General features: G+C 39.0%; 1 protein-coding gene across 1 annotated transcript; it reads left to right on the plus strand.

Annotated features, from left to right (window-relative positions):
- The first annotated feature begins 33706 nt into the window (after window positions 1-33706).
- TRPC3 (transient receptor potential cation channel subfamily C member 3) lies at window positions 33707-107983 on the plus strand. Its single transcript, XM_055550262.1, has 12 exons — window positions 33707-34146; window positions 56639-57410; window positions 64051-64239; window positions 74801-74965; window positions 77649-77865; window positions 79595-79828; window positions 82114-82378; window positions 86378-86573; window positions 87807-88016; window positions 91240-91323; window positions 104893-104968; window positions 107543-107983. The coding sequence occupies exons 1-12, from the start codon at window positions 33935-33937 to the stop codon at window positions 107683-107685; spliced, it is 2763 nt and encodes a 920-aa protein (XP_055406237.1). The 5' UTR covers window positions 33707-33934; the 3' UTR covers window positions 107686-107983.
- The last annotated feature ends 36196 nt before the right edge of the window (window positions 107984-144179 follow it).

Consider the following 144179-nt stretch of genomic DNA (forward strand, 5'->3'; position numbering starts at 1 on the left):
ACACATTATTTCAGTTTCTGTAAGTCAGGAATCTAGGGATGGTTCAGCTGAGTTCTCTGCTTCCCAGTCTCTCTCAAGGCTGCAATTAAGCTCTGGCCAGGGCCGAGGTCTCATGTGAAGATTTGACTGGGGAAGGATCTGGTTGTTTCAGTTCTTCAAAGGGTATTGTACTGAGGGCCATAGGTCACCACAGGTCACCCTCATTTTCTTAGCATGTGGGACTCTCCAATCTGGGAACTTGTGTTATCAGTATGTAAGCAGCCTGTTAACAAGATAGGAGTGACTACCTTGTGTAACCTAGCCACGGATGTGACATTTCAGCATTTTGCCCTATTCTCTTGGTTAGAAACAAGTCACAGGTCCTTCTCTATTCAAGACGAAGGGATAATAAGAAGGCATGACTCCCAGGAAGTGGGACTCTCTGGAGGCCAGGTCAGAAACCACCCTTGTCACACTATGAATCAATAAAAGAGATATGTTTAGAGTTTTGAGGAGATAGGGAAAATTTGGGGGAATCAGAGAGTTGATTATCTAGTAAAGAGTAAAAGGGATTGAGAAAGGGAAGTAAAAATTCAGCCAGAATTTAGCAATCTATGATACAATGTTCTTTAGGACAAAGTCTGTTATGTCAGAAACTTTGCTTTGGCAGAAGAGGTATAACTAATACCAAAATCTAACAAATGTATCACAAGAAAAAGAAAACTACACTTAATTTATAAACATGTGAAGTCTTTTTTTTATTATTTAATTTTATTTAACTTTACAATATTGTATTGGTTTTGCCATATATCAAAATGAATCGGCCACAGGTATACATGTGTTCCCCATCCTGAACCCTCCTCCCTCCTCCCTCCCCATACCACCCTCTGGGTCGTCCCAGTGCACCAGCCCCAAGCATCGAGTATCATGCATCGAACCTGGACTGGTGACTCGTTTCATATATGATATTATACATATTTCAATGCCATTCTCCCAAATCATCCCACCCTCTCCCTCTCCCACAGAGTCCAAAAGACTGTTCTATACATCAGTGTCTCTTTTGCTGTCTCGTATACAGGGTTATTGTTGCCATCTTTCCAAATTCCATATATATGCGTTAGTATACTGTACTGGTGTTTTTCTTTCTGGCTTACTTCACTCTGTATAATAGGCTCCAGTTTCACCCACCTCATTAGAACTGATTCAAATGTATTCTTTTTAATGGCTGAGTAATACTCCATTGTGTATATGTACCACTGCTTTCTTATCCATTCATCTGCTAATGGACATCTAGGTTGCTTCCATGTCCTGGCTATTATAAACAGTGCTGTGATGAACATTGGGGTACACGTGTCTCTTTCCCTTCTGGTTTCCTCAGTGTGTATGCCCAGCAGTGGGATTGCTGAATCATAAGGCAGTTCTATTTCCAGTTTTTTTAAGGAATCTCCACACTGTTTCCATAGACTAGTTTGCATTCCCACCAACAGTGTAAGAGGGCTCCCTTTTCTCCACACCCTCTCCAGCATTTATTGCTTGTAGACTTTTGGATCACAGCCATTCTGACTGGTGTGAAATGGTACCTCATAGTGGTTTTGATTTGCATTTCTCTGATAATAAGTGATGTTGAGCATCTTTTCATGTATTTGTTAGCCATCTGTATGTCTTCTTTGGAGAAATGTCTATTTAGTTCTTTGGCCCATTTTTTGGTTGGGTCATTTATTTTTCTGGAATTGAGCTGTAGGAGTTGCTTGTATATTTTTGAGATTATAAGCAAGGTGAAAAGACAGCCTTCAGAATGGGAGAAAATAATAGCAAATGAAGCAACAGACAAACAACATGTGAAGTCTTAATAGATCATGGCATCTGGTCCCATCACTTCTTGGCAAATAGATGGGTAAACAGTGGAAACAGTGTCAGACTTTATTTTGGGGGGCTCAAAAATCACTGCAGATGGTGATTGCAGTGAGGAAATTAAAAGGCACTTACTCCTTGGAAGGAAAGTTACGACCAACCTAGATAGCATATTCAAAAGCAGAGGCATTACTTTGCCAACAAAGATCCGTCTCGTCAAGGCTATGGTTTTTCCAGTGGTCATGTATGGATGTGAGAGTTGGACTGTGAAGAAAGCTGAACGCTGAAGAATTAATGCTTTTGAAGTGTGGTGTTGGAGAAGACTATTGAGAGTCCCTTGGACTGCAAGGAGATCCAACCAGTCCATTCTGAAGGAGATCAGCCCTGGGTGTTCATTGGAAGGACTGATGCTAAAGCTGAAACTCCAATACTTTGGCCACCTCATGCGAGGGGTTGACTCATTGGAAAAGACCCTGATGATGGGAGGGATCGGGGGCAGAAGGAGAAGGGGATGACAGAGGATGAGATGGCTGGATGGCATCACCAACTTGAAGGACATGAGTTTGGGTGAACTCCGGGAGTTGGTGATGGACAAGGAGGTCTGGCGTGCTGTGATTCATGGGGTCACAAAGAGTCAGACACGACTGAGCAACTGAACTGAACTGAAGCCTTAATACTAGCAAAGAGATTAATTAGTATAACAATAACAACAAAAAACTATAACTTAATCAAGTACAGTTCTTTCCAGGCAGGCAAAAAGTTTCAATATTTGAAAATTTATTAAGATAATCAATCCTATGGTTCAAAGAAGAAAAACTCCAATCCATGATCATCTTCACATATACAAAAAGGGGGGGATATCATTTAGTAACATGGAATATTTACTCCTGAATTAAAAGTCTTGATAAAATCAGAAATAAAAATATGCTTCTTAAATAAATGATTTAAAGTGTTAGAAGAAAACTGGCTAGTATGGTAGACTGGTCACCTGACAGTCCCCATTAACAGCCTTCCTGTATTCACACCTTTTGAAAGTAACTTTGCCTCTCCTCCCATCAAGAGGTAAAGTATGCTTCACATGTCTTGAATTTAAGTTGGTCTTATTACTTGCTTAGGCTAACAGAATATGGCAAAAGTGAACCTGTGTCAGTGTTAAGCCTGGTCCACAAGAACCCTTGCTTCTTTCTACTTTCTCTCTTGAACCTCTGATTCCATCTTGAGCATTAACTCTGGCTAGCCTTCTGCAGAATGAGAAATCACATAGGGAAGAGTCAAGAGGTGCAACTCAAGCCTCAGCAGCAGAGTTACCTCACCATCAAATGGTTGCCTGCAGACACATAAGGTAGCCCAGGTGATACCAGCCTAAATTACCAATTTGACTTGCAGTATCATGAATTAAATAATTGGTTGTTTGAAATCATTATTCTGAGGTTGTTTGTTTGACAATAGCAGCTGATACAGCTAGCAAGTCCATGAAAATCCTGAACTGATTTTCTTGGTTTTGGAAATGTTAACATCTGGCCACTTCATCGCTCCATTCAAAAGAATGGAAGGAGGAAGGCAAGGAGGAAAGGATGGAGAGAGAAGAAAGGGGTTCAAGTTACATCCAAGTCACTTAATGTTAAGTTTCTGAATGGTGACAAAGGGAAACATAATGAAGTGATGAATCTATAAGAATAAGAGCTTTTATTATTGATTTTTCGATCAGACTTAGGATAGTGATACTTGGCTCATTGTCTCAAGATGAAATTATTTCTAAGAATGCCTTGATGCATTTAAAGGAGAATTGCCTTGGATGAGAATTTTAGCTGGGTTATGTCTTTTTCCCTTACAGATTGAAATGCAGATTCATGATAATTACTCAGACTTCCTATTCATTTTTTTCGTATTTGCCAAGATGATTACTGTAAGCTACAACACTTTAAATCACAGTGGAGACACAGAATTTCCAAAGGCAGAATATTACCTTCATGTTTTGGTTCAAAATCCATCTGCTTTTCAACATGTTCTTTTGGCATTTGAGCACTTTCCCCCTGGTTGTGCAATTAAAATAGAATCTTTATATTTCCACTTTCTTTTGGAAAATATTCAGCAAATGATAGAATTGGAAGGATTGTTTGGGGGATACTATCTCCTTGCTACTTAATGCTTTTCATTTTTATTGCCGTTGTTGTTGTGTAGTTTCTAAGTTGTGTCTGACTCTTTTGTGACCCCATGGACTGTAGCCTGCCAGGCTCCTTTGCCCATGGGATTCTCCAGGCAAGAATACTGGAGTGGGTGGCCATTCCCTCCTCCAGGGGATCTTCCTGACCCAGGGATTGAACTCATATCTTCCTGCATCGGGTTCCTGCATGTGGGTTCTTTACTACTGAGCCACCAGGGAAGCCCTTTCATTTTTATTACATGTTACTAATTGCTCTGCATTAAACACTACTACTTTTCCTTTTCTGATGCTCTGTTGGATTGACTACAAAGTAAAATATAACTCAGATATTCAAGATTATCTCTTGAGGATAGCTAGTCATTCAATTATATGCCATAAAAATTAGATCTCTAGATTACACAAACCAAGGTAAATCTGAGAGACTAAATAGTCTATTAAACATCCAAAGTCGTGATTAAGTAAACATTGTGAGCTCTAGACTCTTCTTGAGGAAGAAGCAATGGGCCTTGGGGATTTTTCATAAGTCCCCATGATGTCCTTGAATCAAACATTATTAAAGGATATGAGTAACTTAAGTCTGTTTAGAATCTCTAGAACCGAGATTTCCCTCTAAACTTAATCCCAACTCTTAAGTCAAATCTTATAAATGAGTGAACCAAATAGTTTTCAGGAGTAAACAGCCTTCTCTCTTTATTTTCTTCTCTGAAGGTCTATTATTTGACTGTAAGAGGGCTGTCCTGGCATAAAAGCTTTAAAACTCCATCACTGCTTAGCATTCCTCCCATCTCAGGCCTTCTCTTTTTGCTGCAGTCTTTTCTGCTATTTATCTTACAGATATTTACCAAGCATCTGGTATGATCATGACATTAGGCCCTATGATAAAGAGGCTGCAGTCTTCCCTCAGCGAGAGAGATACTGAAGTCATTCTTTGAAAAACACTCCTTTAAAAGGTATTGTTACCTCCATCATCATGCCAAGAAAGCTTTTTGGCATCCTTCCCTTAAAAAAATGCATTCACAATTCCTTCTCTTTAATAATAAAGACAATTACGCTTTATCATCAAGTTCCAAGCTCAGTTTTCCTGCTTTGAAAATGAATGCACTCTAGCCAATAAACTAGATTCTGAAAAACTATGAAAAATACATCCTTACATCGGCAGCTGAGCTCTGGCAGGTTCGGACAGTGAGTCAGGAGGACAGTGAAGGTGCAAAGGGCTCTAAACACACTTCTCTTTCCATTACCATCACTGGAATGCACAATTATGCTTGGTCAAAAGCAGTACAACTGTTAACCACATGGGACAGAAAAATCTGTTTTGGGCAAATTCTTTTCACATGTAGCACTTCATCACTGTTTTTTGTTTGTTTCATTTTGTCACAAATAGCCTGTAAATTGGGAATCATTTCACTAGCAAAATGGTTATGGGGAAAATGTAACATGGTGTGAAAAACCTATCAACTTCTGGAGCCAGATTTTGTGACAAGATCCAGTTCTTCTTAATGATGCAATACTCACAGCCAATCAGATATTGACCCCTGTTAAGCTTACCTCCCTAAATCCTCCCATTTCTCTACAGTCTACAACCACCGCCCTAATTCCTTTTCCTCTATTCTTTTGCTTTAGGTTCTTATTGGGTCTCCCTAGTTCCTGTCTTTCCCTTTCCTGTCCATTCTGATTTTAATCATCTTGAGACCCACTTCAGTATTATGTTTAATAACGACATGTTTAAAATTCTTTCCTTGTTCTCCATTACTTACTGGGTAAGATTCTCACTTCTTCTGAGGCATAGAGAACACTCCTCCTTCTGGACACCATTTCTCTTGCCCACTCTCCTCAGCCCTGCCCACTCTCACAGGTACTCTGGCAGAGTCAAATTCATCTACTCATTCTGTCCTGTACTACTCTTCTCTTCCTGCCCTTCTGCTTTTGCACTTTCAGTTCCCTTTAACTGAAACATCTTCCTTATCACTTCTAGTGTAAATGCTATCTCTCCTTCTCGGGTCAAATCTGATGCCACCTTATTCATAGCATCTCCCTAATATCTCCACGTAAATGGGACCAATCTAACCCACTTCCCCAGCCTGAGTGGAAGAACTAGTTTTCATTTTCAGCTTAAGTCACTCTGAGGCTCTATTTTACAGAATATCCTTCCTATGGGAGAGCTGCCCCTCCATGGTAACTCCAGCACCCCTATGCGCGCTTTCTCAGACCCCATGGGCAATATCAATTACTCTCATCTCCAGGGGTTGTTGTTGTTCAGTCATTCAGTCTTGTCCAACTCTGTGCAACCCCATGGACTGCAACCAGGCATCCCTGTCCTTCTGAGGAGTTCACCTTTCAATGTCATATCTTTTTGCCTTTTCATACTGTTCATTGGGTTCTCAGGGCAAGAATACTGAAGTGGTTTGCTATTTCCTTCTTCAGTAGACCATCTCCAGGGGAGGGAGCCAGAAAAACAGGAAACATGTTTATAAGCCAAGAGGCCCTTTCCTTTCACTCTTTTTGCTCTCATTATCACACTACACTGTTGGGAAAATGCCAAGAGAGTAGTGTTATACCTGTGCCACCTTTCATGTCCATTATTTGAGAATCTTTGTCTTCTTGGACACATACTACCATCCTCTGAAGAAGTTCCCTTGGAGGCTTCCCTGGTGGTCCAGTGGTTAAGACTCCATGCTTCCATTGCAGTGGGTGTGGGTTCAATCCCTGGTCAGAGAACTAAGATCCTGCATGCCTCACATGTGACCACGTGAGAGGGCCCCCCTCTCAAAAAAAGAAAGAAAGAAATTTCCTTGGGCCATCTAGGATTACACAACTGTTATTCCCCTGCCATCGTTTCCTCCACAGGAGGGACAGAAGGAAAAGCCTCTCTACCTTCAGTCACACACAGCTGTCTCTTTCTACGACCACTCAGAACGTTGCTGTACTTTGGTTACTTGACTCCTCAAGTCTATAGCATTGTAGCCCCAGAGCCTTTGCCCAAGGTAACATGGGCAGTGCCAGAACAGCTTGTTCCTGAGGGGTTTCCTTCTCAGCCCCACACTCTAGCTAAAGCCTCCATCCTATGCAAGTCAGGCAGCCTCCTCTTGCTGCCTAACTTGAATCTCATTACCATGAACAAGGCTTCACATCACTCTCCATTCAGGTAAATGCGCCTTGCAGTAAGCATCCAAGCCTTTAGAAGATATATTGGTTAAATGCCGTTAGTTTTAAGTATCAAAAAAACCCCAAAATGAACAAACAAGAAAAACCTCTAATTGGATTAAACCATAATGAGATTTGCTGATTGACAGATCTGCAAACTTAAGAGGTGGGATAGGGTGAAGGATGACTTAATCCTGTAGATAGCCTTGTTTCCTAGTGATTCTTGGTACTATCTTTCTCTTCATACTGACTTCATCCTCAAGTCTGGTGATGGGTATGCTCAGAAGTCTGAGTCTCACACCTACATACGACATCCAGAAAGAGTTTCTGGGTCACTTCTGCAAACATTCCTTTAGAAGTGAGCAAAAAGTTTCCCAGGAGCCCCAGAAAACCACCCTTCAGGTCTTATTGGTCAAAATGGGGACTCACATTCCTCAGCCAATCACGGACAAGGAGGGACAAGATAACCAGTCAGGCTCACCCCTTCCATATGCATATTGGTTGCATGGGGCACAGGAACAAAAGTGGGTTCTGTTAGGAATGACAGTAAAGAATGCTGAGCAGGCATCCTCTAGAGAGAAATTTCATGCATGCCTCTTAACAGCTGCCTTCATTCTGAACTGGTGATACAGAAAACATCTCATACACATTGATTAAAATCTTAGATACTGCAATATTACTTATTTCTTTAAAAAAGCTTTTAGAATCTTACAAACATAATATTGAGAGAAAGAAGACAGACACAAAAGGATATGTGCTGTATGATTCCATTTATATAAAGTTCAGGCAACATTCTTTTGTGTTAGAAATCAGAGGGGCAAAGACTGAAAAGGCGCATGAAGAGAAATTCGAGGGATAATGTTCTGTTTCTTGATTTCTGCTAGTTACACAGCATGACTTTAATTTGTGAAAATCCATCCAGCTGTGAATATATGATTTATGTCCTTTTTGAGATGCCTGTTTTACTTCAATTAAAAAGGTAAACATTTAAAAATGAAATTACAGCATGAAGTGCTGTGCAAGTATTACAGATACTGAGGCAAACAAAGCCTACTCCAGGTTCAAGGGCTTCATAGCTGAGTGGAGGATTCATAAGTCTGTGTGTGTATGTGTTAGTCACTCAGTCATGTCCGACTCTTTGTGATCCCATGGACTGTAGCCCACCAGGCTCCTCTGTCCATGGAGTTCTCCAGGCAAGAATACTGGAGTGGGTTGCCATTTCCTTCTCCAAGGTCATAAGTCCATAGCCCATCATTATACAGTGTTAGGATATTTTCTATGATATGAGGCATCAAATCCAAGGTTGTGAAAGGCTTTCCAAGAAGGATGATATGTCAGTTGAAACAAACACAGTGTGCTTGTGGGTATGAATTTGCCTGGTGAGGGATGAAGGATTGCTGTGAATGCAAAGATAACAGACCACCTGAGATTAAGTCAGCATGACTGGATCTGGGCGTTTAAGGGAAGAACACACATAAAGGCTGGAGAGGCCAATGGAAGCCTTTCTGGTTATGTTAAGGAGGTGGACTTATCCTGAGGGCAAAGGAACATCATAGAAGGGAACTTCCCTGATCTGTCATCAGCCAAGAGCATACTCAGCACCCGTCGTGAAGGGAACTCTACTTCCGTGACTAAGAGACTGGAAGTAACCTCCATGAGGAAGCTGACAGGCCTTAGAGCTTGGCTGAAAGGAATGAGCAGGAAGCTAAATGGTCTGCAAGTCAGAAATGATCTAAATTCTTATCCCAGTTTTCTTACAACCTTGATCTGTACCTCCAATCAAGTAGGAACAGGGAAGGGAAAGAGGACTTACTGACTAGATCCACTACTTAGGCTTAAAAACAGAACTTCTCCAGACAGAAAGATAAATAAGCAAGTTCATTTCTCGAGAGTAGAGGAGCACAGACAAAGGCATTGAGGCATTAGGTGTGGTCAGGTCAAGCAACCAGTGTGGTGAGGCAGGGATGCTGAATGAGTGAAAAGGAGCGGGGTGGGAAATGCAAAGGTGGCTCTGGGCCGAGTTCAGTCCTGGCACATGGCAGACTCGGTTCAGTTCAGTTCAGTCTCTCAGTCATGTCTGACTCTTTGCGACCCCACGAACCACAGCACTCCAGGCTTCTCTGTCCATCACCAACTCCCAGAGTTTACCCAAACTCATGTCGATTGAGTCAGTGATGCCATCCAAACATCTCATCCTCTGTTGTCCACTTCTCCTCCTGCCCTCAATCTTTCCCAGCATCAGGGTCTTTTCAAATGAGTCAACTCTTTGCATCAGGTGGCCAAAGTACTGGAGTTTCAGCTTCAACATAAGTCCTTCTAGTGAACGCTCAGGACTGATCTCCTTTAGGATGGACTGGTTAGATCTCCTTGCAGCCCAAGGGACTCTCAAGAGTCTTCTCCAATACCACAGTTCAAAAGCATCAATTCTTTGGTGCTCAGCTTTCTTTACAGTTCAACTCTCACATCCATACATGACCACTGGAAAAACCATAGCCTTGACTAGACAGACCTTTGTTGGCAAAGTAATGTCTCTGCTTTGTAATATGCTGTCTAGGTTGGTCATAACTTTCCTTCCAAGAAGTAAGTGTCTTTTAATTTCATGACTGCAGTCACCATCTGCAGTGATTTTGGAGCCCCCCAAAATAAAGTCTGTCACTGTTTCCATTGTTTCCCCATCTATTTGCCATGAAGTGATGGGGCCAAATGCCATGATCTTCATTTTCTGAATGTTGAGCTTTAAGCCAACTTTTTCACTCTCCTCTTTTACTTTCATCAACAGGTTCTTAGTTCTTCACTTTCTGCCATAGGGGTGGTGTCATCTGCATATCTGAGGTCACTGATATTTCTCCCAGCAATCTTGATTCCAGCTTGTGCTTCTTCCAGCCCAGATGTACTCATGATGTATTCTGCATAGAAGTTAAATAGGCAGGGTGACAATATACAGCCTTGACATATTCCTTTTCCTATTTGGAACCAGTCTTTTGTTCCATGTCCAGTTCTAACTGTTGCTTCCTGACCTGCATATAGGTTTCTCAAGAGGCAGATCAGGTGGTCTGGTATTCCCATCTCTTTCAGAATTTTCCACAGTTTATTGTGATCCACACAGTCAAAAGCTTTGGCATAGTCAATAAAGCAGAAATAGATGTTTTTCTGGAACTCTCTTGCTTTTTCCATGATCCAGCGGATGTTGGCAATTTGATCTCTGGTTCCTCTGCCTTTTCTAAAACCAGCTTGAACATCTGGAAGTTCACAGTTCACATATTGCTGAAGCCTGGCTTGGAGAATTTTGAGCATTACTTTACTAGCATGTGAGATGAGTGCAATTGTGTAGTAGTTTGAGCATTCTTTGGCATTGCCTTTCTTTGGGATTGGAATGAAAACTGACCTTTTCTGTTCCTGTGATAACTACTGAGTTTTTCAAACTTGATGGCATATTGAGTGCAGTGCTCTCACAGCATCATCTTTTAGGATTTGAAATAGTTCAACTGGAATTCCATCACCTCCACTAACTTTGTTTGTAGTGATGCTTTCTAAGGCCCACTTGATTTCACATTCCAGGATGTCTGGCTCTAGGTGAGTGATCACACCATCGTGGTTATCTGGGTCATGAAGATCTTTTTTGTACAGTTCTTCTGTGTATTCTTGCCACCTCTTCTTAATATCTTCTGCTTCTGTTAGGTCTGTACCATTTCTGTCCTTTATTTTGCCTATCTTTGCATGAAATGTTCTCTTGGTATCTCTAATTTTCTTGAAGAGATCTCTAGTTTTTCCCATGCTATTGTTTGCCTTTATTTCTGGAGGAAATATATTTCTAGAGAAGGGAATGGCAAACCATGGCAGACTAGATACTCTGAATGGCTCTCCACTCTCACACTGCCAATTTCTTAATACATTTTCAAAAGCATGCTTTTCAGAGAAATGTTCAACTCACAAGAAATCAAGACAAATAACTTAGGGCCAACTTATTCAATGACTGGGAGGGTGATGAAGGGAAGTGCAGGTTTCTAAGGGAGTTGGCTGGCTGAGTGACCTTCAGGAAGCCAGCACGCCCCTTTAAATCACATTCTCTTCACGTGCAAAATGAGGATGTTGAGCAAGGAGATGAAGACCCCAGCTCTAGTGTTTCCCCTGTATGGAGGCAGGGTACTTTCCCTCCCAAGCCCTTCAATTCTCACTATTGTGTTTACTGCTCTGACCTCTGTGAGGCAGAGTGGACCCCTGGAAGGTCATAGTCTCCCCTTTCTAGTCTTTTTGTCTTCTGGAAATTTAAAGCCTAATAAATTATTCAGAGCTTCAAAATTTTCAGGTAAAATATAACATTAAGAATATTGAGCTTGGCCAAAAGCAGCAGAAAAAAAGCAACTCTCATTTCCTTTTTAAAAAATCCTAAATTTACTTCATATAAAGTTAATAATGTAAACAGTAGCTTCTGGGGTGGGGGAGGGTAATAAATGGCTTTCTCAGTAGAAATTCTCTGTTCCATCAGTATGGAATTATACATCAGTATAAGCAGAATATCTAGCTTCAGGTATATAAAAATACTCAGTGAATATTATCTTAGGGAAATGATAATGCAGTCACTTGAATGAGCAATTTGTGTGTTTTAACAGGCTTACAGTTGTGCAAGAGTGAGTGCAATGTTCAGAAGTCATCCTTTAGAAATGATTTCTATTTCAGAGAAGCAATGTTCCAGTATTTTGGGGAAGTAGTTATGTAAAAAAATTTACACAAAATACATTACCTGAAAAAAAGCATTCATTTGCTTATGGTTATTTAAATTCAAATAAATTATTTTTAGGTTTTTAAGGAGCTGTTGAAAAATTCTTTCAAGAAGGAGGCGACTGTTGTTTCTCTTTGGGGTATCATATTTGCTTTGTTCCCAGACAACAGGATTTTTAAACTTTTGTATTTGTTAAATCAGTGAGAAAAGACTCAGTCACTCTTCAGTGGTAGCTATGGAAATCTAACTTCAAACGTGTATGTAAATTATTGTAAGAAAATAAGATAGAAAGAAGGAATGAGAAATCCATAATAAGGAGGAAAAAAATAAATTTTCACTAGGTAAATATAACTCACAAGTGCTATTGGGAACTATTTATCCCTGTATTTTTCTCACTTACCAGGCATGAAGAAATATCATTAAGACCCTGCTATCATTTTTATTGTATGACTTTTAAAATTTATCCTATGCTTAAGTCCCCTCTGGGGGAAAATACACACCCTCATGCAGGGTTTTGAGAATCACCCTGGAAGGGATCCTGTTGGGGGGAAAAAAAAAATATATATATATATACACACACACACACACATATAAAATGTAGCAGAAAAATGTGACTCAATAATTATTTGTCTTACCTACCCCATAGGTAACATTTAGGGAAATTTAAACCAATATTTTCCATTATTATAGGTAAGAACACTAATTTTCTTTTGGTACTAAGTAATATATTTCCTTACAGTGGAATTAGCTTATCTGAATGACAGTAATTCATTCCCAATCTTTCCTACTGGAAGAGTTAACAAACATGGTTAAATACTGAGGGAGATAAACAACCAAGGTTAGGGTCCTTACTGGAAATACATTTAGAGTCCCTCAGTTCAACTCACTTTATTTTCCCACTTCCTGACTAACATGCAGCATCGTGCTTTGGCACTAGTACATTTCTACACACTTCTCACGAACTAGCCTTTGACCAAATGATGAATTACCTTACTGTACCCTCCCTTCTGCAGCCCAGAAAAGATGTCAAGAGCTCCAGAGTAAATATATATGAATTTTCACAGATCTAGAAATCAAATTAATGGTTACCAGGGTATACCGATTCACTTTGCTGTACACCTGAAACTAATACAACATTGTAAATCAACTAAAATCCAATAAAAGTTTAAAAAATTTTTAAAATAAACTAAAATTGCAACCTGATCTCATCTGAGAAAAAAAATGACTATTTTCCTCATCGTCTTTTAATACACTCAGACAATAGAGAAGGAAGAAAGTTTTTAAGTGAAATATTCAAATTGAAATCTCAGACTAAAGGGTAGAGATTGAAATGACAACTCTACCTTGTAAAGTTCTCACGTGTCACTGAGTGACTTGCAGTCAAAGAACTAGGAGGTTTCAGAATTGTGCTTTGCTAAACATCCCTGGAATTGAATTCAAGAAGAGGATTATTCACAAATGATGAGGTTATCAATGAAGCACAACTAGGTTTATATACAAATAGGAAAGGGAAAAGCATGAATTGGTTAGATTCATGATGTATCAGATTAAACACAGAGATGTTAAGCAGAGAAGTGATTCTTCCTGTAGCAATAACTGTCAATATAATTAATCAAATGTGCTTATTCTCCTTCTATTCCTGGCATGACTTGTTATTTAAACCATATTGATTTTTTAACATTAAAATTTTTTATACCCAATCCTTCTAAAACATAGTTGGGAACTCCTTGATGGCCAGAAAAATTATCTTTTAAAAATATCTTCCTACAATGTCTGGCACTAGGTTGGGTATTCAATAAGAACTGATTTGTATAAGGCTGAGCACAGAAGAATTGATGCTTTTGAACTGTGGTGTTGGAGAAGGCTCCCCTCTGGACTACAAGGAGATCAAACCAGTCAATCATAAAGGAAATCAATCCTGAATATTCACTGGAAGGACTGAGGGTGAAGCTGAAGCTTCAATACTTTGGCCACCTGATGTGAAGAACTGACTCATTAGAAAATACCCTGATGCTGGGAAAGATTGAAGGCACGAGAAGGGGACAACAGAGGATGAGATGGTTGGATGCCATCACTGACTCAATGGGAAATGAGTTTGAGAAAACTCTAGGAGGTAGTGAAGGACAGGGAAGGCTGGCATGCTGCAGTCCTTGAGGTCACAAAGAGTTGGACATGACTGACTGAACAACAAGGAAATTAAACAAAAATTGATTTTAACTTGAGCAATTCAATTAACTTTTTTTTTTCCTACTTAGAAATAACACATGGTCATTGGAGAAATTTTGAAAAACACAGAAAAGCTAAAGGAAAATTTAAGAGTCATCACAAATCCTAGACACCCTGTCAATTTTAAAAATAAAACAACCAGTTATTTTACTAGCAAAATGAGCTTGGAAATGACAGAGGAATTATAACTCAGGACATGTGAACTATGGCAAACCATAGGCCAGTTCAGACAACAAAGGAGAGGAATGTTACCTTATAGAGAAAAGAAAAAAAGGTTGGGGGGAGAGTTGGGAGAGGCTGCTTTGACCTGAAAGTCCATTGGTGGAAATTCAATGGTGGACAGGTCAGGTGGTAACAGTTGCCCATTGGCTGAGTAGTTGCAGTTCTCAATGGTTGGGCTGTTGCTGGGTAAGGAAAAAAAAATCTTCCTTTTTCCTGCATGGGTAGTAAAATAAGCTTCTTCCTGCCCAGGAATGTAGAGTGAGCTGTGAGAGGATCCTGAGAGCTCCTCGTTCAGGGTTTACCAACTCCATTTTAAATGTGATTTCACTTTACTGATCTTCACAGTCTTTTCCCTATTCCTCTTCTGCCCTTAGAAATAATGGAAAATTCTTAGTCTTTTTGCTATATTGGTTTGTAAGAGAAAAAACTGTATAAAGCTACACATAAAATTCAATGGCCCACAGTTTTTACTTAATAGTATAGAACTTTTCCCCATCAATGAACATTCTTCTATAATATTACTTTTGTGCCAACATAGTATTCCATTTTATGGGAGCACCTCAATTACTTTGCCAAAATCTTATTGTCTCTCATTTTCTCCATTATAAATTATTCTACTGTGATTATCCATGTTCATATCATATCAAATACACACAGCAATTAATAATTAATCAAGTGACTGGTTGATAAGCTCTGATAAGGCAGGTCATTTAATTTAAAAGAGACCATGGAATTAAGAAATAAAATGGGTTTGTATAATCATGTATTACATACATTACATTTTCATGCAGAAAAATTACTAACCTCTTGAGTTTTGAAGTATGGCTAAGAAGTAAAATACTAAGATTTTTCAAGAAAAAAGAATGCCTTGATAAAGTGACTAATTTCTATTTTTAAGGTATAAAGTGACTATAGATAATCAAAGCCTTAAATCATTTAACAATGGATCAAACAAAAGGCCCTGCATTTATTTTCTGCACAATTTTCTGTATCTTAGTTGCTAAAAAAGAAATATGAGAAGAATTCTAGATAATTTAGGAAAGTTTGAAAACAAATGCATTCTATATAAATTATATAAATGCTGAATGAATTGATGATCATTGCTCAATTTCAGTCTTAACTTGTATCACATGTAAAAATCTATGTTGCTTTTTTTAAAGCCTAAAATTCTAGATTATAATTACATATTTATTTAATTCTCAGTATAATGAGACCATCTATCACAGGCCAACATCAGATTTCTAAAAAATAACTATCATCAATACAGATAGATGAAAAAAACTCAAAAATATCTCAGAATATGCCATTTAAAGGAATCAGTGCATGGACTATTTGTTTCTACTTCTTTTCATTGGTTAGCCCTACTGATAGCTGGTGATCTTTTTTTTTACCCAAAATTTCAATAGTAGATAAAACATCAAATTACTAATAAAAAAGGCTTTAAGGGAAAGAATTATTACTAAGATTATCAGTCTTTTATCCAATTTGATCCCTTGCACCTGAAGTAGCTTTATACCTTAAATAAGGACCAATAAGTAAAAGAGTAATAAAAGAAAGTATTAAGAGGAACAGAAAAAAAATGGAATTAAGCAATGGGATGAAGAAATTCACAAAGAATCTAGGACTAAAGAATTCACAATATTCTCAGAATTAAAATTGCAAATCTATCCCTGTAATTATAACCGGTTATTGCTTAATAAGGACATAAAGACTATCAAAGTTCTGAGAGGAATATGTTTAGATAAAATACATTTACAGTGTCTAGACCCACATCATCACCATCACTTCCATCCCCACCACTATCTTTATCAATTTACGTCATTACTTATAACAAAGGAATGTTCTGGTCAAAAATTATTTCCACAGCATTTATTAAGCAGTAGGAGAAGGAAATGGCAACCCACTCCAGTGTTCTTGCCTGGAGAAGCCCAGGGACGGGGGAGCCTGGTGGGCTGTCATCTATGGGGTCGCACAGAGTTGGACACGACTGAAGCGACTTAGCAGCAGCAGCAGCAGGTTGCTAGAACTCAAGAATGAATACAGTCCTCAAGAGTTAACATGTGGAAGGGAGAGCGATTTGTAAAAACAGCAGGTTTTTTTCTTGTTTTTCTGTATTCGCTAAGCTGTGTCCAACTCTTTTGCAATCCCAAGAACTGTGGCCTGCCAGGATACTCTTTCCATAGGATTTCCCAGACAAGAATACTGGAGTGTGTGCCATTTCCTTCTCCAGGGGATCTTCCCAACCCAGGGATCAAACCTGCTTCTTCTGCATTGCAGGTGAATTCTTTACCACTGAACCTTCAGGGGCACTCATAAATAATGCATATTTGTTTTATTTATGTAATTTGGCTGTGCTGGATCTTTGTTGCTGCACGTGGGCTTTCTCTAGCTGCAGTGAATGGTGGCTGCACTCTAGCTGTGATGCACAGGCTTCTCATCGCAGAGACTTGTCTTGGTGCCGAGCAGTGCTCCTGGGCACATGGGCTTCAGTTGGTGCAGCTGCCAGGCTCCAGAGCACAGGCTCGATAGATAGTTGTAGCCAACTGGCCCAGCTGTTCACGGCATGTAGGATCCTTCAAGGCCAGGATTTGAACTCGTGTCTCCTATGTTGGTAGGTGGGTTGTTAACCACTGAGCCGCCAGTGAAGTCCCAATAATGCATATTTAAATGTCTATTTTTCATCATCTTCCATACAGTTACCCTTCCCTAACATAAGACATAACTCTTCACATATTTCTACTTGCCTCCCTCCCCCACTGTCTTCCACATTGCGATGGTCAGCCAAAGAGCCCATTTGATATTCATGGTCTTGATTTAATGTGATTCAATACTTTGGTGAAGCGTGTGTGAGAGACAGGGTGTGTGTTAGAAGTAGAAATGAGCAGAGTTTGTGAGAGAGAAGGGGTGAGCTGGAATATGGAGTTTCTTATGGTGAGTGACATAAACACTTAGACAAAGGAGACAGTCTTAGTAGACTCAAGGCAGATAGTGGGGTCATAGGAAGGCTGTGTGTGTGAGGGGCAGGGAAAAAAGATCTGCAGTATATTCAGGGCTCATTTATGACCTCAAGTGTTAGAGATAAGTGAACCAGAGAAACCCTATTTCCGAGCCTTCTTGACACCTACTGACGAGGCTGTGTGACCTGGGAGATGTGTCTTACTCAATGTGTACTAGACTCACCTTTGACCCCTGCTTGTCAGGACTGCAAATGGGAATTTAAAAACTGGGGAGGGAGGAGGGAGGAGGGTTCAGGATGGGGAACACATGTATACCTGTGGTGGATTCATGGTGATATATGGCAAAACCAGTACAATATTGTAAAGTTAAAAAATAAAATAGAATAAATTAAAAAAAAACTGACTACAGACTCTTTATAGGGGAATTCCATAAAATACCTAAGTAAACAAAAAGTGAATATATACTTTGACTCAAAAATTTTAGAAATTTTCCTGCAAAATACTGTCATGTAGCAATCAACTTAGAAGCAAATTAAATAATCAATGGTAAGTTTAGGACATAATTGAGAAGGAATACTCCAGGTAGACTTAAGTGTGGGTAAAACCCTATCTTAGGGACTTCCCTGGTGGTTCAGTGGCTAGGACTCCACGCTGAAAATGCAGGGAGCCCAGGTCCCAACCCTGGTCAGGGGAACTAGATCTAACATACTGTAACCAAGACCCAGAGAAGCAAATAAAAAATATAGTCAATGGTTAAATTTGCTGTTGTTCAGTCACTCAGTCATGTCTGACTCTTTGTGACCTCATGGATTGCAGCACGCCAGGTTTCCCTGTCTTTCACCATCTCCTGGAGTTTGCTCAAACTCATGTGTATTGAGTTGGTGTTGCCATCCAACCATATCATCCTCTGTTGCCCCCTTCTCTTCCTGCCCTATGTCTTTCCTAGCATCAGTATATAGTAAATTCATATTATAATATAGGGTAGATAGTTAAGCAAAGTTAAAAGCTGCAGAACAGTAAGTATAGCATAACTTCCTTTATATAATTTTAAAAAATCATAAAAACCAATACTTGTATAACATATACAGCAAACACTTTAAGAGTATACTACGTGCAGGGCACTGTTCTAGGTGCTTTATGTATTAACTCAATCAGCTATGAATTATCATTATTACTATTCTGTAGATAAGGAAACTGAGACACAGACAGTGTAAGTAATTTGCACAAGAACCCCAAAATGTTATGGGGTAGAGCTTGAATTTTCTCCTGAACACCTTGGCTCCAAGGTCTGTGCTTTTAAGTACACTAAATTGCCTATTGGGCATATAAGTATATAGAAAAAAATTTGAAAAAAATATGTCCCTGTCAACTATAGTTATTTCTGAAAAGGCGAAAACTTCGAACAATTAGAATATATTCACTTGTGTAATTTTTTTTACTCTCTCAAAAAGAAGTCGCTGTATGGTTCTACCAGGGTTGTGTACAAGCCTGCACCAGATTGTGTGCAAAGTACAGCGGTGGCATTATTTAAAAGGGTAAGAATATGGTTATAAACTTGCCTTGAGGAATGAAACTTCAAGGAGGAGGGGACTTCTGAGTTCTGAAAGCTGAAGAGTTTGCCAGGCAGACATTCAAGGAGGGACATATAATTGGTGCTAATTAACCTTTTTGAATGGATGTAATCTAGGCAGAGGGAACACATATACAAAGTCTCAAAGGGATGAGAGTAGCAAATAAGGTCATAAAGATAGGCAAGGGCCAGATCATCAAGAGTCTTAAGTGTTAAGTAAAGGACATTATCTGGAGTCAATGAGGAGACTTTGAAGGGTTTTAAGTGGTGGACATCTCACTATTCTTTGCTTGAGGGTTTAATTTAAGCTCATCATTCTATTGAAGTTCACCCCACATTACAAGCTTTTATTATTCCTCCTGAAATCAGTTCATTTGTAGATATTGGGTTTTTCCTGAATGAACTCCAAAGGTGTCTTTGTTGATGTTCTAATGTTTTTGGCTACACTATGCATAATATATCTAGCCAAGGATAAGCTGATTATTTTTAAATAAGGTGTTATTGATGGCATAGGCCCATCAATGCATTTTTGGTAAGAATCCACCTATGATTCACTAAGCTGCTTTACATGAAAATTGAAGCCATTTACGGTCTGGGAGCCTGCCATGTTCTTTTGGATGTGTGAGAAGCCTCTCTCTCCTCTGGGATTTCAGAATTTGAAGCTGCTAGCTAAACAGTTGAGCAGAGAAAAGAGTCGACATGAAACAAACGAAACATCCCAAAGAAATGTCTCCTTTTTGCGGTTCAGTAGCTGAGACTAATATCTAACGTTTATGGGGAACACTTTAGTGTGCAGGAATTGTTTGATACAGATAACAGCTCTTTTGTATTGTACCTGGACTCGGCAGCAAGTGGCACCTTCACAGGATTGCCAACAAAGCTCCCTTTCCAGGAGAAATCAAATTTAAGCCAAGCTTCAAAGCTTTCATTTTCAATTATATTTTCAATTGATTTTCACTTTCAATTATATTTCTCCTGATCTATAGTCAAACTGAAATCTAGTGTAGGCAAAAACTAATAATGTAGATCCTTACAGGGATCGATTCCTGAATCTGGAAGATCCCCTGGAATAGGAAAGGGCAATCCACTCCAGTATTCTTCCCTGGAAAATTCTATGGACAGAGGAACCTGGTGGGCTATAGTCCAGGGGATCGCAAAGAGTCAGACACGTCTGAGCGACTAAGCGCACACACACACACACACAGATCCTATAATTGCTCTCCATTTCCACCTCCAACTCACAATCCTAAAAAGTTCTGATTGGGTTGTATCCAACACTTTTATTTTAAAAGCCGAAACTTTCAATGGAGACTCAGTTGTCCCCATTTGATTTGTACATGTCCAGTTGGACTTTTCTAGTCTTTGTAGGTGGTATTGAACAACACTGCTTCCCAGGAACCCTCATAGACATCACTTAAAGCTCTCCCTTTGAACACTTATTCTATTGCAAAGAGATTCAACAACCTTCCTTATAAGGGCAGTTACAGATTTGACTCATTGCGTGCACATGTGCTAAGTCGCTTCTGTCATGTCCAACTCTTTGCGACCCCATGGACTATAGCCCACAAGCCTCCTCTGTCCACGGGATTCTCTCTTATAAGCCTCTCTTATAAGTCTCCTGCATTGGTAGCTGGGTTCTTTACCTCTAGCACCACCTGGGAAACCCTTGATTCATTGATTAAGATATGGAAGGAATGGAGACACAGATGTAGGGAATGGACTTGTGGACATAGCAGGGGAAGGTAAGGGTGGGACAAATTGAGAAAGTAGCATTGACATATATTCACTATTATGTGTAAAATAGACAAACAGTGGGAACTTGCTATATAACACAGGAAGCCCAGCCTGGTGATCTGTGACGATCTAGAGGGGTGCGATAGGGAGTTGGGAGGGAGGCTCAGGTGGGAGGGGATATATATATAAAGCCATGACTGATTCACATTATTGTACAGCAGAAACCAACACAATATTGTAAAGCAATATTGTAAATCTTCCAATTAAAAATATATTAATTTTTAAAAATGATGTATGCTACACAATTTCCCCCAGCATCTGAAACTCTAAGAAAGGATTTATTGGACTAAAACCAAAAAAAAGATCTATTTCTCTACAGAGGCAAGTGGATAAAACTGTTGACATTATAAAGATATTAATATATATGTTCAAACATTTAGCCAGGAAAGCACAGAGAGATTCAAGTATTATAAGGTGATCAGACTAGATGTTCTTTCAGATATATTTCAAATCCATAGTTCATGATTTTTTAGACAGTATAATATCCTCCATTTCCTCTATCCCTAAAGTACTTAAAGACATTCTATTGACTATAATATTATATCAAAAGTATTAATAATTTAGCTATATGTTACTATGTGACTATCTTGTAATTTTAATTTTTAATCAAAATTTGCATTAAAATGAGTCCACTGAGCATCCCATGAATGTGGATATTTCATATGTTTTCAAGATAAATTATTCCAGGTAAATATAAAGAGAAAGAAGTAGAAAACTTTATAAGTCTTTTCTTTTATTTCTCTTTCTTTTTGTATTCCCTTAACTCTTTGCCTGGGCTTCCCAGGTGGCAATAGTGGTAAAGAACCCGTTTGCCAGTTCAGGAGACCTAAGAGACATGGGTTCAAACCCTGGGTCGGGAAGATTCCCTGGAGGAGGGCAACCCACTCCAGTTTTCTTGCTTGGAGAATCCCATGGACAGAAGAGGCTGGCAGGCCATAGTCCACAGGGCTGCGAAGAGTTGAACATGACTGAAGCGATCTGGCACACATGCAGGCACGCAAACTTTGCCTAAGTTGAGTAACAAGATAGAGGAATTACATCTGAAGATTAGGGACAGCTAAATGGGGTAGAGGAGTAAGGACCTGGTTTAAAGCAAAGGGGAAACATGTCCTTTACACATGCAGAATGTTTAAATGAGACCCACTTCCCCTTCCCTAAATCCATACCCAGTTAGACCTGATTAAATGTCCAAAAGTCAAGTCTCTTCTCATCCACTGGTGGTGAGTAGATACTTATGCTTTTAAACAAAACAAAGGAAGCAAACTGGTGATAAGGAGACTGATAACTTTATCCTAATTCTATTACTGAATACTTCAGACCTTAGAATGGGATTGCATTTGCAGTCTGAAAGTGATGTGTATGTTGCACAGAATAAATTAGACATGAAAAAGTATATGAGTAAGAGAAGGAAAGAGAATTGCACTTTAGTTTTAATCACCGTTTTTACTGTGTTCTAAGGACTCATCCTGCAAAGAATAATATGAATAAGAAATGACTACTTAGCTCATTTCACTAATGGTGAAAATACTATGATTGGAAAACTTGAACTACCCAATTTTCTCAACCTCCCTATTTGACAGGTGACTTAGACACATTTCTGGCAGTTTCCCATTTGTAAATGATCAGTACTTTTTTCTTCCCTCAAGGAAGGACAAATATAACTTTGAGGAACATGTCTTTAAATAGGCTTTGGAAGGGGGTGGGCAGGAATAATAAAGATTAGGATGAAGCAGAGTTGTTCTTGCCCACACCAGAAATAGATGCTGGACAGATTTGATTTCTGCATGTACATGCAGACAGAGGTCAAGGAAGTGAAAGCTAAGTATTCACCCTCACCTCTCCTCAAGTCTCAAACACAACAGCATTCTAAGCCTTGAGTAGCAGTGTTGGCTGAGTAGCAGTGTCAAGTCACTCCTCAGACTGTCAACACAAAACTATAAGCACTCATCAAGTCTGTATCTTACTAAGCAGAGGGTATTGCTTTCCTTCAGTACTGATTCCACATAAAAAATCGTTAGCAAACATTGAAAAATTAATTAATAAGTTAATGCATTTATTCCCATGGGAAAGTTATTCCAACCTCTTTCAGAACCTAATTTACTCTTGGAGATTACTGCTCTGGGGAGGACTGTGGATTTTTTTTTATCTGTAAAATATAATAATTGTCAAGAACTCTGAGATATTACACTATTTGCAAGCTAACAATTTGGTCAATCACAGTTTCATGGATGCTGGCAGAAGGCACAAAACTCCTGGACCAGAAACAAAGGACGGTTTTTACTCACAGCAATAACAGGAGCTGGAGCATCAGCATTTGTGCCAGTTTCCAGAGTGTCAACTTCCACAAAGTGACAGGAAGGGGGCCAGATGATTTCTGCACATGCAGTGGGTTGCATCACTTGAGAGGAACCCCACATCTGGGAAACCAAATCTTTTATACTGATCAGTAAGCCAGCTTGCCCTTTACCCAGTGGGAACATCATCTTTATTATACTGGACAGTAAACAAACCTACTCTTTGTCTATCTCTGCCTTCCAAAGCTGTTGGCCTTTTACAAACACTCTTGCAAAGATATTCCAGAACAAAGGCAGACTCTGTGTCTGCTTGCAAGATGTATAGAAATAGAAGGTATTCATGGAGAATTGTCTTTCAACAATAACACATTTCTGTCCCTATTTTCTCAAGATTGAGACTATACATACATAAAGTCTAGCAGGCTTCCCAGGCAGATCAGTGGTAAAGAACCCATCTGCCAAAGCAGATTGGATCCCTGGGTCGGGAAGATCCCCTGGAGAAGGAAATGGCAGCCTACGCCAATATTCTTGCCTGGAGAAGACCATGGACAGAGGAGCCTGGCAGGATACAGTCCATGGGATCACAAAGAGTCAAACATGACTTAGCAACTAAACCACCACCACCACCATAAAGTCTCTAGCTGTACCTCAGTGTGTTTTCCACTCCCTCCTCAAATTGCTCCCTAGTGACTCAGATGGTAAAGAATCTGCCTGCAATGCAGGAGACCTGGGGTTCGATTCCTGGGTCAGGAAGATCCCCTGGAGAAGGGAATGGAAACCCACTCCAGTATTCTTGCCTGAAAATTCCACGGACAGAGGACCTGGCAGGCTAACAGTCCATGGGATCAGTTGGACACGACTGAGCGACTAACACTTTCACTTCCCTCAAACTTCACCCTTTCTTGCGAGTGCAATGGGAAGATTCTGATGAAAAGGCTTTGGGGGCTGTGGGGGGGGTGGTGCAAAATATAAAACGTTTGGGAATGGTAATTTAGTAACAGGGAAGATAAAAGTCAGAAACCCTGTAGGAAACTTCCCCCTCCACCAGCTTGCTCCTTGGCAATTTCTCACCCCTTCCCATCCCTCTGAAAAAGTATATTCTTTTCACTTCACTTTAATACACAGCTAATAATTCCACTAAATGCAATTTTTGAAAAACTTAAATCTCTTGGAGGATTAAAGACTCTCAAATGTTCACACACATTAGTGTGAATTTGTATAAGACAGCTAGCTGAGATTGGTTGCCCTGAAGCAAGAGTAATTTTGACTGGCAGGGGATACAAGGGTGATTGTAAAGCTTGGAGCACTTTTGAGGTATAGCAGGCCAGAGAGATAACATTGTGGGATAATTCAAACCATATAAAATCACTGAGCCCATAGGTGCCAGAGAAGGCAGGCACCATAAGGTTGGAGAAAAAAAAGACGAGGAAGACACCAAAGAGGAATTTTGCCCATTCCCAGTTTTTACTTGAAGTTGGCACTGTGCCCAAAGCAGAAGACATTATCTCCCTTCTCCTCCTCATACCTGGATTTTCATTCCATAAATATTTTCTGAATATCTGCTTCTGCAACTGTCACTCTGCTGCTATTACTAGTTACCACTTATTGAACACTTGCTGTTTCCAGGTTTATGATTACACAGTGTGACAGTGTCAGATAAGACACTGTCCCTGCCTTCAATAGAGCTTAGCAGCGGCGGAGACAGACAAGCAAGTCAACAGTTACGCAATTTAGTAAATGCTATTTACTAAGTACAATTACACGATTTAGTAAATGCTTTTATATAGAGAGGTATCTAAATTAGACATGGCAGCTCCTTGCCTTAGGATCCAGACTTCAGACTTCTATCCAATAGTGAACTAATAGTAGATGATTCTCACACAATATCTTTTGTGTAAGTTTTCCATGCAATTAACATTAGAATCTTCATAGCATCCCTATAAAATGGGTACTATGATTTTATCTTCATTTTACAGAGGAGGAAACTGAAGCTCAGAGAGTTTAGGTAGCTTTCCTAAAGTCACAGAGTAGCAGACACAGGACTGGACTCCAGGCCTCTGGCCCAGAGTATATGTTCTTAGATACCTCTCTATACTGTCACTGAAACCAGTTTAAGTTAAGTAAGCATTTGTGAACTGGTTAAAAATATAACCATCACTTAAACCTTATATCTATGATAAAGTAAATTTGGAGTTTCAAACTTGTGTCCTATGAACAAATTTGCAAGACAAATGTTTTAAGGTAGGAAATTACGTGAGACCTCCAAGGCTGCAAGCATTAGTGAAACAGTTAATAGAACACTGCTGATTCTGCGTATAAGTCATGAGAGCACCAACTACCACGTCATATGTTCAGTGATGCTCTTTTTTCAGGTTCAATTATCCTCATATGTAGCATTCCCATATTACAAGTTTATGCTGCTAAGAAAAATTAATGACTTATATTTCTTGTAAAAAGCAAAGAATCAAGAGCCTGAAAAGACAAGCCACAGACTGGGAGAAAATACAGTAGTTCCCCCTTATCCTTGGGGGATATGGATGTCTGAAATCGTGGATAGTAGTCAACCTTAAGTCTTTTCTTACACATGCGTACCTATAGTAAAGTTTAATTTATAAATGATGCACAGTAAGAGATTACCAACAATAACTAATAAAATAGAATGATTATAACAATATTCTGTGATAAAAGTTACATAAATGTGGAGCTTATGTACAATATTTATGTAACTTTTATCACAGAATATTGTTATAATCATTCTATTTTATTAGTTATTGTTGAAGCTCTCTCGAAATAGCTTATTGTACAAATGCAATGCTTTTTCCATCCTAACTGAGTGCTTATGAACTGTGGCCATAACTTTTGCAGTTTGAAATGTGACAGCAAAACTAGATTTCATTTTCCTTCCTCAAAATTTCATGAAGAGAAGATTCAGTCTTATCTTATATCTTAGCAAACGCAGCATATGATTTTTTTCCTCATGTCGAAAACTATCACTTCTTCACCTCAAGGAAGCACTTTATGGCTTCTCTTTGGCATATTCGAATCACCTGAACCACTACTCTTGTGTTTTGGGGTGTTTATCCAGTAAAATAAGGATTACTTGAGCTCAAGCACTGCGAGACCACAACCGTAGATCTGATAACTGAGATGGCTCTTAATAGACTAACAGAATCAGCGGGATGAAGGAATAGACCACGTCCTGAGTGGGGTTGTGCAAGACTTCATCATGCTACTCAGAAAAGCCTGTGATTTAAAACTTTGTTTTCTGGAATTTTCCATTTAATATTTTCAAATCATGGAAAGTGAACTGCAAATAAGAGAAGGCTACTTTATTTGCAAAAGACATATCTGATAACAGACTGTTATCCATAATATACAAAGAACTCTTAAAATTAAATGATAAGAAAACAAACAACGAGACTAAAAATGGGCCAAAGATCTTAACAGACACCTCACTAAAGAAGATATACAGATGGCATTAAGCACATGAAAAGATGTTGCATACCGTACCTCATCAGGGAAATTCAAATGAAAACAACAATGAGCTACCACTAATTACCTATTAGCATGGTCAAAACCCAGAACATTGACAACACCAAACACTGGCAAGGATGTGGAGCAACAGGAACTTTCATTCACTGCTGGTGGAAATGCAAAATGATGTGGTCATTTTTAAAGATAGTTTGGAGGTTTCTTACAAAACTAAACATAATTTTACCATTTCCAGTAGTTGCACTGCTTGATATTTACCCAAAGGAGTTGAAAACTTATGTCTATACACAAACCTGCATATACTTGTTTATAGCAGCTTTGTTCATCAGTGCCAAAATTTTGAAGCAACCAAGATGTCTTTCAATAAGTGAATGGATAAAGAAACTGTGGTGCATTCAGATAATGAAATATTACTCAGTGCTAAAAAGAAATGAACTTTCAAGCCATGAAAGGACATGGTAGAATTTTAATCTAAGTGAAAAAAAGCCAATCTGAAAAGGCTACATACACATACAAAGGTATAATTCCAATTATACGATATTCTGGAAAAAGCAAAACTATAGAGATATCACTTTGTCAACAAAGGTCCATCTAGTTATGGCTATGGTTTTTCCAGTAGTCATGTATGGATGTGAGAGTTGGACTGTGAAGAAAGTTGAGTGCAGAAGAACTGATGCTTTTGAACTGTGGTGCTGAAGAAGACTCTTGAGAGTCCCTTGGACCGCAAAGAGATCAAACCAGTCCATTCTAAAGGAGATCAGTCCTGGGTGTTCTTTGGAAGGAATGATGCTAAAGCTGAAACTCCAGTACTTTGGCCACCTCATGCGAAGAGTTGACTCATTGGAAAAGACTCTGATGCTGGGAGGGATTGGGGGCAGGAGGAGAAGGGGATGACAGGGGATGAGATGGCTGGATGGCATCACTTACTTGATGGACGTGAGTTTGAATGAACTCCGGGAGTTGGTGATGGACAGTGAGGCCTAGCGTGCTGTGATTCATGGGGTAGCAAAGAGTCGGACATGACTGAGCAACTGAACTAAACTGAACTGATAGAGACAATAAAACAATCAGTGGTTGTCAAGGGTTAGGTGCAAGGGTGGGATGAATAGGGAAAGCACAGAGGATTTTTAGGGCAGTGAAAATACTCTGTGTGATGGATATATCAATATGTCATCACAAATTTGTCCAAATCTATAGAATGTACAAAACAAAAGGTAAACTCTAATGCAAACTATGGACTCTGGATGATAAAAATGTGTAACTGTACGTTCATCAGTTGTAGCAAATGTAATACTCTGGTGAAGAGTGTTAATATTGGGGGAGGCTATGCAAGTGTCCTTATTACGAAATTCAGACTTAAATTGAAGAAAGTAGGGAAATTCAGGTATGACCTAAATCAAATCCCTTATGATTATACAGTGGAAGTGAGAAATAGATTCAAGGGACTAGATCTGATAGATAGAGTGCCTGATGAACTATGGACTCAGATTTGTGACATTGTACAGGAGACAGGGATCAAGACCATTCCCATGGAAAAGAAATGCAAAAAGGCAAAATGGCTGTCTGGGGAGGCCTTACAAATAGCTGTGAAAAGAAGAGAAGTGAAAAGCAAAGGAGAAAAGGAAAGATATAAGCATCTGAATGCAGAGTTCCAAAGAATAGCAAGAAGAGATAAGAAAGCCTTCCTCAGCAATCAATGCAAAGAAATAGAGGAAAACAACAGAATGGGAAAGACTAGAGATCTCTTCAAGAAAATTAGAGATACCAAGGGAACATTTCATGCAAAGATGGGCTCGATAAAGGACAGAAATGGTACGGACCTAACAGAAGCAGAAGATATTAAGAAGAGGTGGCAAGAATACACAGAAGAACTGTACAAAAAAGATCTTCATGACCCAGATAATCACGATGGTGTGATCACTCACCTAGAGCCAGACATCCTGGAATGTGAAGTCAAGTGGGCCTTAGAAAGCATCACTACAAACAAAGCTAGTGGAGGTGATGGAATTCCAGTTGAGCACTTTCAAATCCTGAAAGATGATGCTGTGAAAGTGCTACACTCAATATGCTAGCAAATTTGGAAAATTCAGCAGTGGCCACAGGACTGGAAAAGGTCAGTTTTCATTCCAATCCCAAAGAAAGGTAATGCCAAAGAATGCTCAAACTACCGCACAATTGCACTCATCTCACATGCTAGAAAAGTAATGCTCAAAATTCTCCAAGCCAGGCTTTAGCAATACGTGAACCATGAGCTTCCTAATGTTCAAGCTGGTTTTAGAAAAGGCAGAGGAACCAAAGATCAAATTGCCAACATCTGCTGGATCATGGAAAAAGCAAGAGAGTTCCAGAAAAACATCATTTCTGCTTTATTGACTATGCCAAATCCAATAACTGGAAAATTCTGAAAGAGATGGGAATACCAGACCACCTGATCTGCCTCTTGAGGAACCTGTATGCAGGTCAGGAAGCAACAGTTAGAACTGGACATGGAACAACAGACTGGTTCCAAATAGGAAAAGGAGTACATCAAGGCTGTATATTGTCACCCTGCTTATTTAACTTCTATGCAGAGTACGTCATGAGAAACACTGGACTGGAAGAAACACAAGCTGGAATCAAGATTGCCGGGAGAAATATCAATAACCTCAGATATGCAGATGACACCACCCTTATGACAGAAAGTGAAGAGGAACTAAAAAGCCTCTTGATGAAAGTGAAAGTGGAGAGTGAAAAAGTTGGCTTAAAGCTCAACATTCAGAAAACGAAGATCATGGCATCCAGTCCCATCACTTCATGGGAAATAGATGGGGAAACAGTGGAAACAGTGTCACACTTTGTTTTTTTGGGCTCCAAAATCACTGCAGATGGTGGTTGCAGTCATGAAATTAAAAGACACTTACTCCTTGGAAGGAAAGTTATGACCGACCTAGATAGCATATTCAAAAGCAGAGACATTACTTTGCCAACAAAGTTTAGTCTAGTCAAGGCTATGGTTTTTCCTGTGGTCATGTATGGATGTGAGAGTTGGACTGTGAAGAAGGCTGAGCACTGAAGAATTGCTGCTTTTGAACTGTGGTATTGGAGAAGACTCTTGAGAGTCCCTTGGACTGCAAGGAGATCCAACCAGTCCATTCTGAAGGAGATCAGCCCTGGATTTCTTCGGAAGGATTGATGCTAAAGCTGAAACTCCAGTACTTTGGCCACCTCATGTGAAGAGTTGACTCATTGGAAAAAACTCTGATGCTGGGAGGGATTGGGGGCAGGAGGAGAAGGGGACGACAGAGGATGAGATGACTGGATGGCATCACTGACTCCTTGGATGTGAGTCTGAGTGAACCCCGGGGTGTTGGTGATGGACAGGGAGGCCTGGTGTGCTGTGATTCATGGGGTCGCAAAGAGTCGGACACGACTGAGCGACTGAAATGAATGAATGAATGAATGCAAGTGTCAAGGCTTCCCTGGTGGCCCAGATGGTAAAGAATCTGCCTGCAATGCAGGGGACCTGGGTTCAATTCCTGGGTCAGGAAGATCCCCTGGAGGAGGAAATGGCTACCCACTCTAGTATTCTTGCCTGGAAATTCCGTGGACAAAGGAGACTGGTGGGCTACAGTCCATGGGGTTGCAGAGTCGGACATGACTAAGCAACTAACACAGAAAGATGCAAGTGTCAGGGTGGGAGATATAAGAGAACTTATTATACTTTGCACTCCTTTTTGCTGTGAATCTAAAACTTCTTTGGAAAAAAAATAGTCTATTTTTCTTTGAAGCAAAGCAAAGTCCACTTATAAGAGAATGTCTATTCTTAAGGAGGGAAAAAATGTGCACTGTTTGGAATATTACAACTTTGTCCATGCTCTTATTCCCTTGAGAAAATTGCTAAGTCTAACCTTAATCCCAAGATGCAAGAATTACTGCTCAAGAGGGCTTCTTAGTAGGTGTGTTACAGACAACCCTGGAAGAAGACCGAGGGAGAGAGAGGAGATAGAGAGACAGAGAACAAAGCCTTCCACCAAGTGTGAAACAGATTTTATAGAAGGTAAAGCATTTCTTAGCTCCTTTTCTGCTTTAGTGACCATCTCTACTTGAAAATAACCTGCCTCAACGGTTGATTTCCTGAATATTGAATACTGATTTTGTCATTGTTGTTTTCCAAAGGAGTAATGGATTTCGAAGTATGTTAGGTAAACACTGATTTCATGAGTACAGAGACAGCCAACAACTTATATTCAGTGGCAGATCCTCTTTTACAGAAGAAGAGAATGAAAAAGACAAAGCTGATTTATGCCAAGGAGGTCCACATTTTCTCTCTCTTTTAAGAACCTACTTTCTTTTAGATTTCCTCTCCCCTGGGTGTTCATGAATCTCATGAATGTACTTCTTAAGAATAAAAATGTTGGCAGATTCTGGATGGAACAATTCCCTCAGTCCAGGAGAGATGGTTTGTCTTATAGGCTGAATTGTGTCCCTGTCCCTCATTTATATGTTGAAATCCTAACTACCATACCTCAGTGTGACTATAATTGATTACAAGTCTTTAAAGAGGTAACTAAGCTAAAAATGAGGTCATTACAACGGGCCCTAAACCAGTCTGACTTGTGTCCTTTTAAGAAGAGGAGATCAGGACACAGACAGAGTAAGGCCAAGTGAAGACTTGGGAAGAAGACAGACAAGGAGAGAGGTCTCGGAAGAAACCAACGCTGTCAACATCTTGATCTCAGACTTTCAGGTTACAGAACTGTCAGAAAACACATTTCTGTTGTTTAAGCCACTCTTACAATCCGTGACAGCCCTGGCAAACTAAGACCACACATAAGAGTAAACCCTTGTCACTCTAGCACTCCCACAGTGCTTCAATTCAGAGCCTCTTAAAAGCAGTTCAGACACTTGCTAATATAATTATAAAGAGCCTATACACTTCCTGAATTCATTCAACAAACATTTATTGAGTTTGTTCTGTGCATCAGGTACTGAGCTAAATGCGAGGAAAAAAAAGAGGAACTCTCAAGAAGCTCAAGGGTAAATAAGACCCCAAACCATCCTTCAGAATTCACAGTCTTGTAAGTAGACAGGCATGTAAGGAGTTAATTTCAATGTGCTGTCACTGTTGGTGGGATTGCAGTATGCACAACGCGACACAGGCACTGGACCAAGGGCTATGGGAACTTCACTGGAAGGCAGGAGGGGTATCAAATAGGATGCCATACCTAGTCTAAGTCTTCAGTAAAAAGTAAAAGTGTGCCAAGCAGATGAAGGGAGAGAGACGTTTCAATGACAGGAATACCACAGACAAAGGTAGGAAATAGGAAAGTGGCTAGAATGTCAGGTGATGAATGAGAAGGTCAGGATAATTGGAGTTAGGATGATATGAGGGAGGCTGGGAGGACAGACTGAAAGATTAGGGTCAGACCACCAAGAGTTGGGTATGCCAAATTTGGATTTTAACCTGAAAGCAGTGGGAAGCCACCAGAGATTTTTACAGTGAAAAGTCATGATCAGACTTGCTCCGAGCATGATCTCTCTGGTAGCCTGGAGACTGAAATGGTTTGGGGAAAAGGTGGGCTGCAGAAAGACTGGATGACAGGGAGGATGATAAAGCCTTAACTGAACAGTGGTTTGGGGGTGCTGAAAGCAGTCCCGCTTTAGAAATACTGCAGGGGTCTGGAAGCTTGCACTATGAGGATTTTAACACTTCTATATGTGCTAGTATGGGAAAGGTGCTTCCAACTGTAAGACACTAGACAGTATTTATTTTTTCTGTACCAGATGTATGCTGCTGCTGCTAAGTCGCTTCAGTCGTGTCGGACTCTGTGCGACCCCATAGATGGCAGCCCACCAGGCTCCCCCATCCCTGGGATTCTCCAGGCAAGAACACTGGAGTGGGTTGCCATTTCCTTCTCCAATGCAGGAAAGTGAAAAGTGAAAGTGAAGTCGCTCAGTCCTGTCCAACTCTTAGCGATCCCATGGACTGCAGCCTACCAGGCCCCTCTGTCTATGGGATTTTCCAGGCAAGAATACTGGAGTGGGGCGCCATTGCCTTCTCCGGTACCAGATGTATAAATAAATATAAATACCATTGCTTCCTTAAACATACAGACGTTATCATCTTAATAAAACACACAATATATTATTTACTTTTTAAGACTATAATTCAAAAGAGCTAAATTTCCTTGTGTTTTGTTTAAATTTGAGAATAATATTTCTTTAAAAAAATATAGTGTAATTGGATACAGGTAAAAATGAGTATCTTATTTCATCATAGCATATCTGGTACATTTGTGATTCTTCTAAGTTGGACTTGCTGGAAAGTGTTTATTTGAGGCACTAGAAAGCTTTGGAAAATACACTTGCCTAGCTCTGAGTTTTCTATTACCTATCTTGAGTAGTTTACTCAGTCTCACTAGGGCTCAGTTTTCTTATTTCTAAAATAATACTCTTCTATATTATTCTAATAATATTAATTCTATATAATAATAATATCTAGTAATATTAAATCTATATAATTCTAATAATATTCTAAAATAATATTTTTTATTTCTAAAGGGATAAATTTCTTGATCCTTAAAACTCCTTCTGCCTAAAATCCCACGAGGCTTTTTCTCCCAGAAGAAATACTGCTCTTGAATCTTTAAAGTCAATTTTTATGTTTTAAAAAGGATATTTTAAATTTTTCCAGAAAATATTTCTTGGAAAGTATATAAATCTTGTTAGATATTTTGAGATTCATTTAAAATAATCCAAAAAACTACCTGAAGCATTCTGCACGATTAAAACATTACCATTCTTGGCACTCAGGGGAATGTACTTAAACCTCAGTAGGTTCAACTAAGTTTTAGGGTGAATAATACAACGAACAAATGTGCCTCTTCAAAGAAATATAAAGCCGAATAGGGTAAATACAACTGCAGGAAAATTAACAAGCCAGACGATTTCCTTTTCCCCTTCCTTGGGCAACCTGTATGTCTAAAGGGAAAAGGGCTCTTTTGGAAGAGAAAGGAGAGATTGGGAAGGGAAGTTTCTCTGATTTCTTTATGTCCTGCCTGCTGATCTGTCTGCTTTCCTCTCCAGTTCTCGCTGTTTGATAAGGAATTGATTCTTCCCCTCCTCTCCCTTCCTCTCTTCCTCCCTCCCCCTCTCTTCTTTCGCCCTCAGTCACGGTACTGTCCTAGCAAGTGATGCTGTCGGAGACAGGAGACGGGCACGGAGGAGGCGCCGCCGCCGCCGCGGGGCAGGAGAGCGTTTCCCAGCACTCTCGCCCAGCCCGGCCCAGAGCTTCCTCCTCGCGGCCACGGGCGCGGCCGATGCACCCGCGGTTTGAAGGTGGGCGCCGGTGACCCGGCTTTGGTTCCCGCCTCTAACTGCTCTGTCTCCGGCTGCGCGGGTCTCTCTTCCTGCCTCCCCGCCCGGGGTCGCCCGGGGCCCTCTGGAGGCGTGGAAAGGGCGCCGCGGGGAGAACGCGCCTCGGCGGCGGTGGAGACCGAGGCCGGCGGCCGGCATCCCCGCACTCGGACCGCGGCCGGCGCGATGTCCAGCAAGGTCAGGAAGTGCAAGGAGCAAACGAGGGTGACCTTCCCCGCGCCGGAGGAGGAGGAGGAGGGCGAAGACGAAGGCGCGGAGCCGCAGCGCCGCCGGCGGGGCTGGAGGGGCGTCAACGGGGGGCTAGAGCCGCGCTCGGCGCCCCCGCAGCGGGGACCGCGCGCCTACTGCCCGCCGCCCTTCTCGCCGGGGCCCGACATGTGAGTACCCGGCTGGCCTCGGGCGGGGGGCGGGCAGGCGCGCCCCTGGCCGCCCCGCTCTGTGCCCCGGACCTCCAAAGTCCACCCTCCGTGGCAGTCCTATTCGGGGCAACTCGGGTGGGCGGTAGACCTAGGCCGGGGTATCTCCCCTCTTGGTCCTGCTCTGTGGAGGGACTCCGGGGACGCCCGAAGGCGTGGCCGGGGTCTCCGTCCCGGCTCCAGCGCACGGACCAGCCCGGCGGATGGAAACAACGGGCGCCAGACACGCTGCCCAGTAAGCAGACGCCCGCTCTCCTCCAACCGAGGATGCGCGCACCGCCGCCTGTGGTCTGGGGGGCCTCGCGGAAAATGTTCCCCGGGGTCCCCGAACTGCTCCCGGGGAGGTCGGAGAAGGGGACGGTGTGCTTAGGCCCCGGCGTTCAGCGTGGAGCCACCCCGGGAACCTGAGTCTCTTCCGACGCTCTCGGCCGTCGGGAGTAGGGAGAAGGGAGCGGACGGTGTACGGTATAGAGTGTGTGGGTGGAAGGTCTGCCCGGATTCCGTTTTCCTCTACCCTCCATTCACAGTTGGGGCTAACCTGGAGCCGAAGCCCGGCGGGTCTCCCGGGGGAGAGTGAGCGCGGGGCTCCGCGGGGACCGACTTAGAGCTACTTAGTTGGAGTTCCCAGGCGGCTCAGGGTCAGTAGCTGTTCCTTTTTTAAAGGAAGGTAGAGGTCCGCGCTTTAATGCGTGAGCAAGAACAACTTTTCTTAATTTCCAAATCTTGGAAACAGCCTCTCTGAGACGCAGAGAGGATGAAGAAGAGAGTGGTTAGTTTTATAGGGTGCATGTTCTGTGTTTCTTTTGTCACGTACCTTGGACGTGTAGCAGGGTTTACTGTCTTTTTAGGAAGAGCGCACAGATAGATAGAGACCTTGGGTCCAGTCTTTGCGGGCGGCACTAACCGCTTGGGCCGGGGAAGGGGTTCTCCCGGGAAGGGACGGAGGTTCCGCAGCGCCCCCTGCTGCCCGCGAGCTGCATACAGCTAGGGTGTGAAGCCTCTGGGGCGACCTCGACCCGGCAGGATAGTGCAAGGCTGAGCTGGTCAGTGTCCGCTCCTAACTCAGCTGGACCGGCCTAATTAAAAGGAGAACTCAGTGGCTGGGAAAGGTTTCTGATTTTAAATGAGCGACGCATCCCAACGTGATTCAGTTATTGCTGAAGATTAGCCTGGAGTGGAAATGGCCCAGGAAATGGAGGGAAGGTAGGTCCTTTGAGATTAAAGCCCCGGCCAGCTCGCTTTCCCGCGTCCTTAAGGTTTTAAGACACTGTCCGTATTCCCTTTTGCCAGTCTGGTTTTTAGAACCCAGCTCATTTTCTTGATTCTTTAATTTTTTTTTTCTCTTGTCTTAAATCCACACTAAATGGGACACAAGAGCGCGCTTATCTGAGAAAGTAGGGCGAAGCAAAGATTATACACTTTGCATTTTGAAGCTTAAGGTCAATCACACAAAGCGCTGGGACAAATTCTAATGTAGACTTGCTGTCTAACTGATAATAGAACATCTTTCCTGGCTATCTGCTGACTTTACATAACTCAACAGGTAAATGTTGTATATTTACTTTGTAAAGCGGCTGAAAAGATTGTCATGTGACGGAGATACGCATTAATAAACGTTCCTTCTGAAGGTAGAGCCGCAAGCTCTTCATGTTTTTTTTCCAGGCCTGTCACTTGGTAATAGCAGAGACTAACTTGATATTTGTAGCAGAGATTAGCTGTTTATTCCAACTTTTAGTGGAATATGGCCACAGTTTAATAGACAGTGAACACAGCCCCAGGACGGACTTGGAGAAGGATACCCAGTCTATCAAAGCCCCAGGGTCATTTTCAGTAGGCAGAATAGAACAGCCGAATTTAACAGTCAGAGGGATGCTGAGGGTAGAATCCCACTTTTACCAAAAAGGTTCCTTGAAATAACCCTTTTGCTCATTTCACTGCTCCTGGCTCCAGTATTCCATTTGGGAATTTAAAATAGACTGACTCAGAGAGAATAGTGTCATCTGCTGTATCACTAGCAAGAGTTGGTTTTTTTTTTTGTAATTATCCTTTGATAAAATTCTTGATGTAGCCATTGATTCAAGCCAAGACTTCCCTTTTCCCAATTGTTTGCAAACCTAGGACCAAGTAGTATACTGTTTGCATGATTAATTCAGTCTCAAAGTTTTAAAAAATATTTAATGAACTCCAAAAGCATTTGAAGTCAGTTCTTGTGAGTTTTAATCTGAAGACATTCCTTAAACATTTACATATGCAAAGTTCAGACTAGGTACAGCAAGCCACAAAGATGAGTATGACAACTTTACTGCACTCAAGGAGTTTAAAATCTCATAAGGGAGAGGTGGAAATGAAGCCAGGCATAAACAATTATGCTATTAGAGTAGAATGAGTGCATAAATACATACATACAAGGAGAGAGCTCTGCAGAGTCAAGTGCCAAGAGGAAATGGTCAACATAAGATTGTGGAGAAATCAAGAAAACCTTTTATGAGCCTGAAAAGGTAAATAAGATCAGAGGCAGAAAGAGTGGGCAGTTAATTCAAGCACCCCACCCCACTCCATCCCCTATTCCAAAGTGCCCAGCATGTCCAGGGAATATTAATTTTAAGGGAATATTAAGTTTTATTGGAACAATAGATTATGTATAAGAGAGCAGTGAGATTTAGCTGGATGTGTTAGTTTGGGGCATTAATGTATAGGATCTTGTATGTCAAGGAGAGGCAATAGGGAGTCATTGATTGTTTCAGAGCAGCAAAGGCTTGATCCAAGTCACTCTAAGAAGGGGATGGATTGAAGTGGCAATTGGCAGAATGTGAGTAAATACCTTAGAAAACTACTGTAGCTTTTCAGACGGAGATTAGGATCTGTGATAGTGTAGGACTGGTGGGATGGAATGGGGAGAGATAGGAAGGTGGGATACACAGAAAGAATCTATGGGAATTTGCCTATCCATGAGGGGTTTAAAGAAAAAGCAGGGTCAGAGGTGACTTAGTGATTTTGATGTAGATGACTAAGATCATGATGTTATTGTTGAAAAAAAAAGAAACTAAATGATCTGACTTTTCAGATAATTTTCAAATACATTTCAAACAGGAAGAAAGGAATGTAAGTTTAAAGCTTGAGAGAATTTGAGTCTGCTGTCTGATGGGAATTTTTTTCAAGTTGTGTAAATTTATGATATTGCCCAAGAAAGGGGTGCAAAGAGAAAAACAAAGGAAGCCTGAGTTAGGTTTCTGAGGGAAATTTCTTTGTTTAGAGGGGCAAAAAGAACGAGTAGCAAGCAAAAGACACAGAAAAAGATGAAGCAGCAGGTGGTACAAAAGCAAGGCTGCCTAGAGAGAAGAGTTTCAAGAAAAGGGAAGAATAGTAAGGCTAAGTCCCTTTGTTGTCCACCTGAAACTATCACAGCTATTGTTAATCAGCTATACTCCAATATAAAATAAAAAGTTTAAAAACAAAATGAAAAGGGAAAAATTGACCCACAGTTGGCAAACACTTGGTAAATCAAGAGAGAAACTTTGTGGGAATTACCTGTGGCCCAGTGGTTAGGATTTACTGTCAAGGGCCAGTGTTTGGTACCTAGTTGGAGAAAAAGCTGAATAGCTTGGCCAATAAAAAAAAAAAAAAGAAGAGAGAGAAACTTTGTGAGTCTACATTTAGTAAGAAGACTCATCCCTTACACTTACCGTACATGCACAAAACCATTAGATTTCTCAGCGCTGTTATCTTTAAGAGAAAAAACTTCTGCAAGAGAGGGTTCTGGGGAATTCCTTGGTGGTTCAGTGGTTAGGACTCAGTGCTTTCACTGCTGTGGCCTTAGTTAAATTCCTGGTCTGAGAACTAAGACTTGCAAGCAGCTAGGCCAAAAAAAAAAAAAAAAAAAAAAAAAAAAAAAAATTGCAATGAATATACTTAAAAAAAAAAGAAGAAAAGATTCTGTTTAGTTTTTCTTGAAGACATGCTGCCAAAAATTTGTCATAATAAAAGCTGTAATTTGTATTTATGTAATACCTCATGCTGTCATTTATATGAATTAACTTGAATCATACCTCTTTAAAGCAGATTTTATTATTTGGCAAATGAGGAAATTGATACATAGTGAAGTCAAGTCAGTTTCTAAAGATTAATTGGTAAATCAATAACAGAGCTTCTGTATTCTAGAGTATTATTAACTGTAGTCCCCACACTCTACTTAAGATCTCTAGGCTTATTCATCCTACATAACTGCAACTTTGTACCCTTTGACCAACATCTCCCCAATTTTCCCACCTTCCAGCCCTTGGTAACTATGGTTCTACTCTCTGCTTCTGTGTATTTGACTTTTAAGATTCCACATATAAGTGAGGTCATGCAGTTTTTTTTTTTTTTTCCCTGTGCCTGGCTTATTTCACTTAGCCTAATGTCTTCCAGGTTCACCCATGTCATAAATTGCAGTATCTCCTTTGTTAAGGCGAAATAATACTGCATTGCATACATATATACCACTGTTTCTTTTTCCATTCACAGTCTATGACACTTTGTTTCGTATTTTGGCTATTTGCTAAGAGGGTGGATTTCAGGGTTTCTCATTAATACACACCTCAAAGATAACTATGTGAGGATCTAGATGTTAATTACCTTGCCTGTAGCAATCATTTCTCGATTGTACAGTTGACTCTTGAATAACACAGAGGTTAGGCGCACTAGCCCCTTACCGCCCCCCCCCCCCACCTATTCTAAAATCCACGGATAACTTTTGACTCCCCCTGAAACTTAGTATAGTCTACTGTTGACCAGAGCCTTGCAGATAACATAGACATTGTATATGTGTACAAAATACACATATTTTGTATGTTTTTTATTATATAATTGTATTCTTCAATAGGTGCTGCAGTGGTAAAGAATCTACCTGACAATGCAGGAGATGCGAGTTCAATCCCTGGGTCCAGATCCCCTGGAGAAGGAAATGGGTAACCCACTCTAGATTTCTTGCCTGAAAAATTCCATGGACAGAGGAGTCTGGAGGGCTACAGGCCATGGGGTCACCAAAGTTGGACATGACTGAATCATTGAACACACACACGCATGCATTCTTCAGAAGAGTGAGTTAGAGCAATAAGATGTTATCAAGAAAGAGCCTATTATGCAGAGTGAAATGAATCAGAGAAAGACTAATATTGTATATTAATGCAAATATATGGAATCTATTAATAGAAAGATAGTACCCATAAACCTACTTGCAGGGCAGCAATGGAGCCACAGACATAGGGAACAGACTTGTGGACAAGGTGGGGAAGGGAAGGGTGGGACGAATTGAGAGAGTAGCATTGAAACATATACATTACCAGATGTAAAATTAGATAGCCAGTGGAAATTTACTGTATGATCCAGGGAGCTTAAATCTGACGCTTCGTGGTAACCTGGAGAGTTGAGATGGGGTTGGAGGTGGGAGGGAGTTTCAAGAGGAAGGGGACATATGTGTATCTGTGGCTGATTCATGTTGTTATATGGCAGAAACAAACACATAATTATAAAGCAGTTATACTTCAATTAAAAATAAATTATTTTTTTAAATCATAAGGAAAATTTACATTTACAGTATTGCACTATATGTACTGACAGTATGCTTATGTCATCTGTTTACAAAATTAATCATCTATCAGTACCTACAACAGTGTTGTCTTATATGATACAAAATACTGTAGATGTTCTATGTATTACTAACACTGGATATCAAAAATGAAAAAATAATGTGAAAAAATTCATATTTATTTGCAAGTGTAATTATTCCTGCATTGATAACAAAGAAGCAGCAATGTGATTGCTTTTAGGGTAGCCTAATATAATTGATACGTCTGCTTCACAGTAGCCCAGCCTATCAGCTAAATAATGAACCATTGCAAAATTGTTATGGCATACAATATTACTGTACCATCTTCATAATACAGTATTGGAAACATGATTTTTTTTTTAAACCACTTACCTGTGATGATAGGCTGTTGCAGTTTCTCCAACTGGAAGAGAGGAAGGGAGAGAGACAGGGGCATACTATATGATAATGTAATTCTTTGAAAGCAGAGTTATAAAGCAGTAACAAAACTAACATTATTTTTATTAAATATATTTAAAGTATATTATTTAATTTTTTAAGCATATTGTAATTAAATGTCACTCACCTTATGCCTACTTAAGGGATAGACTAGTATTTATATACATCTTATGCTTTCATGACATACCTAACTTTTTCTTAGTTTTTTCAGTATTTCCAAGATACAGAGTTCAGCAGAGTTTTTTTTTCAAATTGTCACAAATCTCCAAATCGTTTTCTAATATACTTTAAAAAAAAATGTGTACAAATGGACCTGCGCAGTTCAAACCCATGTTGTTCAAGGGCCCACTGTGTATGTATATCAAATTCTATTATTATACACCATAAATATATGTAATTTTTATTTTGAAAATTATATAAAATAAAGCCACAGAGTTATTAGAAGATTTAAAAAATACCAGAGTGTGTGATGCTCAACTTTGTCTGATAGGAGATCTGAAGATGATCACACAATGCCTTGTAACTCGGATTATCTACTTGAATGTTAGTTTCTGTGGTGTTGGCCGGTGACATTCTTTAAACCTAGGTTTAGCTTGGCTGTGGGATTGAGAACAATGTTGTGCCTGTTGGCTGGGTTCCTGACTGGAAGTAGAATGTCCTTCCCACCACTGCAGTGGAAATCAGAGATTTGCCAAGTCACTGGAGAATCTCCAGAGAGAGGAATTTGGACTTTAAGGACCAAAGTTGGACTAGCATTGTTAAAGAAGAGGCAGGTTTCTCTTCAGTTATAATATTCAAGAACAGCACAGCACGGCATTAGATTTGTTGTTGTTCAGTGGATTAGTCATGTCCGACTCTTTGTGACCCCATGGGCTGCAGCACTCCAGGCTTCCCTGTCCTTCACCATCTCCTGGAGCTTGCTCAAACTAATGTCCATTGAGTTAGTGATGCCATCCAACCATCTCAGATTCTCTGTGGTCCCCATCTCCTACCTTCAATCTTTCCCAGCATCAGTGTCTTTTCCAGTGAGTTGGCTCTTCGTATCATGAAGCCAAAGTATTGGAGCTTCAGCTTCAAGCATCAGTCCTTCCAATGAATATTAGACTTGAGACCTTTAACAATCTGAAATTTTGAGTTGTATTTTTAGTTTATCCCATAGAGTAGTAATTTTACTATGTACAATATAGAATCATTTTGCTGTTTTTTTGTAAATTATTTTTGCTTGCTTGCTTACTTCGCTTCAGACATGTCAGACTCTTTGTGACCCTATGGACTGCCAGCCAGGCTCCTCTGTCCATGGGATTCTGCAGGCAAAAAAACTGGAGTGGTTGCCACTTCCTTCTCCAGGGTATCTTCCTGACCCAGGGATATCTTGTATTTCCACTGGCACTACCTGGGAAGTCCAAAATTATTTTTGTATAATATCAAAGTAATGCATGAATACAGTTTTAAAACTTAATGCTAAAAAAAAAAAAAAATGGCTTATAAAATCAACAGCAAGCCCATGACAGTTCCCTGGATTTTTTTCCTTTTTTCTTCCTGTCCCCTCCGTTTCATTACACTTACAACTCCTTCAAGTATCGCATTCTTGTTATTCGTGTGTTTTAGATAGCATCAGTATTCTCAGGTGAAAATTTCACTCACTTATAACTTTTATTCTCCCCCATCCTCCATCACATGATTTATCACAATCTGTGGTTAATAATTCATTATTATGATTGTGTAATTATTATTCACTGCAGAGTCAAGTAGTATAGTATAATTACATTTCTTTTCTAATTAGTTGTTTTTCTTGGCGTATTTTTTCTACCTTGTTCTTTCCTCTTCAGCTAAATCCTTTAGTCTCTGTGTGTTTTTCTGGAGACATCCCTTCTAAAGCCCTCTGACTTGGTTTGTTTGTCGTTTTTAATCCTTTTTTTTTTCTTCAGGAAGCATTTAGATTGAGCTGTTCATTAGGGTTGTTCTGAAATGTCTAAACGATGCCTTGATACAAGTCTTTTTTAATTCAGTGAATGCTTCATTGATGAACCCTTTCAGTATTTGGATATTATACCCTTTGGTTTGGAGAGGTTTTCTTGTATTATTCCCTTTATTATTCCTATGCACTATTTTCATATTTTTACTTTCTTTCTGGAATTTCTGTTATTTGGATTTTGGATCTCCTGGACTGATCCCCTAGTTTTTGTATCTCTTCTGCCATGTTTTCCAGTGATTGTCTTTTCTGTTCTTTCTATTTCCTTGACTATATTTCCCAACTTTCACTGCTTTTTTTTTTCAATTTTATCTATTATATTTTTAATCTCTAAGAGCTCTTTTTGTCTAATGAGTATTTCTTTGTTATAGCATTCTGTCTTGTTTCAGAGATGAAATATTTCTTTTTTTTTTAAATTTCTTAAGGGAAGAAGGATTAGGAGGTAATAAATCTGGCTGTTAATATTCTAGAACTGGCCAGGGATCCCCCTGTTCTTGGGTCCTAGCCTCCCCTGGGCTTGGTGTCTCCACATTTAGAGAATCTCTGTTACTATTTCTCCAGAGATTTGATATCTTGTATTTCTTATGGGGATGTGGGAGGATTGTCACTTAATCATATCAGTTGGAAGTCAGCAATCTAGCAGCAGGGTTACTATGTACCGCTTATACAAAATTTTAGCTCATTCCTCCATTTTAGGCTCCTGCCTTGTCTCTTGTGGGATTTCTTTTGCCTTTAATTTCCAAGTCTTTTCTGGTATTGGGTGGACCAGCTTGCTTTTTGTTAGAAGCACTCTGGTTGGACCTTCCTTCTCTCTGTCAAATCACTCACCATTTTTCTGATTTATGTCTTTTTCATATATTGTAGTACTTCTGATTTCATGGAAGATGAAATTTGTGTTTTTCGTTATCTGTGTTTTTTAGGGGGGTAATTTTCAAGAGGTGAAGGGGTGAGAAAGGCTTTTAGTCCATCATCTTGAAAGCAAACATCCCTACAATTGTGTTTTAGGTATTCATTTTAAGCCTAAGTGAAGATAGAATTATTAACAGGACCAAGATTGAAGAAGGAAGATTAATTAATTTTTAAGACTAATTATGACTGATCTTGTTAGACAAATGGAGTAGACAGTAACCTTTATAGTGTGATTTGTCAATCATCTGAAGTGCTCCACCTGAAATCATCTTAGAACCACACTTCCCAAATTTAACTGATGTACAGTGTTTTTGCTCAGTTGGTTAAGAATCTACCTGCAGCACAGGAGACCTGGGTTTAATCCTGGGTCAGGGAAGATCCCCTGGAGAAAGAAATGGCAACCCACTGCAGTATTCTTGCTTGGAAAATCTCATGGACACAGGAGCCTGGTGGGCGGCAGTCCATGGGGTTGCAAAGAGTCAGGCACGACTGAGCAACTAACACAGTGTTTTAAAGAAGAAAAGAATGTCTGAGTCAAAAAGGATTTCGTCTAGTCCGGCATCTTCTTAAACAAGTTGAAAAACTGAAACCGAAGGTTAACATTGATCACAGCAGTCTCTGGCCTTTTGAAATCTCCAGTTCCCTTTACTGTATTGTTTACACTGTGGGCTTGTTTGGGTTAAGCATTTCTCTTTTCCTCAGAGAAATTTGAGATGCATTTACTCCTAGGAGGAGCAACACAGGAAATTAAGTATTAACTCATTTATGAGATTCAATTAATTCATCATTTCAATTTGACTACTGATGGCAGATCAACTGGAGAAAGTTTGTAAGCTAAGTAGGAGAATTTAGAATGGGGCAGGGGCAGGGAGAGAGGAGATAAGAATATCTCAAGGAACAGTTGACCCCCTGCCAAATATCACTGATAGTGTTCTCTTTTTTTTTTTTTTTTAAATTTTATTTTATTTTAAAACTTTACATAATTGTATTAGTTTTGCTCTTTTCTTAATATCAAGGAGGTGAAAGGATCCTGGACATCATCTGAACACTAGGTTAGAACTTTAGGAATTTTTCATTAGTGTGCTAGGGTAGCAAATGTCTGTCTGTTCATGTTTTCTCTTTATAAAACTTCACAGGAAATGTAATGGGAGGAAAACACTTGTTTTTGCAGAGCTCTCTGCTCTAGATAGGAAGGAATGCTTTCAACTTCCTGGTTGAGATTGCCCTCATCAGGCAGTCAACACTACAGAGTCAGTTTGGCAGGGGAGCCAGATGAGTGGCCTGTGGAGGGTGTACACAGAGGAATCTGGCCCCAGACAGAAGGTCCAGAGTTGGGAACTGTGGTTGCCAACTTCATACTTATGCATAAGGGCTCAGAAGTGACTTTATGACACTAATTAGGATTGTTATAGCATTTTTTTTTTAATTTAGCATCTATGTTGGGGATATTTGTCTACACTTTCTAGTCAAAAAAATGTCCCTGTTCACAAGAAAACTCCCTTTTCTTTGCACTATTCAAATAACAGGTGACAGTATGAATTTAGTCCTAGAATAGACCTTTTTTAAAAAATGAGAATTAAATGTCCACAGGTACATGACCTGTTAAGGAAAGAGCATGACAGTACTAAATATTTTACACCAGTTTTGCATTTCTGTATACATTTTGTCAAATAGGAGTGATGTATATGGATTCTCTGGAGAAGGTGATGGCACCCCACTCCAGTACTTTTCCCTGGAAAATCCCATGGATGGAGGAGCATGGTAGGCTGCAGTCCATGGGGTCACTAAGAGTTGGACACGACTGAGCGACTTCACTTTGACTTTTCACTTTCATGCATTGGAGAAGGAAATGGCAACCCACTCCAGTGTTCTTGCCTGGAGAATCCCAGAGATGGGGGAGCCTGGTGGGTTGCTGTCTGTGGACTCACACAGAGTCGGACATGACTGAAGTGACTTAGCAGCAGCAGCAGCAGCAGCAGCATATGGATTCTCTGTTGAAAACTAGATCTCAGGGTGATGAGACGGGAGCAAAAATCTAAAAACCTCAGACTTTTGACTTTGGAAATGGATGATAATGGTAGAAAACAAGATATTTTTGTTTTTAATAGCATTAGAGGTTTATATATATATATATAATTGATAGTGACTAATATAAATAGACAAATATGAACTTATCTTGGGTCAGTAGAGGTTTTTTATTTTATTATTGAGTTCATTATTGTCTCAATTCTTGTTCAGTTATAGACTGAATTTGTATTTCATGTCTAATTTCATTGTCACTAATCTTCCTGAAATAATAAAAATTTGTCTTAGAAAATATTGAGTTTAATTAATGAGTTTGGTTTTGAAGATAAGCTTAATTATTAACTATAAGAGCTCATTAATTCTAAGATGTATCCTCTGTTTGCCCTCAGATTATCCTGACAAAACATAACTTTATGTAAGATTGAAATCAAGAGCTATAAGATTCATCAGTTACTTTTTGCAGTGTAATTAAGAATTAAGTGTGATTAAGCAGAAATCTGCTTTTAAAGAAGAATGATTGTTTATATTACTTTAATTCCTGGTAATTAATTTATGTTAAAGTTTTCACAGTGTTCTTTTTTATAGAAGAATTACTCCAAATTACCCTCCACCACTGCTTCCACACATTATTCCATGTGACCAAGGGTATTCTTTAATCTGAAGAATGTCTGCTTTCAAAGCCTTCAGTCTTAAATACTGATTTAAGCACACATATATCTATGTCTCCAACAGATACATATTCATCAGTCATGTACTAACAGCCAGGCCTACAGCAATACAGAGACAGTTTTTCTCCTGAATCATTAATATGTTACAGTTATTGTTGAGGAGACTGGCATGAAAGCAGACAGTCATGAAGCAACTCAATAGTCAGTGGAGTTACACACAAAATGTGGTTCCTGGAAATAGGAACATCTAAGTTCTAGAAGGTATTTACCTTCTAGAATGTTTTAGGGGGCACATGCGTTTAAGAAGAATCACCAAGAACTCATGCAGGCAGCAGTTAGGGGTCCTTACCCCTGCTCCCAGTGGACCATTAGAGGGAGGAGCACACTTTTAAATGGTTTTTCGCTTTTCTGGTTTCGACTGCTCAAGGGTCAGTGACCCTTGAGAGGACAGGGAGCTTTCCTGAGAGGACAGGGAAAGTGATGAAGAGCAGAGATGGGAGCTTCCCTCCAACAAAGCTTCTTGTCTCCGACTTAGTCCCTAGGACATGTACCAAAATTAGCAGATGTCTAATAGATTTATTAAAATGATACATGGAGAATTCTGAAGATAACACTGGCCAACAGAAACTCTAAGGGATTAATTACTGTGGAGACTCAAATATCTCTCCCGACTTGTAAGTGCTGGAATCTCTACATGTTAACTGTTTTCTGGGGTGGGAACCCTTAGACATGGAAGGGCTGCTTTCCTGTTTCTAAAATGGAGTGCCTCATCTTGCTGATTTGGTTGCTTCTGGGGCAATGTGCTGTTGAGCCGCACTTGGTATCGGGAGATGCAGGCTGAGCAGGAGGTGCTGTGGGACGTGGCAGTACCCACAGCGTTGTTCCCCTACAGGAGACAGTCGAGCTGACTGGGCCCCTTTCCTCTGGCCTTGCACGCTGGTGCTCTTGAGGCTACTCAAGTTCAGAGCATCCCCCCACTCTACTTCTTCGCCTCCTCAATACACAGAGTAAGAGATTTTCAAAACGTTTTGTTTTTGATGACATTATCGAGGCTGTGAGATGCCCTTTCCTTTTTCCAGACACACTCACATGTAGGCATAGAGTGTAGCTGTCGGGTGTCTCCAGGGGCAGCTGCATTGACTGACAGGTGCCGTGTGCCAGGGGGACTGTGGGGTTTGTCAATTTTTTGACTTTTCATCTCTGACTGTCTTGTCCTTTGTCAGTGCCTGCTGCTTCCCACCTTCATTACTACTTCCAATTATCACCATCCCCAATACGAGAACTAACATGGTGCTTGCTCTCTAACACTTGTCCCCCCTCCTCTGTGCTTTTCTCACTACTTATCTTCCAAGGCTCCTTCTGCTTTTTTTTTTGCCCTTCACAGAAGGACAGACTGGAACCTAGCCGGTGGGCACCTTCTTCTTCTTCATTGTGGTGAACTAAATAGTTAAAGCAATTTGACCGTTACTCTTACTGCTTTAGCTCACATTGGTGATGCTGTTTACTTTGCTAGATGGATTGAGTAGCTGGTTAATTCTTAACATCATTTAAATAAAAGGTTTGAGGTGACTTCTTTACTAGTGGTCATTTGTTGCTGAGTGCTAAAGAATTTGTGATTCAATCCGAAGAGCCATTTTAGAAACTGTTTTCATAGAACCAAAGTTTTCCAACACATAAGCTAAGCACATATTTTTCTAAGAATTTTTTTTGGGGGAATGTAGACTGTTTTTTAAATCTTTATTGAATTTGTTACAATATTGTTTCTGGTTTTTATGGGTTTGTGGGGTGCAGAGGGTTAGGCCACAAGACACATGGGATCTTAACTCCATAACCAGGGATCAGACCCACACCCCTTGCTTTGGAAGGCAAAGTCTTAACCACTGGACCACCAGGGAAGTTCCTAAGCATGTGTTTTAATAGTGCTATTTTGATTTGCAACTTGTTATTCATTTTTCTTGTTCCCTAGAGACAGCATGGTAAAGTAGAGAGACACTACTGAGAGAACCTGTGAACTCTCATTTCTAATTCTCTTTCTTTCAGTGACCTTAAGGAAAAGAAGCTAACATTCTGAGTGAGTCACTTTATCTGTAGAATTAGCATCAGCTGACAAATATTTTTGAACATATAATGCGCTATATCAGGTACTATAGAGGTGGCTAAGAAGTGTGAAAAAAAAAATTAGGAAGTATAGGACATTTATTCTCAATCAAACTTAGGGTACATGAATATCACAGGAGACAAAATCAAGGAGAGGGGAAAAAAAAATGTATAGGTTTATGGGCAGATTCGGAGAAGGCAATGACAACCCACTCCAGTACTCTTGTCTGGAAAATCCCATGGACGGAGGAGCCTGGTGGGCTGCAGTCCATGGGGTCGCTAAGAGTCAGACACGACTGAGTGACTTTACTTTAACTTTTCACTTTCATGCATTGGAGAAGGAAATGGCAACCCACTCCAGTGTTCTTGCCTGGAGAATCCCAGGGACGGGGGAGCCTGGTGGGCTGCCGTCTACGGGGTCGCACAGAGTCGGACATGACTGAAGTGACTTAGCAGCATGGGCAGATTAGCAGTAGTACAAATGGTCAGGCTGAAATGGTCCAGAATAGTTTCAGGAAGGTTCCAAAGTGGACAGAACCTTGCAGGTCTTCTAGTTATTAATCCTGTGAAGTTTTACCCTCTGTTTTCAGAGGTGTGATGCAAGCTGGACCACAGAAGATAGGAGGGATTTGAATTGGTAAAGGGCCAAAATAAGAGTATGCCCAGGATGGAAACAAAAGGAACATCCCAGAGGCAAGTGTAGCAGGAACAAGACGCAGAACAACTTGGATGGGCAGCGACATGTAGCTCGCAGAGCAGGCCTTTCCCCTGAGCGTCCCACCTGCTGACGAGGGGAGAAAGAACGTGACCAAATGTTCAATCTATGGGTTAAATTAGTTTTTCAAATTCTGTTTTGTTTTTTGCTTGCTAAACAGACACGTATTCTCATTCAGCAAGTGAATTAAGCAATCAATAAATTAAGCAGTTAATTAAGCAGTTATGTAAGTTAATAAGAAGGGAGGGCTTGCCCTACATTATCACAGGGATGTAGTCAACTAGAACAGTGTCTTCCTGGGCTGTGAGCCGGTGTCTAAGGGACCTTTGCTTATGGATTCCTCCCTGCAGTCTCCTTGCAGTCTCTTTCTGGTCCGCATGACTATCCCTGGTTCAGGGCACTCAGGAGAGATGCTGTGAGGCCAGTTTCATTCATCTTAGTTTGATTCTATAAAGTAAGTTTGTTTACTTGGGTAAGATTGCTCATGTTCTTGGAAAGCCGCTCCTTCCCCTGCTCTTTTCAGTAGCATCTGGCCTTTGGGGGAGGGGAGTTTTTGTGTCCCTTGGAGGGGTGAAAGGGTGGGATTCTCTGACTCTTTTGGTCTCTAGGCAGCGTTCATTATCTATTTGGGTGCTGCTATATCAGTAGCAGTGACTTGATCTTGGCTGACTCCCCTTTGCCACCCGGATGTACTCTCTGGCGTATGTGGTTTCAGCTCAGCTCCTGGGGCTACAGAGCTCTAACAGCTGCAACATCGTCTTACAGCACCAGCGATCATCTCTAGTCTTGGTGCAGGCTCCCTGGCTCTCAGTGCAGGGTCCACACTACATGGGAGCTGAGGGTGGCTTGAGAAAGCCCAAACCATGCCCTAGGTAACCAGGCAGGACTGTTCTGATCTCCAGATCAAACAAGCCGGTGAAGAATCGCCCCTACCCTCAGTGGTTCCTCACTTTATTGGATCCGCATCTTGGCTCTGACTTCCTTTCTGTTATTTCTTTCTTCTCCCAAGACAGTAAGCATCGTGGCTTTACTGTTAAAAGTGGGAGAACTATCCTGTCTACATGATGAGAGCAGTCAGGGATCAGGTTCTGTCAGAATTAATTAGAGACATAAAGGAACTAAGCAAATCCTTCCTCAAGACAATTTCCCTTTTCCCAGATTCTGCTCACAAAATCCCATTTTTATTGCAAAAAAAAAAACAAACCTTAAACATAATCTTACTCTCTCTGTGTGCACTCCTCCTCTAAAGTTTATCTTATTTTCCCCTAAACCCACCCAACTCTATACTCCACATTTTACCTCCAAGGCTGAAGCAAGATGTCCCGAGTTAACCAGAGCCAAGATCTTGTAAAAAGATCTGGCAAAAGAGAAAAGCACCTTGCTAATTTTTCAAAAAATATCCTTGATGGTATAGAAATACCATTGATAGAACCAAAATAAGCAGAATAATATGCTTACTACCCTTGATAGTACAGAAATAAGCAGTATAACATGTTTATAGAACAGTGAAGAATGAATCTGAGGAGCAAGGAAAAGAAGGTTGGATAGGGAGCATGGGGCAGGCTGTCAATGTCCTGGAAAACCAGGTGGAGGACCTCGTTTGTTTTTATGTTTTGTTTTTAAGAGAAGACTGATGGTAAAAGCAGAGTTGAAGCAGCACCAGCTACTGGGGGTGGCTGTGGGGTACAAAGAGAAAGTCAGAAGCAGCAGGAGAGAGAGAACAGGAGTCAGACAGGCCCTAGGTTGGATCCCAGTCTTGGATTTTACTCTCTGTATTACCTTGGCCAATTTCTTTTGAACCCAATTTCTTTTGAACTCTTTAATGAGTTTTCTTATTTATGAAACGGGGAAGAATAATACCTGCTTCATAGCAATGTTAGGAGAAGTAAAGATGATGGTGCATGAAAAACATGCACATACACCAGGTACTCAGTAAAGTTTAGTTGCCTTCTCGCATGCCGTCTCTGCTGGAAAGCTGTTGTAATTAGCCAGCCATGATGCGTTTAAGACCTAGAGGCTCGTGTTGGCAATGAGAACTGGAAGGAAGGATCTGGTACAGGAAGATCAGGTTTTAAGTGGTAATAACAGGACAGAGAATCTAAATGAACGTAATGCTGTTGTCCCTTACCTGGCACTGCTCAAACGTGTTATTCCAGCTTGGCTTTTGGCAGGACTAGTGTGACAAGTGTTTACAGGCCTCCTCGTCTGGGGTCACTGATCCAGGATAGCTCTGTTGTTTTTATACTGGAAGTTTCCAGCCTTCAGTGTGCATAGGAATTGCAAAGGATGCTCATTTAATATACATATTCCAACCTCCGCCCATGTTGCAGGACCCCACCCCTGAGAGATTCTGATTTAGTTCATCTTGAATGGAATCCAGAAATCTGAATTTTAATAGGTACTCCAAGTAATCTTAGGCAGGTGGGCTTCACGTCTTGCCATTATAAATCAGAGGAGTGGATGAAAAAGTTATGAGAACTGAATGTTGCTTGTATTTTTGCCACTGAATAGAATGGAGAAAAAGATTGTCATTGGGTGTGGAAAAATACTTCTTAGGAAGAACTTTTTATCTGCTTGAGTGTTTGGACAATTACTAAGAACCCAAAGTTTGTTTCATAAACCATGAAAAAAACCCTTTTTGCCTTAAGATGCATGGTCAGTGTCTTAGTCAGCTTATGCTGTCATAACTTAGTACCACAGACTGGGTGGCTTAAACAACACAAATGTATTTTCTCACAGTTCTGGAAGCCAGAAGTCTGAGATCATGGTACCAGTATGGTCAGGTTCTTGCAGATGGCTGCCATCTCACTGTGTCCCCACAAGGAGTGGGTGAAGCCGGAAGCAAACTCTCTATTTCCTTAGGGCACTGATTCCACCATGAGGGTTCTATGTTCATAGCCTTATCTAATCCAGATCACCTCCCAAAGACCTAATCTCCAGATACCATATTGGGCGTTTTGTTGTTGTTTAGTCACTAAGTTGTGGAGAAGGCAATGGCAACCCATTCCAGCACTCTTGCCTGGAAAATCCCAAGGACAGAGGAGCCTGGTGGGCTGCAGTCCATGGGGTCACGAAGAGTTGGACACGACTGAGCGACTTCACTTTCACTTTTCACTTTCCTGCATTGGAGAAGGAAATGGCAACCCACTCCAGCGTGCTAGCCTGGAGAATCCCAGGGACGGGGGAGCCTGGTGGGCTGCTGTCTATGGGGTCGCACAGAGTCGGACACAACTGAAGTGACTTAGCAGCAGCAGTCGCTAAGTTGTGTCCAACTCTTTGCAACCCCATGGACGATAGGTAGCCTGGCAGGCTCCTCTGTCCATGGGATTTCCCAGGCAAGAATACTGAAGTGGGTTGACATTTCCTTATCCAGGGGATCTTCTCAACTCAGGAATTGAATCTGCATCTCCTGCATTGGCAGGAAGGTTCAGACACTGAGCCACCAGGGAAGCCTGCATTGGGGGTTACAGCTTCATGTGGATGTGTAGGGGCATGCAGTTCAGTCCATAGCGATCTAATGTTACCAGCCATCTGTGTCAGCTATGAAGGAAATTGCACCTGGTGCTTGTAGGGCAATTGATTTAGGTCAGTGGTTCCCCAAAGCTCTTACCAGAAGGAAGGCCCTATCTGATGTACCCTTGTGGTGCTAGATGAGTCAATCTGTGGCATGGGGATTTAAAGGTAAAAACATGTCTGGCAAAATGATTTTATTGTTAGCATTACTAAAGTTAGACATCCTCTCCCATTCACCCTTACCCCTTCTTTACTTCTCATCCTGGAGGAGATGCTTTGTTAAGACCATCTGAGATTTGGACCACGTTTATGCATCGTGGGGGAATTGATTGTGACTCATACCATTTTATTAGTCTGGATTAATGAAGCATATCTTAATACTGTAAGGAAAGGTTTTAAAAAAGACACTTCTTATGTGGATTTAGAAATGAAAACAAGTAGCATTGTCAGTACTTTTATTTTGAAATAGCAGTATAATTTGTTCCAGCTGAAAAATCTTACTTCACACTTAACTCAGTGTTAGAATCTTTTAAAGACAAAATCAAAATGACTCATGTGACTTGTGTTACATAGTATTAAAACCCCACATTTTGGCTTAAACGCACAAAACGGAGGTATAGGTTCCAAAAGAAGAAGAGATACTAAGAAAAAAACTACTAAGAAATGCAAATAAAAAAATTTTGAAAGAACATTTTCTGGTATTTTCAGATCACTGTCTTTGGGGACAAAAGGTAGGGTTTTATGAGTGATTCTTTTTGTGGGTAGCAATCATTAGGTAAAAAACCCCATTCTAGTCAGATGTGACACTTTAATAATGAGTTTATTTCCCCAAAGATAACCCATCTGGCATAGATTGGAATTCCACAGACTTAACATATTCTGCATATATATTCTGTAGTCATGAATAATGTCAATATATAATCATGGTAAGCACAAAATTCATCATTTATACAAGATGGAAATTCTAGCCATTTAAAGAGTGCCAGTTTAATAGTAAACTTTGATCTAATGAAGTCAGTACCACTAATGTAATAAGTGAATATGTCAACTTTTTACAATGACAATGTTTTTAAGATTTAAAAAAAAAAAACCTTGTTATAGAGTTTGTTCTTGAAACAAATGTCTCTTCTATGCAGTTCAGTGAATGCTATTTCCTAGTTCTTGTCCACCTAAAAATTATCATTATACAAAGGCACATACACACAGCACAAAAACCACACACAAACACAGGCCTCCTCAAGCCAGCCTTGAACCTCCTGGTTTCCCACACACACCACATAGTTCACACACCTCACTCCACTATTCTTACACATCACACCTACTAATAGTGGTCAGACATACGGCATTTGGGCTACCCTCATGGCTCAGTGGTAAAGAGCCCACCTGCCAATGCAGGAGATGTGGGTCCGATCCCTAGGTCAGGAAGATCTCCTGGAGAAGGAAATGCTAACCCACTCCAGTATTCTTGCCTGGGAAATCCCATGGACAGAGGAGCCTGGTGTGCTGCAGCCCATGGGGTCGCAAAGAGTCAGACACTGTAGACTTAGGGACTGAACCGCAAAAACTTATGGCATTTATTTAGCTTCTGAAGCATTATAATATAATGATTGCCGGTATGTACTTATATTTTTTAAAATTTTGTCAACTAAGGGATGAAGATTTTTTTAAATTTAAACATAAATTTTATTTTTAATAAAAATATTCAACTATGATTACTGCTGCTGCTCCTGCTAAGTCGCTTCAGTCATGTCTGACTCTGTGTGACCCCATAGACGGCAGCCCACTAGGCTCCTCTGTCCCTGGGATTCTCCAGAAGAATACTGGAGTGGGTTGCCATTTCCTTCTCCAGTGCATGAAAGTGAAAAGTCAAAGTGAAGTCGCTCAGTTGTGCCTGACTCTTAACAACCCCATGGACTGCAGCCTACCAGGCTCCTCCGTCCTTGGGATTTTCCAGGCAAGAGTACTGGAGTGGGGTGCCATTGCCTTCTCTGTCAACTATGGTTAAAACTATTCAAAATGTGTAAAAGGGTATAAGTTAAAAGTAAACTCTCCCTTTCCCTTAATTCTACTCCCCAGAGCCCCAGGTATAAATACAATGAAAGGCTTCTTGTATTGCTTTCTAGAAACTCCCACAAACAGGTGTGTGTATGGGTACATGTGTGTGTGTATGTGTATATATATATATATATATATATATATATGACTGTGTAGTATTTAGTTTTCTAAAGTTAACAACCTGACACTAGTTGAGCAGTTAGAACGAGGGGTCAGCCACAGCCCTCTGCCTTTGGACAAGTTTACAAGCTTATCCAGGAACATCTTTGGTTTCCTTACTTCTGTAGGTTTGCCTGGCCACATTTCCTAGGTCTCTATCTGGGAAGTCTCTGCCAGCAACTTCAGTGCTCCTTTCTTAGTTTGAGGCCCACAGAACTAAGAACTGAGTGAATGCTGGTACCCACCTCTGAATTCACCAGCTAGAGATGCTCCTTAACGCCCGTTTCCAGACCCCGAGAGAGGCCAGTGTCTTCTCAAGTTAGTTTTCAACCCCTGACTATGTGAATGCTAATGGGTAGAAGGTATTTCTGGAATATATATTACAGAAGGAAAACACTTTTCCCCTAGCTGTTCACTTTTAACTTGTAACTCTTATTTGTTCTTATTCAAAGGTCAGTAATGTGAAAAGAGTTTAACTGGTACCTTTAATTCATACTAAAGACAAAAATCACAGATTTTTAAAAATGAAGTTACCTTAATCATTTCAATCAGTAAGAATGTTAGAACTGGGTTAAGGTGCAAATATGTACTTATAACAATAGCCATTGAAATATTAAAAATAGTCACAATGTTAAAAACTATATTGCTTGTTTAGCATCATTTTTAGAGACTCAGAACTTCCCCAAATGATTTTTATTCATGAGCTCTTGACTAAAATCAGGAGTCTTTTATAAATTTCCATTTTACATCTGGGATAAGGGAGCCCAAGGAAATGAAATTATTTACCCAGCATCACAGAAGTTAAAAAATGAACTCAAATTGCTGTACACATCAATTAATGACATGACTTTTATAATGCAGCTAGATCTTAACTCATGGTAGGTGTTAGGATCTCAGTGCACGTTGTTCTGGATACACAATTGGTGCCCTGTAGCTTTATTCCTGGTGGCTCAGATGGTAAAGAATCTTCCTGCAACGCAGGAGACCGGAGTTCAGTCCCTGGGTTGGGGAAGATCCCCTGGAGAAAGGAATGGCTGCCCACTCCAGTATTCTTTTTTTTTTTTTTTCCTGACCACATTTTAGTTTTTACTATAAAGCCCACCACATTCTAATTTTTTTTTTTTATACTAAAGATTATATAACAACAACAGTATCCAGTTTGAGGACAGTTTGTCCTTCCTGAAAACCTTCTGAGTAATCCTGTTAAAATGTATACTATGGTTTTGGTTTATACTCCAGTATTCTTGCCTGGAGAATTTCATGGACAGAGGAGCCTGGTGGACTACATCCATGGGGTAGCAAAGAGTTGGATACAACTGAGTGACTAACACTGCCTTATTCATAAAGTACTACTTGTGATTTTTTAAACCATAAATCATACTATATATACTTTAATTCAAAGAGACCTACATAATATAGGTCATTAAACAACTCCTATTACAAAGGCATAGTAATTTTCAAAAAATAAATCTAGACTGAATTCTCATTTTATAATTGCTCAATCTTGTCTGTGTCATTAAAAAAAAAAAAAAAAAGAATTTTGTTAAGTTTTCTGGAGGGTGGGGGAGTAGGTTGGGATACCCATAATAGAAAAGATAGAAAATCTAAGATCCTGAAAGATAGTACTTGGCCTAAATACTGGACTTTGTGTGTGTGTGTCAATGATCTTATTTAGTTAAAAATATGCAATGACTTATGAGGATTGTTCTGGCCTAATTCTTGAAAATTTATTATCTTTAGCCTTCAAGCGTAGTGCTTTGGTGCCAAGTACCTGTTTGCCCCTATTTTCAAGACTTTTTAAAGCAGCAGTTAACTTTATTCCCACAGGTATGATGAGTCCTGTCTTTACCAGGGTCACAAAGGGAGACCTGGAAATCGTTTATGTTATTATTCCTTATGAATGTCATTCTCTATGGCAGGGGACCCCAACCTCGGGTCAGATCAGCCAGGGCATTAGGTGAGCAATAAAAGTGCACAATAGATGTGATGTAATGTGCAGAAACCATCCCCTCCACCCTGGTGGTAAAATTGCCTCCCACAAAACGGGTCCCTGGTGCCAAAAAGGTTGGTGATGGCTGCTCTGTGGAACAAGAACTCTTGTTCTGAAGGGTTTCTGCTTTCTGGGTTCCAGCAGCCCTTATTAGGTGCAGGTGTAAAACTTCAGGCGAGTCTTAGCGTCTGACCTGGCTGTCCTCAGGCCACAGATCTGCCGTGTGTGTGACCTGTACTCCAGACATGGCGCGATATGTGGAAAGAAGCAATATGCCCTAATATTCAACAGCTGGGGTTTTGTTGTTGTTGCTGCTGCTGATTAGGTCAATGGAGGAAAGCCCATCCCTGAGGCGCAAGACGGTGATGCGGGAGAAGGGCCGGCGCCAAGCCGTCCGGGGACCGGCCTTCATGTTCAACGACCGGGGTACCAGCCTCACTGCGGAGGAGGAGCGCTTCCTCGACGCCGCCGAGTATGGCAACATCCCGGTGGTGCGCAAGATGCTGGAGGAGTCCAAGACGCTGAATGTCAACTGCGTGGACTACATGGGCCAGAATGCGCTGCAGCTGGCGGTGGGCAATGAGCACCTGGAGGTGACCGAGCTGCTGCTCAAGAAGGAGAACTTGGCACGCATCGGCGACGCCCTGCTGCTCGCCATCAGCAAGGGCTACGTGCGCATCGTGGAAGCCATCCTCAACCACCCCGGGTTCGCGGCCAGCAAGCGCCTAACCCTGAGCCCCTGCGAGCAGGAGCTGCAGGACGACGACTTTTACGCTTACGACGAGGACGGCACACGCTTCTCCCCGGACATCACCCCCATCATCCTGGCGGCGCACTGCCAGAAGTACGAGGTGGTGCATATGCTGCTGATGAAGGGCGCCAGGATCGAGCGGCCGCATGACTATTTCTGCAAGTGCGGGGACTGCACGGAAAAGCAGAGGCACGACTCTTTCAGCCACTCGCGCTCAAGGATCAATGCCTACAAGGGGCTGGCCAGTCCGGCTTATCTGTCCTTGTCTAGCGAGGACCCTGTGCTCACTGCCCTGGAGCTCAGCAACGAGCTGGCCAAGCTGGCCAACATAGAGAAGGAGTTCAAGGTAAGCTGTGCGCTCCACCGCGGCTGCTCTGCGCGCTCTTCCACTTCCCGGCGAGGTGCCTTCTGCAGTCTGCTCCCAAATCAGTTTTGTCCAGTGGATCTAAAATCTCAAGGGATTGGGAGCGTCGTTCAGAAATGATCTGATGATTTTTCTCTTCTCAGCCCGGTGCTGTGATAAATTTGTTTTAGAAGTGGGTATATACTGGATCAGAGAGCTGTAATGATTGTGCTGCTCTGCGTTCTGGATAGGTGTTAAATAGTACACGAGACTTCTCTTTTGTTGAAGGAGGGATTTAGCTATGATCTTCCTTCCCAGTTCTTCCTCTTTTGTAGTTGTATGGTGGCACCCAATATTGCAATAGTTTTGTATGCACTGTTTATTGGCCCAAACATTTGTATATCCCTTTAGTTAAAAGTCAGAAGACTAATATAAAATTTTAAATGAATGACTAAAGTCATTTTATTTATGACAAAATTGGCTGCAATTGAAATCCACAAATGAAATCTGCAATATTCAGAATGGTGAGCTGTGGCCATTAGGTCACCCAGAAATGTAAAGACAGAAAAGTGGTTTGCTTTAGTAGATTTCCTTATGAGTGAACTTTTTTTTGGACATCATCTCCAGTCAACAGTATTATTTATTTTTATTAAAAACTATACATTAATAGTGGGATGTTTTTTAATTGTTACATTTTCCTATGCATTTCAGATGGTTCTGCCTATTAAATCTAGAGCAGGAGGAGACTTCATAGATCTGGTGAAAGTCAGACTGTTTTCTAGCAGGCTCTTGATTCCTGTTATCCACCAAAGAGGATGATTCTAGGCATCACTTCCTTGAATTATTTTTTGGATGCTGAGTTAATCTTCTTTTTTTTTTATGTTGTGGTGTCAGATCACAGAAAAAGTGATTATTCTGTTTTTTAGGTTTTACTGCAGTTTTTCATACTTATTGAGAGCCACACAAATGCAACTAGCAATATAATTCAAGTTAACTAGTTGAAAGAAAACGGTAGGAAAGTTTTGTGGGGTTTTCCCCTTCCATATATACCAGATTTCCTCGACATCCATCAACACTCATCTTGTGCTGGTGGAGATCTGGCCTTAGTATAATTTTATTTGTTATTTCATTAAGTTCTTTCTAATATGAAGGCTGTGCATATTTATTGTAAAAATTTGGAAAATGTGGGAAAATACAAAGAAGAAAATAAGTATCACCTATATCTATCTAGTCCCTTTGAAAAGATTCCTTATGTGGTATTTGAAAAGATTTATTTCCTTATACCTAAAATGAATTATTTTTGTTTACAGAACTCAGGTAGAGCAAATTCGTAACTTCAAATTCTGTTTTAAAAGAATAGAAGTGCGTTCAGATAAAAGTCTAAATGTCACTTTATTTCATCATAGTGATAAAAAGTATGGGCTTCCCTGGTGGCTCAGATGGTAAAGAATTTGCTTGAAATGCAGAAGACCCGACTTTGATCCCTGGGTGGGGAAGATCCCCTGGAGAAGGGAATGGCTACCCACTCCAGTATTCTTGCCTGGAGAATCCCATGATTAGCAGAGGCTGGTGGGCTACAGCCCATGGGGTTGCAAACAGTCAGACAGGACTTAGTGACTAACACTTTCACTTATCATAAAAAGTATAATTTTAAATTTATTATTTTACTATTCCAAGGGTCACTCAAACCTTGTTTTTATGCATTTTGCTTGGTATGTACTTAAAGTCTGTATAAGAAATTCTGCAAATATTTTCCTAGATTATGTTTTAATAATTAACAGAAGATGGTGACATATGTAATTCTGCCCAGAGAAGTAGCCTCAGTGAAGTAATGTTAAGAAAATTTGTTATTCATAGTTCTCCCCTTGATGCCAACTAAACCCATATTGATAATACATGAAATCTCCTTTACCCTAACATAAAAAGTCACCTCTGATAACCTTGCAAAGGTGGGAAATGATTACAAATGAAGAGGCAAAAAGAGGAGAAAGCACAACTGAGTTTAAGAAAGCATTCATAAAGCTGCCAGCTATCTAAGGATATGCAAATCAAAATCTCATGGTTCCTTTTTCCTGAATTATATGGAAGGTGTTTGTGTAGTGTAACCATATAAGAGGCAAAATACAGACAGGTCTTTGTAAGTTATGATCTCAAAGGACTACAGGTCTCTCTCTCCTGACTAAGTGTACCTTTTCATTCCCATATTCACTTGTCCTTGTTATTCTTTTCTTATTTTTTATCCTTTACTTTTCTTATCTGTCTGCTTTTCATCACTTTGCCTTCTCATCCCACACTCATGTCCATCTGTCAGGACTTTAGACAGAAAAAATAGTGCTTTCACAGCACTGACCCAGAGACTGCCTCCCTTGAAAGTGCAGAAAGTGAAGCTTCTTTCTAAGTCAGGGTCACTTAATCTGCCCTATTCCATGGTGTTCATTATATTCTTTCCATAAAGACTTTGAACTTAAAGCATTAGCCTTGAAAAAAAGACATGATTTTTTTTCCATTTCAAATGCATATGAGTATTCATCTTATCAGTGGCCTGTAAGACCCAGTATCTCATCCCTCAGACTGCCATCACTTAGGTGCTTCAGAGAAAGTTCTCAGCCATCGTGCAGTCTTCAAAGGTCCTTGAAGAGTACAGGCAGCATGGTGCCAAAAACATATGAAGGTCATTATCCCAAGTTTGGACATTCTAGGATATAGATTTAGATAGATGAATGGAGGACAGCTTGGTGACAGGTTATTAAAGAAGTATTTTCAATGTGCAAATGCTGTCTGAAGCTATTCTGAGAAACAGAGTATTGGAGAGGCTGAGCTCCATGTTTCATCTTCCAAATGTCAGTGGCTAGGAAGCTAGCCATTTATTAAGCTGAAATTTCCTAATTCTGAATCAATGATGCACTTAAAAAAAGGCATTGTGCTTTCCCTGTGCCTCAGATTTTCCTTTTGTAAAGTAGAAAAACAATTTCAAGTTATATCACAGTAGGACAGTACTACTACTACTACTAAGTCACTTCAGTCGTGTCCAACTCTGTGCGACCCCATAGACAGCAGCCCACCCGGCTCCTCTGTCCCTGGGACTCTCCAGGCAAGAACACTGGAGTGGGTTGCCATTTCCTTCTCCAATGCATGAAAGTGAAAAGTGAAAGTGAAGTCACTCAGTCGTGTCCCAGCGACCGCATAGACTGCAGCCTTCCAGGCTCCTCTGTCCATGGGATTTTAAGGAAGAGGAAAATAAATGTAGTCCAAAAGCAAGGTAGCATTTGATAGCAGGAAAATACTCTAGGAATCATCCGCCTATACAGACCTCTCATTTTACAAGTGAGAAAACAAAGACAATAGCCAACATACCATCTGCTAAGCCTAGATTTGGGTGCCTAGAGTCCCAGTTCTAGCTCTTCTATGTAACATGCTGTACCTGGTAACATGGAAGCAATTCTGTAGTTGATGTGTACCAAGCACACTCAAAGCATTTAATCCTCATAGCAGCAATAATTTGCTGTGTGGTGTTAAGTTGCCCAGTCATGTCTTACTCTTTGTGACCCCTTTGACTGTAGCCCTCCAGGCTCCTCTCTTCATGGGATTTCCTAGGCAAGAATACTGGAATGGGTTGCCATGCCCTGCTCTAGTGGATCTTCCCAACCCAGGGATTGAACCCGGGTCTCCAACACTGCAGGCAGAGTCTTTACCTGAGCCAGTAGGGAAGCCCAACAGCAATAATAGATAGGCTTATTCTCATCAGAGAGTTCTCACCTTCTGAAATGAAGAAAGTGAAGTGAAGTTGCTCAGTTGTGTCCGACTCTTTGTGACCCCATGGACTGTAGCCTACCAGGCTTCTCCATCCATGGGATTCTCCAGGCAAGAATACTAGAGTGGGTTGCCATTTCCTTCTCCAGGAGATCTTCCCGACCCAGGGATTGAGCCCGGGTCGGCATCGTAGGCAGATGCTTTAGCATCTGAGCCACCAGGGAAGTCAGGAAGTGGTAGAACCAGTATGCAAATCCAGGAAGTCTGGTTTCATATTTATCGTTTTAACCACTACACTGTCCTGCCTCTTTTATTATTAGGGAAAGGATCTGACAGGAGCAAACCTGCTTAGAGTTGAATTTCAGTTTTCCTGTTAAGAATAAAAAGGGATTAAACCATGAACGTTAAAAACCTGCTGAAACCTGTAGACAGGTTGTGACGAGGCCCAGGCTTCACTGTTCTTCCTCTGGCTTGAGCAGGCCTTCTAGGTTTTGAGTTTCTGCTCTGTAAAGTGGGCTGCAGACCCATCTGGTAAATTTGTGGAGGACCATGGTAATGGAAAAGTCACACAATAAAGATACTCAATCAAAACTAAATTTAGAGAAAATCATTAGAAAATTTGGACCAGACGAAAGGTCTAAGTTGTGAAGTAGTGAGAGACAGGACCTCATGGTAGAACTGACAGAGTCAGCTGCCAGAGTTCCCTGGGAGCTCTGCATATATTGGCAAAATGGTATTCTGTAAGCCCAATAGAAGAAATCGCCATTACCTCCAGCTCTGATTATTTTCTGTACTTGGATAGCAGACTTCTTCCAGGAGGAAATGATTAAATTGTTATGAAAACAAAGTGTTGTCGTTGCAACTTGCTACTTCTTTTTTGCTTCTTGACTGATCTTTTAGTGGATGTGAAAAAAGCACAAAGCTTTCTATAATATCAGATAATTTACAGGTTATAATTTTAAAGATAATGAGTTATTATTTGGGTATTACTGCAGAAGTGGTTTCTATGTTTTATTCCAGAAGAGAAAAAAGTCTTTTTATACTTCTGATCAATGGAGAATTGGCCATCCTGTGTCATATCAAATCTTATAGAACAGTCTGAACTGCTGAGTAACAGGAGGAAATTTCATTTAAAAAATGTACTAAAAGGGGAGCTTTATATGGAAACAGACATGGATTTAATACTTCTTCTGGATGCTATAATAAAATATTTCATTAGTCTTCCAGGAATGGAAGGCAGATGGATATTTAACTGACACTCTGCATAGAAACCAGAGATTGAACATTTTATTAATTTTATCAGTTGCATGGTACCAAACTTGAATGGAAACCAAAGACTGAAGTTTTTATTCATTTTATTTGTTCCCTTTTGAGGGGAAAAGGATTAACTGCAACTCTTCTTTATCTGAATTTCTGATATCTGAAATGGAAACTATTCTAGTCTGTGTAGCCTTTAAACAGTCTTTCCTTTTATTGTTTATTTTAGTTGGTGTGGTGATTTTTGCACATCAAATCAAGTTAATTATTTAAGGGGAAAAATGGAAATTTTTCGTGTTGTATGAAGATGATTTAAATACTTAAAGTATGATATTTGGAAACCTAGAAATTCTGCCATCCTAAATATTACCCAGTTTTTAGACATGTACAGTATCTCAGGACATGTTGAAATGAGGAATTATGTTTTCCTCAAGTGTACCAAACTAGATTATCATCTGATTCATTTTCCTGATTTTAGTGAAAGTTGTAGAAGTGGAGCTGGGGGTTGCAGAAGTTAGGCATTTTCCTGAGAGATGGTCATTAACACCTGGATTGGAACCAATGGGCTGGAAATAGAGCTCCATTCAGAAGGTAGCAAGGAATTCTGACAAATGCCTTCTACCAGTCCATGGCACTATATAAATATGCTAATGAAATTAAAGATTCACAGATTATTTTTAGCAAGGTGTTAGTTCCAGTGGCCTGAAAAATTTTCTCTCAGGTATTGATATTCTGCAACCCTTGAGAATTCAATTATATATAATCAGACATTTCTCTCCTTCTAGTTCTACAGGACATGATAATGTGCCCTTCAGACAACAAGAAAAAAATACCCTCTGTGTTGGCACCTACCCTCCTCTTTGCTTTCACTGTAAACCGTCATCCTCAATCACAAATGTATGTCAGAAACACTGGGAGAGTGTGTTAACACACTGCTGCCCCTCATCATCAGTTTCTAATCAGGATGTCTTGGGTGGGGTCTGAGAATTTATGTTTCTAAAGGAAATGGCAACCCAATCCAGTGTTCTTGCCTGGAGAATCCCAGGGACGGGGGAGCCTGGTGGGCTGCTGTCTATGGGGTCACACAGAGTCGGACACGACTGAAGTGACTTAGCAGCAGCAGCAACACATGTCCAGGTGCTACTGAGGCTGCTGGTCTGAGGACTACAGTTTGAAAAGCGCTGTCTCCAATAAGGCAATGGATAGTAAACCAGACAGGTTATTTTCATGTATAGTCAGTTTTCTATGTCAGATCGCCACTTAAGGAATTTTCATCATAGAAATGGCTTTGTTTTGGCTTTAAGAAAACTACTGTTTATCTGTACAAGAGAGACGCAACTCTCTTTGATACTTTGGCCTTTCAGCATTAAGCATTTAACCACTATTTCTTAATGAAAACCAGTCACTTACTTGCACACCATTTTCAGAACTGTCTTATATGTATTAGGTCCTGGCTAAGGAGGGAGGTGGAAGCAAATCCAGCTGGTATCTAACTCAACAAACCTTGCATTAACCGGGGGGCTAAAACTTCCTGCCCAGAGTTAGGTAGACTTTTTCTAATTTACAAAACCCTTGAACACTTTCCACTGAACTAAAGCACATTCTCTGCATTAAACTCTAACCATCTTGTTCTTAGAATGACTATAGGAAGCTCTCCATGCAATGCAAAGACTTCGTGGTGGGTGTGCTGGATCTTTGCAGAGACTCAGAAGAGGTAGAAGCCATTCTGAATGGAGACCTGGAATCGGCAGATCCTCTGGAGATGCACAGGCATAAAGCTTCACTGAGTCGGGTCAAACTTGCCATTAAGTATGAAGTCAAAAAGGTGAGGGGCCTACTTTCATCCAGCTCCATATTGAAATAAACATGTAATATCAACTATGCCATAATCCTAGGAGAGGTTTTTAAATAATAAAAATAGATGTTATTGACAAAAAGATATTTTTCCTTTATGAAATAGATTAAATGGTATCATGGTGAAGTTGTGAGTCAAGTACCCAGCTCCAATCTTTTCCACTTTTTATCCATTGTCGGATCTTGGATAAATCATTAAACTTCTTTACATTTCATTTTCCTCATATAAAAGGAGAATAACACCACTTACCTATATCAGGGTTTTGGTGGGATTTCAGTGGATTAAGATACGCAAAAGAACTTTGTAAACTGCTCATAGCAATGTGGTTGATGATAATAAAATCTGTTACTTGTATACATTTTTGTAAGGCACTGTTGCATATGTTCTAGTGTTAACCTTGTTACAAGCCTTTGTAATTATCCATCTCATCTATAAAATAGGTGTTTGATGATGAGACTTCTATTCTATAAGGGTACTGAGGTTCACCGGACTTAAATGACATGTCTAAGATCATACAGCTATGGAATTTTATGCAGTTGCCAAAAAAATAAAAATTATGCTTACTTTTTTACTCTGGGTATTGCAGATAGAACTGTTACATGTATGTATTTGCTACTTGTGTGGGGCTATAAATAATTCATATCAATTATAGTTATGTTGTTCCACTCATAATAAAAATCTCAGCTATTCAGAATCTAATCATTTATGCATATTTTACATAACTTGAATTTTTATACTTTAAATCATGAGAAAGTAAGCTATTGTCAGGAGCATATCAGGTTTCATGAACTGGTCAATCTGTGTATAGTGGAATCTTCTCTTGTTCCTGCAGTGTGGTGTGGTGTTAAGAGGGCAGACCCTGGAGCTAACTTGCAAGAGTTCAAGTCCTGACTTGTCTTCTCTGTGTGACAGGACAAACCTATTGATCAATCTAAACCTTGTTCTGCTTATTGGTAGTGGAGACAACTACTATTTCTGTTATTTTAAGGATTACGTGAGCTAATGCAAGTAAAGTACTTAGCACAGACATAGTGTTAATACCCAGTGATTGCTCAGTAATTATTCAGTTCAGTTCAGTTGCTCAGTTGTGTCCGACTCTTTGTGACCCCATCACAGCATGCCAGACCTCCCTGTCCATCACCAACTCCCGGAGTTCACTCAGACTCACGTCCATCGAGTCAGTGATGCCATCCAGCCATCTCATCCTCTGTTGTCCCCTTCTCCTCCTGACCCCAATCCCTCCCAGCATCAGAGTCTTTTCCAATGAGTCAACTCTTTGCATGAGGTGGCCAAAGTACTGGAGTTTCAGCTTTAGCATCATTCCTTTCAAAGAAATCCCAGGGCTGATCTCCTTCAGAATGGACTGGTTGGATCTCCTTGCAGTCCAAGGGACTCGCAAGAGTCTTCTCCAACACCACAGTTCAAAAGCATCAATTGTGGTAATTATTAGCTAATCACATTTCTGCATTTGAAAATTCATTCTCAGAATGATGACTCTTGAGACTTCCCTGATGGTGCAGTGGCTAAAACTTTGTGCTCCCAATTCAGGGTACCCAAGTTCAATCCCTGGTTGTGGAACTAGATCCACAACTAAAACCTGTCACAGTCAAAATAAATAAATAATAATGATGATGCTTAAGTTCAGTTCTTAGTCATCAAAGACATTTCATGTTTATTGTGCTGGTTTGGTCCTTAGTGGTAGGTTATAGCCAGTTTAAACAGAAAAGAATTGAGTGAGAAATATTAGCAGGCTCACAGAATCTTTGAGAAGTAGAAGAGCAAGATTATCTAAGCTGTGCTTGCAGAAACCTTGCCCAGAGCTAGGCCCAGAACTGACCTAGTAAGGAGGTTTCTATGACCCAAACAGAACAATTCTGCTTCTGCTGCAGAGGGTCAGCTTCCTACCAACAGAAAGGACTTCCTGAGTCCTGCCTGTTGTAAAAGGCTCCTTCCAAATCAGAGGTATGCACACATGTCTCTGACCAGGGGAACCTAGGGCAGTGTTTGCACCCTAGCAGCAGGTGAGCATGGGGGAATCTGTGTGTGTGTGTGTGTGTGTGTGTATGTGTGTGTGTGTACACACAGTTCTACCACAATGTAGAGAACTTCCACATTGTGGTGTTCACAAAATTATAGTTGGCAATTAATGACAGATCTCCCCTCTACTTAATAAGAAGTGAAATGTGAAGATTCTCGTTAAATGTTGGTGTAAAATAACTTTTCAAGAAGTTGTCAGTAACAAGGTAATTGAATTGGCTCCACTGGCCCCTCTCAGAGCAAGCATGCTAGTTGACATTTTGCTGTACTGGAAGAAAAAGATAGCTTTGAACAAGATTGATATTAAACTGTTTTTAGAAAACTAGACATTTATTCACAGACCTTACAACAGGCATCTCTTGCCTTTAGCTCCTGAGAGGAGAGAATTGATTTCAGTTGTCACTGGTTCTTTGTCATTGCTTTCAAAGTGTCATATTAGCAGAGACAGCTCATCTACAGTTGTGCTTCTGTTAACCAAACTGTCTTCCAGAGTGAATGTCTTCTTGTATGTTAATTTTAAGTGAATTGATGTGTAGGGTTACAATGTATGAGGTGTCAGTTAATGATAAATTTCCTGTCAGTTAACCGCCAGAAAACAACAGCAAAATGTATCTGGAACTGAAAGGAGATTTAGGACTTTGCACATACTTCTGGTTTTGTCTATTTTATGCTATAAAATGAGTATTAGTTAAAATCTTTTATTTGGAATCTTCACCCAATAAATGTATATAAGAACTTTATTCTGGAATGCCCCCCAAAGCCGCAGATCCTCTTTCTTTCTCTCCAAAGATTCCTTCACTCTTCACTCAACACTCACCCATCTCCATCTAGCAAGGAGCAAAAATACTTCCACCCACTTCTGCTACTTCCTTTTCCCATCATCTCCTTTCTAGTCCCCTAGTAAAATAACCTCTTGGGTTGTAATATTCATGAACCCCACAGACTATGGCACTGAAATTGAGCATAGCTACATGCATGGCATTAGGATTTCAAAATACTTTGTTGTGAAATTTTTCCCCTTGGAATTTAATAAGCATATTTATTCAAATCAGTCCATAATTCCACCAAGGAAACCAGTTTTATATAATGCTAAATTATTTAGATCCCCTAAGAAACTCAAGATGTCTCTTCTACCATCTTTCCGATATCTGCTTCCAATTGTGATTCTGGGTCTATTGAGTTCTTTCTAAGCTCAGAGTTCCCAGGGCTTAGGTCTTCCCTAGGACAATCCCAAGGACAGGGGAACCTGGTGGGCTGTCGTCTATGGGGTCGCACAGAGTCGGACATGACTGAAGCGACTTAGCAGCAGCAGGAATCACTATGAGTTCACCCCAGGCCTTAGAGACTCAATGACAGTTAATCAAGAAAATGAAAACACAAAAGATCTGAATTGAAGTCTGAACATGAGTTTAATGTTTATGTGAGAAAAGATTTTTTCAGTATAAAAGCAGTAGAAAAAATAGAAAACAAAAATATAAGTTATTTAACCATATGTAACTTAAAACCTCTATACATCAAAAAGATCATAAAAAAGGTAAAGGGCCAACTAGGAAAAATTTTTTCTATACTATAACTTAGAGAGACAGAGGATTGATATTCTTTTTTTTTGTTTGTTTTTAAACAGGTCATTCCTTTCCCTTTAAAAAAATTGTTTATTTATTTTTGGCCACACTGGGTCTTCATTGCTGCATGTAGGCTTTCTCTAGTTGTCACAAGCAGGGGCTGCTCTCTAGTTGCGGTGCTCAGGGCTCCCTTTTTGCAGAGCATCAGCTCTGGAATGCATGGTTCAGTAGTTGTGGCATGTGGGCTTAGTTGCTCTGAGGCATGGGGGAATCTTCCCAGACCAGGGACTGAATTTATGTCCTCTGCATTGGCAGGCAGATTCCTAACCAGTGGACCACCAGGGAAATCCCAGGAATGATACTCTTAATAACCAAAGTGCACAAACAAATTTATAGGGAAAATTTCCAAAGGTCTATAGAAGAATAAGCAAAAAGCTTCTATAGGTAGGTAATTCACAGAAAAGAAAATTCAAATGACTAACAAATGTATTTAAAAATTTCAAACCCTCTAGTAATATGAGATGCATCAGTTCAGTTCAGTTCAGTTGCTCAGTCATGTCTGACTCTTTGCGATCCCATGAATTGCAGCACGCCAGGCCTCCCTGTCCATCATCAACTCCCGGAGATCACTCAAACTCAACGTCCATTGAGTCAGTGATGCCATCCAGCCATCTCATCCTCTGTTGTCCCCTTCTCCTGCCTCCAATCCCTCCCAGCATCAGAGTCTTTTCCAATGAGTCAACCCTTTGCATGAGGTGGCCAAAGTACTGGAGTTTCAGCTTATGCATATTATCATATAAATACCATCTGCCCTCACTCAAATTATTAAAAAATTAAAAATTATAAAAAATTACAATTCTCAGCACTTTTAGTGAAATGAACAATCATATAGTACTGGTGGGGGACAAACAATAAGACATTCTCTGTGAGGGAGTGGATGTTGAAGATTATTCATCTCTGAGTTACTTCTGAGTCTCTAAGGTAACTCATACAACTAAAAGATAGTAAATGTTGTTACTGTTTGCAGTTACACACATTATTCTACAAAAGAGAATGGAACAGAGTGGAGGGTGAAAAAAAAAGAAAAGAAAAGAAGTACAAGAAAAGTAACTTTTAGGCAAAAGCATTCGTTGTTTTCCAATTAGAGTAATGGACTATTTGCCCCCCAAAAGTCCCAAGCTCTAATTATGACTGTACCTCTGTCCTCTGACTTGTGGATTAATATCAATCCATACCCGCCCATAAAAATAACACCTACCTCAAGTGAGCCTTGTCTATTGTAAGGAAGACTGTGACAAAGATAAAGGATACCAGAACTTGATGGACCATTGAATCTGGACAATCAACCTCTTGAGAAAGAGGAGAACTTTCCTGAGTTCTTCCTCTTTCCTCTATTTCCTCCAACAGTGAGATTAGGTTTAACTATGGAAAGATCATGTAGAAAAGAGATATGCAGCAATATAGACACCTAAAATTATCCACTGTATTTGCAGAAAATGTGCAAAGAAGGTCCAGAAATTGAGCAATGCAATGAAAGAGTGGTAAATCCACTGCAGAGACTTTGGGCTGAATGTGTTGGCCGGAGCGGGAATGGGTTCTGCATGTAAGACCTCTGCCAGGTGTGTGCCCAGGCACGGAGAGGTAACAGTGGGTCTCCTGATAGCAGCATTTTGTATTTAGTAGGTTTGAAATACAGAAAACATGTACAGTATAAGTTTTCAGTATTTTTAAAATTTTTATATTTTTGAAGCATGGTTGATTTACAATGTTGTGCCAATCTCTACTATACAGCAGAGTTCTTCACAATTCAAAGAACTTCAAAAAGCCGAATGACCTAGTTTCTGTTCACAAGAATATTTGCTTTTAAATATTATAAACTGTGGCTCCAGCAATAAAAACAAAAACAGAGTGTTCCTACCATGTTTCTGTACAACAGTATTCCAGTATTCCCTTAAATATAGTTCTTGGAAAAGCTAATTTGATAAAGAAGACAGTGTAATGTGGATTTTATTTAAGTTGAAATTTATCAGCTGCCCCTATTGGTGGCTCAGTTTATAATCTATCAGTTATTTGGCAGGGAATAAAGTTTGTTCTCTATGCTCCAGGAGTTTTATTCCACTGAAAGACTGAGATTTTTCTTGTATGTCAAGCATTTTCCCTTTAAATCGGAAAACCTCAAATAAGGGTATTATTTCTGTAATGGTTTCAATTTATTGGTCCACTGAAGTTAGGAAACTGCATACAAATTTTATTCAGCTTGCTATGACTGGTGTGGCAGCACAAAGAGATGTTTTAGGAAGTAAAACAGTTTTAAGAGATAAAGGTTACTGCCCTATTTTGAAGTCATTGAAAACAGCAAAACTCATCTCCTAAGGGGATTAGCTTCTTTGCCCTCACTTACTACTATTATATTGGTTTTATTTTCTTTTAAAAACTGTTCCTTGTGTGCTTGTATTAGGATTTTAAATCATCAGAGGAAACTGTGTTTTCTTTCCGTGGATTAAAAGCAAACAACAGATGCCATATGGTGCTGTATTATGATCTCAGTCACGGGTGTAGAAAACAAGATTATGGTTACCAGGGATAAGAGGGGGAAGGGATAAATTGGGAGATTGGGACTGACATATACACACTACTATATATTAAATAGATATTAATAACTAATAAGAAACTGCTGCACAGGGAACTCTACTCAGTACTCTGTAATGGCCTATATGGGAAATGAACCTAAGAAAGGGCTTCCCTGGTGGCTCAGTGGTAAAGAATCTGCTTGCCAATGCAGGAGACATGGGTTCGATTCCTGGTCTGGAAGATCCCACATGATGCAGAGCAACTAAGTCTGTGTGCCACAGCTAATGGGCCTGTGTTCTGGAGCCCAGGAGCCACAACTAATGGGTCTGAAGTCCTGGAGCCTGTGCTCCACAACAAGAGAAGCCACATGCAATGAGAAACCCATGCTTTGCAACTAAAGAGTAACCCTACTCACCACAACTAGTGAAAATCCCTCCTGGCAACAAAGACCCAGCACAGCCAAAAAATAAATAAATAACTAAATAAAATCATTTTTTAAAAGACTCTAAAAGAAAAAATGGGTATATGTATAACTGATTAACTTTGCTGTACACCTGAAATGTATGCAGCATTTTAAGTCAACTATACTCCAATAAAAGTTTTTAAAAAGAAATAAAAAGGTAGAGTTAGTACTATGAGATACACCTGAATTAAGCTGAATTTTAAAGCTTAATTTTAAGCTGAATTTTAAAGTATAATAAATGCAGTACAAACAGCATGATTTTCGCTAGTATTTAACATATATTAAGTGTTTGCATTGTATTGTACAAGTTACACCAGGTCAAAGATTGATCTTTACATAAGGCCATGTGTAAAGGATTGATTTCCACCAAGTCTTTAGAGCTTTGTAAACCTTGTACAGTATAATTAATGCCATAAAGCATTTATAGATTTAAATGTAAAGATTAGCTCAAGGATGGAGAGGAAGAAGAGGGAGCCATGCTACAACATTAATATTTCTGTACTCAGGAGTTTGAGACCTAAGAAAGAAAAGCTGGACGCTCACAAAAGGGAAGTGTGTCCATCAATTTCATACGAACACATGCCCAAGTGTCTTTTAACTTCACGTGGATTTTCTGTTTTACAGAAACTTTAAACTATTAAAAAAAGAAAAAAAAGTGCATGTTGACTTCACAAGTGTTAATCTGGTTTGATGACATTGTATTCTCCACCTGTAGATTTCTCTGAATGCACCATCCTATTCCTAAGCTGCCTGGCTGGAGTCATGGGACTGCCTTTTATTTACATCTATCCCTCTTGGGATCATCCAGACCCCAAGACATTTGGACCAACATTCAAAATTAAGACTGTTTTAAATGCTGATTGTTTATCTTGGCAAGTACATGGACTCCAAGTCTCTGTTCTAATAACTTTTTCACATTTATGTAGAGCTTACTGTGTACCCTAGAGCAGGGACCATTTATGACTTACTGAAACAACTGATGCTCCCTTTTCATCTTCTTGAACCAAATACTGAACACCTGCCTGGCACCTATGAAGGGTTTATGACGTTGTAAAGAATAAAATGAATTAATGAATGAGACAGGCATTTAAGAACCGTGGAGGAGATGAGGATTTTTAATACAGAAGGAGGGGTGAAGCAGGAACATAAGGGTCCAGTAGAGTACAGGGCAGAAGTGGAAATTTGGAGAAATTTTCAGCAAGAATCCTAGGAAATTGTTACACAGACCCCGAGGAAGCCTTCAACTTTGATTATATTTCATCATGAGTTTAAATAATGGCTGCATTGGTCTTGAAATACTGTTTTCAAAAATTAGAACTTTGAAAGAGTTCTTGAATCTTGAATTTGGGAAGAAGATCTAATATATGCTTAGAAGCTGGCAATAACCTGTGAGCCTCTGGATCTGGGATTTCTATAACTGAATTGAAAGAAACTTACAAGATAAAATGCTCCCCTTTGCATTGAACTCAACAAGCAATAAAGAAAAATTGCACCTTATTCTTAGTAGTTTCAATCTCCCCAATCCTACTAGTTTCTGTTATTGGGGAAAAAATTCAGTTACGAATGTCAAACCTGATATTTGTAAATTCATCCTCACCACCTCTGCACAGAGTTGGCAGCTGTCATAGCAAAGTCAGTGGATCTCCCCAGAGGGCGGGTGCACACTGGGAGAAAGAGGTTTTATATTTTTTTTCTCTTCTTGTTTTAAAATTAGAACAGCTGATTGGAAACTATACACCACTGAGTGAAGACCTGTTTATTTCCTTGTAGGTATGCTATTGTTAAATATCCAAGTAACTAGAAGAATTGCCTAGAGTTACTAAAAAGCATTCAGATAATTTCCTGGAACTTGATTAGAGTTGAATGCTCTGCCTAGGAGGAACCACAGCTGCTTCTTTTGCATGTCAGAATTTGCAAAAACATTTCACATTTCACGAGTACTTCCTAACAGGTTCTCTGTTGTTTATTGCATTTATATAGAAGATAGTGATTCATTGATTTTTGTGTTGCTAAGCACTCTTTTTAAAAAATATATCAACACTCATAGTTGAATTGTGAGTGACCCTGAATAATTCCCAAGCTTGGGCAAAGTACACCCAGCCTTTCAAAGAAAGGCATATCCAACAAATGGGCACCTTTTGACATAGGGACCTTTTTACAGATACATTCTGCTCCCTGAATAAAGACAAGGCCTTAATGAAATCCCACTCCTTCTAAATAGATTCAGACAGATGACAGTGAAATCAGATGGCAAAAATAAAATAATAAAACAAAAAAATAAAATAGCGAGGTTTAATTTGCTTATTTTTTTTTCCTGATTAAAGCTGTAGTTATAAAAGAACTGATGGAGATAAATGTTTGTATGGGTTTTTTTGACCTCTGATAGAGGAAGCCACAGAAAGAGTACAGATTACTAAAATAGGAAGAAGTGGTATTTGATGCCAGTTCCTGGAAGCATAGCAAATGTGGATTAAGCATAATATTTGGAAATTCATTGAGTTTTTGCAGATCTTTTGCATATTTGCTATGGTAGAACATACATACACATAGGACACATCGTGTATACATTTTTCATAGATGTAGCAGTTTAGGAGTTGCTCATGGAACAATAAATCCAGCTTCCCAGGTGGCACAGTGGTAAAGGACCTGCCTGCCAATGCAGGAGATGCAGGAGACAAAAGTTTCATCTCTGGGTGGGAAGACCCCCTGGAGGAGGAAATGGCAACCCACTTCAGTATTCTTGCCTGAATAATCTCATGGACAGAGAAGCCTGGCAGGCTACGATTCATGGGGTCGCCAAGAGTCAGACAGGACTGAGCATGCACGTGTGCACACACAAAACAAAAACACATTTCTCGTTGAGCCATCAGTTCAGTTCAGTTCAGTTCAGTCGCTCAGTTGTGTCTGACTCTTTGCTACCCCATGAATCACAACACGCCAGGCCTCCCTGTCCATCACCAACTCCCAGAGTTCACTCAGACTCACGTCCATCGAGTCGGTGATGCCATCCAGCCATCTCATCCTCTGTCGTCCCCTTCTCCTCCTGCCCCCAATCCCTCCCAGCATCAGAGTCTTTTCCAATGAGTTAACTCTTCACATGAGGTGGCCAAAGTACTGGAGTTTCAGCTTTAGCATCAGTCCTTCCAAAGAACACCCAGGACTGATCTCCTTCAGAATGGACTGGTTGGATCTCCTTGTAGTCCAGGGGACTCTCAAGAGTCTTCTCCAACACCACAGTTCAAAAGCATCAATTCTTCGGCGCTCAGCTTTCTTTGCAGTCCAACTCTCACATCTATACATGACCACTGGAAAAACCATAGCCTTGACTAGACAGACCTTTGTTGGCAAAGTAATGTCTCTGCTTTTGAATATGCTATCTAGGTTGGTCATAACTTTCCTTCCAAGGAGTAAGCGTCTTTTAATTTCATGGCTGCAGTCACCATCTGCAGTAATTTTGGAGCCCAAAAAAGTAAAGCCTGACACTGTTTCCACTGTTTAGCCATAGGGTCCAATAAACCAAATAACAATTTTCTTTTCCATTTTGAACTGAATACAAGTAAGCTGGCAGACAGCAAGATGGGACATGTTTCCACAAAGAAAAGCATATGTCACCCATATTCCAGAGAGAAGTCTGTGAATATGGAGAGTTTCGATCAGAAAGAATTCTGATGAAGAACAACATCATTTGTGTTTCCACTTTAGTTCATGTAATAGTTCTGAAGAAACTTTGAAAAATAGAGGGAAGGTAAAGAATATTGCCAGAACCTTCCAATGCCTATATTCTGGAAAGATATGCATTAATATCTCTAGGATACACCTGCTTTAGAGTAGCTGGACTGTTGACAATGACGTGGTAACCTACCTCTCTCTCTCCTTCTCTCTCTGTCCCGACCAACAGTTCGTGGCTCACCCCAACTGCCAGCAGCAGCTCTTGACAATCTGGTACGAGAACCTCTCAGGCCTGCGGGAACAGACGGTAGCTATCAAGTGTCTGGTGGTGCTGGTCGTGGCCTTGGGCCTTCCGTTTCTTGCCATCGGCTACTGGATCGCACCTTGCAGCAGGGTACCGGCTTTTCCACCCCTGTTTCCTCTGTGGTTGGTGTACCATGTCCTTTGAGGATGAAAAAGGAAAAAGCTTCCTGCTTAAGGCTCTTATCAGTTTTACAGCTGAATGTTAATTGACTCAAGAGCATCAATTCTGCTTTTTAATGACTGGATTAGTTCTAATAAGGGATGAAAAAGGATTTGGTCCTGGTGGGATAGGTCCTATTCACAGGCATATAATACTTAGGCTTTTAAGATAAAAATCTCTGGCCACAATGATAGGGAGGAGGAAAAGCTGCTTCTGTGAAGGAGCAATCGTGTCCTATTTTCTGGCTTAATAAATAGTCCACCAGGCTGGCCTACGGAAGAGGAACAGCCCTACTGTGGTGGTTCCAAGAGACATTTAACTTGAAAACTGAAAAGGCAGCTTGGTTGAACCTGTGAAAAAGATCTGAGACTGAGTGTGTGAAACATGGTTGTGAACAGTGGTATCATCCAAAGTCTTAAAGAGAGTGCATACCAGGTTCCCCAAGCCCTTTGTTCCTCTAGGAGATTCAAAAAAATGTAGAATTGGGGTCTGGGGGCTTTTGGATTTTTGTAGATTCTTTATCTTCTTAGTTTTGTTTGAATCATTTTTGTTCACGACCTTTATCCCCCTCTCAACTTGGCCAGTATACAGTCCATTTAATTGTGCCTAAGAGATCCCTTAAATAAGATGCGGACAGGAATAGGAGTCACGCTAACAGAATCTGTGTTCGGTTAATGAAGGGCACTGCCAGGGAGAGGCAGCAGTTCTGAGATCCTTTAATCCTGTTTTTATATTCCCAAATCTGGTTTTGTTTAAATGGAGGCAGTTTCAGGCCAAATGAATCAAGGCCACTCAAGAGTGACCCTGGAAATCCGTCATCTGTCTTCCCCCACAGAGTCCTGCTTCAGGCCCATATATGTGAGAATATTCATCCATCTCACTTCATTGTTGATCTGCCCATGTAGTTTAAGGCAGAAAGGTTGTCATTTTGAGCAGTTTTGATCATTCAACTAAGTTCCTTTGTTTTGAATCATGATTCTGATAATACGAAAGACTAAATAAAAACTTACAGATAAGGAGAGAGTGTGCATTTAAAGCAAAAATTGTATCCCACTCAAATAACTTCCCCTTTCTGGGGGAAATGAATTGGAAAGGTTGGGTTTATATGTATGTGTCTCTTAGGGCCACTCACTCAGTTAAAACGTATTGGGTTTGAAGTAGGTATCTTGAAGTCCATTCTTTTTTCTCTTAGCGCAGCTGAGGATGTGTGGACTCTGCCCAACAGAGAAAGGAAAGGAGGGAATTGAGTTGTTCCTGGAGCCCGCATTTATACCTGCCATACACCACTTATCCTGTGGTGAAAAGATGGTATAGTAAGAATTCTCCACATGTATCCCATTTTTAAGATAGGCAGACTGCTTTTTTTTTTTTCCATGTTACTTAACATTTTCAAAGATCAGCCTTTAGAAGAAAAGAGACTTGGCAGCTCCCTGCAAATCACTTTGTGCTATGGATAAACTACCCGGACATGCCCTCTCTGCAGCTGTGGAACAGCACAGTGATATGTAAATGTGCGGTTTATTTTTCTATGTCTAATATGGAAAATGTGACATTTGTCTGTGTGCATTCATGTCCAACCCCAGAAATGCTTGACATTCTTTGGTTATTTGTTAACATCAAATTAAGGTTCTGGATATACAAAAACATTTGTTTGAAGTTACAGCCTTTTAAATGTGAACCTTGGTGCTTTTTAAGGTCACACACTGAGTTGGAAAGTAGGGTCTGAGAATAGAGAACTTATTTGATGAATCTACCAAATGTACCTAATTCTTAGACTGCAGAAACCCTTGGAACAGGGGAATTGTTTTTCACTTCCACCAAAACACAGAGCTCTTAAGGACATTATATCACAGGGGATTTTAAAACAGTTACCTTAAAATCATTATAAACTGAGCTTTAAAAATGCTTTTTCACTGGTTATATAATTTTCCAAAACCAGGGATGACTTTTAATATTAAGTTAACCTACTTAGAGGTTTTAATTACTGGGTATCTCTCTATTTTTTTGGATAGTAACAGATAAAATATTTATGTTGGTTATAATATTTTTTGCCTTTTTATATTGTACAGAGTACAAATTGATTTAGGAATAGTTAGAAGTGAAAGTTACTTCCATGGTAGTAAATATTTTTTCATCTTCAAAGGGTTTGTAATGTGCTACAAACACATCATAACATTTCAATTATAAATGAATGAGTCTACAAACTCATCATAACATTTCAGTTATAAAAAAAATACACATTACAAATTCGCAGTTTCTTTCCCTGGATTCTAAAAACCTTGACACTGCATAGTCTTTCACATAAAAATAAGAATAACAAGTATATGCCTTGTAATTTCCAGAAATGCATCTGTAAATGAAGTACATCCTAAGACAAATTGGATATTTAGAAACAATGAAGTTTGAAGACTTCTTAAATTATTCTTAAAGGAAACATCCCCTAAAAGGAGTAATTTTCACCATGTGTAGCTCTTCAGAACAAAAGCAGAATTTTGAGTGTTCTCACTTCACTTTTTTTTTTTTTATCCTATGTATATAGTAGTTTTCATAAGTGGAAGCCAGATTTTCTGAAGTTAAAGGTTTTGGATTGTTTTGTTTTGTTGCCTCATTACAGCTGGGGAAAGTTCTGCGAAGTCCTTTTATGAAGTTTGTAGCACACGCTGCTTCTTTCATCATCTTCCTGGGCCTGCTTGTTTTCAATGCCTCAGACAGATTTGAAGGAATCACCACATTGCCAAACATCACTGTTATCGACTATCCCAAACAGATTTTCAGGGTGAAAACCACACAGTTCACTTGGACTGAAATGCTCATTATGGTCTGGGTTCTTGGTAAGCCTTTTATTTTGAGTATTCTAATTTCTACCAAATATAGCATCTATATCATGATTGCCATTTTCTATTTAAAATTCTATGTTATGTTATATGGTGATAACATCACCATTGTAAGATAAACAGAATAGAAAGTAATGGAATAATTTGGCAGCTTGATGATGCTGACGGATATCCCTTACCACTAAATACAAATTTTATGAGTAACATGAGCTTAATTATAAATGCATTAATATTAATATCATGTTTCAGAAATTGAAATTCAATTATTGAATAAAATGCAACTTTAAAAATGTGACCCACTGTGATGATCAAGCATTTAATTGAAATAGTTCTGCAATAACCTAGTGGCCATTAACTGATGATTAAAGAACATTTATTGCTTTCGTTTCAGAGGTTTTTTTAAGGAGAGTTTCCATTTTAGGAATGTTTGTTACTTCACCTCACAATAGCCCATTTGGGGATTTTTTTCTTTGCTTTTTGTTGGCTGGGCTGTGAGGCATGTGGGATCTTACTTTCCTGACCAGAGATTGAAGCCGTGCCCCCAGCATTGGAAGAACAGAATCTTAACCACTATACCTCCAGAGAAGTCCCACAATAGCCCGTTTTGAACAGCAGCTATGTTAAAGTAAACATTTTAAGCAATATGGTAAAAAAAATGGAGATTGAAACCATATTATTGATTGATCACAAATCCAAAGTCAATTTTGTGTATTATTTCACCCAGCATGTTTCTTGGTATCATCTCAATTCCTGAATTAATGGATTGCTTCTCCTCTAATTAACTTCTATGGTCTTCACCTGGATCAAGTGATTGTTTTATGAATTTTATTTTGAGCCACTACATTTCTTTTAAAAATTCTACAGTACTTTCCCCTTATGTAGTCAGGCATGCCTGTGTGGTAGTCATATCTGACTCTCTGCGACCCTATGGACTGATGGGCTCCTCTGTCCATGGGATTCTCCAGGCAAGAATACTGGAATGGGTTGCCATACCTTTCTCCAGGGGATCTTCCCAACCCATGGATCAAACCCTCATCTCTTACACCTCCTGCATTGGTAGGCAGGTTCTTTACCACTGGTGCCATCTGGAAACAGTTGTTAAATTGATATATTTTGTCTTCTTCCCCCAGAACATTTTCTGCTTTCAGTTTCTTCATAATGCCCTAGGGCCTCCTGCTTAATTTTCCAAGAATTCCTCACCTTTTCAGCATTCAGCATGAAGCTGAGATGAGACGAGAGGGTAGGGGAATGAGGGAAGTGTTCCCGGATGATTGGAAAACTGTTCTTGTTAAAAGTGTATAGTAGGTTTCTCAATTAAGGGCTTATTTCTCCAGTAATCACCATTATTTGGTAATTAATCATTGTCATTTTATAAAGATGAATTTTCTCCTTTCCTCCATGTGTTTCATGGGGCAAAATCATTTGATTTGAAGAGCCTTCCTTATTTCCCTCCCTCCCTTCTTCCCTACCCCCATAAGAGTAGCACCATTTCTGGTGCCACATTTAGAACTATATTTCACCAAAATCTAACTTGGTGGAGTGAATCATTCCTTTAGTCAAAGCTTCTTTCATGTAACTCTGCCCAGCACTTCTATGGGCTGTAGTCAAGTCAGTGCTTTATGGTACCTAGTGGCATGCTTTACACACGGGGCATGTTATAGGTAGGGACTCTTAGCTTCTCAATCCAAGGTATAAACTCTTGTCTGTAACGTGTGTCTTGTGACAGGAATGATGTGGTCTGAGTGCAAGGAGCTCTGGCTAGAAGGACCCAGGGAGTACATTTTGCAGTTGTGGAATGTTCTAGACTTTGGCATGCTCTCCATCTTCATCGCTGCTTTCACGGCCAGATTCCTGGCTTTCCTTCAGGCAACGAAGGCACAACAGTATGTGGACAGTTATGTTCAAGAGAGTGACCTCAGTGAAGTTACACTACCACCAGAGATACAGTATTTCACTTACGGTAAGTTATCAGGCCTAGAGTCCTCTTATGTCTCAGGAGAAGATATTGGAACCACATTTTGGACGGAAATGCCCCTGAAGGGTATGTTTAATATGAAATGCATGTTGAAAGTATAGAGAGAGTGGAGACAGCATGAACTTCAGAGCTGTATAAAATTGGATTCATATCAAGACATTGACCCTCCCTTGCTGTGTGACCTTGTTCAAATTAATTTACTTCTCTGTGCCTCAGTTTTCACATCTAGAAAAAGGAGGTATTTCAAGGTGGAAGAAAATCACCTTTAAGCCAAAGAACATAGTTACTCTAAAATATTCTTAGGACATGGAATTGTCATAATTAGGGGGAGAAAATAGCTTGATAAACTGCTTAATGTGAAAGATGAGTCCCTGAGAACTTGGGTTAGAGGAGATAAAATAATAAAAAGTGCTAAAAACTGCTGTAACAGAAGTGAGCAAAAATTCAGCAGAGGCAGGAAATAGGAGCTAAAGTGATGATGAGCATGTAAGCTTCGCAGAACCGGCAGAAATTCTGGGGAGGATATTGTGCTTCCCAAGACACCATGGGGTGGAGTTCCTGCCAGTCTTCTCTAGGTCAGGAGAGCAGGGAGATACCCAGGGACCTTCGGTCTGCACAGACACTGATGCCATCCCTGCCCACTGCACACCGATGTGAAATCATGTTAGCCTCCCTTCCCTTAAGGCCTAACTGGGGAGCCGCGATGAGCTAATTTTAATATAGCTGCAAAATCTTAAACCTGGAAAAGACTTTAGCAGTTAGCATATAAACCTCATTTTACAGATAAGGAAAGTTAGGCGCAGAGTTTAAATGCATTCTGACTGTGAAGAATGACTGTATAAGTACATCGTGATGCATACCAGCAGCATGTTAACATTGTTGAAGAAGACTGGGTGCCTGCTCTAAGATGAAGGTGTATGCATGACCGACAAGGACACAGTGTATAGCACAGGGCACTCTGTTCAATGTTACGTGGCAGCCTAGCGGGGAGGGGAGTTTGGGGGAGAGTGGATGCCTGTAGATGTATGACCGCATCCCTTTGCTGTCCTCCTGGAACTATCACAACACTGTTGATTTTTATACTCCAGTATAAAATGAAAAGTTTTTAAATACATAAATAAATAAAATGAAGATATTAATGTTTTACAGACTGTGAAATGTAAACACATTATCTCTTATTGTCACCAGGCAAAGGTTTTTATATACCAGTGAGGCCAGATCAAATGAATAAATGAATACTATTTATAATTAAGGAATTAGCTTGGATTGTATTTGTGTGTAACAGATATCATGACTATTTCAGTACCTCTTTATTTAAATTTACTTGTGTGTGTTTATGACTGTGAAGGGGAATTTGTGAATTAGGCTTCACTCCTTATTATGATTTTGATCAAGTTTTTAACCTAAGCCTTGATTTCTGTATCTTTAAGAAGAGAGTGACTACCTCAAATCCATAAGATCATTGAAAGCATAGTGTCTGCTACGTATTAAACATCCAATAAATGTTCATTTTTGTTGAAATGTGTGCAGTGTACCTTCTGGGAGTGACCCAGTTTGCACAGAATTAACCACACAATGTTTAGGTGATCTTCCAGAGAAATGAGTATCCAGTTGTCTGCTGTGAACTTACTGGAGTGACCTTGAAAGGCGTGTTGGGGGTCCTCATTTAGAATCTGTCTCTAAGACTTTTGCACTTCAGTAGCGTTTTATACTTTCCAGGGACCAGCTATGTTGCTCAGACATCATGCTGACAAGCACTATTGTGATTCAGTGACCTTCTCACTTTTTGTGATATCACATTTTACTTGCATAAGCTGTTAGATGAACTAGTTTCCCCATGAAATATGGAAAAGAACATGTGTGCCAACTGAGCCTGTGGCATGATGAAATGGCTGGGCGATAAACCTGGTAACTGAGGGGGCAAACCAATCAGATCAGCTGTTTTGTCGTCATGGACACAGTCTGAACTTAATGAAGCATTTTCAGCTCTTTTTTTCATCTTTTGTACTTGATTCTATTTCTTCTCAATGTGAAGTCTGTTTTGTATCTTTCTAATAGTGTTTCCTCCATTAAAAGAAACCACATGAATGTAGAATTCATGTGTTTCTAGTTTAATATGAAAAATAGTGTCTGGACAGTTAATTAAATGTGGAGTAGTTTCAACTGAGATAATAACCACCTACCTACAAGTCAGATCCTATTTAAGGTATGTTATGTAGTTAGCCGTGAATAGAAAGTTCCATTTTTAATCTCTCTCTCTCTTCTTGTAGCTAGAGATAAATGGCTCCCTTCTGACCCTCAGATCATATCTGAAGGCCTCTATGCCATAGCTGTTGTGCTCAGCTTTTCTCGAATCGCCTATATCCTCCCGGCGAATGAGAGCTTCGGCCCCTTGCAGATCTCTCTGGGAAGGACTGTGAAGGACATATTCAAGTTCATGGTCCTCTTTATTATGGTGTTTCTTGCCTTTATGATTGGCATGTTCATATTGTATTCTTACTACCTTGGGGCTAAAGTCAATGCTGCTTTTACCACGTAAGTAAAACATTTTACTAAAAAAATATGATTAACAGAAATGCTAACAAGTTTAGATGAAGTAAAAAAAAAATTGTTTTCAATAATTGTAATAAAGATGCTTTTAAGAGCAGGAAAAATCGATTAAAAACAGTTAGTGCCTCAAATAGCAAATGCTGGCCAATATATGGAATAAAGGGAACCCTCGTGCACTGTTGGTGGGAATGTAAATCGGTGCAGCCACTGTGGCAAACAATAGAGAGGTTTCTTGAAAAAAGTGGAATTGCCGTATGACTCAGCAGTGCCACTCCTGGGTATATAGCTGAAAAAAACAAAAACACTAATTCAGAAAGATACATGTGCCCCATTTATAGAATCCTTATTTACAATTTCCAAGATACAGAAGCAACCTAAGTCTCCATCCACAGATGAATGGATAGAGAAGTGGGGTGTGTGTGTGTGTGTGTGTATAAAATAAAATACTACTCAGGCATAAAAAAGAATGGAATTTTGTCATTTGCAACAATATGGGTGGACTTGGAGTCACTAAGTAAAATAAGTCAGACAGAGAAAGACAAACTGCATGGTATCACTTATATGTGGAATCTAAAAAATAGAGCAGACTAGTGAATATAACAACAACAACAAAAAGGTCACTGAGAGATAGAACACAAACTGGTGGGTACCGGTTAGGGGGCAGTGTAGGGGTGCGGGAGTAGGAAGTCCTAACTACTGGGAGTAAGATAGGCTGAAGGATGTACTGACCAACACAGAGAACATAGCCAATATTCCATCATAACTATAAATGGAACATATCCTTTAAAAATTATGAATCACTGTGTTGTACACCTGAAACTTATGTAATATTGTACATCAGCTCTACCTCAAAAAGAAAAAAAAAAAGTAAAGGGATGGAGAGAACAAAACAAAACAAAACCAGAAACAGTACTTGTGTGAGATTACATTTCTTTGAGTTTAGAGAATGTTTGATCACAGAATGGATCAAAATTTGGTAAAATCCTAGATGAAACTCTCTATTTTAAGAGAATTGGGTAGCAAATGTTTAATACTGGATATTTCTTACATTATTTATGACATTAAATTTAGTTTCATCATTTTGTACCCATTCCTGTTATTTCAAAAAAAAGGGAGTGTGGCTTGTATTTTCATGTATCATTAATCAGCACAGGGAGTTGAGGAGGAAGAAGAAATCACAGCTGATGCTGTGCAGCCCGCTGTACCGCAGCACCGCCTCCTCCCTTTGGTCCTACTGGCGTCTGCACTGCAGGCTCACCGTTTCCATGAAGTCATCCTGCACTCACTTCTCTTAGGTTTTGTCCCTGTAAGTTCCCTCAGCATGGAGACGTCCACGTTGCCAGACCCTGTCTCGCCTGTTGCTGTGCAGTGGTCAGGAAGGCAGGCCGTCTGTCTGTACCGTGGTCCTTCCAGGTGAGGAGACCAGAAATCTCCCCTGCCTGCCTTTGTGCCCTCCGTCCCCTGGAGTGCCACAGCTGGAACCGAACTAGACCTTCAGTGAGTTCCCTGTAAACTAAAAGAGAGTATCAAGCCCTTCCAGGCATCTAAATTGTTTTGGAATTAATTTTTCCAAGTAGTTATCATAGAGCCGATAATAGGGGTGAAAGAGAACTGAAACTCACTTTATGTAGTGAAAAACAAGTTCCGATTGAACCCAGAGGGGAAAGGACCAGAGAAGTCCCGCCCAAGTGGCGCCCCTTGGGCCTGTGGGAAGACTCGTTCTATACACGGCACTGGCGTCGCTGCTCCGTGTGAGGACCTGGCCGCACGGTAGAGTGGAAAGAACACGGGCTGGAAATCAGGCAGACCTGGATGCGCATGCAACGTCTGCTGTTTTCTAGCTGTGGTCTTTTGATTAATTATCTTCACATTTCTCAGTGTTAGTTTCCTTGTTTTTAAAATGAGCACAGTAAGGTTTGAATCAGGCCGTTGGGAGGACATGGAAGATAATTTATACAAAGGCTCTTGCCCGCAGTAGGAGCCAGGAGCTGCCTGTGTCCTCTCCCCGTTCACTCTCCCCTTCTCCCTTTTCACTCTCCTCATCTCCGCACATGTATGCATTCTTGGGAATCTATATTCCCAGCATCAGAGGCGAGAAGGTTTGCAAAGGACCAAGAGGATGGGTGGGGGCATTTTGTGATGCTGTTAAGTTCATGGCAGGGATAAAGAGACTATAGGTTTTCTTAGTTTTCACCATCAAGTGTTTCATAATCGAGAGTAGCTCTACAGGAATAGGAACCTTTCTACTCAACCCTCTGCCCCCAGGGTCTAATACAATTATTAAAACATACCAGGTGCTCCATCAATGTCTGTTGAATGAATGAATCAATAAGCTAGCATTAAAACCCGAAAAACTATAAAATTGTTGTTTAGACTCTTAACAAATTTTAAAAGTACCACTTCCATACATATTTCTTTGAAAAAAAAGGGGGACTTACTTTTGAACTTTTTAATGGAATTCTACATGTATAATTGTTTAAGGATGATTCTTGTAGTTCACAGATCAGTGATTACTGCTTGGGTATATGACAAAACCAGCCAAATTCAGGCAAGGTTCATTTAAGGGATCCAAGCATGTAAATTAGTCTGTGAGGGCTTACTTGCTAATTGCTGGGTTGGAAGAATCAGGAAGTAGATTATATAAATTAAGAGAAAAGAATCAGAACCCTTAATTTTGTTGCCGTCTCTTCACTTCTACTGAAGTATAGTTTTTAGGTAGATGATACATTCCTGTGGTGAAAAATCTATGTAGAGCAGTATCTACAGCCTGTTCCCTTCCTCAGCCTTGGATCCCAGTTTCTTAGTTCTTAGGTCCAGAGGGGTCATTGGTGGCTCAGATGGTAAAGAATCTACCTGCAAAGCAGGAGACCCAGGTTTGATCCCTGGGTCAGGAAGATCCACTGGAAAAGGAAGTGGCAACCCACTCCAATATTCTTGCCTGGGGAAATCCATGGACAGAGGAGCCTGGTGGGCTACAGTCCGTGGGGTTGCAAAGAATCGGACTCGACTGAGCAACTAACACTTTCACTTCAGGTCCAGAGGCAGTGGTTTCTTTTGAATGCTTTCAGAGGTATTTTTTACATAAATAAGAATATAAGTATTTGTATACCCCTCTTTTTATTTAAATGGTAAACTATTTCAGACTTGCTGCATCTCATTTTTTCACTAATAATATATCTTGGATATCATTTTATATAAACACATGAAGCTAGATCTGTTTTTTCCCCCAGTGGCTGCATAGCTATTTGTAGATATACCAGAATTATTTATCCACTTTCCTGTTGATGGATATTTTGGTAGTTTTCATTCTTCCCTACTGCCATACTGCAAGGAATAAGTTTGTACATAATTTTTTTGAAGTGGATATATAATTTTAATCCCTATTTTGTTCTGTTCCAGAAAACCTGATTTGAAATTCTAAACCACCTGCAAAATCAAACCCCAAACTTCCATCCTTTTAGGAGAAAGGAATGGGTATCAGGGCATTACTTCAGTTTTCACCTGCCAAGCTCAGAAAACTTTCTCTTGATGATAACTCCTGGAAAAACTAGGCATCAGCATCATTTAATCAGTTTCTAAAAAGTTGAGAGAAAAATTTCTATTAAGTATCATAATAAACTAATTGTGTTATTGTTCAGTCACTATGTCATGTTTGAATCTTTGTGACCCCATGGAATGTAGCCCACCAAGTTCCTCTGTCTATGGAATTTTCCAGGCAAGAATGCCAGAGTGGGTTGCCATTTCTGCCTCCAGAGGATCTTCCTGACCCAGGGATCAAACTCATGTCTTCTGCATTAGCAGGTGGATTCTTTACCACTGAGCCACCAGGGAAGCCCAAAATAATTATACTTGGGGTATTATGATGATATTTTGCAATAGCATTTTATATCTGTGCAATATTCAGACCATAACTTGTTTTTACTTTTGACTTTTTCACACTGAAAACTGTTCATTTATTTACTGTGTACCTTATTCTTCCAACAGTGTAGAAGAAAGTTTCAAGACTTTGTTTTGGTCAATATTTGGATTGTCTGAAGTCACTTCTGTTGTGCTCAAGTATGATCACAAATTCATAGAGAATATAGGATATGTTCTGTATGGAATATATAATGTAACTATGGTCGTTGTTTTGCTCAACATGCTCATTGCTATGATTAATAGCTCATATCAAGAGATTGAGGTAAGCCTGCTGTCTACCCACAGTGTCTGTCCTCACCATTTCATTCTACTAGCACACCGCGTCTGCTTTTGTGTCCTGTGGTGGACATCCTGCCCTTGTCTACAAAGAGGCTTAACACCAAGCGGGACCCTTCTCTGTGGTTTCCGTCTGGATAGGTGGTAATGCACCTTCCAGTGTCTTCTAGGAGCACAGCGGAGTTCCCGTGAATTTACCATTATGCTGCCTTCTCTCAGAACCATCTGAAAGATCCTGGTAGAGGACTTACTAGACGTCTGTCAAACGTTAATGATGCTCTTGGTCCAGTCAGACTCCTTAGTATTCTAGAAATCTATGCTTGCTTTGGATTGAGCTTGATTTGGTACCTTTCTTCATCACTGTGTATGTTTTCTTATCTCCTCCAGTTTAGTGTACCTTATCTTTTTAGTACTTTGCTGTTTGTTAAGTCCACTGAGTCTCTGTGTTTCAGAAATATGTAAGTTAGTGTTCTCAAAGAAGTTAGATTCTCCAGAGATGAAAACTGTGGTGCTCTGAACACCTGCTTCAGTGTGGTAATGGTAGACTGGGCAGGATGAAATGACTGAGCCAACTTCTTCCACCCCTGGACCAGCTCTTCATTTTTTCTCTCCATCTGTCTACCGGTTAGAATGGTTATGCCTACCACCAGGGGGCAGCACTGAGAATGAAAGGCGCTGTAAGACAGAAATAGGCCTCTGGGGCCTTATGTGACCTTTGAAGACACATAAACTCCAAAGTGAATTCATTTGAATACTGCCATTTTTCTCCCTTGCTCTTGGAGTATAGTATGATATATATACAGTCTGGCTTGGATGGGTGTGAATGAGGAAGGAAAGTGGGGAAATATTGTTGAATATGCAGAATTGGGGGGGGGGAATTAATCTTTTCATCCCTCCTTGACCCTGAATTTTTCTTGTGCTTTTTTCTTTGTTTTATTTATTTATTTATTTATTTTGGATGGGAAACAGGAAATTCTGGCTAAATTTCAACGGGTACAGACAGAGGAATATGGAATAGAAAAATTAAAAAAAAATATCATGAGAGCAATGCTTGGAATATTATATAGCCCAATAGAGATTATATGCAGATAAATGTACATATACCACTTTTTCTATTTCAAAGCATAATGTAGGTTCCTTGTAAGGCCCTACTGGATAAATTACTAGAATCTTTATTTTTAAAATCAGTTGTCATATTTTTTCTATTTTTGTGACACAGGATGACAGTGATGTAGAATGGAAGTTTGCTCGCTCGAAACTTTGGTTATCTTACTTTGATGATGGAAAAACATTACCTCCACCCTTCAGTCTAGTTCCTAGTCCAAAGTCATTTGTTTATTTCATCATGCGGATCATTAACTTTTCCAAATGCAGAAGGAGAAGGCTGCAGAAGGATATAGAAATGGGAATTGGTAACTCAAAGTCCAGGGTAGGTATCAAAAGCTTACTGAGACCTGAAGATAAACGCTCCCTGTCTTTTGATGTTTGTTCAGTGTGTGAACTTAGAAGATGTTGAAAGTAACTGTCCATTCCATAGTCCTTCATAGACTAATACTTAAAATATTCATAATGTTCCAAGAAGTCACTTAGTCTATGCTTTGTTTTCAGTCAGAATTTCATGTAAACTACCAAAATAAAAACAAACAAAAAACTTCTTTAACTTGTTAAAAGTTACTGTCATAAAATACTTTGTTTCTGTGTCTTCCATGCTTCTCAACTGTTATTCTAAGTTACATATAAGTTTCTAATCTTAAATGTTTCTGTTGGTTGTATATATAATTCACCACCACCATATTCTTCTTATTTGTAGAAATCCATTATTGAGCTAAATAATCTTTTTTTCCTTTAATATAAAATTGATGCAGGCTTAGAACACCCCCAAATATTAACCATTAAAACTCCCTTTTATAAATAATCAAGAATGGCTTGTATTTGAGTTGTCCTGGTTGAAAAATTAAAATAATTTTAACAAAGATGAGTTTCACACTAGCACTTTATTATCATGAACTGTATTTTCAGAGATAGAATGGGCATAGGAGACAGAAGGATATGGGCAGAACCTCAAATAATAGGTTGTGAAACAGATAGGAGCAAATGTATGGGGTTAAAGAACAATTTTGCCTGTGTTGTGAAAATGGTCTGTAGCTGTAATAGCCTGGGAGCCCACAAGATGGCAGTGTTACCTCCATAAAGTGCATATTTTTTCTCAGTTGATGCTGAGGGTAAAGATGGGATTAGCACAGTTTAATTTCTTACTTTTTAAAAGTGATGTGCGTTTCTGAGATTTGTAATACCCTTCATCTTACTCTTTAAGAAGGTAGCCTTTTAAACCTTCTTTGTTTGACCTGAATATGGGCTCTAAGGATATTAAGTTGCATGGCAGTGATTGGCTGTGACTTCAAATAATACCTCATTATATACAGTGAAAAGCAGCATAATGTAAGGAAGAGAGCCTTGGCATTAGACCTGGGTTTGAATTCTGGCTTATTAGAAAGTAACATGGACAACTCATTTCATCACTCTGAACCATAATAGTCTCTCCTGAAAGAGAAAACTTCATAGCATTACTGTGAGGATGCTATGAGATGTACAGAATTTCAGCCTCGACAAATATCAGTGCCCTTCCTCATTCACAGTTTACAAAGTGCTTTGCTGTACATTTGAACCTCATGCAACGCTGTAAGGTAGGTATTATTATTACTCCCATTTTATAGATAAGACAGCTGAAGTCATTACAACTCACTCATGCAAGGTCACAGGGGTTCGCCAGTGTGAGGCATTTATGCAGTTCCTGTTTTCCAGCATCAGAGTCTAGCTCTTTCTGCTGGACCTGGCTACCTCCTGCTCAGAAGCTGAGGCTCTGGCTTGGTTTCTGCCCCTCTTCCTCCCAACAGGCCATGCCTTTGGCTGCAGCTTAGCTGGTCTCTTAAAGGAGTTGGGCTCTAATTGCCATTCTGGGTGACTCTTGCTACTGCTGAGATGGACTTTGTTACTCTGGGAATTTGACTATTATTCTCTGAGGCTTTATTATTTGAAAAGGAAGTTGTTCAAGTATGGGAACTCAACTCTAGCATGTCACACCTTCAAGTTTTCTTCCTGTAGGCAACTGATTTCACTAACTTCTGAGTTTCACTGACTTCACTGACTTAATTCCCAATACTGTCATAATGCAGAAGGGGAGAAACACGAAGAGGCTGAAGAGAGCACATTCAGATGGCATGTGGCCACCTAGACCCCAGTTTGTTTGCTTTAAAGCAGCTTGCTTGCAGGGATATGGGGAACAGATGATATTCTCTGTTCAGACTGTCCTCTCCTGCCTACATGGTACCACTGGCAGGAAGAATAGCTTTCCTCAGGGCAGTTGCTGGAGACAGAAGGAAGGTTGAGCACAGATTCCTCAGGAGCCATGCTGCTTAGCCTCCCCATCTCCCTATAGCAGGTTAAAAACTGCCATTTTGATTTTATTTTTAAAGTTGTACGTGGAGCTGCCTTTATCACTTTAATCTTATTAATCGTCATAGATAATCTCTGTGTCCTGAGTTTAGTTAAAAAAAAAATTGGAGAAATTATGTTTCTGTTTTTCTTTTTTAGAAGATAGGGAAGAGACTCAAGAAATCAATCTTTTACAGCTAACCCCAGTCAACGGTCAGAGACTGACCTCTAGTGGCAAAATAGGAGAATTAATACCAGGGAAGCTCTACCTGTCAACAGAGACTGCCCTCTAGTGGCAAAATCGGAGAATTATCACCAGGGAAGCCCTACTAGTCGACAGAGACTGACCTCTAGCGGCAAAATAGAATTAACTTTGTTCCCCGAAGTTTTTTTCCTGCCACTATTGACAAGAGGACAAAATCAAGAGAACCATTGCCTATCAGTGCCATTTCTTACCCGCCTAGTATCCCGCCTCTTCCAGAGTTACGATGGTGGAAAGGCAGGTGGTGGAGTGAGTACATATTTTTGGATAAAGGTACCTGCCTTTGAATCACATCTTATAGGTAGTAGCATATCTGCAAATAAAATGCAGGCCCTGTTCACGTACATGAAGGGTAGACAGTAAGGAGCTTCTCTTCTTGCTTTCTTTTTCTACCCACTCAAAAGTTAAACCTTGAAAAGAAAAAGAGAAAGGAAAACCAAATACTTGAGTCCAATTCTGTTAAAAGTGGTGAACCTGACACAGTCTAAGACCAAGACACTTAGCAAGACATGTTTTGCTCCTGTTTTGCCAAATGATATAATCTGAACATGTAGTGTGTTTCTGTTCAAATGTAGGAGAGGAACCAGACTCAAGCAGATGGAGTTGCTTCATGTAACTTCTTCCCAAATCCATGAAGGCATTTTGACAAAGTATATAAGGACCCCAGGAACAATTGTTTAACACCAGCCAACTTAAAAAAAAATTTTTTTTTCAAGAAAAATTTTTAAAAAATATATTTTTTCAATAGTTTTATTACAGGACATTCTGCCAACATTTTGATAAATGTGAGCACATTACTCACATTAATTTTTGCCTTTGGAAATCAACTCGGCTTCCATAAAACGTCCCTCGGAAATGTTGACTCCAGAAATGTTATCAAGGAGGATAAAGTAGATTGTATTTATGATTTCCAAATAAATGTATTCTAATTTACTAGGTTAATTGTATTTTTTCCTAGTTAAACCTCTTCACTCAGTCTAACTCAAGAGTTTTTGAATCACACAGTTTTAACAGCATTCTCAATCAGCCAACACGTTATCAGGTAAGCATTCACAGACATTTATCTTTATCTGAATGTGGTTCCACACATGTCTCTGTGCTGGTATCTGTGTGTGTGCTTGCATGTGCTCGTGTGTGTGTGAATAGTGTGTAGAATTATGTACACTTCCTATGTACTATGAGGTCAACACGGAACGGAGAAAATGGTATGTTATTTGGAGAGCACTTTAGAAATCAGAGTCCAAGTTCTTCTTTCTTTTCTTTAGAAGAAGAGTCCCTTTATGATATTGAAAGCAAAGCGTTGCCACAATTTTCCAAAGGTCACTTTCATATACTTGAGCTGGAGAAAGCAGTGGGAGATTTGGCATATTAGGAAAATAATGTTCTCACAGTACAAAAACCTGGTAGATTTCTGCACATAATCTGTTTTTCAAATGGAATCTTAGGCTACACTGTTGCATCAGTACTACTTAATAAAGTATTTATTGCACTGTGATATTGAATGTGACATTTCAGCACTGTTTTCTAACTCAGAAGAGGGTATAGTCCTTCTCATCTGGTTGACATTTTGACTACCAAAGCTTTAGATTGCTGCTGAGTACAAGATCACAAGAATGAGGATCCAGGAATTTGTAATGAATGATAATATCAGCTAAAGGGTATGGTCCTCTTCATAAGATTTTCTTGGAAGCAGCATATTCTACAGAATTGCTTAGCACACTGATTGTCAAAGCCTCACTTGGTTCTATGGTGGTGGTTTAGTCACTAAGTTGTCTCCGACTCTTGAAACGCTATGGACCGTAGCCTGCCAGGTTCCTCTGTCTGTGGGATTCTCCAGGCAAGAACACTGGAGTGGGTTGCCATTTCCTTCTCCAGGGGATCTGCCCCACCCAGGAATTGAACCTGGGTCTCCTGCATTGCAGGCAGATTTTACCGACTGAGCTACAAGGGAAGCCTTTTGTAAAGGTTACAATATATTCCATTATATGGATGTATTTAATTTATAAGCCTTCTATTGATAGAAATGTTTGCTCTATCATATAGCTAGTATTTGTTCTAATTCTATCAGTAGAAGACTGATCAATTAAATACATTAATTTCATGGAATATAATGTAACCATTACCAGCTATTACAAGCAATACTGTAGTAAGTAGCCTCCCAGTTTTTTTGTGTGTGTCTTTTTAGTACACACATATAAATATAAATATATATATATATATATATATACTTTTTTTTCCCCCCAGCTTTTTAAAATTGTGTAGTCAACTTTACAAAATTTTTACGGCTTCAGATTTTGTGTCCTGTTTCAAATGCTCCTCTCCCAAATGGGGATATTTAATAATATTTTTACCTATATTTTCCTTGGTACTCTCATGTTTCAGTTTTTAAATTATAACATTTAACCTGTATAGAATACATTTTTATGCAATGTGTGGGTGGGGACCCCGATATATTTTTTTCCAGATGATCACACAGCTGGGTGTGTTGAATGATTTATATTTTCTGTTGATTTGAAATATCACTTTAATCATTTACTAAATTCCCTTATCCACTTAGATTTATTCCTCAGGTTTCAATATTCTATAGGACCACATTGTTTTACTTATTATAGTTTAAAACAGAATAAGACAGAATATAGAGAAACACATACATATGTCCTTACTTTAAGATTCTTATTTTGCATAATTTTCCTGATTATTTTTTCTTATTTTTCTATTTAAACTTTAGAGTCAGATTGTCTAGTTTGCAAAATATTCTGTCGATATTTTTATTGGGATGGTGTTCACTTAAGAAGAATTGACTCCTTTATAATGTGGTGTCTTACTTTTTAAGAATATTTTTACCTTTCCATTTGTTCAGATTTTCATTCCTGTGCCCAGTATCATTTTAAAGTACTCCTCAGAGTGTTATGTTAGTTAGGATTAACTGGTGCAAATCACACAAAACCACCAAATACCAACCACTGCATAAGCTAAAAGAACACAGAGATGTATTTCTCTCTTCTGTTTAAGAACTCCAGAGGTGGCCCTTCCAGGGCTGTTATCTATCTACCACTGTCACAGACCCAGGCTGTCTCTGTCATATTACCCTGTCATGATTGGCTTTCAGTTGAACATGATCTCATGGTCCAAGAAAGCTCCCAGAGCTCTGGCTATTATTTCTGCATTTCAAAAATAGTCAGACAAAGATAGAGAAGAAAGATGCCTCGATCCTCTAAGGATCTTCTGTAAAGTTACATAAACAACATATCTGCAGTAGGAGGCGGGAAATGAGTCTTAATTCCTAGTCTCCATGTACAGAGCTAAAAATCAAGGGAAGAGAATTGGCAGTCTCTGCTGAAATGGATTATATTATTTGTCTTGGTGCTGTGCACGTACCTGTATCTGTTACTTGATTTATAAGTTTCAAGCTAAAATATGAAAAAATCAGTGTATTTATCTTTCACCATTTCCCCCCTCCTCCTCCCAGCTTTTGCTAGTTAAATATTAGAATTGCAGGCGTAGGGCATAAAATCTTTCCTCTGCCCATTAGGCTCAGTAGCTGGGGCCTGTGAATTAAACTGACAAAAGGCAGGTTTACAGGAGAAAAAAAAAATTTTTTTTATATATGCGTGCAAAATGCAAACAAATGGGAGAACTCAGTGATGAATAACTCAAAGGGGTGGTTAGAATTTGGGACTTAGATACCATCCTAAAAGGGGCAATGAATTTGTGGAGAAGTGACAAAACGAAGAGAGATGTGTGCTCCCAGGGGTGGTAAATTGTGGGAAGGTAAATATGTGGGAGCCTGGTGGGCTGCTGTCTATGGGGTTGCACAGAGTCGGACACGACTGAAGTGACTTAGCAACAGCAGCAGCAGCAGCAGGGTTACTATAGTGAGGTTTGTGTTTGTGCAGACCCATCTCTGAGCTCTCGTGATGATGGTTGTTCTCTTCCTCTTGGTATGGGAAAGAGGCGGGAGGGGGAAGGCCTTCACGAAGGGAAATTTATGTCCTGCTCTTTGGCAACCCACTCCAGTATTCTTGCCTGGAGAATCCCAGGGACGGAGGAGCCTGGAGGGCTGCTGTCTATGGGGTCGCACAGAGTCGGACACGACTGAAGCGACTTAGCAGCAGCAGCAGCTTGAGCGGATGGGAGGAAGGCAGAGAGCTCTTTCTGTGTTTTTTGCTTCTTAAATGCCTTCAGCTCAAAAAGTTCTTATGTTCCAGTGGTATACCTGGGTGGGGGGGTGGATATTTTCTGATCCTTTTCACTACCTTGTAGGATTATAATCCACATTTGCTGTAGTTTTAGTCCTTTAGTTAAACAGAGTCGGTACTCACCACTAGTCTTTGCCTTAATTTTCCGTTCATCTCTTTGTCAGGTCGTTTGTCTTCCACCAGTTTCTTCAAAAAGAGCTCATGGGAACTATGTTCTCTGAGTTATTTCATGTCCTAAACTATTTCCTACTTTCTGTATATTCATATTGACCGGCTGTGAAGTTCTTCGATAATGACTTTATTTTCTTGATGTATTTATCTACGTTGCTGTGCTGCTCTGAGAATGGAATGTTGGTATGGAAAATGTGAAGCCAACCTGATGGTTTTGAACATATGCTCTTCCTTTGACCTGAGATTTTGATATAAATGCCCACATTTTCTTTACCTTTTAAATCCAACAACTTGATTTTCTGTAGATTGGATCTGTATGCATTTTTTTCTGGCATGGAGTATGTCTTTTTAGTCTGTACATTCAAGTACATGCCTTTTATTTCTAAATAATTTCCTTGATCTATATTTTGAAATATTTTTTTCATTTCATTATTTGGAGTCTCTTCAAAGAGACCAATCAGAAGTCTGTGGCATCTCTTTTCCTCTATGCCTTTTGAAATTTTTTTATCCATTTCTCCCTTTGGCTCCTTTTTTCTCATCCTGTCTTTTATTCCTGTCTATCTTCATATGCACTGCTTCAAACATATCTTTTATTTCTGTGATGATTTTAATGTTTTCTTCCTCTTCTTCCTGAGATTTTCAAACTTAAAAATATCATTTCCTCCTTTGGCTTACTGTATTTCCCTTGTGCTCTTGGTTCAAGACAGGATCGGGTCCTATTTTTAAAAGATTATATATTAGTAATGACATTATATGTTTTCATCTCTTCTTTCGCACTTTTCTAGTGTGTGTTCTTTATTTGCTGTTTGTTTTATCCTTTTTCTTGGACTATCTTAGTACAGATGTTCTGTAGATTTTTTACTATTACTCAATCTTGAATGAAGTAAGTTCCTCCCAGACCAACTGCTTTCAGGAAGTTGGAGTGGAGTCAGAGAATTCCAGGGCCCCATCCCAAGCTAATAGGAATTTGTCTTTTGGTACAGGATCATGTGGGGCTTCCCAGGTGGTGCTGGTGGTGAAGAACCCTCCTGCCAATGCAGGTAGACATAAGACACGCTGGTTTGATTCCTGGGTCGGGAGGATCCTCTGGAGGAGGGCATGGCAACCCACTCCAGTATTCTTTCCTGGAGAATCCCATGGACAGAGGAGCCTGATGGGCTACAGTTCATGTGGTTGCAGAGAGTCAGATGCGACTTAGCACACATGGACACACAGGGTTGTGTATGTGAGTTCAATTTATTCTTTTTTTTTTTCTTTTTTTTTTTTTAATTTTATTTTATTTTTAGACTTTACATAACTGTATTAGTTTTGCCAAATTTATTCTTTATTTTCCCTTGTCGAGAATAGCACTGAATGATTGTTCACATGGCAGACTCTCCCTCTCCACCTCACTGACAAAGTACTTCTAGCAAATACAACTTTTCTTTACAGTTTCCCTTTTAGCCCTATAGTCTAAGCTTCTGAAGACTTGGTATCAAAGGTCAGGGGAAGTCCTCAGCCATGAATGTCTGCTCTTGGCATGCCTCCACATCCCCATTTGACCTTTTCATAACCTTTCTAAAAAAAAAAAAATAAAAGGTTCCTCTAAGTCTCATAAATGAAGGAGTTAGTGTTTCTGTTTCCTGTTTTCCTTATAGCTTTTGAGTGATTTAAAAATGTCTGAGTTTATTGTCACATTGAAAATTGCTGTGCTTTTATAGGAAATGATCCTTGCTAAATGCCTAGAGATTTCAGAATCCTTTACCTTTTGTATTTTCTAAGGAGATGAATTCCCTCTGCCTGTGGTATAATCTGTAGCTCCCCAACAGTGATAGTAGAAAAAAGAGAAACTGAGGGAACAGATCTTACTCAGCTATATACACACCAAACTTCATATAAATGTCTTGATTATATTTAGAATAAAGTCTACCTGTTAAGAACTCCTTGAGCGATAACAACTGGTGTATTTGTTTCACCAGGAATTTTTGTTTCACGTAGTGTGATTATATGACTTACCTTAAGGAACTTCCAGATCTTAATCTGCTAAGTGGGGAGTTTTCCTTCAAAGGGGTGACTTATAGAATACACTAATTCTAGTCATTCTATCACAGATCAGAATATTTTTGAAATATCTCTAAAATTTACTTTTATAATTAGTTTATAAGACACACAAAAATGCTTTGTTACTTTCTCATAACGGAACTCAGCTAATCATTCACTGTATTAACAAGGCTCAGAGCCATCTGACTTCACATTTTTTCCAAAATAGTCACAGCCAGATGAGAATCCGCCTGCCAATGAAGGGAACATGGGTTCAATCCCTGGTCCAGGAAGATTCCACATGCCATGGAGCAACTTAGTCTGTGTGCCACAACTTCTGAGACCCACGCTCCTAGGGCCGTGCTTCATAACGAGAAGCCACCGTGATGAGAAGCCCACGCACTACAGCGAAGACTAGCGCCCACTCACCAGAAGTGGAGAAAGCCTGCGGGCAGCAGCAAAGACTGAGTGTAACCAAAAATAAATAAATAAATAAAAATAGTCACAGCCACCCTCAAAAAAACATGTGACCATCACCAGTCAGGTCATCACCTTACATGTTTTACATTCAAATGAATGTTTCTTCTCCAAGACAATTACTTCAAAAACGCATTCACATTCAGATGTGTCTCAAGGGGCAGCAAAGGAAATGTTTAAAAATGCCCTGATCAAGGGCAGTATTATTTATATTAACAGTAATTATTAATAGCATGCTGGAATTTTTTATGTATATAAAGAATTTTTTTGTGAAACTGGGAATGATTTTTCTGGAGAGCATAAAGACATGGAGGGCTTGTTGTTGTTCAGTCACTAAGTCATGTCCAACTCCTTGTGACCCCCATGGACTGCAGCACACCAGGCTTCCCTGTCCTTCACCATCTCCTGGAGCTTGCTCAAACTCATGTCCATTGAGTCAGTGGTGTCCTTCAACCATCTCATCCTCTGTTGCCCCCTTCTCCTCCTGCCTTCAATCTTTCCTAGCGTCAGGGTCTTTTCCAATGAGTTGGCTCTTCACATCAGCTGGCCCAAGTATTGGAGCTTCAGCTTCAGCTCCAGAACATAAAGACTTAGAGAGATAGCTATGATTAAATTCTTCTCATGAATACCTGTGCTATTCAAGTTAAAAGTACTTAGATATTCTAATTTGACTTTGAGAAATGGGAGTATATTTTAAGACTCCTTCACAAAAGTTGGGCTGTAGGCTCTTGTGACTTCTCTCTCCACTCTCTTCTGTGGCAGTTCTGCTTTCCTAGCCTTCTTTGGCTTGGGAACAGCCTTGGCCCAGAGAGTGTTAGACTGTTTTTACTCTGTATGCTGGTCTATGGTCTGATCCATGAAGGCTTGATTTTTACTTGAAGCATATGGCACAAAGAGGCACTCACTTTAAGCTTCATGGCACATTCAAGATATCCTCTGTTATGCATGGTCCTAAGTTTTAAGACTACAGAGATAAATGGTCCATGGCTTCAGGGATCTCTCCATTGCAATGGAAGGGCAGCACAGAGACGGAGAAGGAAGGGAAGGAAAGAAAAAAGTAGATGGACCTTCACACAGCCCTGGGATATGGCGACATGGTATAGGTGAGATGTAAATAAAATGGTATGGGGACGCAGGGAAACGCAGAGGAAGTGAAAGTTGATTAAGTAGAAGAAGAAGCAGCTCTGCTCTCTCCTTTTCTCCAAAGAACGAAACTTGGACCAGTAGTTAAGAAAGTACAGTGAAGCAGACTTTTGGCTCAATACAAAGGAATTTTTTAACAGCTACAGTTGTCCCAAAATAGACTAAACTGGCTGTCTGGGAAAAGTAGCAGGGTCTGAATCACAGACGCTGTGATTTATTCAGAGGCTGCACAATGGTATGTCAGGGTATGTCACAATAAGTGGTATGACAAATGAAAAACACATGATTTACAAGGTCCCTTCCGTCCCCTAAATGCTGCTCTCTACTTCCAAGTTCTTTGTGTTTGTCCAAACCTATCTTGTTGCTTTATATTCATACTTTATAGATGGATGAATCTATACATACAGACATACATGCATGTATGTCAATCAGTTTTGGCTGATATCAATCAATTTTGGCTTCTCTCTAGGAGTAAATGAGAAGATGAATGTAAAAATGTCTGATAGAGTACTTAACAATTGTGAGTTGACTTTTTAAATATTTATTTATCTGGCCGCATTGGGTCTTGGTTTCAGCATACGGGACCTTTCGTTGCGGCACACAGGCTCAGCGGTTGTGGCACGTGGACTTAGTTGCTCTAAGGCCTGTGGGATCTTAGTTCCCCAACCAGGGATCAGACCCATGTCCCAGTATTGCAAGGTGAATTCTTAACCACTGGACCACCAGGGAAGTCCCACCAATTGTTAATTGAACTTGAATTAGTAAAAAATAAACAAATAAAAAGAAAAGCTTTGATGCCTTTTGGAAAGGCAGGGCATAGCAAATATCCAACCATCCAAATCTCATTCCTTCTTCCAGTCTTAATGGAGGACTGAGAAATGAACTTAAATTTGTTTGTAGGAGACAATGTTTGAGGTAACTACCACCAAGCTTTCCATAGCCTAGACAGAGAATATCCATAGTCCACTGAATAAAGTTACAATGTCTCCCTTAAAGAGTGACTCACAGGCTCCTACAGAGATATATGGGTAATTCCAGGAGGCCTGCGGAATGTGGAAGTTAATTTATAGACTTCCCTTGCATTAGTTAGCCATTTAACCAAAAGGGAAAGAAGATGATTCAGTTAATGACCAATTTAATTTTTGATACTGGCTTTGATTAAAGGCTCCATTGGAAATCTAGTAGAGATAATATTTTAAATGATACTTTTACATATTGCTCAGAAGTTTCATGATCCTTGCCTGCAGTCGCAGCATTATTTATTGGTTAATAAAGACTTTGCTTTGTAAAAGAAGTGTAAATGCTAATAAGGAATAATAGTTATATTAACTGAGCACCTTCTATGTAATTTACTTTTATTGCCTTTTATAAGATATATTCTAACATTTCCACTACACAGATTGTCACCAAGATTCCGTCGCTTGTAAATAATTCAAACACATTCAAATCCAGGCAAGTTGGTAGGTTCAGAACTGGTCTAGAGATTCTCAGTAAGCTCTGAGGGGAGGTAGCTGGCTCCAACTTGCAGGTGGCAACATGGTCTTAGACCATGGGGTACTTATCATCCTTTGTCATCAGTTTTGGGTTTATCAGCAATTCTAGGACCATAGGAAAAATCCCACTTGACATAAGAGTACATGTTATCTGGTATCCTTCCTTGTATGAACGTTATAAACTGTCTTGATATGGTTAGATTTATCAACCTTTTCCTTATGGCTTATCCTTTTAACTTCTCTGTAAGGGTGATCTATTGTCCCAGAGCTATTTGTTGAGTAGTCTTTTCTTTCCCACTGATTTGTATTACTGCCTTTGAAGCTGCTTTAAACTGAAAAACATTTGTTTTTTCTTTTTATAAGAATATGCCTACATTGTCCCCTAAACTTAATTACATCCCTGATATGTTGATGCATCATAGTGAATTCTTCTGGTGAAGTTTCATTGGAGCAGTGATTATGTTCCCTGTTGCATCTGCAGTGTCTAGTATGGCACCTGACACAGTTCAGTTCAGTCGCACAGTCGTGTCCGACTCTTTGCATCCCCATGGAATGCAGCAAGCCAGGCTTCCCTGGCTATCACCAACTCCTGGAGCTTACTCAAACTCACCTCCACCGAATCAGTGATGCCATCCAACCATCTCATCCTCTGTTGTCCCCTTCTCCTCCCGCCTTCAATCTTTCCCAGCATCAAGGTCTTTTCAAATGAGTCAGTTCTTCACATCAGGTGGCCGAAATATTGGAGTTTCAGCTTCAACATCAGTCCTTCCAATGAATATTCAGAACTGATTTCCTTTAGGATGGACTGGTTGGGTCTCCTTACAGTCCAAGGGACTCTCAAAATTCTTCTCCAACACCACAGTTCAAAAACATCAATTCTTCGGCACTCAGCTTTCTTTATAGTCCAACTCTCACATCCGTACATGACTACTGTAAAAACCATATCTTCGATTAGATGGACGTTTGTTGGCAAAGTAGTGTCTCTGTTTTTTAATATGCTGTCTAGGTTGGTCATAGCTTTTCTTCCAAGGAGCAAGCATCTTTTCATTTCATGGCTGCAGTCACCATCTGCAGTGGTTTTGAGCCTCCCAAAATAAAGTCTCTCACTGTTTCGTTTCCCCATCTATTTGCCATGAAGTGATGGGACCGGATGCCATGATCTTAGTTTTCTGAATGTTGAGTTTTAAGCCAACTTTTTCACTCTCTTATTTCATTTTCATTAAGAAAGTGCTTCTTCACTTTCTGCCATAAGGATGGTGTCATCTGTGTACTGAGATTATTAATACTTCTCCTAGCAATCTTGATTTCAGCTTGTGCTTCATCCAGCCTGGCATTTTGCATGATGTATTCTGCATATAAGTTAAACAAGCAGGGTGACAACATACAGCCTTAATGTACTCCTTTCCTGATTTGGAACCAGTCTCTTGTTCCATGTCCAGTTCTCATTGTTTCTTCTTGACCTGTGTACAGATTTCTCAGGAGGCAGGTCAGGTGGTCTGGTATTCCCATTTCTTTAAGAATTTTCTACAGTTTGTTGTGATACACACGGTGAAAGGCTTTGGCATAGTCAATAAAGCAGAAGTAGATGTTTTTCTGGAACTCTCTTGCTTTTTCGATATGCAATGGATGTTGGCAATTTAATCTCTGATTCCTCTGCCTTTTCTAAATCCTGCTTGAAATCTGGAAGTTCATGGTTCATGTATTGCTGAAGCCTGGCTTGGAGAATTTTGAGCATTACTTTACTAGTGTGTGAGGTGAGTGCAATTGTGCAGTAGTTTGGACATTCTTTGGCATTACCTTTCTTTGGGATTGGAATGAAAACTGACCTTTTCCAGTCCTGCGGCCACTGCTGAGTTTTCCAAATTTGCTGGCATATTGAGTGCAGCACTTTCACAGCATCATCTTTTAGGACTTGAAATGTCTCAACTGGAATTCCATCACCTCCACTAGGTTTGTTTGTAGTGACGAACAAAGGCCCAATTGACTTCATACTCCAGGATGAGATGTCTGGCTTCTCGGTGAGTGTGATCACACCATTGTAGTTATGTGGGTCATGAGGATCTGTTTTGTGTAGTTCTTCTGTATATTCTTGCCACTTGGTACCTGGCATGGAGCTAAATATTTGGTGAGTGAATGAATGAGTCCTGGCTAAGATCCACCCAGCCATGAGTCTGTCCTGAGGTTCCAATTCCACACAACTCAACACATTTTATATATATTTTTTGACTGATAAAATGGGCTTTTCCTTCTTGATAGCATGGATTCCTTCTCAATTTATCATTATTCTCTGAGGCAGACATTTTGAATTATCTGGCATTTCTCCTTTTTACATGACCTTGGCATCTAGTGGGTTGCTTCAGTTCAGAATTTTTACTGTCTTAAAACTGAGGTATATTTGCCACCCTCACTATTCTGCATTTCAGTTTAGACTTTTTTCCTTTATTATCTTTTTAATGTGATGTATGAGATATGCACAAGAATGTGTGCAATACATAATCAATTATGATGTATAACTATATGCATACCTAGGAAGCCACCACCTCCCAGAGAAAGATAACTGAGTCTGTTCATTGCCTCTGCTCCGCTGCTCCTCCCGAGGTCACACCCTTGCCTCCACTAGGGGGAAATCAGTATCCTGAAATTGGGTTTCTCACCCTCTTGCTTTGGTTTTCTTTTCAAATATAGGCTTATTGCATATATGTTGTTTAGTTGCTAAGTTGTGTCTGATTCTTTGTGACCCCATGGACTGTAGCCCGCCAGGCTCCTCTGTCCATAGGATTTTCTAGGTAAGAATACTGGAGCTGGTTGCCATTTCCTTCTCCAGGGGATCTTCGTGACCCAGTGATCAAACTCAAGTCTCTGCATTAGCAGATTCTTTAACTTTTTGCCGCTGAGCCACCAGGGAAGCCCTATTACACATATAGACAATCTGAAAAATGCATTATGTAGATTTGTCATTGAGTACACTTTATGAGAATAATTTCATACTTAATGAAGTCTGTAACTTGAATTTTTTATTCAACATTTATGCTTCTAAGATTCATCTATACTGTTGTGTGTGGCTCTGGTTCATTAATTTCACTAACTAATTTCGTTGGTGAGCACAATGACATTACATTGTGTAATATACCATGATTTGTCTATTTGGTATTTGTTTGGATTGTTTCCAGGTTTTTTGTGTCTCAGATAAGGTTTCTATAAACCTTGTCTCTGTCTGTCTCTTGGTCCACATGTGCAGAGTTTCTCTAGGCCCTGTACCAAGGAGTGGACTTTCTGGGTTAAAAGGATATGCCAGTGTTCAGTTTTAAAAGATAATAACAAATCAGTAGGGGATTAAGAGGTACAAACTACCTTGTATAAAATAAGCTGCCAAGATATATTGTATGGCACAGGGAAAGAGTACCATTTTTTAATAACCAATATTAAATCACTTTATTGTACATCTGATGCTAGTATAATATTGTACATCAACCATATTTAAAAAAAAAAAGATAATGCCAAATTATTTTTCAAAATGACCTACTTATACTCATGCCAGTAAAGTACAAAAATTCCATTGATCCACATCCTTTCCAACACTTGGCATTGTAAAATCTATTAATTTTTCCCTTTTTAGATATAAAATTGTATCACGTTTTTCCTTTTTCCCGCTTTAATGAGATTTAATTGACATACAGCACTGTTTAAGGTTAAGGTGTACAGCATAATGATTTGACTTATCTACATAATCAAATGATTATCATAGTAAGTTCAGTGAACAGCCATGATCTCAGATAGATACAAAATTAAAGAAATAGAAAAAAAGATTTTTTTTTTTCTGGGGATGAGAACTCTTCAGGTTTACTCCCTTACCAACTTTCATATATAACGTTCTGCAGCATTAATGTGTTTATTATGATGTGAGTCACATACCTACTACTTACTTATGTTATAACTGGAAGTTTGTGCCATTTGACTGCCTTCATCCAACTCTCCTTTCCCCCACGCCCCTGTATCTCTTTTAATTGTAATTTGTATTTCCCTAAAGAAAACATTTTGAGATTGTTTCACGTGCTTGTTGACCATTCACAATTCCATTTCAGTGAAGTGCCTGTTTGTTTTTTGCCCATTTCCCTGTTGGATTATTTGAGTTTTTCTTATTAAAGCTCTTCATATATCTTGGTTCCAAATTCTTTACAGGTTGTAAGTATCATCAATATTTTCTCCCAGTGTATAGCTTGCTTTCTTTCTGGTATCTTTATAAACAGAAGTTTTAATTGTAATGAAGTTGAGTTTATCAATCTTTTCTACTATATTAGAATTTTTAATCTTGTTTGTAAAACATCCAGTTGTGCACTGAATTTATAAATATGTTCTTCTGTGCTTTCTTTTAAATGATTTAAAAGCTTTGCTTTTCATATTTAAGATGCACATGGGATTTACTTTTGTGTGCTTCTGTGAAGTAGGGCTCCAATTTAATTTTTTCTGTATGGATAAGCAATTATCTTGTAAGATCATTTATTGAATTTGAAATATATTCACAGTATATATTGCTGTGAAAGGAAAACATAATATAACAGTATGTGGTATTTAGAAAACATAATACATATAGTAAATAGTTTATATACAAAATTTTAAAAAAGATGTTGGAAAAACATGCACTAAAATAACAAACAGTGATTATCTTTGGATGGTGGAATAATTGATGAGTTTTGCTTTACTGTTCTCTTTACTCTCCAAATTCTCTGTATTGAGCATATGTTTCTAGATTTTTAAAAAATACAGTAGTGTCTATAGATGATAATATTGTATAGAGAAATCACTAGATGAAAGAAAATCATGAATTGAAGTCTTTCCACTCAACTTTTCTTGTAAAGCTTCTTGCATTCCTGGAATAGGGCAGCTGGTGGTGAGGGGCTGAGGTGAAGGGTGGGGCAAGGGATTGTCGTGGATTATGCAGAAAAACTCAGTAAAGGTGAAAAGGGATTAAGTTCTGAACTCTGGGTGAGTCTTCCATTAGTACAGTTTCTCTTCCCTGAGTTCTTTACTGGTATGTAAAGCTCTTTGGAAAATAAGATTCAGATTACTTATATGTATCATTGGTGATATAATTTTTTTTTGGCCCAACAGCAAATAATGAAAAGACTTATAAAGCGATATGTTTTGAAAGCACAAGTAGACAAAGAAAATGATGAAGTTAATGAAGGTAAGCATCTTCAACTTAAAAAACATCCTTTTACAACTAATTTAATGAACAGTGGAAAACTTCATATTGAAGGATACTTTTAAAAATCTGGTCTTGGTTAACTGAGTTCTTCCAGAATTGACAGGAAAATCTTATGTTTCGTTTATAAAGCTCTCTTTTAAAATAAACAGTTATTTAAAATGTCAGTCAGAGACAATTTATCACTACAGAGTGCTCTAACTGATTCTTAGAGTGTAAACTGTGTCATTTTGCTGGGAGTTTTTATTCCCTGTAACATGAGTAGTCTGTAGTTTCAGTTCTGTTTCAGTGGGCTGAGTGTTAACATTTTTCCAGTGATGCAGGTAAAATAAGAGTTAGCTCAAACATTTTTGCAGAAAAATTTTTACTTGTTGTCCAGAAAGAAATCTGTAACCCAGTTTTGTCATATGGTGTTTCTCTTTTGCTTTTCACTTTTCTTCTTGGCACCTTACTTAAACGTACCTATTTTCCAGGCATATCCTAGGCAGCGCATCTGTCTGGACTATAAAGCCTTTCATCAGGTGCTGGGATGTAAGCCAAAGCACAGGTCCATGGTTGGAAAGAAATCAGTCAGGGAAAAATAAGTTGCCCTAAAAATGGCAACGACAGGGAATTCCCTGGTGGTTCCGTGGTTGGGACTTCTTGCTTCCACTGCAGAGGGCAAGTGTTCCAATCCTAGTTGAGGAACTAAGATCCTGCATGCCTTCCAGCACAGCCAAAAATTAAAAAATAATAATAATAATGAAAGCTACAGCTTTCAACACCAATGAGATGCCATTAGATCTATCTACACTTTTAAGAAAGGGCTAAACTAGACTGTTGAACTCTGAAGCCATTACTTGATTAATGCAAGAAATCCCTTGCAAATCTGAGTCAATACCATATGTGTTTGTAGCACAGAAATCTAAGAATGTATGTTTGGAAATCAGCAAAAAATCAAATCATGGTCACCAGAAACAGTCTCAGAGACAGAATTGAAATTGAGTTTTAGTTTAGAAAGCAGAAACCTTATCAGTTGTGCCATAACCTCCCTGAAAACACAAAAATTAAGTGAAGTGGGGAATTGGGCCACCATGACAACTTCAGAAAAAAGGAGCCATCTTCTAAGTACTTTTACACAAAAGAGGAAAATGAATTAATGAGAATTAATGAATTAAAGAGAATTTAGAGTTTTGGACAAAGTTCTAACTAAAATAGTATATCATATAACATAACCTCCTCATTTAATAAATATGTCCCGTGTTGGTAAATACAGCACTTGGTATGTAGGCTTCCCATAACTCAAAAACAAGGAAGAAGGATATGGTAGTAGGGAGGCAAGAGGAAGCTCACTGGCTTATGGTCCAAATATGATAGTAAATGGTGTGAGAATCCATTTCTTCCATGGAAGACTTTTGATTTCCAATTTGATCAGTTTATTTCCTCTCTGTTGCCATATGTGAAAGGAAAATCACCTCCACTTTTTTGCCATGAAAAGAATCAATAACTTTTGTGTGTATTCTTGAAGAAGAGTTAGGATTCCTTAAAAGGTTCTGTCTTTTAAATATAATCAAAGAACATGGATTATATTTTAAAACATCATAAAGATACCAGGAAATATCATGAAAGATATATTTTACATGTGATTCTATTATAAAATGCTGTTAAAGTGCCAGTGATTTGAAGAATCATTTCTTGGATTCAAGATAAGTTCATGCCCCGAAGGTTACCTTTCAAGGTCAAAGACTTATCTACATTTCAGTTCTTTGCAAGAGAGTCCAGTTTTTAATTGTAATCTACACATTCTCAAAATATTGCCAAGCTAAATTATGGGAACAGTTGTGTTTTAATAGCCAGAAGTCTCCTATAGTTTTCTATGTATGTAAACCTTGTCAGTGGCATCACATCTAAGCTTCTTATTTCACCATTGCTTGTGCCACACAAGCTGTTTGTGTCCATGACTCCACAGTCATTACCATTGGCTTCCCTAAGAAAAACCCTTACTCTCTTTCCTTCCTTTCCCTTACTTCAAACTTGACCTCAGATATACTGCTTCCATGTGAGTATTTGTCTATTAAATAGATTCATTCATTTTTAGTAATGTTTCACTTTAATAGGATTCCATTCTAGCCTAGCAATGGGAGATGATCTATAAAGGTGTCAACTCTTATGGCTCAGGGAACCAGAGGAACTCCCTGAAGACAGAAAGGGGATACCCTCATTATAGATTACATCCTGATTGAGATTACTAGTTAACAGATAAATCTGCTACCTGGGAAGCCCCAACAGATAAATCACCCTGTATTAAAAATTGGTTGAACCAAGACAATACTTTAGTCGACTTTTACTTTTAAAACACAGTTGGACCACTGTTACAGCTTTTTCCAAAGTCAGTGTATTTTTAAAGGCGAAGCATTTCTTAAACATTTTAAAGGAAAAAAATCCAAAATAACTATGTTGGAGACATTATGAGACAAATGTATTCATGTTGTATGAATTTTACTCTTTGTTTTTTTTTTTTTTCTAAATCCAAAGAGCAAATGACCAATCATATGCTTTTTAATACAAACACTATAGGTGAATTAAAGGAAATCAAGCAAGATATCTCCAGCCTTCGTTATGAACTTTTGGAGGACAAGAGCCAAGCAACTGAGGAATTAGCCATTCTAATTCATAAGCTCAGTGAGAAACTGAGCCCCAGCGTGCTGAGATGTGAATGAGTCAGCAACCTGGATTTATGGCTTTGACTATAGCACAACTGTGGGCAATAATATTTCTTAGTATGAAATACTTGAAAAACTATGGTGTAAATTTTTAGTATTAACTACCTTTATCATGTGAATCTTTAAGAGTTAGGTCTTAATGACTTTACTGTTTTATCACATGAAAATGGTCTTCATTTTAATTGTTTGCCTTGACATTACAAACAATGATATGCCCTTGTATTTAAAGGCCCCAAATTAACTACATTACTGACATTTTTTTGTCCGTTTTAGAATAAACTCTGTCTTTGCACTACCGGTTTGCCTCCAAGAGACTGTAAGCTCCTTGGGAACAGGGACCATGTCTTACTCATCTTCATGTCTCCACCATCTAGTACAGTGCCTGGTACATAGTAGGTGCTCAATAAATGTCAAAACCAACTGAACTGCCAATAAAATACAAATAAAAAAAGGCCATCACTATGTAGCATACCTTCCCTTGTCCAAATGCTGAAGAGATTTTTTTTTTGGGGGGGGGGAAGAAAGAAACTGAAAAAATTTTACAAACAGCTATGACTTGGTCAGATTTTCTTAGATTTTTGGCATCACTGATACTCCTAGAACCTTTGAACCCTGAATGAAGAATTTCATAATGAAATGGGTTAATAGCAAATATAATTGCATTACATATTTGTTTCATAGAATTGTTCAAAGCAACACATTAAAGGTTTTTCTAAAGTATATACTATGCTGTTTGCTTACTGTCTTAGATTTTCATTTGTTGTTTTCAGTAATGTGAATTTAGTCAGCAGAGTGGTGAATTTTTTTTAAAGTTGGGAGTTATACAAGGCTGTTAGTTATAACCTCCTAATTCCTGGCTCTGATGATTTAATGCTAAATAAGTTATCAACACCTGACTTCATATCTTGCCTGTTAGCTCCACTCTGAGTTTTGGAGGATATGCTATGGGAAGAAATGGAGCAGTGGCCATGTACCTGAAAAGGCATGGCCAAGAATCACGAGGTGTGTTTCATTTCCCTTTGAGGCATCTCTTGCCATTATTGCTTATGCTGATTGACATATATATATATATTTTTTTTAATCAAGGCATTTCAATTACACTTGCTACACTGAATAGATTGTGATATATCTGTATCTGACTTACTATATAAGTGGGCTGAACACTGGTAATATTGAGGCCTCTTGACTACTACAAAAGGGGATACAGGCTGGTAAGCTCCCTCATCTCTTCATAGACAATAAAATACTCAGAGTATTTTTTTTTTTTTTTCTTAACCAGCTAGGTTTAAATCTCTCATTATTGTCCTGATTCTTTTCCATCTGTTCCTATCAAATCATACCAGAATACAAATTATGGTCATAGCTCAAACGTCGTTTTATAGGTTCTAAAAGCCAAATAAATATATAATATTTTAACAGTCAATACATCACACAGGAAGGCTTTCTAGATGTGAAGACAAAAATGAACATTATATGGAACTACATAAAGCTCTTTGAAGATTATTTTTTAATTTCTACTTTTGGAGACTTAAATTAAGAAAAGAACTTTATACATTTTTCATATCATTGTAGGATATTTCATTAACTTTTGTGCTATGATAATAATGATGCTGAAGCTGAAACTCCAGTATGCATGGCCACCTCGCATGGCCAGTTCGCATGGCCACCTCATGCGAAGAGTTGACTCATTGAAAAAGACTCTGATGCTGGGAGGGATTGGGGGCAGGAGGAGAAGGGGACAACAGAGGATGAGATGGCTGGATGGCATCACTGACTCGATGGATGTGAGTCTGAGTGAACTCTGGGAGTTGGTGATGGACAGGGAGGCCTGGCGTGCTGCGATTCATGGAGTTGCAAAGAGTCGGACATGACTGAGCGACTGAACTGAACTGAACTGAATAGTATTTTGTCTTAAACATTTTTAAAACTTTATGTATTTTATGTTATGCCTCAGAACTGAATAAAATACTGAATTTTTTCATTGCTATATGTTACTATACTTTATATGCAAACAGTAAAGATATCAAGTTTCCATTGTAGGCAACACTTTCAGTTTTACATATAGAATTGTTTAGAATTCCAAGTGTGAATATTTTTGACTACAGTTATTGAGTGGAATATTAAGTAATGTTTTTTACTGAGGGTGGAAAGATGTTGAATGTAAAAGTGTCAAATTCAGCTAGTTTAGGATTCTTAGAGTCTTGAGTGAAGATAAAACTCATGTCATCTATGCCACGTGAGTCCATACATCTAATATTTTAGTACATGCCTTTTGCAATTCTAGAACTCTCAACATAGGATGTTTTTCCTTTATTTACTATGTTTCTGTAAAACTAGCATTTTTTTCAAGGTTTAGGGATTAATCTATTCAATCAGTATTTATTGCATGTTAATAGGTGTTTAATAATGTTTAAGGGGAAAAAAAGTATAAATAGCAGACAAAAATCCCCATCCTCCTGGAGCTTATATTATAGATTAATCACAGTCTAACATGAAAATAATATGTAACAAACATTTATGTCACACAGAAGCAAAAGTGTCCGTGTTGGTGGTCTGTTACCTTTGGGTCTCTTCTTGGGTCATCTTCCCAGGGGCTCTGGTCCCAGCTTCATGTGTAAAATTAGTATGTTATTGATATTTCACATTTTTCCTCTCTTTATACTTTCTTGGTGAGAGTCAAGAGAAGGATGTGATGCCAAGGCATGGTAGATGATAGCTATTGGTACCATGGATGCCCTACCCATGTCCCTTTTCATGGACCAGAGCATGTGTCTCTGAGATCCTGAGTGTCAGCTCCTTAATAGTGCCCAACTATCCTGTTCCCCAAGGAATTGCCATCGGCTGAAAGAAAGCAGCCTTGTCCTGGTCTGGTAGTAACCAACCAACTTTTGTGAAAGCATGAAAAGCTGTTTTCTTGTGTCAAGGTGGGGCCAACTCTTTTGGTGTGAGTTGTACTTCAGAACTCTGGAAAGCATTAGGCTACAGGTAGATTCCAGCAGGGCTTCCCTGGTGGCTCAGATGGTAAAGAGTTCACCTGTGATGTGGGAGACCTGGGTTTGATCCCTGGGTTGAGAAGATCCTCTGGAGGAAGGCATGGCAACCCACTCCAATTTTCTTGCCTGGAGAATTCCATGGACAGAGGTGTCTGGTGGGCTCCAGTCCATGGAGTCACAAAGAGAACAGCACTCAGCACCACACAGACTCCAGCTGAGACCAAATCTTTGTTTACCTTCTTCCCTGTTACCATTTTCTATCCTGCTTCTTCCCTGTTATCACTTTCAATGGCTGTGTAATGACCTACAAAGCAGATGCACTATTTCCCTATTAGTGTATAGTTAAGTCTCTGTTTTAAATAATGCCTTGAGTATGGCTTCTAACCTAAATTTTGGGGTTTTCATAGACTAAATATCCAAAATTGGGGTTATGAGTTAAAAAGATAGCCACATAATTGATAGATTTGGATACATACTACTAAGTTGCTTTTGAAAATAGTTTTATAACTAGTTTAAAGCATCATAGTTGAGCTCATGCTCTCTCTGCAGCATATAGTGGTATTATTTAAATGTTTTTCTCATTTGAAAGGCAAAAAAAATGTATCTTACTTTAATATTATTGATTACAAGTGAAGGTGACAAATTTTTACATGGTTGTTCAGCTGCCACCCTCTTTGTGAATTGTCCATGTTTTTCTTACTGGAAATATTGTATTTCTTTTTCACATATTTGTATGAATTGTTTATAAGGATACTAGCTTCACACATTTATCCCACTTTTTTTATATTTTAAAATTTTGTGACATACTGAAATGTCTAATCTTTATTTTTCATATCTGTTTTCTCCTTTGTGCCTTCTTCTATTTCTTTTGTTGTTGTTGTTATAATTTGTTTTCTTCGTTGACATTTGGTGATTGCCCTCCAGCCATCAGAGCCCCTGCTTCCCCCTCCTTCCCCCTTCTCCCACATGTCCTCTGAGAGGCCTCCATTGACCTCCCACAGACCACCCCCTGCAGGCTGGGGGGCATTATATTCCTTTTAAGATGAGACAGATTTCTTTCTATTATGGGCTGAATTGTGTCCCCCCCCAATCTCCAAATCCATCTGTTGAAGTCCTAACCCCTAGTACTTCAGAATGTGACCGTTTTTGGAGAAAGGACCTTTAAAGAGATAATTAAGTTAAAATTAGGTCACTAGGTTGAGTCTTTATCCTTCATGACTGGTGTCCTTATTAGAGGAGGGGATTAGAACACAGAAGAACACAGAGGAAGACTACGTGATGACATGAGGAAAACGCCAGTGTGTTGCTCCAAGGAGACATGCCTCTAAGGACTGCTTTGGCTCCCTGCTGAAACCTTGATTTTGTACTCCTAGCCTGTGAGATCTTATAGGAAAATAAGTTTCTGTTCTGTAAGCCACTTAGTTTGTTCTTATTTTCTAACTCCTTTAGATGGAAAGTTAGGCTGTTTACTTGAGATGTTCCTTATTTCTTGGTGTAATCCTGTATTTCTATAAACTTAATTAGAACAGGATAGCTTCCTTTCAAATAGCTTATTTTAGAATAGCTTTTTCTGTGTGCCATAGATTTTGTGATATAGAGACTAAAAACACAATCGAAAAGATCAACAAAACTAAGAGCTTTTTTTTTTCAAAAAGGAAACAAAATTGATGAACCTTTGACAAGACTCAAAAGGAAAAGAGACGACCCAAATAAATAAAATTAGAAATAAAATAGAAGTTACAGCTGAAACCACATAAGTGTAATAAAAAAAAACCCCTGCTGTAAAGTGTTATAAACCAACAAATTGGAAAATACAGAAGAAATGGATGAATTCTTAGAAACATACACTCTTCCATGACTGAATGAGTGAGAAATAGAAAATCTTGACAAACCAATTACTAGGAATGAAATAGAATCAGAAATATATAAAACAAACTCCCCGCAAAATAAAAGTTTAAACCCAGATGGCTTCATAGCTGAAATGTTTGTTGTTTCATTGCTAAGTCATGTCCCAACTATTTGTGACCCATGAACTGTAGAACACAAGGCTCCTTTGTCCTCCACTATCTCTTGGAATTTGCTCAAATTCATGCCCATTGATTCAGTGATGCTATTTAGTCATCCCATCATCTGCCACCCCCTTCTCCTTTTGCCTTCAATATTTCCCAGGATCAGGATCTTTTCCAGTGAATCACCTATTTGCATCAGGAGGCCAAAACATTAAAGCTTCAGCTTCAGCAACAGTCCTTCCAGTGAATATTATGAGTTTATCTGTTTTAGGGTTGACTGATTTGATCTTTTTGCAGTCTCAGGGACTCTCAAGAGACTTCTCCAGTGCAAGAATTTGGAAGCATTGATTCTTTGGCATTCAGCCTTCTTTATGGACTGACTCTCACATCAGTACATGACTAAAGGAAAAACCAGAGTTTTGACTATACAGACCTTTGTCAGGAAAGTGATATCTCTGCTTTTTAATATGCTGACTAGGTTGGTCATAGCTTTCTTTCCAAGGAGCAAGCTTCTTTTATTTCATGGCCACAGTCATTATCCACAGTGACTTCAGAGCGCAAGAAAATAAATCTGTCATTGTCTCCACTTTTTCCCCTTCTATTTACCATGAAGTGATGGGACTGAACATCAAAATCTCATTTTTTTTTTTTTGATGTTGAGTTTCAAGCCAGTTTTTCCACTCTCTTTCTCTTTCATCCAGATGCTCTTTGGTTCCACTTTCTGTCATTAGAGTGGTATCATCTGCTGCATATCTGAGGTTGATGATATTTCTCTCAGCAATCTTGTTTCCAGCTTATGATTCATCCAGCCCAGCATTTTTCATAATATTCTACTCTGCATATAAGTTAAATAAGCAGGGTGACTATATACAGCCTTGTTGTATTCCTTTCTCAATTTTGACCAGTCAATTGTTCCATGTCCGGTCCTGACTGTTGCTTCTTGACCTGCGTACAGGTTTCTCAGGAGACAGGTAAGGTGGTCTGGTACATTTAAAAATTTCCCACAGTTTATTGTGATCCACACAGTCAAAGGCTTTAGCACAGTCAATGAAGTAGAAGTAGATGTTTTCCTGGAATTCCCGTGCTTTCTCCACGATGCAACGAATGTTGGCAATTAAACTCTGGTTCCTCTGGCTCTGTGAAACCCAGCATGTACATCTGGAAGTTCTTGGTTCATATACTGCTGAAGTTTAGCTTGAAGGATGTTGAGCTTAACCTTGCTAACATGTGAAATGAGTGCAATTGTATGGTAGTTTGAACATCTTTTGGCATTGCTCTTCTTTGGGGTTGAAATGAAAACTGACCTTCTTTAGTCTTATGGCCACTACTGAGTTTCTCAAATTTGCTGGCATATTGAGTGCAGCACTTTAACAGCATCATTTTTAGGATTTTAAGTAGCTCAGCTAGAATTCTGTCACCTTCACTACCTTTATTGATGCTAATGCTTCCTATGATCCGCTTGACTTCACCCTCCAGGATGTCCAGCTCTCGGTGAGTGACCACACCATTGTGATTATCTTGGTTGTTAAGATCATTATTGTATAGTTTTGAATATTCTTGCCACCTTAATCCTTTCTGCTTCTTTTAGTTCTTATCCTTTCTGTCCTTGATGAGGCTTATTCTTGCATGAAGTGTTGCCTTGACATCTCCAATTTTCTCAAAGAGATCTCTAATCTTTCTCATTCTATTGTTTTCTTCCATTTCTTTACATTGTTTAAGAAAGGCTTCTTATCTCTTTTTGATGTTCTCTGGATCCCTGGGTTCAATTTGGTATATCATCCTCTTTCTCCCTTGCTTTTCACTTATCTTCTTTCCTCAGCCATTTGTAAAGCCTCCTCAGATAACCACTTCCCCTTGTATTTCTTTTTCTTTGAGACAGTTTTGGTCACTACCTCCTGTACAATGTTATGAACATCCATCCATAGCTCTTCAGGCAATCTGTCTATCAGATCTACTCCCTTAAATGTATTCATCAGTGGTTTTTCCTACTTTCTTCAATTTAAGCCTACATTTTACAATAAGGAGCTCATGATCTGAGCCACAGGCAACTCCGGGTCTTGTTTTTACTGGCTGTATCGTGCTTCTCCTGCTCTGGCTGCAAAGAACAAAATTATTATTATTATTATTTTTGTCATGACTACCTGTTGATATCCATGTGTAGAGCCATCTCTGTTTGTTGGAAAAGGGTGTTTTCTATGACCAGCATCAAAGTTCACAACCAGATGGCTTCATAGGTGAAGTATGCAGAACATTTAAAGAAGAGCTAATATTTTTACTTCCTGAAAGTGAAGTTGCTCAGTCAGGTCCAACTCTTTGTGACCCCATGCATTGTAACCTACCAGGCTCCTCCATCCATGGGATTTTCCAGGCAAGGGTACTGGAGTGGGTTGCCATTTTACTTCCTAAAGGATTCCAAGGAAAATGAAGAGGGAGCACTTCAAACTCATTCTATGAGACCACCATCACCCTGATACAAAAACTAGACAAAGAGACTACAAAAAAGAAACTTACTGGCTAATATTTCTGATGAACATTGATGTAAAATTCTCAACAAAATTTTAGCAAACTGAACTCAATAATGCATTGGAAGGATCATATTCCCTGGTCAATAGAATTTTTTCCAGGAATGCAAGGATCAACATCAGAAAATCAATCAATGTGATACTCCACATTAACAAAATGAAGGATAAAAATCATAGGATCATCTTAATAGATGCAGAAGAAGCATCTGATGAGCATACACTCATCATGGTAATTCCCAACAAAGAGGTGATAGAAGAAATATACCTCAACATAATAATCATTCATGATAAACTCACAGCTATGTTTTCTATACCTGAAAGTATGTTTCTGTTTTGTAAATAAATTCATTTGCATTATTGTTTAGATTCACAAAAGTGTAATATCATGATATTTGTCATTCTCTGTCCTACTTCACTTAGTATGATATTCTCTATGTCTATCCATATTGATGCAAATGACAATATTTCATTTTATAGTTGCATAATCTTCCTGCATGTCCTATCTAAAACATGGAGCCACTTGTTTGGAGGGAAATGATAGATTTTAGTGCTGGTTTTGGTGACCCAGAATAAGACCTCCATACTTGACATTACAAACTGTACGTAGTCTACCTTTTAATTTTCTGTCTTTGAATCCTAAATTTAAGCCTACCAGGTGATGTGCGCTGCCTGCATACATGGAGTCTTATTTTGTATTCCTTCTTAAAAATGAGTCAGATTCAGGAAATGGATCTACTTAACACCTAGGAAATCAGTTAATTTCTTTCATTTCAAATATGACAAAAATCCAATATTCAGTTTGAAACTGAGCAGGACCCTGAATGATATTCCCAGAGACAGAACCCCCTATTCTGCCCTCCCCTCCCCATGCTTGTTTGTATTAATAGAAAAGTTTTAGCCTCCTAGACCTTCCCTAAGTTTCAAAGAAAAAAATTTAATCAGAGAAGTGAGGAACTGCAGAAACAATGAAAAACAGTCAAGCAAGACAAAATAATGATAGTTAAACCGTAAAACAGTGAAGAACTTTCAGTCCTTCTCTCAGGGCTGCAGATAATGTCCTGAGCCATATCTTTGAGTTATTTGAAACAACCACAACTCCTACAAGATGGAAGAAGCTAACTGCATGCTTCCCACCAGCATGTAGACCCTAGACTAGTTAGAAGGTTGATGATTGAGATTTCTGAAACATCACCCTTAACATCAACCAGAGAACTGAGCAGTAGCTGATCATGCACTCCACCACACTCTCCCTCACACTAAAACCCCTTCCCTGAAAGCCGTCTTGGAGTTTGGGTCTTTTGAGCATGAGCTGCCTATTCTCGCTGCTTGTCAATAAAAGCTGCAGTAAATGCTGCACTTCCCTTCACAGCAGGCTGGTGTCAGTAGACTGGCTTTGCTGTGCATCTGGCAAATGACTCAAGGTTGGTTTGGCAATAAGTTTAAAACTGAATAAACCAAAAAGAAGAGAAAGACAAAGTTAAAAAGTTGAGGAATTAAACCTGGAGGTAGCAGTATTATTCAGGAGTTTAGATTTTTAACTTTCATGAAGAGAATGACCATGTCATATTGCACTAACATATCCTGAGGTCCCAGAAAAATGTCTGGACAATTGCAGTCACTACATAGATATTTGCTTAATGAATAAATAAAGACAGTAGAATAGGAAATTAAATTCTATATTTTTATCAGAGGTTTGGATGATTTTTCAGCCCAAAATGATAGAGAATTGAATATCTAGAGAACAAGGAAGAAATTGAGATAACTTTAAAGAGACCATCAATGGAAAGGATGTATATGACATTATAAGGGATCTACAAAGCATAAATAAAAGAACAAGAAAGAGGACATATCAAAAAGTGGAAGACTAATCTTAAACTAAAGGAAAGTTTAATGATTATCTACTAAAGGTCCCAAAAAGGGCAGCAGAAAAAAAAATGGAGTGGGAAAAAGAATCAAAGTCACAGTGCTGTCAACTTGTCAGAGCCAAGGAAAATATAAATTGTCAGTAAAAGCCTCAACCAGTGATAAAGTAGAATAATCACAATTACAGCTATACTTGTGAGTTTTCAAGTCACCAATGTAAGCCTTAGAAAGTATCTAAATCAAGAGACTGAAAATAAATATTGACAGAAGAATGCAGCCATTAATGAAGAAGTATCAGACTTTTTGTTAGCAGCATAACATGGTAGAGGGCAATGAGCCATTCAGTTTCATTTTTTTGTCCTATATGGACCATCCATTAAAGACATTCACTTTTCCAATTGACAAGTAATGCTGCACATGCCAAATACCACACTGCAAATGTTCATGTGAGTTCTGATCTGGGCTAATTGCTATGTTTCAATGACCTATTTTTTAAATCCTTGTACAAATAACTCTTTGTGAATTCCTCAGTGTCTAAGTTATAATAATTTTCATGTTTTGATATTTGATTTATCAGTTTTCTACCTTGTTTCTCTTTATAATTCCCTTGGCTATCCTAAGCAATTATACACACACACACACACACATATGGAGCTTCCCTGGTAGCAGGGATAGGCTACCCACTCCAGTATTCATGGGCTTTCCTGGTGGCTCAGATGATAGACAGTCAAGAATCCGCCTGCAATGCAGGAGACCTGGGTTCAATCCCTGGGTTGGGGAGATCCTCTGGAGGAGGGCATGGAAAACCACCCCAGCATTCTTGCTGGAGGATTCCCACGGCAGAGGAGCCTGGTGGGCTACAGTTTCCATGGGGTCACTAAGAGTTGGGCACAACTGAGTGACTAAGCACAGCACAGCACATACATAAATGCTTGTATGTATATATGCACATATTTTATAATCTGGATCTCTGAAAAACACTTGGTAATGTTTATTGGAAATGAATTTAAATTATGAAATATTTGAAAGGAGTACTGCTTTTCAGTGATACAGAATGTTTCTGTATGACTGTGGTATAGGTTTCCATTTAATTACACTTCCTTATGTTGTATGATTTTTGTTATATAAGAATTTTACAGCTTTTTCAGAGGGATGTTTACATGGGACATTTTTGGTTGCTTTTTAAAATTGTATTTTGTAAAATTCTAGATGCTCTTTTTGCTGACATTTTGAAAGACAATAGATTTTGTATATATTGATCTTAAATTTAGACAACTTGCTGTACTCTCTCTGTAATAATTTGCTTGCATTTTTCCATTTTTATAACTATAAAAACCATGCATAGTTTTTCTATTTTTAAAATTTAGTTTTCTTTTATGTATTTGAAATTCTTAAAACATTTTGATCAACTAGTTATTGTATTTCACTAGAAAGGTGGTTTCTAAAATAATTTTCTCTATGTTAACTGACAATGTCTTTAATTATAATTTACATGAATAGATTTTATATATTTTTCCCTGGTAGCCATCTATTTATTGTCTCTCAGCTCCAATTCTCCCTTCATCATCTGCTCTATGAAAATGGACTTGGCTAGGCATTTCCTCCATACAGTGAGCCTGATGTTGGGCTGCGTCCAGTAGAGGGCGCTGAAAGGACATTACAGGTGAAAGTGTTTCTGGTCTCAGTTCCTGTGTTTTGTTTTACCTTGGTCCTGCTGCACAAGTCCATGAGCCGTGCACCTGTGGGACACAGTGGTGGTGTGTGTGCAGGCACTTGGTGATGTTACATTTCTGCCTAATTACAATGACCATGTATCCAACAACACTGCCAGTTACAATTACTTGTCAATTATAATGACCACTTCCAGTTCAGATGCCTTGTAATACAGGCCTGTGTTACAGTATTCTGATAATCTCCTTTAGCCCTACCATATTTTGTAACATCTGTCTATCTTTTCAGTTACTCTTCTATCCTACAGATGAATAATTATTTATATTAAACTTTCTGTGTTTAAACTACTCAGTAGCTGTATAACCTGGTTGAATCCAGATTTATAACTCCCATTTTTCTTTAGAAAATGGAGTTTGCAAGATATTATTCAATAATATAAAACCCAGAAACTTTAAATAATAAATATGCTAATGAATAATAAATAGATGCCTTTATTAATGTTGTGCATGATGTCTTTGTTAAAGTAGATGAATTCCCCCCAAAGACTGAGCCTTTTGAAATCTGTGAGTATTTCTATAAATTGTCAGAAAGTTATACTAACATTAGTGATAATAATATTTGTGGTAGTTGATACACTAATGAAGAAAGGTATAATAATGCTTGTCATGTCAACAACTAGGAATAAGATCACTGTGGCTGAAAAGATAACCATTCCACCTTTTGGGTTCTCTTCTCTATACAGAAATCAGACTTTCCAATGACAAACTTAGACTCATGACTGATTGTAGACTGGTCTGGCTAGTAGACTGTTTCAAGCGAATGTCTTTCCAGTACCCTAAGAAGATGATGCTTCATTAAGAATCTAAGTTAATATCACTCTTTCTAGGGATACAAGTTACCACTAGTGGAACAAACATTTAATGATATTAATTTTGTTAATGAGAGTGGTCATTTAGAATGTGTCCATCTCTTGGCTGACATAGTGAACAGTGCAGCCCAAGTTTTAGGGCAGCACAAACCATTTGAATTTATTCAATAAAGTTGCTATGAACAATAGATTCTTCTTGGATTTTCATTCTTTTGTCCAAAGGAGAGTCCCTTCTACTGGTAATAGTTCATGTGAACCAGTAATGTGAAATAGTCTATATATCAGTTTAGAGAATGGAAACCCAGTTATATTAGACAAGATGCCTTTGGGTCTCGCTTTCTGTCAGGCAAGCAAAGTCTTGGGTCATAGTCCCAGAATCTTTTATTATTTTCTTATAATTCTATTATGGTTGCCTTAGAGCTCTTTGAAATTTGAAATCCTGCTGGGCATTTTCTCAATAGATAATTAAAAAAGTAACCCATATGGGAACAGAATCTGAATATATATATAACTGAAACACTTTGTTGTACACCTAAAACTAACACAACATTGTAAATCAATTATACTCCAAAATAAAAACAAAATTTAAAAAGTGATTTAAAGAAAAAATTGAAATGAAATAATGCTGAGTAATGCTCAAACTGAAAAATATTTGTCAGCAGTTGTTGAAGCCTCCTTTTAACAATAATAGTGAAGTCATGGGCAATCCTTGATGGTCTCTCCTTTGACTTTGGCTGTGCAAAACTGAAAAAAGAAACTGAGAATAAAATACTACCACAGCCTTAAGGAAAGACTAATTATTCTATAACTATTTATCATCTAGTCACCCATATTGGATTTTAATCCAATTGATGACAAGTTTTTTTTTTTTTTTTACAAGCAAACCAATCAGTGACAGCCTTTTACTTCAAACAGTTGAATAATTAGAAATGGGCCCACTCCCATAACACACCTTCAAAGTTCCAGCCCAGCAGCAGTCTTATCAGAATTTGACACCTAGTGTCCTTTCACTCAAGTCTTTGAAAGACCATCAATCTTTGACCTCCCATGCTTCCAGAAATTCCTACCTAAAGGCAGCAGCTTGTTCTCTGAGAGAGGACGTGCCTGTTCATCGTACTTGTCTCTTGGTGGTCGTTTCCTGAGCATTTGACAGTATCATTTTTCCCATGGCAGCATGGATGGCAACATACCTTATTCTGGAATTCTTTTTAGATCCACCTTCCCCTTAATCCAAGAAATATTTTTTCAGTATTCAAGATTAAGTGGAAATCAAACTCAGAAACACTTTAGTAGAATTTATATTACTGTTTTTCCCCTAAGCATATCATTGTAGCTTCAATGCAATTAAGAAACTTTATCCCACCAGTCAGTCCTAAAGGAAATCAACCCTGAATATTCACTGGAAGGACTGATGCTGAAGCTGAAGCTCCAATACTTTGGCCACCTGATAAGAAGAACTGACTCATTGGAAAAGACCCTAATGCTGGGAAGGATTGAAGGCAGGAGGAGAGGAGCTCAAGATGGTTGGATGGCATCACCTACTCAATGGACATGAGTTTGAGCAAGTTCCAGGAGATGGTGAAGGACACGGAAGCTTGGCGTGCTTCAGTCCATAGGGTTGCAAAGTGTCTGAGATGACTGAGGGACTGAAAAATGGCAATTCACAGACAATATAACAACTTATAACACTACTCAGCTTGGGGCTTTATTCACTCAGAAAAGGTGATTGGAAAACAAAATTTAAAAGTGACATTGCAGTAATCATTGCTTTTCTTCTCAATATATGAAGGAGCTTGATTTTTTATTTTTTACATAAAATACATATGACTTCATTTGTCTTCATCTGTGTATAAATATATTGACAATAAAAGGTGCACAAATGAAAGTATGCTTGTGGAAAATCAGGTTTCAGGGAAAATTGGCTATGTTTTGCTTTTCAAGGAATCATTGAACCTTGAAAATTTTCTCCTGTGATAGAAAAATTTTGTCCAATTCAAATGAAAACAAACTTAAATCAGTGATGACTAAAAGAAATATGGAATTGAATTAGATTGCCAATATCGATTATTTGTGGTACTCCTCTGTTCTCATTGCTTTAGCTTCTAGACCACTTGTTATGAAGTTTATGACTATTTTCTGCTTGTGAGTGAGAATTTATACTTGTGAAAACGCAGAATGGGTGACCAGTATTGGATATCTTAAAATGTATCAGTGGCTGGAAAATCCTGGTTTTCTTACTGAGGAGAATTGCCTTTTTTTTGAGTATGTTCAGCTGTTAGACAAGAAAATATTATGCTTCTAATTTATTAAAAGAATAAATATGGTTATTTTTAAAACTCTGAATTTAGATTAAATCCCATGTTTATAAAATATTATATGTGACTTCACAGTACTATCTTTTTATTAAATTTATGGCCATATATTCAGAATCTTAAGCTTTAAAAAATTGTATGTAAACATGTATTGGTGATTCATCCAGTACTGAATCACCAATACGTGTTTACACATAATCCAGTACACACTCTCTGAATGTTTGCATATATACTTAGAGTTACATACACTAGAGACCTGTAACTCAACTTTGAAATTCAGAGCAGGTCTTTTTAATGGGTGACTTCTAAGCTGAGTCTTTAATGCATTTTCAATGGTTTAAAAAAAGGGAAAGCTTGCCAGATTCAGCAAGTAACAATACAAGATGCCCTGTTAAATTAGAATTTCAGAAAAAATACAAATAAAATTTTAGAATGTATTTATGTGAAATATTGCATGGAACATTTTTATACTAAAATATATTTATTTGTTTGAAATTCAAGTGTAACTGAGGTCCTACTAGATCTGGAAATCTTAGGAAAAGTGAAACAGGATAGGATTTTTCAGACAGAAGGAGAATATAATTCTCCTTTAGCTAAGGTCTGAAGATAAGAGATATTGGGGCAACATTTGGAGAATAGAAATAAAGTTATTAGTTCTTAAAAATTAGGTGTATGGGCAAGGACTAGAATTGGGATTAAAACTAGAGAATAATTGCATTTTCATAAAGAATATATTCCACTGAATAGGTACAGATACCTCAGGCCCATGTGTTAATCTTATTTAAGAGTATTTGCACTTACTATATTCATACAGTCCCAGGATTATGTCAGTGGTAAATACTGATTTTTATTTATTTTTATTTTTTTATAATACTGATTTTTAACTTCAGATAACTCAATTATGAACATTGGCCTCCTAAATAATAAAAAAATATATATTTTGAAACCTCAGTGACTAAAAAAGAAGACAAAGGAAATTCTAGGGGGAATGCAATGTTTTAAAATCTCTTCTTAAAAGCTGATGGAATTACTAAGGCCAGTTCAGTTCAGTTCAGTCACTCAGTCATGTCCGACTCTTTGCGACCCCATGAATTGCAGCACGCCAAGCCTCCCTGTCCATCACCAACTCCCGGAGTTCACTCAAACTCATGTGCATCGAGTCGGTGATGCCATCCAGCCATCTCATCCTCTGTCGTCCCCTTCTCCTCCTACCCCCAATCCCACCCAGCATCAGGGTCTTTTCCAATGAGTCAACTCTTTGCATAAGGTGGCCAAAGTATTGGAGTTTCAGCTTCAGCATCAGTCCTTCCAATGAACACCCAGGATTGATTTCCTTTAGGATGGACTGGTTGGACCTTCTTGCAGTCCAGAGGACCCTCAAGAGTCTTCTCCAACACCACAGTTCAAAAGCATCAGTTCTTCGGCGCTCAGCTTTATTCACAGTCCAACTCTCACATCCATACATGACCACAGGAAAAACCATAGCCTTGACTAGACGGACCTTTGTTGGCAAACTAATGTCTCTGCTTTTGAATATGCTATCTAGGTTGGTCATAACTTTCCTTCCAAGGAATAAGCGTCTTTTAATTTCATGGCTGCAATCATCATCTGCAGTGATTTTGGAACCCCCCCAAAATAAAGTCTGACACTGTTTCCACTGTTTCCCCATCTCTTTCCCATGACGTGATGGGACTAGATGCCATGATCTTCGTTTTCTGAATGTTGAGCTTTAAGCCAACTTTTTCACTCTCCCCTTTCACTTTCATCAAGAGGCTTTTTAGTTCCTCTTCATTTTCTGCCATAAGGGTGGTATCATCTGCATATCTGAGGTTATTGATATTTCTCCTGGCAATCTTGTTTCCAGCTTGTGTTTCTTCCAGCCCAGCGTTTCTCATGATGAACTCTGCATATAAATTAAATAAGCAGGGTGACAATATACAGCCTTGATGTACTCCTTTTCCTATTTGGAACCAGTCTGTTGTTCCATGTCCAGTTCTAACTAATGCTTCCTGACCTGCATATAGGTTTCTCAAGAGGCAGGTCAGGTGGTCTGGTATTCCCATCTCTTTCAGAATTTTCCACAATTAATTGTGACCCACACAGTCAAAGGCTTTGGCATAGTCAATAAAGCAGAAATAGTTGTTTTTGTGGAACTCTCTTCCTTTTTCCATGATCCAGCGGATGTTGGAAATTTGATCTCTGGTTTCTCTGCCTTTTCTAAACCAGCTTGAACATCTGGAAGTTCATGGTTTACATACTGCTGAAACCTGGCTTGGAGAATTTTGAGCATTACTTTACTAGCATGTGAGATGAGTGCAATTGTACAGTAGTTTGAGCATTCTTTGGCATTGCCTTTCTTTGGGATTGGAATGAAAACTGACCTTTTCCAGTCCTGTGGCCACTGCTGAGTTTTCCAAATTTGCTGGTGTACTGAGTGCAGCACTTTCACAGCATCATCTTTCAGGATTTGAAATAGCTCCCTGGAATTCCATCACCTCCACTAGCTTTGTTCGTAGTGATGCTTCCTAAGGTCCACTTGACTTCACATTCCAGGATGTCTGGCTCTAGGTGAGTGATCACACCATCGTGATTATTTGGGTCGTGAAGCTCTTTTTTGCTCAGTTCTTCTGTGTATTCTTGCCACCTTTTCTTAATATCTTTTGCTTCTGTTAGGTCCATACCATTTCTGTCCTTTATCGAACCCATCTTTGCATGAAATATTCCCTTGGTATCTCTAATTTTCTTGAAGAACTCTCTAGTCTTTCCCATTTTGTTGTTTTCCTCTATTTCTTTGCATTGATCGCCGAGGAAGGCTTTCTTCTCTCTCCTTGCTATTCTTAAAACTCTGTATTCAGATGCTTATATCTTTCCTTTTCTCCTTTGCTTTTCACTTCTCTTCTTTTCACAGCTATTTGTAAGACCTCCTTAGACAGCCATTTTGCTTTTTTGCATTTCTTTTCCATGGGGATGGTCTTGATCCCTGTCTCCTGTACAATGTCACGAACCTCCGTCCATAGTTCATCAGGCACTCTGTCTATCAGATCTAGTCCCTTAAATCTATTTCCCACTTCCACTGTATAATCATAAGTGATTTGATTTAGGTCATACCTGAATGGTCTAGTGGTTTTCCCTACTTTCTTCAATTTCAGTCTGAATTTGGCAATAAGGAGTTCATGATCTGAGCCACGGTCAGCTCCCGGTCTTTTTTTGCTGACTCTATAGAGCTTCTCCATCTTTGGCTGAAAAGAATATAATCAATCTGATTTCAGTGTTGACCATCTGGTGATGTAGTCAAGCTAAAACTTTATGGACATGTACAGTAAAGATAAGTGATATGGTTTCACAGAACCTCCATAGTGAAGACAAATTACTGAGAGCTGCAAGATTTGCATAATATAAAAATAGATTTGGAAGAAAGCTGAAATAGGAAACAGGGAATCTGAAAACAGTAAAGCTAAAAAATAGCCAATAAGCTTTCACTGGAATTGTGGGAAGACAATCTGTCTGTAGATTCTAAAAGTGGGAGGAGTTTGCACACTTGAATTCACAGGTCAGTAGGAGGTTCTGATAATGTTCTGAGGAGTGTTAAGAAGCCTTCACCACATGCTAAGTCATGTCCAACTCTTTGTGACCCCATGGACTGTATCCTGCCAGTCCCCTCTGTCCTATGGATTTCCCAGACAAGAATATTGGAATGGGTTGCCATTTCCTGCTGCAAGCGATCTTCTCAACCCAGGGGTTCAACCACATCTGCTTGAGCCGCCTGGGAAGCCCTTTCATCACATGACCTTTTGTAACAAACCATCGAAGATCTTTTCCTGGGTGAAACTCCTGCCAGGTAGAAAGAGTGGAGAGCAGAATTCACTTGGAGTAGCACAGAAATAATAAGATTTCAGAAAAGAGAATCATGTACGTTAGCTTTATTTAACAGGTAAATTTGAGATGGTAGAACTTAGGAAGACAAAAGAAACAGTCATTTCAAAAGTGATGCATTAACCAGAGTGAATAAACACAACAGAAAATTGCTGTGTAGACACTCCTGGACATCTCACTCAGATTCCATTTAGCTGGTGGATGTACTCACTGGCAGAAACTCAGCTCAACTGGAGAAAGCACTGAGCTGACAACTGTCAAAATAGGCCATTAAACCGATAAACCAGAATGAAATAACAGTCAACTTAATCATTTACCACGATGATATGAAAGTGGTATTTGGAGGGCAATTTTCTCCCATAAGCCCTGTAAGGGAAAGGCTGTATAGTTTCTTATAGTCAGGCTTGAAAAATTGTGCTTGTATTTTTATACAAGAGCCAGATGCTTCATCCATAGTTGACTCCCTCGAGGTTGAACCTCCCTAGAGGTTCTTCCCCATCACATTCACACCAGACGCAACACCACATCTTCAACCTCAGTCAGTGAATAACTGGCATGGTGTAGTAAGCCAACTCCCTTGCCTCAAGGTGAGACTAAATCAGTGGTGCATTTTGTGCTTCAGAGTCTTGAAGTGGAAACAACGTCTCCAACTGAGATCCCATTTTTTGCCTTGCTATACTCCTTGGAAGGAAAGTTACGACCAACCTAGATAGCATATTCAAAAGCAGAGACATTACTTTGCAAACAAAGGTTTATCTAGTCAAGGCTATGGTTTTTCCTGTGGTCATGTATGGATGTGAGAGTTGGACTGTGAAGAAGGCTGAGGGCCGAAGAATTGATGCTTTTGAACTGTGGTGTTGGAGACGACTCTTGAGAGTCCCTTGGACTGCAAGGAGATCCAACCAGTCCATTCTGAAGGAAATCAGCCCTGGGATTTGTTTGGAAGGAATGATGCTAAAGCTGAAACTCCAGTACTTTGGCCACCTCATGCGAAGAGTTGACTCATTGGAAAAGACTCTGACGCTGGGAGGGATTGGGGGCAGGAGGAGAAGGGGACGACAGAGGATGAGATGTCTGGATGGCATCACTGACTCGATGGACGTGAGTCTGAGTGAACTCCGGGAGTTGGTGATGGACAGGGAGGCCTGGCGTGCTGCGATTCATGGGGTCGCAAAAAGTCGGACATGACTGAGCGACTGATCTGATCTGATTCTCCTCTCGCCTTACTTTATTTCCCTCGTGGCTCTTCTGAGAGCACTCACAAAATAAATGTGCTGCTTGTAAGAAATCTGATCTTATTTTATTACCAAGTGTGGTTCAGGGATCCCTACTCTGAAGGTGAGATTACTGAGTTAACACTCACTGGCTGAGTGAGACTGAGCAGATCACCATTGGCGTTAGATGTAGTATACAAAGTGCCTTACATGCCATAGCCATCATATTTCTCAGAGATTGCTAAGAATTCCACCAGTCATAGAATGTTTTACCCAAGAAAAATATCTTAAAATAATAAAAGACATAACAGATAAAGAGAATAATAATATAATAAATAATAAAAGTAAGTAATAAAATATAAACAATTTTTTCACAGAAAACAGCAACTGTGTGAAAATAAAATCACAGCAATCTAACTACACATAAAATGATAACTTTCTTCAGCATTTCTGTCACCAAATTACCTTACATTTTATTAACTGAAAATGTAATTTGCCTTCAATTTTGAAGGATATTTTTGTTCAGTTTAGAATCCTCACTTGCCTTTCTATTTGTTTCCAACATTTAGAGATGTTGTTCCACTGCATTTTTGAATTTCATAATTCCCATTAGGACGGTGAGTGGGTGAGTGTTCATTTGAATAGTTTCTGACTGTATGCAAAATATGCTTTTTCAGTGGTTTCTTATATTTATACATTGACTTTCAACTGTTGGACACTAATGTACCTCAGCATGGTTTTATTCATATTCTTTCTTGTTGTTCATGAAGCAAGTACTTCTTGAATCAGTACTTTTACACCTGTCAACAAATTTGAAAAATTATATGCCATTATTGTTTCAAATATTTTTTCTGAATTCACTCTTGCGACCCTCATAATGTATATACTAAATGTTCTAAGATTTCCCCACCAGTTCCTAATTTTTATTTATTTCTTTTAAAGCATTTTCACTGTTTATATTGTATAATATCTATTGATATATCTCTCCAAGATTATTGATTTTCCTCTTTTTATCACAATTAGACAGTTAAGTAATCCCTTATTCTTAAAATATATTTTTTCTTTAATATTATAATTTCCATTTGGTTTATTCTATAGTTTATGTTTCTATGCTTATTTCTTATATTTTCATTTATTATTAGCAGTTTTTCCTTTTTCTCATTTAGCAGTGCTATAATAACTGCTTAATTTGCCTCATCTCAAATGCGTTCTCCCTTGATTATTTTTTCTTTTCACAGTGTGTTATGTTTTTCTGTATATTTGTTTGTTAAGAAATGCTGGTTTTTATTCTGAACATTGTGAATATTGCTGACATTTGGGGGATGACACCAATATAGCAGTTTTGTTTTTTCTCCTAAAGGGAAATTTTGACATAATTTATAAGTAGAATTTGGGACAATTTATCTTAGCTCATTCCTTTACACAAGTACCCTCTTATTGTTCAGTGTTGAGGTTATCTGTAAATATGCCTTCTTTCCTCCACATGAGAAATAATATGGCTGTCTCTAGCCAAAGTGCCAAATGTAACCCATTCTCAGACTAAAGGCCAAAATACTTAGAAAAGCAAACTCACCATTCTTGTCTAGCAATAGTCACTTTTTCTTTACAGAATGGCTTCATTTATTCACTTTTTATTTCTTTCAGATAATTTTTCTTCATTTATTGAATATTTATAGTTTTCACTTTTGAGAGAGTCAGTCAAATATGAACTAACTTGCTCTGCTCTTAACAGATACAGAACTCTAGTTACATATTTTAAGTAAAAAATAAAAGTTGAGAGATATACATATGTATACATATCATATCATATATATCATATATATAACATACATATCATATATATGTATATCACATAAAACTTACAAGTCATTCCAAAGATTATTTAATCTCATATTTCTAACTGAATACACATGGAAAAGAAATGTTTATCATTAATCATATTGTTGTAACTTTAATATTTTTATTCTCAGATTGTTGTGTATGTAATGTACAATAAAACAAACCAGAACTCTGTTATCTCATGTGTCTCTCATCCTTAGTTTTTCTTTGAGTCAGGTTGAGGAATGAGAAAAGGGAAATTAAGATTATAATAGAAAAATTCAGTTCAGTTCAGTTCATTTCAGTTGCTCAGTCATGTCCGACTCTTTGCGACCCCATGAACCACAGCACGCCAGGCCTCCCTGTCCATTACCAAATCCGGGAGTCCACCCAAACCCATGTTCATTGTGTCAGTGATGCCATCCAACCATCTCATCCTCTGTCATCCCCTTCTCCTCCTGCCCTCAATCTTTCCCAGCATCAGGATCTTTGCAAATGAGTCAGCTCTCCACATCAGGTGGCCAAAGTATTGGAGTTTCAGCTTCAATATCAGTCTCTCCAATGAACACCCAGGACTGATCTCATCAAACAAAATTCAATAGCACATTTAAATTATTATATAGAATAACCAGTGGGATATAAGTTTGGCTCAATGTACACAAATTAATCAATTTAATAATTTTTGTTATTAGAATAACCAAAAAACTCCACAATGTCACCACCGCAATAGATGTAGAAAAACCATTTGACAAATGTATCAATTTTAAATGATTAAAAAATCTCAACAAAATAGTATAGGCAAAACTTACCACAATAAAATAAAGCTTATATATATGAAAAGCACACAGCTTACATTATAATCAGTGAGGAAAAGCTAAAATCTTTTTCTAAGATTTGGTACAGGGAAGGAGGCCAACTCTTGCTATTTCTATTCAGTATAGATTTGAAAGTCCTAGCCAGAGCAATTAGGCAAGAAAAATAAATAAAAAGCATCAAAATCTGAATGGAATAAGTAAAATTATCTGTTTGTCAATGACATAATCATGTATGTGGGGAACCCTTATGATTACACACACACACACACAAAGTCATTAAAATCATTAATGAATTTAATAAAGTTTCAGCATACAAAATCATCATACAAAAATCAATCATATTTCTATATACAAACACTTTCCAACTCTTTGTGACCTCATGACTTAGCCCACCAGGCTCCTCTGTCCATGGAATTCTCCAGGCAAGAATATTGGAGTGGGTAGCCATTCCCTTCTCCAGGGGATCTTCCAGACCCAGCTATCAAACCCGGGTTTCCTGTATTGTGGGCAGATTCTTTACTGTCTGAGTCACCAGAGAAGCCCTTCTGTATGCAAAATTATCATACAAAAATCAATCATATTGCTATATACAGATAAATAACAACCCCACTTATACTAGCAGCAAAAAGAATAAAATAGAAATGGATATAACCAAAGATGTAAAAGACGTATATGTTAAAAATTATAAACATTGGTGAAGGAGTACAACACAGAAAATTGGAAGACATGTTTTCAGATCAGAAAAATCAATGTTGTAATAAAGCCCAGACTACCCAAAATGATCTACAGATTCAGTACAATTCCTACCATAAAAATCCCAGTGGCATTCTTTATAAAAAATAGAAAAAAATCTAAAATTTACATAGACTCACAAAAGACACCAGTCAAAGCAATCTTGAAGAAAAAAGGATGTATTATACATCTTGAGTGAAGTAAGCCAGAAAGAAAAACACCAATACAGTATACTAACGCATATATATGGAATTTAGAAAGATGGTAACAATAACCCTGTGTACGAGACAGCAAAAGAGACACTGATGTATAGAACAGTCTTATGGACTCTGTGAGAGAGGGAGAGGGTGGGAAGATTTGGGAGAATGGCATTGAAACATGTAAAATATCATGTATGAAACGAGTTGCCAGTCCAGGTTCGATGCACGATACTGGATGCTTGGGGCTGGTTCACTGGGACCACCCAGAGGGATGGAATGGGGAGGGAGGAGGGAGGAGGGTTCAGGATGGGGAACACATGTATACCTGTGGCAGATTCATTTTGATATTTGGCAAAACTAATACAATTATGTAAAGTTTAAAAATAAAATAAAATAAAAAAAACCAAAATATAAAACTAGAGTAATAAAAATAATTTTCCTGACATGAAATGGGTATGTAGGCCAATGAGACAGAATAGCACCTACAAGTAAACCCATGCATCTGTATTCAACTAATCTTCAAGAAGAGTGCTAAGAACATACAATGGGAAAAGAATAGTTTCTTCATTAAATGATATTGGAAAAAATTGGACATTTACACACTTAACAATTAAATGGAACTTTATATCACACCATATACAAATATTTGTTCAAAATGGTTTAAAAACTTAATCATGAGACATGAAACTAAAGGAACTAAAGGGCCTCTTGATGGGGGTAAAAGAGGAGAGTGAAAAAGCTGGCTTAAAACTCAACATTCAAAAACTAAGATTATGGGATCTGGTCCCATCACTTCATGGTAAACAGATGGGGAAGTAGTGACAAATTTTATTTTTTTGATCTCAAAAATCACTGCTGATGGTAGCTATAGCCTTGAAATTTAAAGACACTTGGTCCTTGAAAGGAAAACTATGACAAATCTAGACAGTACGTTAAAAAGCAGAAACATCACTTTGCCAAAAAAGGTGTGTATAATCAAAGCTATGATTTCCCAGTAGTCATATACAGATGTGCTAGCTGGACCATAAAGAAGGCTGAGCACCAAAGAATTGAAGCTTTTGAACTGTTGTGCTGGAGATTCCTGAGAGTCCCTTGGACAGCAAGGAGATCAAATCAGTCAATCCCAAAGGAAATCAACCCTGAATATTCATTGGAAGGACTGTTGCTGAAGTTGAAGACCCAATACTTTGGCCATCTGATGCAAAGAGCCAACACATTGGAAAAGAACTTGATGCTGGGAAATATAGAAGACAGGGGGAGAAGGGGACAATAGAGGATGAGATGGTTGGATGGCATCATTGACTCAGTCGACATGAGTTTGAGCAAACTCTGGAAGACAGTGAAGGACAGGGAAGCTTGGTGTGCTGCAGTCCATGGGGTCACAAACAGTCAGACATGACTTAGCTACTGAAAAACACAACACAAAAATAAACTCAAAATGGATGAAATACTTAAGTATAAGACCAGATACTATAAAATTCTTAGAGGAAAACATGGGCAGACGTTCTGACATAAATTACAGCAATATTTTTTTGGATCCACTTCCTAGAGAAATTTCCCTTCATGGATCATAGCCTTGTAGAGGTAAAGAGGCATGCATAACTCAACTAAGCTATAATCCATGCCATGCAGGGCCACCCAAGACAGATGGGTCTTAGTGAAGAGTTCTGCCAAATTTTAGTTCACTAGAGGAGGGAATGGCAAACCACTCCAGTATTGTTACTATGAAAAATCCATGAACAGTATGAAAAGTCAAAAATATATGACATCAAAAAAGAACCCCTTGGTCAGAAGATGTCCAATATGCTACTAGGGAAAAGTGGAGGGCAATTATGAAAATCTCCAGAAAGAAAGGAGCAGCTGGGCCAAAGCAGAAATGATGCTCAGTTGTGGATGTGTTTGGTGGTAAAAGTAAAGTCTGAGGCTGTAAAGAACAATACTGCATAAGAATCTGGAATGTTAGGGCCTGTGAATTGGACAATGGCAAATTTAATTCAGTTCAGTTCAGTTCAGTAGCTCAGTCATGTCTGACTCTTTGAGACCCCATGGACTGCAGCATGCCGGGCCTCCCTGTCCATCACCAACTTCTGGAGTTTACTCAGACTCATGTCCATTGAGTTGTTGATGCCATCCCACCATCTCACCCTCTGTCATCCCCTTCTCCTCCCACCTCCAATCTTTACCAGCATCAGGGTCTTTTCAAATGAGTCAGTTCTTCACATCAGGTGGCCAAAGTATTGGAGTTTCAGCTTCAGCATCAGTCCTTCCAATGAACACTCAGGACTAATCTGGAGTTTAGGATGGACTGGTTAGATCTCCTTGCAGTCCAAGGGACTCTCAAGAGTCTTCCCCAACACCACAGTTCAAAAGCATCAATTCTTCGACACTCAGCTTTCTTTATAGTCCAACTCTCACATCCATACATGACCACTGGAAAAACCATAGCCTTGACTAGATGGACCTTTGTTGGCAAAGTAACATCTCTGCTTTTTAATATGCTGTTTAGGTTGATCATAACTTTCCTTCCAAGGAGTAAGCATCTTTTAATTTCATTCAGATGACCATTATATTTACTATTGTGGGGAAGAGTCCCTTAGAAGAAGTGGGGTAGCCCTCATAGTCAACAAAAGAGTCTGAAATGCAGTACTTGGGTGCAACCTCAAAAAATGACAGAACAATTTTGCCTGTTTTTAAGGCAAAGCATTCAACATCACAGTAATCCAAGTCTATGCCCCAACCAAAAATACCAAAGAGGCTGAAGTTGACTGGTTCTATGAAGACCTACAAGGCCTTCTAGAACTAACACCAAAAAAAGATGTCTATTTTAACATAGGGGATTAGAATGCAAAAGTAGGAAGTCAAGAGATACCTGGAGTAACAGCTAAGTTTGGCCTTGGGGTACAAAATGAAGCAGGGCAAAGGCTAACAGAGTTTTGCTGAGAGAACACATTGGTCATAGTGAATACCATTTTCCAGCAACAAAAGTGATAACTCTACACATGAACATCACCAGAGGTTCAATACTGAAATCAGATTGATTATATTCTTTGCAGCTGATAGTGGAGTAGCTCTATATAGTCAGCAAAAATAACACCTGGGACTCACTGTGGCTCGGATCTTGAGTCCCTTGTTAGAAAATTCAGGCTTATATTGAAGAAAGTAGGGAACATCACTAGGCCATTCAGGTATGACTTAAATCAAATCCCTTACAATTATACAGAGGAAGTGACAAATAGATTCAAGGGATTAGATCTTGTATAGAGAGTTCCTGGAAAACTATGGATGGAGGTTCATAACAATGTAGAGGAAGAAGTGACCAAAACTATCTCAAAGAAAAAGAAATTCAAGAAGGCAAAATGGTTGTCTGAGGAGGCTTTACAAGGAAAGAAGGAAAGAAGACAAGCAAATATCAAGGGAGAAAGCAAAAGATATACTCAACTGTATGAAGAGTTCTAGAGAATAGCAAGGAGAGCTAGGAAGGCTTTCTTAAATAAATAATGCAAAGAAATACAGGATAACAATAGAATGGGAAAGGCAGGATAATTTTTTCTTGACACTTTCTTGAAGTGTCAAGAAAATTGTAGCTATCAAGGGAACATTTCATGCAAGAATGGTCACAATAAATGACAGGAACAGTAAGGATCTAACAGATGCAGAATAGATTAAGAAGTGGCAAGCATACACAGAAGAAGTGTCGAAGAACTGATGTTTTTGAGTTGTGGTGCTGAAGAATACTCTTGATAGTCCCTTGGACTACAAGGAGATCAATCCAGTCAGTCCTAAAGGAAATCAACCCTGAATATGCATTGGAAGGACTCATGTCGAAGTTCCAATATTTTGGCAACTAGAGGCAAAGATTCAACTCATTGGAAAAGACCCTGATACTGGGAAAGATAAAAAGATAAGGGGCAGCAGAGCATAAGATGGTTAGATGATATCACCGACTCAATGGACATGAATTTGAGCAAACTCTGCGAGATAGTGAAGAACGGAGGAGCCTGGTATGCTGCAGTCTATGGAGTTGTAAAATGTCATATATGACTTAGTGACTGAACAACGACAACTTAGAGTAATTAAAATGAAAACAAGAATAAAGAAATGGAACTTAACTAAAAACTTTTGCACAGCAAAGAAAACCAATAAACAAAAGCACACCCCACAGAATGGGACAGAATATTTGCAAATGGTACACTGGATAAGGGATTTATCTCTAAAATATTGAAAGAGCTCATGCAGCTCAATATCATAAACAAACAAACAAAAAGCAAAAAAAAAAAAAAAAAAGGGCAGATATAAATAGATATTTCTCAAATGAAGACATACAAACGACCTAAAGGCACATTAAAATATGTTCACCATTGCTAATTATAAGAGAAATGCAAATCACAATTGCAATGAGGTATCACTTCACACTGGAGAATGGCTGTCATCAAAATGTCTACCATAAATTCCAACAATACATCTTAGTGTGGATATTGATAAAAGTGAACCCTCCTATACTATAGGTGGCAGTGTAAATTGGTACAGCCACTATGGAGAACAGTAGGGAAGTTCCTTGAAAAACTAAAAATAGAGCTACCGTGTTATCCAGCAATCCCACTCCTAGATATATACCCAGAGAAAATCTTAAGTCAGAAAGACATATGCACCCCAATGCTCACAGAAGCACTATCTACAATAGCCAAGACAAGGAGGCAACCTAAGTGTTCATCAACAGAGGAATGGATAAAGATGTGGAATAATTATACAAAATGAGTATTCAGTTCAGTTCAGTTCAGTCACTCAGTCGTGTCCGACTCTTTGCGACCCCGTGAATCGCAGCACGCCAGGCCTCCCTGTCCATCACCAACTCCCAGAGTTCACTCAAACTCATGTCCATGGAGTCAGCCATAAAAAGAATGAAGCAATGCCATTTGCAGTTAGATGGATGGACCTAGATATTATCATACTAACTGAAATAAGTCAGCAAAGACATATACGATACACTTATATGTGGGATCTGAGAAATATATGTAAATGATATATAAATGAACTTATTTATTAAACAGAATCAGACCCACAGACTTAGTAAAGAAACTTAAGAGGAAAGAGATAAATTAGGAGGCTGGGGTTAGGATATACACACAATTATATATAAAATAGATTATCAGCAAGGAAATACTGTATAGTACATAAAGCTCTACTTAATATTCTAAATTAACCTACATGGGAAAATAATCTGAAAAGGAATTAATATGTGTATTTTTATGGCCGAATCACTTTGCTGTATATCTGAAACTAACAAAACATTGTAAATCAATTATACTCCAATATAAAATAAAAATTTTTTAATTAAAAAAATTTAAATCTTCTTGGCTTTGTATTTTCCTCATTCTTCTCTCTGATATAGAAAACACTTTTAAACTGGCATTTATACTTTTGAAGTTTACCTTGGAAACTACTTCAAATGATTTCTATCATGTTTATGTTTGTAATGATTAATTGAGCTCAATGGCATTTGAGCTTTCATTCATCTTCTCCTTATTTAAGAAATAAGAGTGGAGATACTTCCTTTACTTGTGCACAGCCCACCTGAGAAGCTACCCTTTCTGTCCCAGGAATCAGCCTATAAAATCCAGCTGGTTAAGGACTGAATGTAACAACCAATACTTGAGTGACATCCTTAAACTGAAAGGAACTTCTCTATTCTCATTATCTACATTTGTTATTCAAAAATTCAGTTCTGGTTTTTAAAATTACATGTATGTGTTCTCATAATTGACCTTTCAAAAAACTTAAAAGAATTTAAAAAAGTAAATATGCTGGTTAATCTGCTGCTCCGGGAGGCAGAAAAATCTCCAGGTGAATATACTTCTCTGGATACTTCTTGGTACATCATCAATTATTTAATGAGCATACACATATACATGCTGTAAACACACATGTGTATAGCACACACATGTGTTCATATGTATACATATATATGCCAATTCTAATTATTTATATTTTAATTTTTAGAAACCCTGAAATTACAAAGATTACTTTTGATTTTTACCAATTTTTTTTTTTTATAACTGCCTGGTTTATAATAGGTTGCTGCTGCTGCTGCGGCTAGGTCGCTTCAGTTGTGTCTGACTCTGAGCAACCCCATAGATGGCAGCCCACCAGGCTCCTCTGTCCCTGGGATTCTCCAGGCAAGAATACTGGAGTGGGTTGCCATTTCCTCCTCCAATGCATGAAAGTGAAAAGTGAAAGTGAAGTCGCCCAGTCGTGTCCGACTCTTAGCGACCCCATGGACTGCAGCCTACCAGGCTCCTCCATCCATGGGATTTTCCAGGCAAGAGTACTGGAGTGGGTTGCCATTGCCTTCTCCATTAGAACATATTTGCTTTACAATTTTGTGTTAGTTTCTGTTGTACAATGAAGTGAATCATCTTTCTAACACATATGTATATCCCCTCCCTCTTGGACCACCCTCACCCTCCTACATTCTACCACCCTATGTCACTACAGAGCACCAAACTAGGCTCTCTGTGCTATACAGCAGCTTCCCACTAGCTATCAATTTTACACATGGTCTCCTAATTTGTTCCACCCTCTGCTTCCCCTCAACTGTGTCCACATGTTCATTCTCTATGTCTGCATCTCTATTATTTCTGCCCTGTAAATAGGTTCATTTATAGCACTGAACTCTTCCTAGGGCATTTTCAAGTACTCAGCTACTGGCTCCTTAACTACCTATTTTATCATTCTGTTTCTTGGACAGCGATAGAAAAATTTTAAACGGATGTACTTTGGGTTCTTCTTTCTGTATATTATATAAAAATAGCATTTTTATAACTTTTTAAATTAACTAGGTCTTATTCAAAACAACTCTATTTATTCTGACTTCAATTAATGTTTTATTCTTTCTTCATTCATGGGATTTCCAAGTCAAGAATACTGAAGTAGGTTGCATTCCTTTCTTTAGGGGATTTTCCCAATCCAGGGATCGAACCTGGGTCTCCCACATTGCAGGCAGATTCTTTACTGTCTGAGCCACCAGGGAAGCCCTGTCTAACACACTTTCTTCATTAATTCTAATTAAAGTTTTTTGTTAAACTACTCGATAATACATTTACAGGTATTCTTTGAGTTACTTACCAAATTCCTAATTAAATCTGCAATATGCTCCTTTTTATTTGTTCCTTTTGTAAGCATTACTTTTACTTCAAAATGTCTAGGTACATTTATTAATGCTGAGGAATTTGAGTAGCAACATCATTTATTGTCATACTGAAACATGAATGTCAGAAAACACATAAGATGTGCAGACTATGATTATTATTTACTGATTAGTGTTAATCTTATAAAGTGTTGTCATTAATTATCATGCATTAAAAGTATGCTAAAATTGTCTATTAATTTAATTTATAGAGTTTTCTAAAACCTGTCACTCAAATCTTATTATTGTGACCTGTGTTACTAAGAGGAATTCACTAGGCTTTATGGTTTAGAACAATGCTGAAGCTTTCAGTTGTTTTATCCTCTTTGTAGACTTTGCAAGAGTATAACAAAGGATGAGGATTTGCAATTTACTGGGCAAGATCTCAACCAAATGACGAAAGGCAGGTTATTCTCTTGTGACTTGAAGGCACAAAGCATATTTTATTCACTAGTCCTCTCTCCCTGTATGTTGATATTACAGGATTATAAGATAAAAGTGAGTGGTAGTATATTCTGAAAAGCCCTTTCTCTTGAGTTTACTTCCCGAGAAGCAGTGTATATTTTACCATATTTTCTCAGCATGTTCTTTAAAATATAAGGCAAATATGCCTGAATTCAAAAGACATGTTAGCTAAAATATCAATCAGTAGTTGTCCTTCCAAAAATCTTGCTAGAATTATCAGTGCTAAGATTTGTGGTTTAATGGGAATTAGAAGAAATAGGACTACAGAGTATTACATTATTTATCCTATTATTATTCCTTGAGAGTTGCTCTATTGGTAAGTGTTATTTTCCTTTTTAATTCTCAACCAGCTCTTTAATGATCTCAGTTTCTCATTTTTGTTAATGAAGGGCAACAGGCAAGGAAAATGAATTTCCCCATAATCCCTCACTCTAGCCTCTGGTGAATTGACTTTCCCCGTATTCATTGAAATGTGTTATCTCATTTATCCTGAAATGTCAATGACTTGTAGAAAGGACTGCATCTGAATGTGATTTGGATAAACATGGGCTAATAATTCAAAGGAAATATCTCTCCCTTTGCCCTATGGATATAATTTATTAATATTAGATGACCTTTTTGGGAGAACATTAAAGTGGAGGAAAATACATGCTACCTGGAATGTTTAAAAGCATAGATAAAATAAAGCTAATGACAGCAAAAAAAAAAAAAAAAAGTAAAATGTGTGTGTGTGTGTGTGTGTGTATGTGCAGCATCTATAGAACTAACATTTGCTGGGAAGGCACTATTTGTATATAGAATACACTTATATTTTATCATTTTACTTTCAAAACCATCTCGTTAGAAAGAATGGTTATAAAAAGCAGCTCCTTAATGATTATGTAAGCTTAATTGTGGAGGCAGTGTGTAGGATGGGAAACTGCTAGTCCTCTGTGGGGATGGAGCACCCAAAACCTTCCCTGCAGTCTCTCAGAACCTAGAACACTTTAACACAGAGGAGAGAGGGTGCTCTGTGGAAACCTGATGACAGCTGAGTGTAAATATGTTAGAGTGTGTTTCTCACTTCTTTTTGCCTCATGATAATACAACAGAGAAATTCAGGTTCCAGGTCAACAGCCTCAGTGCTATTGGGGAAAAACAACCTCACAATTTTGTATTCCTGTTGCTTGAATCATTTCTGTATTTAGTCTTAGGTTGCTAAAGACCAGATAAACCAATTTCTCATGCAATTTGCAAAAATGAGGAGAGAGTTCTCTATTGTCAGTTTTTCCACTAAATACTGCCTATGGATGAGGGTGGATAAACCTCTGTGTTAGCTGTGTTTGAAGTGAAATTTAGGCATAAACAAGATTTCTTTTTCAAATAAAAAAGGGTTATCTGAGGGATGTAGAAGACAAACAGCACCATTAAGATAACCAATAGAGAGATTAGTAATATTCTAAAAGAAGCACGGGTACGGGTGATAATGTTTAAATAATGGAAGTATATTTGTCCTTCTGCAGCAACTGGGTCTAGCCATAAACATACAGCACAGCCTAGATGCAGTTACAGATGATCTCATTGGATTAGTCATATCTTATCATTATTGGAGTAGTACATGATTATTGATGTTCACTAAAAATTATCTTTAACATCCACAGCTTATACAGGACAATAGAGCTTGGTCTAAATACATGTCAAAGATGAAAATCAAATAGGTAAAGACTTTGATCTGTTTCTGGCTATTGCAATAGAGAGAGTGCCCCAGATCTGAGATGACAGTGTATCAGCAGGTGGTTTCAGCTTACTGTTTATGGGAAGAATAGAGACAACATTACACGTGTTGTGGTTTACAGTTGGAATTGCTTTGCAAAAAGAGGAAGTCCTGGTTAGTTAGCATTATAGGAAATGTTCATCTCTGTGTCTCTTTTGTTTCAGGGGTAAAAGTTCTAATATCAGTTAATTGTTCATCAAAATACAGGGAGTTTGGCAATCTGTGTCTGACCTTGTCAGCATGTTCAGGCAGAAGGGAAAAGGTCTGTGTTTGGACTTGTCATAGGCAAACAACGGTGTCACATGAGTCTTATGGAAGTCCTGAGAAAGAGTAGACAGTGTATTTTACCCACATCATATGGGGAAAAGTGGTTGGTACTTTGTAGCAAGCCATGTCCCAGAACACAGAATTGTGGTGTTGGAGGGTGTTGAAAAGCAGAAGGTTGGGTATATTTCATAACTCACCTGTTTCGTGGTAAAGTTCAATATTGTCAGTATTACTAAATTTAGGTCTATGAGATAGAGGTCAGAGCCCACAGACCCAGATGATTCTGGAAGTTTTATCTTTAGACTTTCTATAGTGTCTATCATGTCATTAGGTCAAGGGAATCAGAAACAGAGGAGAATAATCCTATAACTGGGGAAGCTATACACCCAGGTATTTCCAAGACTTTATACCGGGTCTCTCTCCTCATTTCCTCAAGGTGAAAATTCTTTCACTGTGAGGGTGGGGTTTTTATGTAACAAGGGCCATCAAGGCAACTATAAAAATATTGAAGATCATCATTCTTCTGATCCTCTCCTAGCTACCATCTGTTCTGAGATCAAAGTCATTACCAGGAGAAAAATAAGGGCATGCTACAGTAACACAGAGACATTCATAAAGGGAAAATGTCAGTCTCATTAATTTGGGGAACAATCTTCCTGAAGGTGACTTGTTACAGAAAGAGACCCCAAACTAAATTGACAAGCAGAACACCAAGGTGCTGTACTATCAGGAATCTCAAAGAAAAATAAGTATTGTAACTAATTTAACTGAGTTTAGAGACCAATCTTCAAGTATCAGTCAGGAGTGGATTGTTGTAAGGATACTGCACCTAAGCCCACCCCCATGGGTGAATATCTCTTCATTACCTTTGTAAGGTAAGTATTAAATCACACCTGACAATGAAACTCTTGCAGCAAGAAGCAATACCTAACCAAACATCAAACTCAAGGAGGGCAGATATATATTTTGTTCACTGTGGAATACTCAGTACTATGTACTCTAGAACTGTGTCTAGAATATGGAAAGTGCTAAATATATACTCATTAAATTAATTAATGGAGAACTGAATGAACAAGTAAGTGCCAAGAAACCAGTTCACTTTCAAAGAACTCAGCCCATAAACTGGTTTCAGTGACATTCTCTAGTTCTTTCACTCACCTAACAAGTCTTTACCCCATAGGATTCACAGATTGAGATATATATCAATATATTTTGGGAACATCTCTCTTTAATTTCCACTTTCTAAATGTGTTTATTTTATGCTTTGCAGGGGTCCAGCCTCAGCAGGATCCAGGGGTACCCTCAGGATGATGGCATAGGCAATAAGGATAGCAAAGTGGAGAGATTAGAGGCTTGATCTTCCTTGATTAACACAGAAAGGCAATAAAGTTCCTGTGTTCCAAGGAGTCATCCTGAAAGAAGAACAGAGAGAGAAAAGGAAGGAAAAGGAAAAAAAGAATGACATGGGGAGACCAAGCTTTGGTGAGCGAGGACCATAACTTTATTTTCAAAAGGAACTTTTATACCTTGACTTGTACATAGAGGGAGATGAAAGATGCAAAGTCATACAGAGTCGGCCCAAACATTACATCTGTTTTGTCTTTATCAAAACCAGGATTTTTTTCTGCATACCTTTCCCATAAACAATGTTGTGTACATTATCTTCTGGCCTTGGAGGCCTGTGGACATTTTTTTTTCTTTTTTTTTTTTCAAACCTGGACTGGCGACTCGTTTCATATATGATTTTATACATATTTCAATGCCATTCTCCCAAATCATCCCACCCTCTCCCTCTCCCACAGAGTCCAAAAGACTGTTCTATACATCAGTGTCTCTTTTGCTGTCTCGTATACAGGGTTATTGTTACCATCTTTCTAAAGTCCATATATGTGTGTTAGTATACTGTATTGGTGTTTTTCTTTCTGGCTTACTTCACTCTGTATAATAGGCTCCAGTTTCATCCCCCTCATTAGAACTGATTTAAATGTATTCTTTTTAATGGCTGAGTAATACTCCATTGTGTATATGTACCACTGCTTTCTTATCCATTCATCTGCTGATGGACATCTAGGTTGCTTCCATGTCCTGGCTATTATAAACAGTGCTGCGATGAACTTTGGGGTACATGTTTCTCTTTCAATTCTGGTTTCCTCAGTGTGTATGCCCAGCAGTGGGATTGCTGGATCATAAGGCAGTTCTATTTCCAGTTTTTTAGGGAATCTCCACACTGTTCTCCATAGTGGCTGTACTAGTTTGCATTCCCACCAACAGTGTAAGAGGGTTCCCTTTTCTCCACACCCTGTCAAGCATTTATTGCTTGTAGACTTTTGGATCGCAGCCATTCTGACTGGTGTGAAATGGTACCTCATAGTGGTTTTGATTTGCATTTCTCTGATAATGAGTGATATTGAGCATCTTTTCATGCGTTTGTTAGCAATCTGTATGTCTTCTTTGGAGAAATATCTATTTAGACATTTGGCCTGTGGACATTTTATGACCCTTTTTTGATAAAGGTTGCTCAACCAAAAAACTTATTTTCCCTTGAAGTGTTTTTTCTTTATTTCTCCCAGCCTCAGAAAATACTAAATAAAGTTACATTCTCATGGAGCAAAGGTGCAGTGCATCACAACAAAGAAAGAACCAATTAGCTCAAAGGTCTGATGTGGTTAATTCCAAGGCTGCTACTTGTTTTTCTTACATTCCAACTATGTTAACCAATGCACTCCCAGGTGCACAATAGATAAGGGATATGGTAACTTGGCAGCAAGCATTGGCCCAATAATGAAGCCCTTTACCAGTACTATCTATTTTAATAATTTTTCATCCCTTAATTAAAGGACTCTATGCTCATTAGGACTTTTAGAATGTTTTGGCTTCCCGTGCCTTTCAAGGTTGGGGAGTTGTGAACAATCATGTGTGTTAATTGCAAGAGTATGGATAAACCTGTCAGGCAAGCTAGAATGCCAACAGAGGGGTTAAAATAGAAATATTCCTTTCATGCCCAGGAGACTTATTAACTAAAGCCCTAAGTTGATTTTTTCCAGAGAAAGGTGGTCAGGGATAGCCCCCTGTTAATGTCAGAAGAGTTGGTGAAAGGCACAAGGTAGTAAGACAGACAGATTTTGGTTTTGGGGTAGATGCTCGAGCAGATCCAGGGAATCTCCTGAGCCATGATCTGCCTTGCTTGTCATGGCTCTTCCACATGACCTTGTCATGGGTGGGATCTCCCATGGTGGCTCCCAGCAATACTTTTCTTCTTTTTTCCATCATCTCATTTAGCTTTTTTGCTTTTGCTTTCATGATCACCAGAAGTCTTCCATGCTGCCAAAGATTCTTGTAACTCCATCTTCATAGTTAGTCTGTTTCCCTAGAATACCAGATTCTACTTCTATTGGAATATATTAAGCAGTAAATAAGTATATAAGGAATATATTCTACTGGAATATATTAGGCTCATCATGTTCTAGGCAATTAGTGGTTGATGTGTTCAATGTACTAAGGCATTCATTGTATAGATATTTGTTTGTGGCACAGGTTGATCTATTAGTAATTAAATAATCAATACAAATTAGAATCATGATTTCCATAGTCAACATCAATTTTTTATTATTTTTTATTCTAAATACATAATAGTTGACAGTACATGGTAACAATAGTTAGAATAAACTAAAAGATTAGATGTATTACTGGTATCAAGGTGGTTGATCAATTTGAGTCACTAAGTATGAAGACTGATACAGTATATAGATTGTATATATATTTCTATTGATTTCTGTTTATAAAATTTTGTACTCTTTTGTATAATTTGTAATAAAATATGTATTATAGTCAATTATTTTCACATTTTATTTGAACATAAGACATTTTAGAAAACCAGTATCACATCAAAAATGGCTATATTTGTGCTCTTTGGCAACTGATAAGTACAAAATA

Source organism: Bubalus kerabau, chromosome 16 (assembly GCF_029407905.1).
Source record: "Bubalus kerabau isolate K-KA32 ecotype Philippines breed swamp buffalo chromosome 16, PCC_UOA_SB_1v2, whole genome shotgun sequence".
NCBI lineage: Eukaryota > Metazoa > Chordata > Mammalia > Artiodactyla > Bovidae > Bubalus > Bubalus kerabau.

What these genes read in the sequence shown, in the direction of transcription:
- TRPC3 (XM_055550262.1), top strand. Translation starts at nt 33,935, where the DNA reads ATGTCCAGCAAGGTCAGGAAGTGCAAGGAGCAAACGAGGGTGACCTTC. An exon ending in ACATAGAGAAGGAGTTCAAG is followed by an intron (nt 57,411 to 64,050) that starts GTAAGCTGTGCG and finishes TCTTGTTCTTAG; the next exon opens with AATGACTATAGGAAGCTCTC. An exon ending in CATTATGGTCTGGGTTCTTG is followed by an intron (nt 77,866 to 79,594) that starts GTAAGCCTTTTA and finishes GTCTTGTGACAG; the next exon opens with GAATGATGTGGTCTGAGTGC.